The 144,179-nt window shown below is 42.6% G+C and overlaps 1 protein-coding gene across 3 annotated transcripts; it reads right to left on the bottom strand.

The window, feature by feature from the left end:
• Nucleotides 1-70,859: 70,859 nt before the first annotated feature.
• Nucleotides 70,860-139,203, bottom strand: SAMD5 (sterile alpha motif domain containing 5). 3 transcript variants are annotated; one of them, XR_006202299.1, is made up of 3 exons: nucleotides 139,061-139,203; nucleotides 125,817-126,009; nucleotides 71,180-71,242 (listed from the first exon to the last, which is right to left on the bottom strand). XR_006202299.1 is itself a non-coding variant. In XM_042937428.1 (2 exons), exons 1-2 carry the CDS (start codon nucleotides 122,316-122,318, stop codon nucleotides 71,180-71,182), a joined length of 519 nt encoding a protein of 172 aa, XP_042793362.1. In that variant the 3' UTR covers nucleotides 70,860-71,179. The 3 variants fall into 3 exon arrangements, 1 of the variants encoding a protein (XP_042793362.1); XM_042937428.1 differs by lacking the exons at nucleotides 125,817-126,009; nucleotides 139,061-139,203 and adding an exon at nucleotides 121,863-122,318 and having other exon boundaries at nucleotides 70,860-71,242; XR_006202298.1 differs by lacking the exons at nucleotides 125,817-126,009; nucleotides 139,061-139,203 and adding an exon at nucleotides 117,192-117,327 and having other exon boundaries at nucleotides 71,170-71,242.
• Between the last annotated feature and the right edge of the window lie 4,976 nt (nucleotides 139,204-144,179).

Raw genomic sequence — 144,179 nt, 5'->3', positions numbered from 1 at the left:
CTCCTTGTCTCCTCAGTTTTCTAATAGGAGTAGCATTTCAGGAGCAAGGACTTCTGGGCTTGGTGTCTACATTTTACAGTCAATAAGAAATATTGTTTATAATTTCACGGAAGGTAAAACATTTCACCAAGGGCAAACATTCATCACGCAATGAATCAACATCCAGTCACCTTTATCCCCATTCACATGCAAATAACGTCCCAATTTTCCTACTTGTCATTATATGTGACATTTAAACTGAGCTACTTTGGACCTACAACACTGGTTAACCCCAGGCAAGTTAAGTTCCCAAACAAACCCTTGCTAATATGTCAGGCACTCATAATTTTTTTCTTTCTTTCTTTTCAGCAAAGCCTTCTGAAAAAGTATACCAAATCCTGTGTCACAAAATGCTTCGGAGTATACACTTTACCCAAGCAGAAAAACTCAACTTAAAATTGCTTCTCATTCGTAGAGAAGTGGTAAGTCTAAGCAATTTGGGATGATTTTCCAGTTGGAGATTTTATTCTCTTCCCTCTAAATGTTTCCCCAGGATAAAAGGAGTAAAATTCAAATCAGACAAGTGGTCTTTTTTAAACTATATCAAAGTGAAATGAAGGATTGGAAAACTACTACACGCTTGGATAAAATTAGCGTCTTTACTGTGCTTTTTAGTTTATCTTGTCCCCCTTACCTTAGATAATTAAGAAAAAAAGCTATCTACAAAATTAAAAGGACTGTAAAAGACTCATCTAATTACTAAGCAAATATTTAAATTCCTTTTAAAAAAACTGATGGGATGCTGAAGCCCATAAAGATATATCTGGAAAATATATCAAATATAGAGGAAAAATACAGTATACAGGGAGAGTATAGAACATAAATTATCAAATATATTTAACCATATTTAACTATGTACTTTAACTATAAATATATGTTTAACTATATTTAACTATAAACAAAAATACATTCTTAATTTTTAAAAGAAGCATTAACAAATAGAATGAAATAGTCTTTTTGACTTAATTTTCAGGAGGTCTCAGTGTAATACAATTGAAACTATTACTCAAGCTTCATGGTTTATACTCAAGTATAATTATATCATATGATTCAGTCATTTTGCAGACTACCTTTCACATAAAGGTACTCTATTTCATACTTTTAATAAAGGTGTTTTCTGGAGAAGCTGGGTGGCTTAGTTGATTAAGCATCCAACTCTTGATTTTGGCTCAGGTCATGATCTCGTGGTTCATGGGCCTGAGCCCAGCGTTGGGCTCTGTGTTGACAGCATAGAGCCTGCTTGGGATATATTTTCTTCCTTTTCTTTCTTTCTTTCTTTCTTTCTTTCTTTCTTTCTTTCTTTCTTTCTATATATTTTCTTCCTTTCTTTTCTTTTCCTTCTTTCTCTCTCTCTTTCTCTCTCTCTCTCCCCCTCCCCTGCCCATGCTCTCTCTCTCAAAATGAATAAACACTTTTTTTTTTTTTACAAAAGATGCTTTCTGATAATTTGATTATGCATCCTCCCTCCAGCCCCTGCTGTCCAATTTAAATCATGTGGGATTATCTTCTCATGTGCTGCTCCGTCAAAACAGAAACTGTGATGTTCTGCTACAGAAGCATACGGATATTTTTATTGCATGCGTACAATTTACTCAAGAACATTGCATGAGTCATTACGTTCTTCTCTTTCCCCATTCTTAGGCTTTAGCTCACGGGTAGACTTCTCCATTGGTCCTGCGTCTGTATGAGAAACCACACACGTTGCTTGTGGCTCACGCAGCACCAGCAGTGGCAAAGTTTGTGGTCCCACACCCTCAGGCTCCTGGCCCGTTGACCACCCATCTGCTAGAGCTAATTCTGTGATGGCAACAACATACTTTCATTTGTCCCCTCGTGAAACCTGAGGTCTTTTCTTTAGTCCAGCTACCCTGTGTTTCCCTTCTAACAGCTTTCAAAAAAACAGCAGATACTTGAGAATCTATGAAAACCCTTTGCTCAAGAGGAGGAGTCTGGACACACAACAAAATGTAGCGTTCCATTTGGGGCAAGCCTTGTTATCATAGGCGTTGTGCTGTCCGAGGTCATCCTGAAATCCCACACAGATCCCATCGTGAAAGACCATGTAAGCAACTTCAGGTTGCTGTTTGTTTAGCAGCAATGTTGCACTTGGCCGCAAAGGCTCTGGGTGAGCCCCATCAAATAAAATGGAAGGATATATAGGACACTGGAGAACAATGGAATGTGAGGATGGTGGGAAGATTTTACAATTTTTTTCCCCATCCCAGCTGGAGGGATCTAGAAGACGGGGAACATCCCTGGAATCTGAATAAAACTTCTGTCAGGATGGAGTTCTGGGTTTAGGAGGAAAGGTCTGCCACTTGCTCAACCCACTTCCTGGTCCTCCCTGCTGATCTAGGTCCTAAAAGTCTGCTCCACAGGCAAAAATAGTGCTAACGATTAAAAAAGAAAACATGCTTCCACAATCAGTTTCAGGAGCTGGCAGAGTTACACCCACTGGTGTAAAAGCAAAGGTCTCGGAAAGTAAGATGAGTGACAGAGATCTGACCCCTCACCTGCGCTCCGATCTCTGGCCAGACCTCTCCCCGCTCACCGCTTTATTTCTCTACACCAAGCAATTCTTTCCTTCCGGTGTATTCGTGAGCTTCTCCGAGGACAAGCACAGACCACGTGCAAAAGGTCAGCTCAAAATATAAATCTCTTGCATGTGCAAAATGTCAGCCCTAAAACAGCTCCATCTCTTAAAAAAGGTGAATAAATAATTATTCACGTGTCCATCGGCACAAGGATCTGCAATATCAAATAGAATGTCAAAGCAGAGAGCATTAAATAGATAGGAAACAGCTAAGTGTTCCTCACAGAATAAATGAATAGATTGGTTATTACGTCATGATGAGTTCATGTGCTAAATTTCTCGTATGTGGGGAAGTAATACTTATCCTCACAGAGTTAGGCACACCTAAGTGGCTCGGGCTTTCTGTTCCTTTTCTGGGACTTCATTCTGGGGTGACAAAGGTGTAGATGGCGACCAGCTACCCCCTGCCCCCCGGGATGCCGTTCGCATTGGCACTGAGTCCCCACACACCCAACGTGGGAGAGGGGTGGCCTTGGAGGAAGCAGGCAGGTTTTGACCTTCCATAGGCATGTTTTATGGAATTAGCTTTGCGATGTTGCAGCCTCGGTTTGGAATTATTTATAGTAAGACCGGGGTTGCATAGCTATTAGAAAGAAAACAAGAAGTCAGTTTATTTGCTCTCACGTTGATGTTTCACTAAAACACAGCTTTGTTTTCCTTATCTGTACAATGAAAGGGTTGGGCTACATGACCGTGGCACTAAATGCCGCTAGGAGCCTCTCAGAAAGAACGTCTTTCAGGGAACATGCAAAACGGGACGTTGCAGCTCAAATGGAAAGGTCACATGTTAAAAATGCATTACATGAGTAGGGTAATTCAGCCACTGAAATAAAGGACTTATTAACCTTGAACATCGCCATGATCACTGGGTCTTCCAAACTGGACTTTAAAAGCCTTTTGGAATCCTGCAGGGTAAGTCTCCCATTTTACAGCTGAGGAGTCTGAGGCCCAGAGAGATGACATTTCTACCCAAGGGACCTTTACTCAGGGCCTTTTTCACAGCTCATATATAGAATTAAATGCACTGACCATGACAATGAGAGGCAATGGAAAAGCTGGAAACTAAACACTTTTATCAGCCCTTTCAAGTGGGAAGGTTTAAAAACAAATGGATTTTCTTTTTAACTAAGAAACAATTACGAATGTCACAAACAGTGGGCCGCAATCTAGCTCATTATTTTCCCCATGCAGAGAGAGGGAAAAAACATCGTGCGATGTGTGTACAATAACCCCATTGTTCACTTTACAGAAAACAAAAAGGAAAGTTTGAACAAAAGGGATAATTCATTATTTCCGGATCTGTACGAATTAAAACAGAACAATAAAATAGGAAAATAAACCAAACGTCTTCATGGCAGTCTGTCATTATTGCAACAAAAAAGCAAGTATCCTAAGAATGTGATTTTTCTTTGAGGCGTTTTATAATTAAGTGAAAAATAGCTTTAGTAAACACATCACGAATTCAAAATTCCAGCGAAACAAACAAGGATTTTACCGCCAAACTCTAAAACTTACTCAAAGTTAATAGGTAAGATGAAGAGATTCTGTGTTGCATGCTTTTGATCAAATACCACACATGTAACCACAGAAGTCTCTCAAAGGCATGCGGGGCCGAATACCAAAGAAAGCTCCCAGCAGGGCTTTGAGACAGCTGGATGTTAATCATGTACAAAACTCTTAAAAATTTAGGATCTGAATCATCATTTTAAAACACACACACACTCTTTATAGACATTTTGAAATTTTATGATGAGAGTCTAATCATCTACCCATTAGATTTTTGAGCAAAAGAAATTTTTTTCAAGGCCGGGAGAGGGAGAGTGTCGGAGAGTTTGCAGAAGGCGATAACCAAGTTGGGGGCAGCCTGACGCGCAGCAGTCCTGAAATACGTTCTGACTGGTGCCTCTCTCCTGAACACTGCACTTTACCACATCCGGAAGGTCCACCTTCCAAATGGGTGTGACTTTCTTGATCGCACCCACTGATCACATCCATGGCGGCCCATGAGTCCAGCAGCTCCTACACAGAACTTTCCAGCAACTGGGCAGGAGATGGCATTGTGTGCTACCGATGCCCGTTTCAAAGGACAAACGTGGGAAGGGAAATTCTTGGGGGAAATCTCCCAGTGTTGGACTTCCAACTTCGAACCCAATATCTTAGCTGAAAGAGCTGAGCATTGAGCTAGGCTGTTCCAGGCAGAAAACTCCAGGGTTCCGGTGAAAAGTCCAGACTTCTCAGATCCCGTGTCCAGCCATGCCCATCTATCAGTGTGCGGCTATTATTAATGTCTACTGGATGTTAAAGGAGATTTACAGAGGATTAAGGAACCCAAACTTACTATTAGGCAATCTTTAAGTTTCTACAAGAGTTCAATGAATCTTCAAAGGGATATTTGAGGAGTTGAGGAGGCAGAACAAGGGAAGCTAACACTAAATTAAAAAATACTTAACTGCTAGGCAACAAGATAAGCATCTGAGTGATCTTCTTAAAGACAAAGTCCCCAGGTCTAACTTTACAGGTCATGGCTTGGACACAAAATCTTGCAAAGCCGGTGGCCATTTGGGTTGGCAACTTTTCTAGGTGTTCTTCCATTTTGGTATCAAGGAAATAGCCTCCCTAAAAGTTTATTTCTGTTAATAAGGATACTTCCCATTGGACCCGTTTTTAATGGGAAGAACACAGTAATACCGGTTTATTTGGGTAAATGTTTAGGTTAAAATATGTTTTCCTTTAATTTGTGAGACAAGTTTTAGCGTTTTGAACATACTTTAGGGTTCCTCCTTGAAACGTGGTTAGATTTTGCAGAGCTCTGTTTCTTTTGTTTATCATCTCTTACCACCCGTAAGCCTTTTTAGCTGTAACCTGTGTGGTCTCCGCTGAACAATTCAGCTCTCATGCTCTTTTCTGCATCTCCACCCTTACAAAAGAAGCCGCAATATTCTTGCCCTTTACCACCAGCAGCAACCTTTCCTAATTAAAGCAAATCAATAAATAACTGTCTCAATTAGAAGTTGTTCATGTTTCTAAGTGGCTATTAAAGATTACCTGTCATCATAATAAAACAGAAAAAAAGCAACGAATGAAACAATGAGAGTGCATCAAGAAGGAACCCTGGGCACCCGAGATTGGAAAATAAATGTATAAATAAATAAGTGCCTTCAGTTCTGGAGATGTAAAATACATGGAAGGAGAGAGAGGAGTCTGAGATTTAAGTCTGGTCCTACCACTTTTCAGCTTTATGACTGCGGGCCGGTCATTTCACTTTCTTCCATTTATAAAAAGGGAACGAGGATATACTCATTTGCCTTTTTAAGCATTTCTTACTATGAAATATTCAAATATACACAAAAGAGAATAGGATAATGAACACTATATACTTATCATCCAGAATCAAAAACTTTCTAGATTTTAACATACATGCTTCACCTTTTTTTTTTTTTTCCTTTTTTTAGAGCATAAGCGGGAGAAGGGCAGAGAGAGACAGGGACAGGGGATCCTAAGTGAGCTCTGTGCTGACAGGCTGACAGCAGTGGGGCTGGAACCCACGAACCGTGAGATCATGACCTAAGCCCAAGTCAGACGCTCCACTGACTGAGCCACCCAGGTGCCCCGCTTCACCTATTTCTTCTCTCTTTAAGTATCTTTTTTTCTTCCTTCCAAGATTTTATTTAAATTCACGTTAGTTAACATACAGCATAGAGTGTAGAATTGGTTTCAGACATAGATTTAGTGACTCATCACTTACATATGACACCCCGTGCTCATCCCAAATGCCCTCCTTAATGCCCATCACCCATCTAATCCCGCCCCTCCCCATCACCTCCCCTCCAGCAACCCTCAGTTTGTTCTCTATCGTTCAGAGTTGCTTATGGTTTGTTCCCCGTGAAGTATCTTAAAGCAAACTCCTGACATTGTTATTTTTTTTAGCCCTATATACTTTGAGCATGCCTTGATTAGAAATATGGACATTCTCTTATAGACTCACATAACATTTTATTCGATAACATTTTTATCACAAGAATTTTTATGATAAGATGTTTATGTGATAATAATTCCTTCGCAATTATGTAAAAACTGGTCGTTCAAATTTCTTTGCCACAAAATCTGCTTTTTATAGTTTGAAAAAAAAAGATTACCTCTCCTTAAGTTTTTTAGGGTACTGGCTGCCATGCAAAATAGAATGGATGTTCAAATTGATAAACCTGAATAACCGTTACCCTGTGATATTCTAAGAGTGAACACGTAAAAATCCTTCCAAAGAAAGATGCAAAGAAAACATCTGCAAGCACATTTTTCAACCCTTTTTAGTGGGAAAGGAGGCAGCTGTGAGGGAGCGTAAGCCTTACGCTGTCCCCTCCCCTGCTACCCCTGCAGGCCTCTGGCTGCCGGAACTTTGGAAGAGGATGGAGCACCCCCACTTTGCTCAAGGAGCCCACTAAGATGAAAAGGGATCACGAATAACTCCTCCGGGGTCTCCAGAACAGAAGCTCCATTCTTCCTGACCAGTGTGGACACAGCTTTAAGGTCTGCAGGAAGCTTAGGGAGAAACGGGTCTTACTGGAGACACCATTCACACTCATAAAAATATACATTGGCCGGGCCATATAAAATTTAATAATCCTTATCTCGAAAATATGTATATAGTCACAGGCCAAGTACTCAATAATGCTCAGCACTTTTTAAATTAGAAACTTCATTAATTGTGCTTTTGTATTCCGTGGATAATTCCTATAACTACAGTATGATGCTTAGAATTGTAACTACCTCCTAGTTAGAAATTCTGGCTTCCTGGCATGAATTCCGAGACTACAAAAATGCAAAAAAGGTTTGACGCTGAATAACTCTCATTTGCCAAGTACTTGCAATTTACAGCTTAAGTAATTAACTTTGTCTCGTCTATCTTTAGAACCAGCACACAGAGCACCCTGCCTGTACAGAACTTGTCCAGGTCAACGGATGTTTATATATTTGCACTAACTACTCTTCCCTACTGGGAAATACCAGCTAGCCTTTGCTCTGACACAAACAAATTAATAAACACATTTCAAAACATTAGCCTAGCAAATCATCGGATAAAAACTCACTCATATATTTGTCGCCCATCAAGATGCATATACAAGTAACACGAAATAAATTTAACAGCACGATCCCTGAATTCCAGAAGGTCACCATCTAACACAGAACAGACTGAAGTCGACAGACTCATGAAGAATAAACGTGCACATAATTTATTCCATAATAGGCTATAAAAGCGTCTCACATCAAGGACTGAGACACCCCATATTTATTAGCCCAAACGTGATTTGGGCAACCTGCTGGTCGCAGCACACATAGTCACTTGGGCCCGCAGTCACAAAATAATGCCACACAGCTCAAGGTAAGCCCTGCTGGGCAGAGCTGAATTTTAAACCAAGCTTGGGAGGCAGGTGGACATCAACACCATCATGTACCAGATACGCATGTCTCACGTTCCTAATCAAGTTTTCAAAGGAATTCCCTTTGGCTGTGATTCATAGAGTGGAGGAAGAAAATGCAATCATGCTACTTTAAAACAAAATCAAATTGCCAAAGTATGTATCTAGGCAGAAAAATATCTTTATGTAATTCCTTTGAAGCCTTTGGTGAACAAATGGAAAAATTTCAGGAGTGGAGATAAATGGACTAATGTTCCTAACTGACACAAAAAAGTAAGTTACATGTGCCATAACCATCCTATTTCTTATCAAGAAGCAAAGCATTTTCAGAAAGTCATTTTTTAAAGTAGCATCAAAAGTGATTTTTCCTTTGCTTTACACTCTCTCTATATTTTTTTGAATATTTGGTGCAGAGAGAGACAGAGACAGCACATGAGCAAGCAGGTATAAATGGTAATGCTTTTCTCTATAGTCCCCATTACCATTACTAAATGTAATTGAATGTATTAGCAGGTCTCTGTAGGAATGTGATATGCTAACACACTCTAATTTTCATTAGTTTCTCAAAACTGTCATGCGAGGAATTTAAAATATGTGCTTGAGAGAAATTAATAATGGCTGGTACCGAACAAAAGTATTAAACTGGCTTAAAACTAAAAAAAAAAAACCTGCCTATGAAAAGGAAGACACTTCAATCGTCCACAGGAAAGGCTTCTGATGACTGGCCACCATGCATTTTCCTGAAACAACTGCTTTGCCAAGAGCAATAACAAACCAAAAAAGTCCTCATGTCCCCATCATGGTAAACATCTTTTTTTTTTTTCTGCCCAGGGTAGAGTTAGGGGAGCTAAAAATGTTGACGAGATTAAGGGCTTCTCTTTGTTTTTACAAAATGAGAGGTATACAAATCTCACAGTCTTCAGTTAGACTGCATTTCTGTTTGAGAAGACAGTCAATGAAGAAACCAGTTCTGCTAAGACATTAATGCCTGGGCCGTTTGGGGAGTTTCAAGATGGCGGCCACTTTCTAGTCCTTCATCCCTTGCATCTAACAAGCACACCAGGGATTGAAGAACACTTGCAGGCAGTGTTTTCATTCTACCCCTGAAATGACCCCCAGGACAACAGGTAGGTATTAACCCTTCCACCGTACAGATAGGAAAGCTGTGGTTCTGAGACATAAAGTGCACCTGCCTTTAATGACACAGGTTCACCGGAAATCTGGAGCTGAAATGAGTTTACTCCATGCCATGTAAAGTTTATGGAGAGCCTTGGATGTCCCAGACTCTTTCATGCTGACCTGAATATATGGGGGCACTCCTCACCCTACCTGGACTCCCCCTGTTGTGGCTGTGGGATTTCCCCTCCGTAGAATGAGAAGGGCTCGGCAGATAGAGCCCTGTTTCCTGGAGCGTCTTGGCTGGCCCCAGAAAATGGTGGCTGTGCAGTGCTTGGGCAGCTCTGTGCCAGGTGAACAGTTTTCCACGGGCTTCCAGCACCCAGATTTCAACCCACTACTCAACCACTTCTCTATTCAGTGTCTTCACATGGCTGGAGCATTACTACCTAGAATGAGTAATTCTAAGATATATTCCTCTATTTACCCAAGACATTGCTGTTGTTGTTTTCTTCACTAAGTCCACTGTTTAGTCTGAAGTAAAAGTATATTTGAAATTAGGCTGCTGCCCATGTTATCACATTCGGTTGCAGAGGGGGACCATGGGTCCCAGGGGCTGCTCATCAAGAATTTAGATCATACTGTGAATAATATTTAACATTTGGTAGTGGCCTGCCACATGACAGACCGTTTATGAGGATTATTAGGTGGAGAAAAGTTAAATAACTTGAGAGGCTGGACCTTCACCCAGGTCTCTCTGACCCCAGAGCTCAAACACTTAACTGGACAGCACTACTCTCAGCCATCATGCCAGGTCTTGGCCACAAAAATAAATAACATTGATTTAAAAAAAAAAATGACAGATACAGAAATAAAATGACAAGTTACCTTATTTTTTATAATCCAGACCAACTGATATAAGAAGAAGATGAGGAGACTTTATAATTTCATTCCTATAGTTTCATGCAAGTATCTTGACCACATGCTCATAGCAATGAATTACTTGGAAGATATTCTAATTTCTCAATTTTTTTTAACGTTTATTTATTTTTGAGACAGAAAGAGACAGCGCGCGAGCAAGGGAGGGGCAGAGAGAGGGAGACACAGAATCTGAAACAGGCTCTAGGCTCTGAGCTGTCAGCACAGAACCCGATGCGGGGCTCGAACACACGAACCGTGAGATCACAACCTGAGCCGAAGTTGGACGCTCAGCCAACTGAGCCACCCAGGCGCCCCAAATTTGTCAAGTTTTTGATGATGGATGTCTAATTTCTCAACTCTTGATAAAGGTGTCATCTCTGAGTGCCTAAAACATGGTGGAAAACCTCACGAAAATGTACATTTCTTGGTGTCCAGAGCACTTAAGTCCTCCTATTACATACATTTCCTTGCATTCTCAGAGCTCCTCAGCCTTTGTAGGTCTCTCCAGTCATTTGTGCTATCATCTCCTCAGAGCTCCCAGAGCACAGATATAGCCACCTGCTGGGCACCTTGCCAGATTTCATCTGTCTTCCAATAATGTATGGACACATCATTTCTCCTGCCTAAACGCCAAACGTAAGACAACAAAGACGTTCCTCTGTGCATGTTTGTATGCCCAGCACCTACTACAGCGGCAGGTATGGGTTAGACGATCGAACTCATCTTGGTTGAACCAATTACTAAACAAACAAAAGCACTCATGGATTCTATCGTAATAATATTGCCAGATAGAAATCTGTGTAACAAAGGACCCCGACTCAGTGGCTTGCAAGATCAAAGATTTATTCTCGTGCATAGATTTGCCTAGCCGAGCAGATCTGAGTGGGCTTCAGGTTGTGTAGGTCAGCTGGGCTTGGCCCCAGGCAGGTTGGCTCTGGTCTGCTCCATATGTATTCATTCTTGGGCCCAGACTGAAGGGGCGGTAGCTACGCGGGCATCCTCTTTTTGTGGTTAACCACTGGCGCATAAAAGGCAAGTCAAAGAACGTAAGCACGTTTAAGGCCTCTACTTAAGTTAGGTCTTTTAATATTCCACGGGCTAAAGCCAGTCACATAAGCCCAAACTAATGGAGTGGGAAGCACATGCCACCCACAGGGAGAGCAGCTGGGGTGGGGGGAGGGGAGTGGGTATATTTGCCAACCATCATCCAAATCACGACAACTATACCAATTAACTCAAAGTCAGAATGGACGGAAGCAGAGTTGAGACTAAACGTTTGGGAGCCCCAATTAGAAACTACTTCAGAAGAATATAAGGACATCTTCCAATTCCAACCTCACACCTCAGTTTTCTCACGGGTAAAAACGAGGATATGAGTCGATCCTACGTCATAAAATCGTTACGGAGACTAGTAAAATGTTTCAGCCTAGTGTCCTGAACACCAAGAAATGCCCATTTGGGGTACCTTTTAATATGCATTTGATAAGTGTTGACATGATGACGGTGGTGGTGGTGACAACGGGGTTGATGAGAAGGAGCATGGTGACAAGTCACAACCAACTGCAGCTATTCATCAACGAACTCATTTTACGTTTAAAACTTCAACGATTTCAGGATTCCTGCACAAACCAAACATAACTACATCCGTGGTTGTCAACGTAACGCGTGGCAAGTATGTGAAATTTCTGTCTTCGGTTGGCTACTCCCACTCTATCACCGAGCCGCCTTCTTTCCAAGGTCCTGGGCGTCCCACTGTGGGGTTTAGCGCCTCTTCTTTATTTTATCCTTTGTTATTTCATACTCATTCAGTTTATTACACCAAACCCTTTCTCTCAGTCTCCCTTTCACACCTTCACTACGTAGACTGCACTCTGGCAAAGCTTGAAAGATGCCAAACTTCCTTTTCCTACGTTTACTTCTATTTAACGTCCATTCACTACTATCAAACTCGTATTATGTTGCAGAAGACAAGTCTAGTAAGGAAAGAAATCCATCTCCTCCAAATGCTCACAACCCAATGGGTGAGATAAAACTTCGATGCCTCCCTTCCCCGCCCGCGCCCTCTCTCTCTTTCAAAAAAATAAACACGGAAAAAATTTACAAAGACTTCAGTGCCTCAAGAAAATGAAAGAACGCAGATGTGGTGTTTTTTCTCTCTCTCAAAAAAAATAAACACTGAAAAAATTTACAAAGACTTCAGTGCCTCAAGAAAATGAAAGAAGGCAAATAGTCCACACAATGGAATATTATTCAGCCATAAAAAGGAGTGAAATACCGATTCAAGCTACAACGCGGGTAGACCCTTGAAAACATTATGCCAAATGAAAGGCCATCATAAAAGACCATCTATTGATCTGAAAGACCATATCCAGGATTCCCTTTGTAGTAAATGTTCAAAGGAGGCAAATCTTATATCGAGAGGAATATTAGTAGTTGCTGAGCACTGGCAGGGATGGGAGTTGGGGATCGATGGGGGGTGACTGCTAATGGATACAGGGTTTATTTATGAGGTGATAAAAATATGCTGAAAGTGATTGTGGTGTTGGTTACACAACCCTGAATATACTAAAAATCGCTGAGGTATATAGTTTAAATGTGCGAGTTGTATGGTATGGATTACAACTCAATAAAACTATTTTCCAAAAGGGGGAAGTAGACACCGTTTTTCACGCGTGCGCACACACACACACACACACGAGAAAAAGCGTGAAAGAAAGAAAAGGAGGAGGAATTAGAAGAAAAAGCAGATCTTGCTGAGATGCTATAAAAAAAATCATTACCTGAAATGTTTAAATTATATATAAATTGCCAGGTGACGTTCAGTGCTCTGCATAGAGGCGGTGTGCGTTAGCCTCCAGAGGAAAGGATTTCCACACCAATACCCATACTTTCCTTGGAAAAACAGCAGTTGTTAGCTTATGGGGGTATACGCTTCCTCCCTAAGGCTATCGTCACCAAATGCCAGATTGTACCCTGTCCCCAGTCACTCCCGCTCCATTCAGCGATCCGCAAAGCTAATCATGTCGCCGGCTATTTTGCCCCTGCTGACGGGAATTAAGAAACTGTAGGCCTTGGGTCAGGAAACCTCGCAGAGAAGCGATAGCGGTAAGTGCCAGCTGGAATTTCTCCTCTTTTCAAACCAAGTGGCTTGTAACCCTGGTGAAAGTTTATCTCTAATAATTCCTACAGTTTTAAAGGGAGCAACAGGGCGATTTGCCTCAAAAAATGCTATATTTGGTATATTTTGGAAGAAACTTCACAAAGCCTTAGGCATTGAAAAAGATGGCCTCTTTTGAAAGAGAACACGAATCCAGAAAAGCCTGTAGTCCTGTCATTTCATCCAACTTCCCTTTTCGTCCAAGGGGTGCATCTGACACTTAACTGCCTTTGATTCTTTCTGTCCCACCACACCTAAGGCATAGAAAGTGATTAATAGGTACTTGAAGAAGGGAGGAGGAGGAAGGTTAAGATGGTGGGAAAGAAAGAACATAGAAAGCAGGGAGGAAGGAAGAACTTGTATTGACTGTAAGACATTTCAGTTAGTATTCCACAGCCTGTTAAATTTTAAGTCAGGAGGCACAAATACGGGAACTGATCTAATACCCACCATAGCATCAATTTGGAAAGAATGTCATGTTGCGGTCTATTATTTTTAAAAGAACATTAGCCATTTACACATATGTTCAAATGTTAGCACTCGGTACTAGGTTGGAAATGAACAAATAGCCCAAGACAGTCTGTTGTCACAGGACACTTAGGAAGCCTGTAGTCTGAATCATCCCAACCCTTTATCCATCTTTTGTAACGAATGGGTGAAAAGCCAGGACGATTTTGTCTTCAGAAAATCCAAGGGTCATAACTCATTAAAAACTCTTCCATGGATGGGAGGGGCACTTAGGTATTTCAGAGCACATCACTGCCAATGGGTAAGTTGGAAGAGAAGTGGCAGAAAGAGATTCTTCATACACCCCAACGAGAAGAAACCATGTGGTCAGAAACCTAGAGATAACAGTCCATGTAAGGTTGAAGAAGAAAACACCACGACACAGAGCAAGAGCTTAACAACTGTTATTACTATAGTGAACACCATAGTTCACATGGCTCTGACCATCAAAAAATAGGAGATCATATGTTGCCCTCTCCTACATATCATCCTTTTACTATGCTTGACTACTATTCACTTTCAGTTCAACTGAAACCCTCAAACCTTTCTCACACTCACTGCTAAATTATATCCTCTGTCTTGTACATATATGACTGGTTTTAATAACCTAAATGCAAGGCTTTTCATCTATTCCCATTAAATTTCATCCTATTGGAACTTCCTTATCATTCTAACCCTTTGAGACCCAATTAGAGTCTGATTTTGCCTTCCATCACATTAATATTTTCCCTAGTTTCATATCCAGGATATGATCATCACCAATATCTTGCTCATTTTCTAAGTTTCTTGGGTGATGAGAAACAGAGGAGAAAGCTCTGTGACCTTCCACTGGAGAACGCACTCTAGAATGTCATCAATAGAATAATGAGCACTGTTGAGTAGGGTCATTCAGTTAACGAACGCAATCAAAGATGCTATCAAATTAGTGGGTAGTTTTCCTTCTATTCTCCAAAGAGAGTTATGAGTTCCATAGGCGGCAGGGGGACAGGGAGCAAAGGGAGGGGGGTCTCCCTTCTCCCTAAGCCAACTCTTTCTCTTTTTCTTTTTCCTTCCTTGCTTTCTCTTCTTTCCTTTTCTTTCATTCTTTCTTTTTTTCTGCATATGGCGTTTTCTCATGATCTTCTGTTTGAGAACAATCCCGTATTCAAATGAATTATTGAAAACCAGTGATATAGACCAAATTTCTCTGTTTGCCTTGAGTACATCTGAGATCCTTTGACAAATGTCTTTTGAAATTCAGATAGATCGTACCAACCTTCCCTCACTAACACTCCTGTAATGCTACCATTAAAGCAAATAATCTTAGCGCAAATCTATGCTGACTCCTCATCATCCACTGTTTCTCCTTCCATTTTTCTTAATTCTCAAAATACAGTTTAAGACACTTATACTGAGCTGGAATGAGCATTAAGTTTATTATTTTTGAAAATTAGGGACACATTTGCCAAATCATAGAACTGTAGAAATGATCATTTCCCCCCACAAATTCTTAGAGATGATCAATAATGATCTATCAATAGGATTTCCAAGTTTGCTCTGTTATGTCAGAGTGTAATTCATTCCTACCACGGGGTTAGAGTCCTTTAAAGGAGCCGAAAGCTCTCAACTCCTATTTGGGACCTCCTTCTCCCTCACCTCAAGCTTGTGAGCAGATTCAAGAAACCTCGGCAATATTCAGGAAACAACAAACAAATCTATCAGCAATATCTACTGGTCCTCAATAATATTTTCTTGCACGAAGAACTATATGTTTTCACCGATGAGAAAATATTTTTTCTAGGCTTTCCATTCAGTATTCAGCAAGTATTTTGAACAAATCCTTGGCATTCAGATATGGTGGCCACTATGATTAACCCTTCCACACTTATCAAAGATGTAGAACAATGACCTAGAGGCAGGGAAACATCTGGACAGAAAAGAAGTGAAACAGTCAAATATAAATAGCGTCTTTAAAACTCTAATAAAATTTCACTTTTGCCAATAGCTTGCTTTCATTTGAGCCAAATTTCATCTAGGTACAAGGCTGGCAATACTTTAGGCTGCCATCCAAACACAAAGAAATTGTCCCGCAGATTTACTAGATAGCACTGCAAAATCTAGACCGGGCATCATAAAGAACACAGGAAAAAGGAAGGATAATTATGTAAAGCCAACATTTGAATGCATTGTGTGTGGCTGGCAGCCTTCTCCTGACTCACATTAATATTCACATCGGGCACTGTTTAATGATGACATTCAGAATGGGGATTTGGAGCAGGAAGAGGTATAGAGGCAATCAAAAAATAATTTATTGCAATAGAAATATTCCTCCTTTTGAAGCATCATTTTAAAAAGAGGCGCTTTTTTTCCCCCGTCCCTAATTTTGCTAAATAGATTCTCTTCCCTGTCAAAAACCCCAAGGATTCTTTACGAGCAATCTCAATTGGTACGATAAAAAATTCCCACATAAAACATAGATTGCTCAGGTGACGTCCTACACCTTTCAGATCATCAAACTGGGTTAAACATAAGCAAGAGCCTTCCGTCGGTCGTGAGGTGTGTTCCTAAATATTGTTATCCCGTTTACCCGGGTAACTTTTGAAAGCAGAGAGAAAAAGGAATGCTGCTTCTGCTATTTGTACTCCAAACCTGTCCAATGTTGATATTCAAATTAAAGTTGCATCCAGGGATGAGAAATCTCAGGTTATTTCCAACACTGAATTTCAAGGTAAAGTCTCCTCTCCTGAGGTAAATATTTCCCGCTAGTTCCAAGGCCACTGCCTTTGTATCATTATTAAAGGGACGGAGTTCCATATAGAACCCAAGATGCTTATTCCTTTATTAGAAACCCAGAAGAAGGACGAGGAAGATGAGCAGAATTACAACAAAACACGACAACAACAACTCACAGTTGTTAGTGCAAATTATGCACACCAAACCCTCTGTTAAGTGCTTTACTATGCGTTACTTTTTTTTTCCCCCAAAGTACTTACCTCATAAGGTAAGGTATTACTATTCCCATCCTAAAACTCCGGAAACTAAAAGGGCAATTTTCCAAGGTTATGTGGCTTATCTAAAATGCATAAAAGCAACACTAATTGCTAAAGCTAAATCTCTATCAGAGGAGGTAATAAGGAAGTGGGATAATTATGAATAAAAATACAGATCAGAAAACAACAAGTAACTCTAGGTTGACTAGAAAACATTTCCTCGAATAAAAACTGGAAGCAATTGAAATTTGCGAGGCTAGATGGCACCTCCATCGCTAGGAAGATATAACAAATAAAACAGCTGCAGTGGCTTCAGGAAACATGAGTTTAATTTTCTTCAACACAGCAAAACCTCTTAAGGTAGATGGTTGCTGGAATTGGTTCAATCATGCTAAGGCCAGTGACACTGCAATCCTCTTGGTTATCTCCTCATGGCAACAAGAGAGCTGCCGCAACTCCAGCCATCATACCACAGTCCAAGAAGTGAAACACGTGCTGTCAAATGCATAGGTCAGAAAAGCAAAAGCTTTCCCCAAACAGCTACCTTTCGCCTCATCAGAAGACTTCCAGGCCTTGTAGGTCAGAACGAAGTCTCATGGCTACTTTTAACTGTAAAACAGGAGATACAAACAGGATTGTTGTGACTAGTTTAATCATTTGTGATCACCTGGCCGAGCCCCCCCTGCCTGGAACTAAAGAGGAGTTCTGTGAGAAAGGCTGTGACTGGATTTGGGGTTACATTAGCTGGCCACCGTGCCTTAGGGATCTGCCACCTTTTTGAGTAAAGACCCAAATAGTAAACATTTCAGATTTTGAAGCCACATGTAATCTTTGCCACATGTTCATCTTTATTCTTGTTTTTAACGACCCTTAAAAAAATTCTTAAGTCCTGAGCTATCTAAGCATCAGCTGTGAGCAAGGCTGTGGTTTGCCAGAGGTTCGGGACAAGGCTCCAGATATGAAGGAACTCTAATCAGCTAAGACTGCCTCTGAGCCTTAACATTTCCCTAGATCTATACTTTGATTTTCTCAAAAGAATTAAGACCGGGAGCTAGGAAAACCAGATTCCTAGCCTAACAAATAATTTGACAAATAAATGTGTGACTTAATAAGTAAGGCAAGTAGTTTCAGAACTCCCCAAATAAATTGAGTTCTTTCAGCCAGACTGGGTCCTGCAAAGCGGAGGCTAGACTTGATGGGCCACAAGCCCCCTCCAGCCCTAAGACTGAGTGATTTGAACATCAGGAAAGCATAAAAAAGGGAAACAACAGCATTTATCGCAATGACTAAAAGCCCAAATGGTGGGAGCACCACATCCGTGTTAACCACAAAACCTTAGCAGATTGAGCCTATGGTCCCAAGAGACCCTGAGCCCTTGGAAGGCAAGGGATAGTCACCCACAGTCACACGGCCCCTCCAGCCCCCACCTGAAACGCTCACCAATGGAACAACGGGTCTGGAAAGAAGTTACCCATTTCTCTTGGTCTTTGTACTTGACCTTCATTCTAACTGCCCTCCGACATCACTCCCTCCACTTCCCTGCAATGACTAGGTGCCCAGCCAGAGAACTGCCCTAAATAGGCAGTTTTTAATTAAAAAAAAAAAAATAATAAAACAATAAAAAAGGAAGTTCTTGAATTTTTTTCATTATCTGCCCTTTTTCATTAACATAAAAATAATGTTTTTAATTACTTCACATCAAGCCAATCGGATGCTCCAGGAGGATGAGGCGTGGTTCCCGTGGCCCGTGTTCCTGGAGTATTTCCACTCGCCCTGGGGGGTGGGGAGGTGTGCATGGCCCAGCCAGGACCACTGCTTAGGCCTGCCGGCCAAGTTCCACTTTTTAGGTTCCTTACGAGCCTAGCTGGAAGGGTTTCAATGTTCTCCCTTTGATTTCAGAATTACAAAAATTTGGAACGTGAAACAAATGTGCCCAGGAAATAAATACAATAAAAAAAGCAAATGTATGCGCCCTCGGTTAAATTTCTAACTGAAACATCTTCACTGGCATCTACCATTTGCCAATTCTTCATTTCTCTAATGTGTTCAATCTTACTTAAATTTAATGGCCCTTTGAGATCTTGAGTTTTCGGATACACTAGGCATAATGAGGTTAGAGTTACAGTGAGCAAAATCTTATTTTCTTCCCCCAACATCCTCTGTTTTCAGGAAGAGTTCTCGCAAGGAGCTGCGGAGGTATATTATTTTCTTCAGTGCAAATGTTCTAACAGGCAAATATACCATGGAAATGGCAAAGGTAACATCAGATTATTCCACCTCCCCTATTCCGTCCCATATATGCTACAGTGGGGGAGAAAGCAGACCACCTCTTATGACGCTAGTTTAATATTCGCTACAGTTTGGTAGCATAGCAGATGTCCTCAAATACAGACGTACAATTTTTGTGTCAAAATCCTTTGGTATTAGAATGATTTTTAACACTGAAATAATTTGTCCTATGTGGCTAACGATTCGTTTATTCCTACTGTGGGTGTGCGTGAGGAATCATTGGAGGAGAATAGCTACATAAGCATTAAGAGTAGTAGGTAGGCAAATTCTGGGGGGGTCTGTGCAGCTCACACAGGCCCCTCTTGATTGCCCCCCCCACCCCATACGTGCACACACACACACAGTGCGGTCATGCTTATAAACCATAATCCCACAATCCAGGGCAGCTAATTAAACCAGGCTAGACCGTCCGCTGGAGAATATGAGATTGTGACCAAGCGACCGTATGCATTTCGGGTTGGTCTCCTGAACAAGGGCTGTTGTGGGGTCACCTTCCTGCTATGCGGACTATGAAGGGAACAAAGGCAGTTGGGCCACAGGGATGACAGACAGAAAACCATGCCTGGTGCCTTTGACAGTTCACCCTTCCTTACTTCTCAGATCTAAAATTTCACAGTCTTTCCCTGGGACTTCTTACCTCCAGCCTCTTTCTCCTTTTTAACCCAACAAGTACAGGTAGATACTCAAGAAGCCTCACTCAGATCGTAGCAATCCGCATCACATAAGCCTTCGCCGACCACCCAGACTCCAGAATACAATTCATACTCAGCAGCCTGGCACACAAGACCCTCCGTGACGACGTTCTGATCCATCTTTTCAGCCTTATGGCCCACTGCTCCCTTCCACGCAAACACCCGCAAACACGCAAATGCACCCGGTTCCTTCTTCGATCCTTGTCTCCCCTCAAACTCCTCCTTACACACGCAACCCCAGCGTCCAAACCTAACCCGTTGGTGAGCGAGCGTACTCACGGTCTCTCCATCTGGACGCGCGTGGGAACTCACGCTACTTTCCCATCCCACGAGGTGAACCGAGCCGCTGGCGATCTCTGGCTGGCCACGTCCTCCGGCAGGCGGCTTAGGTCAGCGACACGCTACGCCCAGCACACCGGTAAGGGGGCCCGGCTTCTAGAACACAGCCTCCTTCACGGAACCCCTCTGGGTCCTTCCGGAAGGACCGTAGGCCTCTTAGGGCATTTACTACTTCTGCCTTGAAGCTCAATTCGTTAGGCCTGTGTCTCATTGCCCCCACACTGTGAATTCCTTGCCGGTAGAACTCCTGCCCAGGCTTTGCCCATAATCGGTGCGCCGTAAGTGCCGTGGTTTTCATTGCGAGAGCGGAACGAAAGCAGGAAAGCGGTCCACTGCGGTGGCTCGGGTGTCCTAACAGCAGTAAGGCACAGAGAAGGGAAAGGGTAAGCGAACTAGGCAGGAGAGAGCTCCACGTTGCTGACGTAGAGGAAGGAAGGAATGAGATTCGTGGGGCTGCACGGGAAAGAGGAAGAGCAGTGCACCTGCTCTTTCCAGTAAGGGTCATACGTGGCTCCAAGGATGAAACCAACATCCCACTGATTTTGATTAAATACGTTCTACTTCATACAGAATCCGTAACAACTCAGATGGTAATAATGTATCTTCACTAAACCATTAAGGGGCAGAGAACACAGCTGAAGCTTCCCTCAGTCGACTGGGACTCCACCGGACCTGCTCTAATAGATCTCTCAGGCGCATCTGCAGGGGCTTGGAGACCCTGAAGGATCTGGGTGCTAGTCATTTAGGGGTACTCACCACTAGATGGCATGCGTCTTTGTCCGGAAGCCTAGCCCCACGGCGGAAGGCCTCCCTAGACCACTGGCTAACAATGACTATGGCCCGAACACTCTTGGGACCACCTCGCAGGTTTCTCCTGACCGCTGGCCATGTTTCTCAAGAACTTCCGAAGGGGCATTTCTTCCCACACAGAAATCACAGCTAAGCAGAAACGGTACAAGCCCACCCCCTCCAATTCATTTATTTGGAGGCAGAAAGCAAGGATCTCTTCTTGTACTAATTGGTGACTTTTGGAGCATCAAGGAGCATCTTGACTTAACTGTTTGCTTAGGAGCAGTACATCCACCACGTATGCAGGTCAGGAAAGCTTCTCTCCAGATCCAGGTGTGTGCTTCTTTTCTGTCAGGATATCAGAACTAAATAACCCAATGCATTTCCCTTTTTAGCGTGGCTGCTAGGAAATTCAGATGTAAACTCAGTGTTCACTTAAGTACTTCATTCCTTTCAAGTACATGGTGCTTTTTTGTTATTGTTTTCCTTTTAGATTTCCTATTTCTTTTGAATAAGGATGGAGAGGGTGTCATTTATGAACGGTGTGGAGGCATCTCTCTCCTTTTACTGTTTTGTTTGTTTGCTAAGAGTTTCCACTTCCTAGGTAGAGACACATTCTCCTCAATAGATAAGGCAACTTAAAAACATTGGTGAACCATCGGAATGTACTAAAGGAACACAATACTATGAACAGATGAATCCCCTAAGTAGACATGTGTTGTTCAAATGACTTAGTGAGAAACGCAATGCTCCTAAGAACCAGCTTGGATGGTTTCTTTCAATATCCTTTCTGGAAGTGCCTGGGTAGCTCAGTCGGTGAAGCATCCGACTCTTGGTTTCGGGTCAGGTCGTGATCTCAGTTTTATGAGTTCGAGCACTGAGTCGGGCTACGTGCTGGTGGTGGAGAGCCTGTTTGGGATTCTCTCTCTCTCCCTCCCCCGATCTCTTTCTCTCTCTCTGCCGCTCCCCAACTTGTGCTGCCTCTGTCTCTCTCAAATAAAAAAAAACAAGACTTAAATAAATATCCTTTCTGCACTCCTAACATGACCAGGTACTCTGAGGGGAGGCCTCCCACTGGCCAAGTGGGTAACTGGTTCCAGGATTCAGCAGAAACTAAAGCTTTCCAGGTTGACTAGATAGCCGGCTCCTGCTAAGGACTGAGTATGAGCAGTGCCCTTTGTCTCCTCACATCTGGCTGATGGGGGTGGACCATCTCCCCGAGTCTCTGACCTCACCTTGCCCTGTGTGTTCAGTCCCTGATCGCTTGTTTTGCTTCTGGTATCTTCACCACTGATGTCGAAACTCTCGTAGGTGCAGCTGGTTCCCAAACCGGCTGCCCAGTCTATGCCCCAGGCTCCATTTAGCCCCACCGCCCCGCCGATCCTCTTGGAATCTGCCCCACGTCCCACCGTTGAGCCTGAAGTGCTATCAGGTGTCCCTCCACGGGGTCCCCCAGCACTCAGCCATTTCTCCATCTTTCGGCTTAAACAGAGGCCAGGTTTCTCTGTTCTCGTTCTCCCTTCAGCTAGATGTTAATGGCATCGCACTTCGGCTGGAACTTATCGATCTGTGGGCTCCTAACATCCAGCAGTGCCCAGCGTATTCAGAACGCTCCAATGTCCAGCACGTCACTTAACCTCTTTGCCTCTGTTATATCAGTTTCTTTAGCTACAAAACAGAGATTATAGGGCTATGGTGAGGATTAAACTGGTTAACACGTAAAAAGAGGGTTCTGGCCTATTCTAAGCATTCAATAAAATGTAGCCATTGTTAGGCACTCCATAAATGTTTGGTTGAATAAAAGACTAAATAAATATGGATATAATGACAAAATCAATATTCAAAGTTGAACGGCTCGCTTGCCCAGTAAGTTTTGTCTTTTAAACATTCTCACATTGGATTTATGTCAATAAACCTGTGTGGTGGTTAAGGGGTAAAGGGATTGCTATTGCACAAGGCACATATCTGTCCCAGACAGAACTGGAATGCCACCAGAAGTATGTACTGTATGGAAGGCAGTGGCCAAATTCCCTTTCTCCCAGCCCTGTGCTCTTTTTTAGAATCCAAGCCAGTGTGACAAGTTTAACATGTGACACAGTGGAGAAAGTGACCCCCATAAGCTAATGTAACCCAGCATTTGTTTCCGGCATCTGCCAGAGCAATTTCAATTAGCTTCCAGAATAGACACTGCCGTGTAGCTGATGCAGCAATTTCCATTTAAAGCAACTATGGAGCAATTTCATTTCATAAAGCCATCCCTGCAGCTCAGATTCGAGAGCATGCCACATTTGCGAAGATGAAAATGACATAATTACGCTCTAAGTTGAGTTTATAAGTCACAAACCAATTCCAAAGGCCAATGAAACAGAAAAGTTGCTTTTCCCGGGCATCTCTGCAGTCGTTTGGGGCCCAGTGGAATGGCAGCCATGGAGGAACACACAAGCAACCCACGAGATCCTGCTTTTCCTGAAGCTCCTGAGTGTCTCTCACTTGCTCTTCAAGGCAGACTATTAATTTTTCTTAATGTCCCTTCAAGTTTCCAGAAGCCAGTGCAAATCTCCCGTCCAGAGCATAGCATCTTTTGGTACCAGGTGTAAGATTCACCTAGAGAAAGACTATCCACAAAACTGTCCTGTAACAGATTCACAAGCAGAGAACCTCAACCAGGCAAATCCCAACAGTTCGAGTTCAGACAAGACACTTTTACCCCCTCATTTCAACCTGCTCTGTCCAACTAGAATGCATTTGTTAACACCAAGGACAAGGAGAATTGTCTGACCAACTATCACTCCCTCTCTCCTTCTTGTGAAATGACCAGCTAGCAAGTGAACAGAACTATTAAAGGTGAGCGTGGCCACTGTTACAGCCTAAGGCAAGGATCGCAGTGACCACAGAATCCCCAGGAAAGGAAGTAGGTGGGAAACATTTATTGAGCAACTATTATACACCAGACCTTACGCTTTCTGCTTGAAATATCATTCACTCTTCACCAGGCTGCACCTCGAGGCAGATACAGGTAGTTAGGCTTTTACAGATGACGACACTGTGCCTAGGAAAGGTTAAGGCAAAGGCATGAGGTCACACAGCCTACCAGGTTGTGGACCCTAAATTTCACTCTGCCTGTGACCAACTTTCTGGATCCCCTGCAGCATTTTCTCTTAACAACATAAGAGTCAAGATGAAAGTCACGACCTCTGGTCCAGAAGAGTTACAGTAAAGAAACTGTTTGTCTTTGGTATATTTCAAACTACAGTTAACATAATTTACTTATTAAAATAATACTCATGCATACATTTTGGCTCACCAAAAAAATATGAATCATTCCAGCCAATATTTTCACATCACTCAGTCAAGGAAGGTAAGTTTATACTAACACACACTTTGTGCATATTTCAAGGAGCTAAACATTTATTTTGCCAGTTTGGCATGCACAGCGAATTCTTCAGCTATTTCTGGAGGGCTCTTAGAAACAAGTTCACAGTCGTGAATAAAATAGTGGGTACTTCCCCCCCCAAACAAATAAAGTCTCAATTTTTCTTAATTTTTTTATATAAATAAAAATCATTTTTTGAATTTTTGAATTTTTCCAAAGTCATAGAAAATAGATGCCAAGAAGGCACGAGACAAACATTACCTGTAACCTATTTTTAAGTTAATAAATATTTAAAGGTACACGTTTATTAAATCTCATCTTAAAATCAGACCTGCCATGTATTCACGTGTTGTTAATAGAGCCTAATTTTGCATTTCAACAAGCTTTTAAATAACAGTAATATAAATTGTAAAATCAGGGCCATGGTCTAATAAGCTTTGTTTGCCTGTATTGGTATTTTTTTTAACGTTTATTTATTTTTGAGACAGAGAGAGACAGAGCCTGAACGGGGGAGGGTCAGAGAGAGAGGGAGACACAGAATCCGAAACAGGCTCCAGGCTCTGAGCTGTCAGCACGGACGCGGGGCTCGAACTCACAGACCACGAGATCATGACCTGAGCTGAAGTCGGACGCTCTACCGACTGAGCCACCCAGGTGCCCCTCCTGTATTGGTATTTTATTTTATTTTATTTTATTTTTTTCATTTTTTTTAAGTTTATTTATTTTTGAGACAGAGAGAGACAGAGCATGAACGGGGGAGGGGCAGAGAGAGAGGGAGACACAGAATCGGAAGCAGGCTCCAGGCTCTGAGCCATCAGCCCAGAGCCTGACGCGGGGCTCGAACTCACGGACCGCGAGATCGTGACCTGAGCCGAAGTCGGACGCTTAACCGACTGAGCCACCCAGGCGCCCCTTGGTATTTTAAATTTACTGTTCTACATGGATACTTTCTGCTGCTTAGCTTTTTTTCTTTTTAATTGCAGTATATTTTTATATGGTAAAATGCAAAAGTCACAAGCATGCACCTTGACAAGCGTTTACATATGTATACTCTCATTTACTCACTCTCCAAATTGGCACAGGACAAACTTACAACCTCCCAGAAAGTTCTCGTGTGCCCCTTCCCACACACTACTCCCCTGTAATCCCAGGCAATCACTTTTCAGCTTCGAAAACCATAGACACTTTTTGCCTGTTCATCTTCACAGAAACAGGGTCGCAAGCATGTCTCCTGCTTCTTGTGTCTGGCTTTTGTGGCTCAGCGTCGCGTTCCTGAGATGCTTCCACGTTGTTGCCTCGGTTTATCAGCTCGTCACGTTGCAGGCCGTCTCCTCGGCCACAGAGGCCACCTATTTGCTTAACGAATCCTCCCATCTTGCTGAGCTCGGTCACTGCCACCTCCGCCATCACCCGTTTCTTGCTCCTCCCGGACGAAAGTAGCATCTCCTCTTCTGTTCGTGGCTTCTTTCCAACGTGTGCCAACCGGCTCCGTGTGCCGGGGTGCCCCCACTCCACAAAGCGATTGGCAGGAGAAGGAAAGGAGTCCAGATGAATAGTCACTTAGTGGATGAGTGTAAACAGCGGCAGCCATGGACGACCGATTGAGAAAAATGTCTCATTTGGCAACAACCCGTTTTCACGATGCTCCCACCCTCCTTCCTCTTCTGCCGCTTTGTCTTCTGCTGTCTCCACCCCCTTCCCCTCCTCCTTTAAAAAAAACTTTTTTTTAATGTTTACTTATTTTAGAGACAGAGAGAGACAGAGAGTGAGCCAGGGAGGGGCAGGAAGAGAGGGAGACACAGAATCTGAACCAGGATCCAGGCTCTGAGGTGTCAGCACAGAGCCTGACGTGGGGCTTGAACTCACAAACCAGGAGATCATGACCTGAGCCAAGGTCGGATGCTTAACTGAATGAGCCACCCAGGCGCCCCTTCCTTATCTCTTTCTTATTCCTTCCAGCTCCCCCTCTGCTTCTCTTAACCTCATTCTCCTTGCTTTCCTTACCTTGTATGTTCATTTTTTCTCTTCTTATGTAATTAATCCATGGGAAAAACATGATGGAAGATCAGGCTACTGAGTTCCCATAAATTTTTTTAGCCTTCTGCCAAGACAACGGATGATGTGTCTGGTGGTCTTGAACTGGAGGATCAGGAGGACAAAACCAGTGACTCAAGGGTGTCAGTCCAATGATAGGAGTCAAGAATGATTCTTGGTGGGAAACGAGCTAAGTGCCAAACAGCTCGGGTACCCGGAAGGGGGCTCACGAGTTTGACCAGGGCTCAGACTGCTCTCCTCATATATGCCTTAGAAGCAGGCATATTAGAGGACCAGGAGCTCAATATGGAAGGAAAGCTGTAGATTCACAGGACAGGACCCACTAACTGGCCACCCTGCCTCTGCACTTCACAGCCACGTTAGGGCATGCAGGAAGGTGGGGAGTGGATTACAGGACATAATGAACTTTCAAGAAAAGCTGAGACTTTAAATGCAAAGGCTTCAGAAAAAAAGAAAAGAAAGAGGACTGAGTCTGTCACTGGCTCAGCTCTACGGCACGGATGAGAGGAAGAAAACCAGATAAAATGCTGTAACTCAGTGTATTCTGTAAATGAGACAGTGGCCCAGAGAGAAACGGTGATTCATCCGATGTCACAGAGCAGGCTCCTCTGCTCTCCAGCAGTTTTATTAAGGCCAAATCTAGCACTGTTCCTATCACACACACACACACACACACACACACACACTCACACAGGTTCAGGAGCAGGATATGACAGGTAAAGAAACTCATAGAGAGTAATTCAAAATAATAGAAGTTGGAGTAAAACATTATTGAAAGAGGAGGTTAGGAAAGTAGTTTGAGGCCGGATTACTAAGGATTTCCATGCCAAGGAATAACGTTGAAGTTTGATCCTTGAGAAGCAGTAATGAAATTAAGGGGGTTTAGAAAGAAAATCCAACAAATTATAAGGTATAAACAGCATTTGAGGCCATAGGTTAACCTGGCAGTGACACATATCGTGGCCTATTGGGCTGTGGTGTTTGGGTCCATCAGGTCTCAGAATGGGTCTCAGGTCCCATCCGTCACCACACAGATGCCATGCGACCTCCCTGCGATAGCCAGAGCTGGGCACTTGATCAAAGATCAGTCCACCTACTTGCTGGACAGCACCAACCAACTAAACCAACCAACTAAACCAACACTACCCTTGCTTGGTGAGACTTTGAACTTGCGACAAACAATGACAGATAAGCAATTGGTGGTGAGAGTAGAAGCCAAAAGGTAGATACAGGAAAACTGAATCGGAGAGAGAAGTGAACTACATTCATGCCCGGAGGCAGCGGGAAGATAGAAGTTCCAGCTGTCTTAGAGCCCCAGTGATAGGCATCTTTTTTCCCCCCCGAGTGACATTTTCAGCTCCATGGGGCTCAAATGTGTGACTGTTCCTGGGGTTCTAGGTGACCTGTGTGAGATTCCTGCCATAGATCCTTATAACCAGACCTGACTGCTTCAGATGACTTCAGAGAGTCTCCGTTCCTCTTAAAGATTTCAACCAGCAGAAAAGCTGAGGACTATCTGGCTCAATTCCAAATCTTCGGAGGAGTCCAAACCACCCTTCCCATTTTGCACTATGGAAAACACCACTGGGGGGGGGGGGGGTGGTCACAGAAGTTGTCCCTCACCCTCCCTGGTTGTTTCTGACCAGCCTCCACTTTAATCGGCTCTCTGTCTCTTCTCTCCCTTCCCACCTAGGAGTGTGTATCTGGTCACTCCCCGCGCCTGGCTGGCCTTTTCGCAAAGAACTCTGGCTCTTACTGACCTCCACCGGTTCCTCCTGACTCAGTCTCTCCCCAGGAGGACACCCATCCCACGCCAAGAATCCTGGTCAAGCCTTGTGCAACTGTGAGGGCAATGAAGGCCAAACCCTCACCAGAATGACTGACTCAATAACGCTGGTTCATCTCCTAAGATGGAGGCTGTTCACGATGCCCTAAGAGGGTGGGGGACGGTCTGATTAAAAGGACTGGTAGGTGATTTGAATTTCAAAAATATTCTGATGTTCTTTGACATGTCCAGCAAGTATCTTACTCGTAGGAAACTACTGGTAATGATACAAATTTCAATTCCACGCTTGAATACGATTTTGTAGGAAATATATTGCACGACAGATGGTGGCGGGGAGAGACGGCTAAGAATCATATCCCTGGAGGTCTGCCTACACACAACATCGCCCGGCACGACAATTGCTCCCGCGAGTGTAGTCACTGCACCAAAGCCAGTCATGTCTTGAATAAAGTGTCTCTTTAAAGGGGACATTTGCCTCCTCTTTCTACTCCAATGGGGTAGCTAGGAATAATAGAGGTTGTGACGGACTAAATGCTTCAGGTAAATTATCCATTTCCTTCCTCTCCCTGTGTGTTTATCAGCCAGCCCAAATATTTTTCACATATAAATGTAAATGGAAACCTGAACACGCACAATGTAAAATGTGTAACAAGAGGTATGTGCCCAGCATGGAAAGTATCTCATAAGTGAGAAAATTATGCTCACCGTTTACAGAGCACAGCATACAACATAATGTGCGATCTTTATGCTTTGTTGAGGGCTAGTCTCCCAACTGTTTAATGAAAGCAACGGAAGCCACAAGTTGTGTTGACTTGAACTGGACTGTTAGGAAAATTAAACCCAGGTGTACCCAAGAAAATAAATGTTTTATATGAGGCAACTTTTTCCTCGGACTTACTAAATATATTCTCCTTTTAGCAGCCCAGTAGATATGTAAAGTCTTTTAAAGAGTGTATCAGTTTGCTGGGGCTTCCATAACAAAGTGGACAAACTGAGTGGCTTCACAGATTTATTGCCTCACAGTTCTCGAGGCTAGAAGGCCAAGATCAAGGTGCTGACAGAGTTGGTTCCTTCTGCAGGCTGTGAGGGAGGGATCTGTTTCTGGCCTCTCTCCTTGGTGTATAGGCGGCCACCTTCACGTTCATGTGATATTCTCCCTGTATGTGTGTCTGTCTCCAAATTTCCCCTTTTTATAGAAATACCAGTCATATTGGATTAGGGCCTACCCAAAGGACCCCATTTAATTTGATTACCTCTGTAAACCCCCGCTTCCAAATAAGGTCACATGCAGAGGTACTGGGAATTAGGACGTCAGCATATGAACCCCACAATGAGGGATTTGAAAAATAATAGCTGTTAAAGGTAGCTCTTACCCATTTGATATAGAAAAATGAGCTTCCTTTAAAAAGTAGCTGCTTTCTGGGGCACCTCGGTGGCTCAGTCGGTTAAGCATCTGACTTCAGTTCAGGTCATGATCTCATGGTTCGTGAGTGCGAGCTCCACATCAGACTCTGTGCTGACAGCTCAGAGCCTGGAGCCTGTTTCAGATTCCGTGTCTCCCTCTCTCTGCGTGCACCCCCCTCCCCACTCCCACTCATGCTCTGTCTCTCAAAAATAAACGTTAAAAAAAAACTTAAAAAAATGTAATTGCTTTCTATTGTCAAAAGGAATTTCAAAATTCCATCAGAGTTAATAAAAACAATTCTAAAAACTAAAATGCGGTGGAAATATATGCTACTTGTGCCACAAATACAGAGTATTGTGATGGGGGACCCACCTTGGGCTATCAGGTGTGCCTTATCTCACTCCGGGCTTTTTTGTCTTGGCTTAATAAGTCCAAGGGCATTATTAAATCCTCAGCATTTGCCAAACAGAGTGAGGAAATTGAATAGGAATCAAAAACAAACAGAAAAGATCCCTTTACAGCATGTCGGAATCAAAGGGAACCAGCAAAGTCAACTGACCCAACCTTCCGTACATTTCTTGAGTCCTCTCCAAAGCACCCACACCAAAGATTCATCCAGTCCACGCCGGGCAGCAAACCCATCCTAGAAGATGTCTATCCTCCTTTAAACAGTTGGGAGGTAGAAAATTCTTCCTGATATTCAGCAAAGTAGATGATAATTCTATCCATAAGACCAAATAGAATCTAATTCCTCTTTCATATGACAATACCCCCAAGTATTTGAATCCTGTGATTCACTCATACATTCAACAAATATTTGCTGTGTGTGTGCTATGTGGCCAACATAGTCTTAGACCAATTAGAGTCTCCTCCATGATAAACATTCTTGGGCCTCAAACATCTCTCATGGGAAACAATTTTATTCTCCTTTACCATTTTGACCTCTCTGTTCGAAAGAGGAATTTTTCTCCTTTTAAAGTATGTTTGCCCGGAAGCAGATACAATCTTAATGGTTAATTTTTTTTTTTTTTTTATCTTTTGGGTTCAACTCATCACTCCATCTTAGATTACTGCATGATAAACTTGCAAAACGTGGCAATCTAATTATTATAAATTCTGTTGAATTTAAGAAAACGTGAAGGGGTAAATCGCTGATATAAATGGAATTGTAACAGTGTTGTTTTTTTTTTTTTTAGAAAGGGAAATTTTGTTATGTATATCTTTTTTTTTTAATTTTTTTTTAACGTTTATTTATTTTTGAGCCAGAGAGAGACACAGCATGAATGGGGGAGGGGCAGAGAGAGAGGGAGACACAGAATTGGAAGCAGGCTCCAGGCTCTGAGCCATCAGCCCGACGTGGGGCTCGAACTCGCGGACCGCAAGATCGTGACCTGAGCTGAAGTCGGACGCTCAACCGACTGAGCCACCCAGGTGCCCCTCTTTTTTTTTAATATATGAAATTTATTGTCAAATTGGTTTCCATACAACACCCAGTGCTCATCCCAAAAGATGCCCTCATCAATACCCATTGTAACAGTTTTTTTAATGAGTTAATATTTTTTAAAACATCCCTTCTGTCCACCCCACTTTCCATCAATTGCTTCCTTAAGGAAAAAAAATCTGATAAATATTTCTATTTCAAGTAGCTTACATGATCCTTTGGTTTCCATAATAGGATTAAAAGCACAAATATTATCGACAGATTCCTCACCATCCATTCCTACCGATATATTTTGCAAAACTGAAAATGCTGCTAAAACCAGCAATAAGAGCAGGGCATTGACTAACACTGAAAATGACAAACTAGTGTCAGAGAAATCTTAAATGCGGAAATGCCACCAGACCATATTTTAGCAGTCAAGGCCCTGATTTTATCCCACACAAGATAGAAATCATTGACCACAGTTTAGAGCTTCAGAAGTTCTGGCAAACAAGTTCCCCATTATGTATTTGCCTGTTTGTTTGTTTCAATAGCTCTCCCAGTCTCCGCGCTCCAGTTTGCCAATAAGGTACAGCCTGGTGTTTTCCTAACATCAGCACACACGGACAAAAGTCGTTCTAGACCTACATGGGAAGCTATCCTTAAGGCAATCATGTACTAGGTGAATTAATTCGGTTAATTTGCCAACCTGGGCTCACAAATTCCATGATGCTGAAGCTTAATTAAGCCAATGTGTCAGAGGATCAAAAGAATTCTTCCAACCAAGCTGAGTAAAGGATCCTTGGCACTTCAAGGAAAGATGAGTCAAAACTAGTTCTCTTCTTAAAAACCAGAACTGAAATCGGATCCCCATCTAATACCGCTGGCACAGTCTCATTTGTTTCAAAACTCCCCAAACCTGCCAACTGTTTCTCCCCTGTCTTGAAAATAATTTTGTAATTACACAGCACTTAACCTTACAGGGAAACTATCTCCTGGCTCAGATTTATGAGGTAGGGGGAAAAGGGCATAATTTCCTCACAATCTCATACCAACTGCAGAACACTTTTGTTTTCTTTTTAAACTACATTCATCAAGAACTGCCAGGCCTTTCTAGTAGGAAAAATTAAGGGTAGTATTAAAAATGATCTGAGCACTAACGCAAGCCATAAGTTTGAGATGTTGATATTTAAGCATCACTTAGTGGAAAAAACAAAACAAAACAGTAAGTACATACTATGTAAAACAGCAATTTTGTCAGTCTGGCCTAACTGACTTTGGAGGTTTCGTTAAACCACCAAAATTTCCCCGTGTTAGAAACAAAACATGATTTTCTAATATTAGGTCTAGACCCTAGATTAAAACCCAGAGTTATTAAATTTAAAACTGTGCGTTTTAATTCAACCACCATGGGGAACTAAAGCCTAACAAGATATATGCAGCCTCATATCACAAGCTAATACAGAATGTCTTTTAGAAAAATTGGGAGAGAATAGTATCACCTAAAGCTACAAAAACATAGAGACTAAATCCACACTGCCCAGCTTTCAATTCTTGCATAAACGTGGGAAAATCTAAGCCTCCACCTCTCGGCCAGGTAGGTTCTTGAATCAAATGGGCTTTTCCATTCATAAATGTGCTAAAGGTCAATTGACCTGAAATTCGGTGCAACAGCTTAGTGGGAAGATCTTGGTCAGGGATTTGGGAAACCTGTATCTTGGACCTGGCTTTCGACATAATTAGTTTTGTGACACAGTGAGTCTGTGTCACACACAGACACCCACTCCTGCTGGGCCCCCAAGGAGCAGACAGCAGCAGAGGCACCCCACCCCCGCCATGGGGGGGGGATGGAGGAGGGAGGAAGGAGAGGTTCATTACTCCCTCAACTCAATCTACATATTACTGTTAATTTCTGAGTAGAGCAAATTTGAAACATTGATTCCTGTAGGGTTTTTTCTTTTTTTTATAGTAAGATATTCAACGTGAGCCCTACCCTTTTAACAAAGTTGTAAGTATACAAGGCAGTATTCTTATAGTTACAATGTTGTGCAATGAATCTCTAGAACTTCCTTTTGCACAACTGAAATTTCATACCCCTTGATTAGCAACTGCCCCCTCCTCCCCCCGCCGCCCCCCCCCCCCCCAGCTCCAGCAATTACCTCTCTAATCTCTGCTTCCGTGAGTTTGACTATTTTAGGTGCCACACATGCGTGGAATCAAACAGTGTTTGTCCCTCTGGGACCGATTTAGTTCCCCGGCATAATGTCCTTCGGCTTCATCCATTGTGTCACAAACCGCACGATGTCCCCTTTTTTAGGGCTGAAGAATATTCCATTGTATGTATAGACCACATTTTGTTTATCCATTCATCCATCCGATGGACAGAAGGACACTTAACGTTGTTTCTGTAACTTGGCTATGGTGAATAACGTGGCAATAAACATGGGAATGCAGTTATCACTTCAAGATCTTGACTTGGATTCCTGGAGTTTTAAAATCAGGATTGCCTTCACGGAACGCTTGACTCTAATAAGAAAGGCTAAACCCAGAAATCTAATGAACCATATCTCTTTGTTTGTCAATATAAACTTATATTAACACCTATCTACAGACCTCCATGCACACACACACAAAGTGGTTGGAGAGAGCGCTAAAAATTTACACTTGCCTGGGTCGCATATCAGTGGGCCAAAAATTATGCTGATAGGAGGCTCTGTTTTATTAATAACCTGCCATCTTTTCCTCCCTAACCCTCAATTTAATTTCTGTTGTAATCACCTAGAAATCACTTCAGTTAACATATCTGATGTAATTCCCTGGGAAGAAACATAAGATCAGTTTCTTTTTCAAAGAATGTGAATCTTGAACTTAAGCACTCTTATCTTTCAATTTCATCTTTACCTTTGTGTGACTTTAAAATTATAGCGCCGTAACTTGTTTCATACTTAGAAAATGTATTTCCATTACATGCATTCTGGTTGATGCTTATCAGCTGCAAATAATGTAGCCTCTTTTCCACTAGTTCTGCTGAATCACATGCTTTCAGAGTCCCCCACAGCCTCAGCCACACCATTTTTATTTCAGCATTCTTGGCCGAATATTTCTCTCTCCCCTTTCTCTATTTTCAGTTATCTCACAACTAATCTTATTCTGTAACTATTCTTTTCTATGGGGTGAGAATTTATTGTGATTATGTTTATTTACCTTATTCTGGAACTATTCTTTTCTGTGGGGTGAGAATTTATCGTGATTATGTTTATTTACCTTATTCTGGAACTATTCTTTTCTATGTGGTGAGAATTTATTGTGATTATGTTTGTTTCCACAGGAACCCCTTCAAACGTAGGAAAGGCACCCTTCCCAAACATGACCTAATCGACTATCTCCCTAAATAATTTTTAAAAAACACGTTAGTATAATTTAAAAAAAGAAAACAAAAAAGCTACAGACTCCATGGTACTGACTCAGCCCTGTCATCCTTTCCAGTCCAGAAGTTAAGGGAAACAGAGAGAGAGAGAGAGGGAGAGAGAGAGAGAGAGCGAGCATGCAGCCCTTAGCCTGTCAAATGAGTATGAAAGAGATTTCATAAATGAGAGATTTTACCAGTTTTCAGGCTGTTATGTAGCTCTCAATCTGTGCTAAGACATTTTGAAAATGCAAGATACATGTGTGTCTTTTACAGAGTAAGACAGCACCAATGAAATGCAACAAGGTGCTGCAATTTGGGGCGAGCAAATTCAGGCAGCTGCTGCTGGGCTAAGGAGATTGGAGGTTATCTTCCAGCTTGGCTGAATCTTCAGCCTCTTCCTTTAGGATAATTGAGTGCTAATTCAAGGGAAGGAGGCGATGGACCAAGATAGTTTTCATAAAATACGAACACTCCCTAGCACATGTTCCTTCTGGCAGCTGCTTCTCCATGAAAATTCTGAAATGTATAATCGTATTCACGGTGGAGTTAGCTGTGTCAAATCTACGGGTCGACCAGCAACAGACTATGATTAATCCTTTAGTACCATCTGAGACAAGGATAACGGTGAGGTCAGGCAAAAAAAATAATGCTTGAGCTTGGTTATTTAATTAAAAAAAAAATTTATACCTCCCTAATGAGTTTTCCGATTCATGACAAGGTTTGAGGATTATAATCGAAGGTATGTTTATGCTGATAAACTGTGGACATGTGTTCAGTTGTGAACGTTTAGAGTGTGTCCTTGGACGTACTGAAGTTCTAACAGTCTGAAACAGTAGTCAACAGACACATGTCCAATGGTATTTTTTAAAAAACGATAAATTACAAGCTATGGTTAAATCCAAATCTTACACTAACCGAAGTTCTTACCTCAGTGAGAGAAGTGGTTCTGGATATAAAAAATAACCCGATCAGGGCACCTGATCGGGGCTCAGTCAGTGAAGCGTCCGACTTCAGCTCAGGTCATGGTGTCACGGTTCACGATTTCGAGCCCCGCTTCGGGCTCTGTGCTGACATCTCAAAGCCTGGACCCTGCTTCGGATTCTGCGTCTCCCTCTCTCTCTGCCCCTCCCCCGCTCGTGCTCTGTCTCCCTCTCTCAAAAATAAATAAATAAAAATAACCTGCTTATCTGAACATCTGACTGAAATAGCTGCATGCATACCAACAGAAGAATTCCAATTTATAGCATTCAGTGTATGTCTGATATTATAAATCTATAATCTGTAAACTCATATGGCAGAAACATGGTGATTTCAACCCGATGTTTATTTTTGGATACTCATTTCCTAATGACCTGCGGCCAACTTGGTGGCTACACCACACTGGTGGAGAATAAGAGCTGAATCTCAAACAAGAAATCCTGTCGGAGGAGCACGTAAATTCAGCCTCATCGGTCCTGGGGCCCCCTTGTGCCTTCCACGTGAAACCTACGGAAAACTAATCGAGCTGTCGGTCTTTCACGTTATGTTTGTCCCACAAATCAAACAACCATCCCAGTCCAGTCCCAGGCACAGCAAGAAAAGCCCAGATCTATCTTTGAAAATTCTGGTCTCGTGGATACGTGTTCTAAGTCTTCCCGTTTCACCGTTCTTGTTGGGCGCCCTATTTGCACAGCCGGGAACAGAACTGCGATGGTAGTATTTGATTTCCTGAAGGAATTCTGACCTGGGGTAGCCTCGCCTCACCTCTGCTCTCATCCACGAGAATTCATCATTTGTTCTCACACTTTCTGCTTTCTCCAAGTCTCCTGAAGGTGTCCTATTACCATCCAACAGAACGTAGAGACCCTGTGATCAAGTCTTGACAAGCTTCCTCTCATTAGTGCCTTTTTTAATCATCAAGGGTGACAACCCCTGATAAATTATGTCAAAACACAGGATTCTAAATGAGGAGAGGGAAAGTGGGGGAAAGTAATGTACTCCAAGAATAGATATGTCTATTCATCTAATTTTGAAATTAAAGAGAAAGACAAACCTGAGGGCAGGGAGCACGTTGAGCTAGATGGGGGTGGTGGTGGGGGGGGGGGGGGGAGGTGGAAGAGACAGGGAGGTGGGATTCAAAATGAACCTCCCCAAAAGGAAGGAAATGGGGGGGGAGGGGGCAGTCTCTTCTCAGTTCTGTTTAGTTACTTCTTTCATCAAGAAGTAGGGTATTTGTGTGAATCCAAGACAAAGAAAAAGCCAAAAGGAAAGAAAGAAAAGTCTGGCATGTCAAACTGTAGACTCTTGCTCCGTTCCCGTGTTAAGAACACGCTGACTTGTAGATGAACTCGGTGAAGCTGGGTTGGAGCAAAAGCACAGAGCTCGAAAAGAGGGATCACGGAGAATCACTGCAAAATGCATGATGGTCCGCTGCTAGATGGGATGTCCGAGAGGGGCCCTTCCCCTGGGCTCTCAGGCCTGGGCACCAGTTCTGACCACACTGTGAAGAGGGAGAGTCAATTTCCACTTGTCACTTTTCTCCCACTCTCTGGTAAAAGCTAATAAGCTCTCCCTCCCCCAAAGAGAAGATTTCAGGGAAACCCAGGCAGGGGGAAGCATGGGAAGGTCCCTGTGCTTCCTCTAAGGGTCTCCTTGAGCCTCAGCCAACGTCTGGATTTGGCATCTGTTGTTGCCTCACAGGTCGGGCTGGTCCAGTAAAATACGTGGAAGTAAAACCTTCAGGCAGATGACTGAAAGGAACAGCCCAGGCCCAGCTTGATGTGTGGGGGGGAGTTTTAATTTCACCCAGCAGTCGGGCAAAGATGTGCTCATTTTTACAAATTTCCTGTGACGAGAAACTGACGGAAATGTGATCTGACAATGGGTCCGGTTCGCATTGCTTCCAACGCTAACTCAGGAAGGAAACGACTGAATTCAATGTTGAGGCCTCAAAGATGCTCACAAGGAAGTGTTTGGATTGGTTCTTTCCCCCCCCAAATGATGTCACTAGTCAAAATATCAACTGCAATCTGGAAAAAGAGAATTGAAAAGTTACAATAATGCATTTCTCATCCAATTCTGAGGAACACTAGAGCTACATTAGAGTAGAATTTGTACCTTACTATAATAATTAAAATTGAAGTGACAGATTAACTTCCATTTTTATAGTTTTTGAAACCTTATTTCATTGCAAATCTTAAATTGCTTTGGCAAGCAAAACTACCTGGAACATATCACAACATGTTCAGTCTCCTTTATCTTAAAAAACAAACCCATCTTGACCTTCTTGCCTCCTCTATTGCCTTCTTCCCTTCAAAGCCACGCTTCTTTTAGGAAATCTGTATTTTTCTCCTCCCTGGCTGCTCTCAACCCATGGCAACTTGGCCTTCTTTGTCATGACTCCCATCAAGCTCACCAGTGTTTTGGCCTTGCCCAAGCCAAGAAATACTTAGACCCGTTTGTCACACTGCCTGCTTGCTCCTTGGAACTCCTCCCCTGTCTTCTATGACACCCACTGTGGCTCTCCTCCCTTTCTTGGTTCTCCTCCTACCCCACAGATCACTTCTCCTCCATGTTCCGTACTGACAGCTGTCCTGCTCTCCCTTTCATAGTCTCTGCTCCCCCAAAGGTCCACTCTCAGCTCTTGTCTTTTTAACTTGTACATAACCATGTTGGGGAGTTCAAATGGGTTCACAGCCTCAACTATTGCCCAGAGCTTTTTCTTCCCTCCCGTCCTCTTCTCCATTCTCTGTGCTTGGGACACACCTCCAAGACATAAGTCAACTCAGTGTTGGACACATAATGAATGCAGAGTAAGTACCAACTGATGAGTGAGTGAATGAATGAATGAATGTATACGGCTGATGTACAGAAGTGTTCTTATCTTTGCTAGGAGATCCAAGGGCTGGGTTCCTGAAGGAGGCTGGATTACATTCAGTCTTTTAATTTGTTTTAATGTTTATTTATTTTTGAGAGAGAGACAAGAGTGTGAGTGGGGAAGGGACAGAGAGAGAGGGAGACACAGAATCTGAAGCAGGCTCCAGGCTTCAAGCTGTCAGCACAGAGCCCGATCCGGGACTCAAACGCATGAACCACAAGATCATGACCTGAGCCAAAGTCGAACACTGAGCCACCCAGGTGCCCCACGTTCAGTCTTTTAAATGCAGTACTCTGAGCTATGCTGTGAAGTCAGTATCATCATCATTATCCTCTTTTTCATTTTGTAGATGCCGTGCTGAAGGGTTTGGCATAATCCAGCCAAAGTAACATGGCTCCAGGAAGAAGGTAGTTACAGAAGAAGGACTAACCAACTAGGGCTGAGGTGCTGGATGGCCCACAGGGGAGACAGAAGGTAGTTCTATCTCAGCAGCAGTTAGATGACCAGATGACCAGAGCAGTTCAGCCATGCCTGGAGGAAGAAGTCACTTCTTAACCTACTAGGCAAGGATTCCCTGGGGATTCCCAAATATTGCCACAGAAGCACTTGTCCAAGGGACCTGGAGTCCCAGGTGAATTTGAAGCAAGACGCAGGAAAAAAAAAGAGTTTGCCACACGAAGTTTTGCCTTGGAAAAGAGTGGCTCTGGAACAGTCATGAAATTTATATGACTAGAAATATTGGTATAATTTTCTTGCTTTATTGAAACAAATAAATCATATTTTAGAATGTGATGACTCTTCTCTTTTGAGCTGAAATGTTTAATTTTGTAAGTACACTTTCCAGAATGGTGGGAGGAAATGCATCTGAAAAGCTATTAAGATTTTATCAAACGTTATCAATTCACGACACAGAAGCGTGTCACATACGTGAGTGAGAAGGATAACCTGAAATAATTACAAATAGATTTTTGCTCACGGCAAACCCACAACAAGCCCTCTTAATAAATAGTCCCCCTTTTACTGTAAAGTTGAATAAGTCAACGGGATTAATTCATGGTCTGAAAACATATCTCAGGAGTGCTCAAGGGACAGTATCTCAACAGACATCTGGAGAAGCCACTGATTAATTAATAGATTAATTAATCAGACAGCTGTACTCTTAGGAGAGAATTTAATTGTTTGGATTAATAACCCTACTAATTAATCCTAAAAATCAACAACCTTATAGTTGAGAGAATGCTGATTTTGTAAAGACCCATCTGTATGATAAATATCCTTCTCAGAAACTTCCCAGCTAACTAGACAATGGCATCCAGGACGCGGAGTCACATCAGGAATCCAGGTGATTTTTCATTTGGGTCACCCCTCGCACCCTCTCACTGCTAGCATCACAACCTAGCCCCACTAGCCCTTAAGGCACAAAGGGGAAAGTCTTCAGGTGGTATTTGTTTCAAACTTGAAGCACGAGGCACTAAAAAGTAAGTACTTTCCTAGAAATAAGGCTCCGAATAAATTTAAAGAGACATCACCACCCGCTGGTAGGACTGATCTGCATGACACTGTTCAAAATGAAATCAAAGCAGACAGACCCTTCTTCTATGGTACCTAACAGATAAAGCAGAGATGTACTAACATTAGGAAATGGCATGTTTTGACATGTAAGTAAAAAATTATAACTGTAGAGAAATGTTAGTTTATGAAATGTAAGTGACCATAGTAAATCTAAATGATGCTTATAAATCATCCTTGTAACTTTAAGGAGTTTTGGGTAGCAGCTCATTAATAATTGGGAAAAGAGAAACACTGGAGTGTTTGAGAACTCATTATTCAAATCGAACTTTTAAATGACGCTCTTAGCAGCAAATAATAATTCCATTTCTCTGGAAAATGTATGTTTAGAAAACGGACATTAGTCTCTCATTATCATTTGCATACACACACCCGAATTTTGCCAGTGTAGCAATTATTGCCGCAATTAAATACCAGTAGTTTTTAATATGCAATCAGAATGTGCAATCAGAAATATGCCTTTGAACCAATTTTATTAAGTTTAAACACTTGAAAATGTTTTATAAGAAAGTTGATAGTACTAAATGTACTTCGATAAGGACACAGTCATGAACCAATAAAACCCAACTACATGGTGACACGCTGATTGAGAAAGTAGAGGAACCTGTTGGGATGAGCACTGGGTGTTGTATGGAAACCAATCTGACGATAAATTTCATATTAAAAAAAAAGAGAAAGCATAGGAGCCACTTTAACCGTATACAGAAAAACAAATTACACAAACACGTCATCCCAGCAAGAAGGAAGAGGTCAATGAAGATCAAAGAAATACTACAATCATCTGGTTCTTTAGGCAGCTTTTAGTTACCTTTACATGGCCTTGAGTATCTTAACTGGAAATCTTGAAAACGTAGGAGGGGTTACACACAGTGTAAACAGGATGTATCCCGAGTATGTTTTCCTTCAATATCCCTAGCCAGCAAAAGCTGTACTTGTCTAAGTCTGTATCACATTCATTCTGTGTCATGATGATGAAATGATAAGAATAATCCTGAGCCATATAGAGGGCAGTTGTTACTTCCTAGGTAAGAAAACAGAGGCATGAAGAGTATGAATGAGTTGCCTACATATTAAGATTTAGTAGTAAAGTCCCCTACCACTACTAAAGATGGGCGGGAAGTGGAAGGCACGTAGGTTAGAGTTCATTTTTTTTTAATTTTTTAATGTTTATTTATTTTTGAGAGAGAGAGAGAGAGAGCGTGAGCAGGGGAGGGGCAGAAAGACAGAGAGACACAGAATCTGAAGCAGGCTCCACGCTCTGAGCGGTCAGCACAGAGCTCAAAGCGGGGCTCAAACCCACAAGCTGTGAGATCATGACCCGAGCCGAAGTTGGACGCATAACCGACTGAGCCACCCGGGCGCCCCTAGAGCGCATTTATTGTAAGGGAGGCCAACAATTAAATGGGGGAAATAATAGTGCCTACCTCATGTAAGCATTAAGTTATTGGCTGCATATAAAGCTTTTTTGCACTGTGCTAATAACAGCAATGCTTATTATTGGCATTATCACAAAAAAGCAGATTTCATGGTGTGTGTAAGCCTTCCAAATATATTTGGGGGAATATTTTAAGGGGCTGCTCGGATGGATGGAGTCTCAGCTAGATGAGCTCTCAAGATGACATTATGCAGTGGTTTTAACAGGTAGAGCAAGTTCTGAGGCAGTCAACGGAAACTATTCTACCGTATACAATTAATAGCTTCACCAAGCTTTTCTTCTGCAGCTTTAGGCAAGCAGAATAAGTTATCTTTCCCTGTCGGGAGTGGAGAAGGGATGTGCGAATTGAATAAATATTCTGGTAAACAGAACTGTCACATTTAAGGTGCACAGTCACCAACTTCTAAGGAAAGCATACCTGGATACTTCTGTTTTCCTGAGGCTTAAGAAGGTGTTCCAAGCTTTTGAATTACCTGAAGACCATTGGACTGAACCCCAGTTTGCCTTGCAGGGCCCAAGTTGGGAGACACATCAGGTGATAACAACTTATGATTCACCAATTAGTAGGGGACAGTGTTTACAGTTATCTGTCCAGAGATAAGGCTGTATGTAGTTTGGATGGGCTCTGAATTCCCCCTGCTCTGTCCTCCCACCTCGTGTCTTTCTCCTTTCACTATTAGAAAGAACTGGCCATCCTAATGATGCTCCAAAATCTGTTTAATTATGTACCATAAAGTGGAAACGCCTATTTATCAATATCCGCCTTTGTACAATACTAGATTAGAGGAAAACTTGTAAAATAAACTCAGCCTCATTATGTCTGCTGCTCAGAACTTGGCATAATTAAAGTCAATGGCATTATCCCTAAACTTCATTATAATCTCATTTCACCTTCAATCTTCTCTGCCACCAAACCTTTTACAGGAGCTGTTAATAAAAAAAGAAAAGGGACTGTTGCATTTTCCTCTTTCTGCTCATACCTAACCGCTGATGGAGTCTTAACAAGCAAAGAAATGAGCAAAAATGAGCAAGAGAGAGAAGAAAGAAAGATCAAAGTGCTCAGACAATGCACAAACAGACTAATTAAGGATAGGAAATGGAAGCGCTCACGGTTGCACTTTACTCTTTTGCTCCTGGTGCTTTTCGCTTCACTTTCCTGGGAACCAGTTTGCATAAAGACCATGTAGACCTCCTACAATGGACGTGTTCTTTCCGACTGCAGGCTTTCCTCCAGGAGAAGGGAAGTAAGTGCAAGAGAAGAGAGCACAATGGAATCCAACACTATGCATGATTTTGCAGTTTTAATTCTTTTGAAATCCATGTCCAAGTCCGTCACTGTCTGTAATAAACCTTCAGGGGCGCCTGGGTGGCTCAGTCAGTTAAGTGTCTGACTTTGGCTCAGGTCATGATCTCACGGTTCGTGGGTTCGAGCCCTACATCGAGCTCTGTGCTGACCGCTCAGAGCCTGGAGCCTGCTTTGGATTCTGTGTCTCCCTCTTTCTCTGCCCCTCCCTCTCTCTCTCTCTAAAATAAATAAACATTAAAAAAAAATTTTTTTAAACCTTCAGCTACAGGCAGCCTGAAAAGTGATCCTTCAACCCACGACAAATGCCTGGTCCCCCACATCTATGCAAACCCAGGACATTAGCTACAATTTCAAACACATTAACTATGAAGAATACACCACATGAATTGACCAAACATTTTATAGTGCTAACATAGGCTCCACTAAATTGGTAATTTTTTAAAAGTAGGCTCTATGCCCAATATGGGGCTTGAACCCATGACCCCAAGATCAAGAGTCACATGCTCTACCAACTGAGCCAGCCAGGTGCCCCTAAATTGATCTTTTTTTTGTATACAAGGCTTTCCTCGGTCCTTCAATCTAAAGGAGGCTCCCCACCCCTTCTCCTTAGTCTTCTTGTCCTTTTGCTTCAGTATATGGATCATGCATTTATTTGAATATTTATTTGTATGTCATCTGCCTCTCTACAAGACTTGTTTGCCACTGTAAATCTGGGTATTTTCCAGGATCATACCAAGTAGGCTCTCAACATTCAATAATATGAATGAATGAATGAATGAATGAATGAATTGGAAAATGCATGAGTGCTAAATTCAGTCCTGGCCACTTACGTCTGACGTGACCTAGCAAAGCCACTCTCCTCTACCACAGGTTCTTTTCCCTGGTACATGGACACAAACATAAAACACCACAAACCCTTCCTCAACACTATAGATAGAATCCCAGGACTCTACTACACAAATTAAAAAAAAAAAAAAAATCAACCCTCCAGACCACATGATATTGAAGGTCTTATCTGACTTCAGGAGGCTTTGATTCTACCTCTGCTTGAAGGAGGTTCAAGACCTCAACACCAGCTAGGCGTTACAGATCCTGAATACAGCATCAAAAACTAAATAGTAGTGGGGCACGAGGGTGGCTCAGTTGGTTGGGTGTCCGACTTTTGATTTTGGCTCGGGTCATGACCTCACAGTTCGTGAGTTTGAGCCCCACGTCAGGCTCTGTGCTGACAGCGTGGAGACCGCTTGGGATTCTGTCTCTCCCTCTCCCTCTGCCCCTTCCCCACTTGTTCGCTCTCTCTCTCTCTCTCTCTCTCTCTCAAAATAAATAAACAAACATAAAAAAAGAAAAGAAATAGTGGTAACCGCGGTTACATCCATCCATGAATGCCCACTCTGTGCCCGACACCAGGCCAGGTACTTTCCACACATTCTCTCACTTGCTTTGCGAGGAACCTTTCAATATAGACATTATTATCTCTGCTTTACAAATGAACCCTGACTGACGTGCAGCAAAGTGGAGCATCTTGCCCAGTGCTTCACAGCTAACTCAAGTTCATGATCATCAGCATCACTCTGTACCCACAGTGCTGGGTGTTATTAACACATGGATCTAGTCTTCTGGGAGCTTAGAGTCCATTTGAGAAAAGAGAACCAAAGACAAAACTTGTGACTGCTCTGCTCTTTGTAGATCAGCAATCTTGGACCTGAATGACGGAAAGGACTTTAGGAGTCAGAGAAGAGGAAGGCGGACATCGGTGGGACCCAGAGTGTTTGGAGAACAAGGGGAATGATGATGGGCATGAAAGGTTGGGTAGGAGCAGAGTCAGAAAAAGGCCTAGAAGTATGGGTGGGCAATGGATTGAGTAGAGCTTTCAGTATCTGGACTTAATTTTTTAAATCATCAGGAACCGATCTCCGGGTTCTGGATGTGCTGGCAATTTAACCTGCATGCTGCCTCCTCCAGGAGCCTTCCCTGAACACCTGAGACCACGTCAGGTGCCTCTCCTGCATCCCTGTGCAGCATGGGCCCACTCCTTCCTATCACTGACCCTACCCCATTATAGATGCCTCTACATTTGGATGGGAAGGAGGAAAGCATTTTCCCTTTAAGAACTAAATACAGCACCGGGAGGAGAGGACACATTTATACCGGCCAAGGTTGGGCTTTGTTTCGGAAACACCTAGACGTGTTGGACATCTTGAATGCAACAGGTGAGGCTCTCCAAGGATCTAAAGAGAAAGAAAGACTCTATTACTTCCCAGTCCTAATTCTGACCCGCTTTTCCCAGTGGCCCTACGGCTGACCTCCATAAGGCAGGGAGAAAGAAGCCTTTTAGGCAGAGGACCACTCCCCAGAGGTGGCTCAGAGATTCTGAGCTTCCTGTGCCTGGAGCATTCGCTGTCCCAGGAGGAAGAGGGACCTAGAAATGTGGGCACTACATGCTTGGCACAGCTTGTCATTTTCCAAAAATGTCACAGTGATCTTTATAGCCTGATTCTAAGTACAGTAAGCCAAGTTAGTAACAATCTTCTAAGTTAATAAAAAAAAAAAAAAAAAATCCCCCTTTCCAAGGAAAACTGACCAGCCTGTTCTCCAGGTACATGAAGGGAACACTTGCTAACATGCGGATCCTCATGTCGCGAGCCATAAAGCATAAGCCGTTCACAAGGAAAAGTTGAAAACTTTGCTGAACGTGTCACTTACTCAGCGAGGTCAAGAAAACTTAGTACTACCCTTCGTCCCTCGTAAACAAGAAGTGGAAAGAAAGAAAGGAAACTGAAATCCGGCAGTGACTGACCCCTCCCGCGGGGTGCGACCCCCTTCAATGCAACGGACACTCACTGAGCGCTGACAGTCGCAGGGCCCACGCCAGGATCGTGAGGGTCACGGGACAGTCGGGCACTTCATTCACCGAAGGAGGTCATATTCCCCTGGAGTCAACACCGCCTTCGAGGAATGTTAAAGAAATAACATTTCTCCCAGTTCATATGTGGAAATGGCTGTGGGCCGTTTAAGAGATAAATACAGTCTCGCTCTCCTGGAAAAAACCCAGGAAATATTTAGGGCCATTAAACCATCGCGATTCTGGCTCTGACTTCAAATAAACAGGATAAATAAACCCTCCCTTCTCTGCATTTCTAATTTAGCAAAGCCTTTATACACCATCTAAGAGCAAGTGAATTTCATATTTGCATCTTATTCAAAATGTGCTGGCATTTTGCTGGATGTTTTAACTGCAGTTTGGCAGCTCTGAACCGTCTATTTAGAGATAGAAAGCAGTATCTGCTCAGAGTGTCTAATTCTGGGCCCGTATACACATACATATGTATGCACATATTTAGAATATCTACGACACATATATTAGTGCCGGGATTAGGCAGGAATAGAAACCAGAGACATGCCAGGTCAGTAGCAAATAACATTACTGGATCTCATTTACCGAGTGCCGACTGTGCGTTAGATTAGACGCTTGCATTTATACCGTGTTTAATTCTCAGAGCACTAACAGTTACTAACACTGACTGAGCACTTCCCCCGTGCCAGGCTTTTATTTATTTACTATATGCAATTGCTGAATCACTATGTCGAGCACCTGAAACGTCAACATACGATAATAAGCGTTTTGTAAAAGATATACATGATCGTCACCTCAGAACGTCCCCATCACATCCTTTCCGATTCTCCAGATGTCAGGCTTTTATTTTAGGAACTTCTTTACATGTCAGCTCCTTTAAAGCTCCGAGAGCCCTACATCGTGGCGGAGCTCGGGTTGCACGCCCAGGCGGCTGGGCCCCAAAATCCAGACTGGGAACGGCTACACTTTACTGCCTTTCTAAGAAGATGTACGTGATACCCCATGTACAGATGGGGACACTGAGGTAGTCAGTGGAGAGGCTGACGAGCTGGCTCAAGGTCACATGGCCAGCAAATGGCCAAAGTGGATTTGGATCCAGGACGTGTGGCTCCGGCATCCGATCCCTTACGGGTCACGGTGTAATGGCCACGCTCAATCGTGGCCTATATGAGAAACACCCAAGTTTGGTGTTTGAGAAGCAGAGGTGGAGAAAAGTGGGACATGTTCAAAGTATGTGGTGGGTATTCTTAAAGTCCTTCTAGATCAACTGACCGTGTAACTTACCGTACACACTTTCATAAGTGAAATGGGTGCTGTTTATAATGCCAGGACAACAGGCACAAAGCAGGAGGTATGGCCACGCGATAGAGAAAATCATGCCCATATTTCCATGAAATGGCTTAATGGACGAAATGAATAAAAAGGTGCCTGGGCGGAAAAATACACCATTTTCTCTAAGTTAAATGAACCTTACAAGTGACAAAAGTATAATTTATCTTGATAAGCAAATGATGGTCTAGTAGTCCTCCAAAATCTATTCAAATTCTTATCACAGAGCAAGAAACACATTTTTTTTTTAAGTTTATTTATTTATTTTGAGAGAAAGAGGGAGAGAGAGCGCTAGAGAGCACAAGCAGGAGAGGGGCAGAGAGAGAAAATCCTAAGCAGGCTCTGCACTGCCATCACAGAGCCAGACGCAGGACTCAATCCCGCAATCTGTGAGATGATGACCGAGCCGAAATCAAGAGTCGGACGCTCAACTGACTGAGCTGGGTGCCCCCAAAAACACATTTTATTCAGGGAACTGAAATGATTATGCGAAACCACGCAATATGATTCATATTGTATATTTATCTAAAATACTCGAAGACAGGGGTGGCTCAGTTGGTTAAGCATCGCTTCTTGATTTCAGCTCAGGTCATGATCTCACGGTTCGTGGGATCGAGCCCTGCATCAGGCTCTGCGCTGACAGAGTGCAGCCTGCTTAGGATTCTCTCTCTCCCTCTCTCTCTGCTTTCTGCCCCTCTCCTGCTCTCATACAATCTCTATCTCAAAATGAACAAAATAAACCTTTAAAAATAAAGTAAATACTTGAAAACAAATTAGAGACGTATTTATGTTTCAGGCTCCTACCAAGACTTGTTAGTTAGCATATAGTGATTCCTCCTAAGAATAAAAATGAGGGAAATTTAAAGCAACTCTATCCTGGTGTTTATTCCTCCCCCTTCTGCCCCCAGTGCCCCACGTGATTGCGTGTTTCATCTTAATTTCTTTGCTTAGTTTTATAAACCTGTATAAGGGTAAGTATCTCTCATTGTAAGAAGTCTCTACAGGCGCTTTAAATTTAAAGAGTGGAAACCGCAGATCCATGTTCATTTTGAAAAATGCAAACCTTCACACGTAAGAAGTTTCCAGTTTGTAGAACATCCTGTAAGGAAGTGGATCCTTACAGTTCGGCTCCATTTGTCATTAAAAAGTTAGAGATGAAACGGAGGAGACAGGGTAAGTTCTAGGATCTTAACGAACCCAACAAGTCATTGCTCCGGCAGATGGGGAAGGGCAGACTCGCCCAGATGATGGAAGACCTGGAGAAATCCTACCAACTCCTGAAATGCCGCACAAGGAAAAGTAAGTTTACGACAAATTCAGTGACTGGCAGGTGTATCCCTGTTGGTATGTGAGTACACTTATTATGACATCAGTATAGCTCTCTTAACCATAAATAATTATTTATTTTGCAAGATGTCAGATTTCTTACACTGGATACTTTTTCAGAACAGCATGTCTTAAAGAGTCATTGAAAAAATGTTTTTAGGATATTTTAAGAATTTTACTGCTGTGGCAAGTGCTGGGAATACAACAGTGAAGAAGTCCCCAGCGTTACCCTTTTGAAACTTACAATCTAGCAGGGAAGACAAGGATTAACAGGGAAACATACAAATAAACAAACACCCTAGAACTCCATAACCAAATCTAATGGGAAAATCACACTTGTTTCCTTGGCATCCACTTTACATTCAAGTTTACGGGAAAGCAGCTATCTCCTTCAAAGCTTAACATAACATATAAAACCACAGATGGAATAGGTGTTCACAACAATTAGAATTAGTGTTAACATAATTTACGTACCAATAATTGTTTCCTGGTTCCCACAATTCTAGAATTTTTCTTACAGTATGTCAGGGAAGGAGAAAGGCAAGGAGCAAGAAAAGTGGAAGAAGTTTCATGTATTTCTTCACTCCGGCTTTTATTTCATTAATTGGCCTTTATTCTATTTTTGCTGCTGTAGGCTCTTGTCCACACTCCCTGTATGGTTGTATTTATCTTTATGTCATTCATATCTTTCTATTATTGTAATAGAAATTAGAATAACTAATACTTTAATACCCATTATTACCACAAAGTAGGGAGGAAATGATGATCAAACAAACAAACACACAAACAAGCAAAAACCCTAGGCAAAGAGGATGTCTTAAAGAAAGCCCACGGTCATGCTAATCATCTTAAATGTGGACTTCGGGCAGAAATATTTTAGTCTCTCTATTCCGCAATCCCTCCATAAACACCCACAGAGCTATTTAATATCAACATTAACACAGATATTTCTTCTCTCGTTTTGTTTCCCTTGTAAAAGGCATATGCATTTTTATTAAATACCTGAGTGAAATATCATAAAATTTGGTATTTTTGAATGTACGTACGCAGGGTTTTTCCCCCACCCTTTTAAAAGAAGTAAAATATTTCTGTTTCCAAAGCTTTCCAAATACACACATACTGACAAATCGGTTTGTGATGATATGAGACTAGGCAGTTTGCCCATAACTGAAGACATTTTGCCAAGTCAGAGGCTGCCAAGAGAAGCAGTGACAGCGCTCTGAATATGAGCGGATGATCCCTATGTAAATATAGAGGCTTTCTGCCCTTTCTGAAGCAACGATTCAAGCCCATATGACTGGCAGATACCTTAATTAATCATGGCGCCATGTGATGGCCATCCTTAAGGACCGCCGCTATCTCAGCTCTGACCTAATATTCACTCCCCCCCCATTCTTTGATGTGACCCATTTCTTTTTATCATGACGATGTCATTCTGAACTGAGACACCAAGAAAATTTGGTTTAAATTACAACCCTTGTATGTCTGCAGCCCTTCCAAGAGAATTTATGTCAACACTGGATTTTTACTTTTTCACTAGCTGTTTTTAGCCTTCATGGTGTGAACATATGTATGTATATTCTCTCTCTCAACCTGAGATGGCACTAGGATTTAAGAAAATCAAAGTTCTTTGGAGATTCACAAAGACCAAAAATAAGAATCCTTTAAATGACAAAGAAATGGAAAGTTCTTAATTCTGTATATGGGGCTGGTTCTCCCTGCAAAGACGGGAGTAATTTGCTCCTCCTCTGGAACAATTTTTTCGGGCCATTAGAGAGCGATTTCTTATGCTAGAGTAGTAATTTATTAAATGAATTCCCAGCGGCCTGAGAGACTTAATACACCCACTAAACAGAAGTACCTTGTTGCCTCCTCATTAGTAGTTCTTGCCTGTTACCTAAAGTTTCTAAGAGGCAGCAGTGAGCCCATCATAGCCCTTAAAAGCAAAATCTTATTCTCTTTGGTGAGATTAACTATTGACTCTGGGGGCATGTTTCCTGACCTAACAACCACTGGAAGAAAGTTCATGCTATAACTCCATCAGTCTTATGTCTCCTCACCTGATAATATTTACTGCGGCTTTTGGAGTTATCACTATAGCTTTTCATTTGAAACCGTCAATGTTTAAAAATCCTCTACTGGCCTTCATTCCTCCCCATTAATAGATCTTCCGTCTAGTTGCCATGACATTCTCCAGATTCTTATATCACTATCAATGGCTCTCAACCTTTGTCTGTACCAATACACCTCCCATAAATAAGAGTGGCTCATTCAAGTGGCTGAGGCACCAGAGGTTGGGGGCAAAGAATACAGAGTGAGCACGGACGGGTGCAATCTTTAGAAGCCCCTAAATCCCCCAAAGACTTTTCATATAACCATACATTCATGTATCCTTGATATATTAAACACCATTGATTGGTTATATCTCATTTTACCAAAGCCACTTTTGCGAAATCAACAATGATTTTCTCTCAGGCTCCCTCTTTCTGTCACGTTTTCTAATAAGGGTTTTATAGCTGATATCAAACCTGCCGAGGAAAACACACAAGTTACATTTTACTAGGCACTCAGAGCTAATCTAATTAGCTGCGTGAAACACTAAAGCAAATTATGTGTCCTCATTCACTTGTCCTAAGAGATATATATCACACTAACAAAATGTGTATATAATTATAATGTATATATTAACTCATCGGTGGTAAGATGCTCTGTAGAATCAGGGGGGCAAAGCCACCAAAGCCGTGTTCCCACGCTGCCTGGCATGGTCCTTGTGCCTCATTATCCAATAATAAGGAGAAAGGATGTAGGCCAGGAACGGGCCAGAGCAACAGCTGTGAGGCCAGACCAGCCCTGGGGGCTGGAAAAGTAGGTGGAGGCCATGGGCTCAGGACATTTTAAGACTAAGTGAGCACTGTCCAGAAATAGCACCACAGTCTTGGGCACCCTAGGACAAGGAACACGAGTGGCAAAAAATGAAAGAAACAGTAGATCAAATTACAGAGACTAAAGAATTCCTTTATCAATATAATATAATGTAAAGACACATGACAGCTCTTTGAGAAACAAAAGGAAATCCTTAGTTAAGAATGTCTGAAAAAAAAAAGAATGTCTGAATGATGGTTACGAACCCTCCATAAATGGTGCGAAACACTTAGGGAGTTTTTTGGTGGCTTGTGCTTGAGTAATCATGGAAACTGTACATGTTCAGTGCTAGGATTCATCAGTAAAAGAAAAATAATAAAAATGCCTACAATCATACCAATCAGGGAGAAGAAATGGTAACATACCGCCATATGACTTTCAGTATTTTTCCTACATGTATAGACTACATATATAGTTTTACTAAAGTGATATACTCTTTGAAGTACTTCAGAGTATTTATTTTATTTTCTTTTAAATGTTTTATTTATTTTTGAGGGAGAGAGAGAGAGACAGCATGAGCGGGGGAGGGGCAGAGAGAGAGAAGGAAAGGGAGAATCCCAAGCAGGGTCCACACTGTCAGCTCAGAGCCCGACTCGGGGCTCAAACTCCCAAACCATTTGATCGTGATCCGAGCCGAAATCGAGAGTCAGATGCTTAACTGACTGAGCCACGTACTTTAGAGTATTTTAAAGACTATTTTTTTAATTTGGCAACATAATGGAACATTTTTTATTTGCAGATATTTTAGAAATGGAAGAAGAGTCAAGAGACTTGCCTTTCATTTATCAAAAGAATCAACTAATTTTTTCCCCCAATTTTTCACCTTTTCCAGGTAAATGGTGATTTTTTTTTCATGCTTTTTTGGTTCCACTTTTTTTACATAATTATCAGGTAACTCATTCTAGAGCAAGAGAACCTTCCATAAATTTCTCCTGCTCTTCATCGTACAGCTCAATGATACAGAATGGCAGTAGGTTACGAACCAGTTTACAAGCAGTTTTTCATTTCAGTATAGAGCTGATGGTTCCTGCATAAAAATTACCTGTAACCTTCTGGATCTGTCTTTCAAGTAGTTATGCATATGATTTAATATGCTGGCCCAGGCATATTAGAGTCAGCTAAATCTATGGATTGTGCGTGTCAGCTCTTTCTCATAAATAATAATGTTGTACTTTCTCTCTCAAAACAATTGGCTGTCACAATGACAACTGATTGTATGAAAAACAAAGAGAGTTTCTTGTCAGGGATCCTTAAGAAGTTTTAAATAATAAAAACTAGAACATGGTAAGCTCAAAAACACAGCAATTACATTTGCGTTGTTTAGATTATAATCCGAATTCTCACAATAATTCCAGGCTGTGGGTTTAAATTTTCGTTCACTGAGGATTGCTGATTAGACCAGAGACATCTTGTAGTGTTCCCTTCAATATCTAGCTAACTATCATATTGGATTTAGCAACTATTCCCTTCAGAGCCCTGATACGGCATCTGGAAAAACAGCTGTTCAGTTTCATATCGGGGAAATAGTCATGTAATGAAATGTTTATGTTTAAAACTAGATATGGATTTTATACATCCTGTTCCTACTTAACGAATATGTTACTTTAAGAAATCATTAAGTGTTTCAGCGTTTAGTCATATTTTCACTCTGCGTAACAAGATTTGCTCAGAGGCCGATGCCACCCAGATCCCAGCACACCCTGAAGGCTTGAGGTCAGTGTGTTTCCCAGGACCTGCGAAGATACCGTTTCCGCTGCGCATCGGGACAGGCAGGCACACACCTGGCACACAAACAGGTGCCTCTGGACATAGCACTGATCCAACCTGAAGCCTCACTCTCAGCATAGGGCATCCGCACCTTCGAAATTCAAGGAGGTGTTCTCACAGATTTTTTAAAAATTAAAAACCGCGCTTTTGCAACGCAGACCACAGAGAGCAAAAGCCAAAACAATTACTGTGCTTGCTTCCTGCTTTTAATTTAGTCAAGAGGCATACCTAAAGCTCCTCTCCATTCCAGAGTTTCAAAACGACTTGTCATGCGAGGTGACAGCAGACCAGGCAGCTGTCCCAAAGCCCTACACCAACTTCTCAAGCACAGCTGATCTGGATTGGGACTCTTCTTATGAGCATATTTGTATTGGCTGTATTAGCTCTATAAAGGTCACTGTAGGAAAATATAGAACTTGAGACGTAAAACCAGTTTTGGCAAAACCAGCCCCAAGGACCTGTCTCAAACCATCTGCTGAGCCCATGAACTTACCTGCGGGCACACTAGTCCTTTCCACCTTAAACTGAAAGTTGTCCCTCCCTCTGACTCGGGTTGATGTCTCCCCTCCACTAGTTCTTGGACCCCAATCGCCCCTTCTCAGGAGCCCCATCTCTGGAGGATCTGCTCACTCTCTTTCTTGCATCAGATCTTCAACCACTCTCCGTGGACTCCTCAGCTGGATCCAAATCTAACCTGGGGTGCCTGGTGGCTCAGTCGATTAAGCATCCGACTCTCGATTTTGGCCCAGGTCATGATCTCACAGTTCATGGGTTCGAGCCCCATATCAGACTCCACGCCCCTCCTCTGCTTGCACTCTCTCTCTCAAAAATAAATAAATAAGTTTTTTTTTTAATTTTTTTTAACGTTTTTTTTAATTTATTTTTGAGACAGAGAGAGAGCATGAACGGGGGAGGGGCAGAGAGAGAGGGAGACACAGAATCGGAAGCAGGCTCCAGGCTCTGAGCCATCAGCCCAGAGCCCGACACGGGGCTCGAACTCACGGACCGCGAGATCGTGACCTGAGTTGAAGTCAGCCGCTTAACCGACTGAGCCACCCAGGCGCCCCAATAAATAAGTTTTTAAGACAAAGTCTGACCTACTTTCAAAATAAAATCCACAAACCTCTCTACTCATCTCTCACCTTCTCTAGCTCTAGCCACCCCCGCTTCCCCCCCTCCACAGCCATCATTTTCCAAGAGGTTGGCTACACTTGCTGTCGCTTATCCTCACCTCCCACCCAGCCCTCAAAGCCATGTCACTTCTTCTTCCCAGAGTCTGTGCTTTCCACGTCATGAGGCTTAATCTAATGGACACTCTTCATTCTTACCTCGACCCTTCTGCAGTGTGTGACACTGTCGAATATTCTTTTTCATAGAATTTTCTCTTCTTTTGGTTTTCGTGAATGTTTTCTCTTGGATTTTTCCTCTTACCTGGTTCCAAGCTCCCGTTCCTCACGCATCGCACAAATGTTGATGCGACGGCTATGTTCTGTCACTCAACCTTTCCTCTTTTCCCTCTGCACACTATCCCTGGACCATCTTATCCATCCCTGTGGCTTTAGTTAGTACATGACAATTACCCCCAACTATTTATCTCCAGAACACATCATTCGCCAAAGGTGCAGACTTATGGCCTACTTCCAACCACCCATCTCACCATAATGACCTCAGACTCAATGCGTCCAAAATGGAGTTCATCCCCTTTCTGGCCCTGCAAACAGATTCCATCTCTGGTGTCCCGTTCATGAATGAATGCACCATTCGTAGAGGTGTCTGCAAAGTCATACATGGTCCCTCCCTCTCCTTCACCCCCACATCCGTTAATGAGGAGTCCGTGACAGACACCCATATTATGTTTCAGGGTACGCTTTTGTCTAAACAGAGCTACTTCTTGTCTCTTGCAATTCTTATCCTCAGGCAGCCTGTTTGGAGAGAGAGGGAAAAGAAACTGGTCTTTTCCTTGACTAGAGAATGGCACGAGGTAGATGAAAATAAAAAGCCACATGGAGCTTTACCCCTGAGGTGGCATCTCTTTCTTGCCTGTCCTATGACTACAAAGCCATATGCAGACCAGGCATGATCAGTATGCCATTTTCCTGCTCCTAGATCTAGGTGAGCATTAAGAAAAGAAAAAAATAATCATAGGTTTGCTGCAAAAAAATAACTCCAGGTACTTTAAAAGGTAGAGAAAATGCAAGAATTTGCCCAATATATGATTGTCAAAGAAAAAGAATACAAAATTAGATAATTTTATGAACATCCAGACCTATACTAATATATTACCACTAGCTACAACAATCTATTTAAATCAAAATTAATTTAATTAAATGTGATTTATTCATTTCTTGGGGTGCCTGGGGGACTCGGTTGGTTAAGCATACAACTTCGGCTCAGGTCATGACCTCATGCTTCGTGGGTTTGAGCCCCATGTCGGGTTCTATTCTGACCGAGCCTGGAGTCTGCTTTGAATTCTGTCTCCCTCGCTCTCTGCCCTTCCCTCACTCACACTCTGTCTGTCTTTCTCTCTAAAAAATAAACATTAAAAAAATTTTTAATAAAATAAAATTGCGTCCCTCAGTTGCACGAGCCACATCCCAAATGCTCAGTTGTCATATATGTAATGGCTACTATATTGGGCAGTGCTGAATAAAACATTTCCACCACTGCAGACAGTGCTACATGATGGTACTAGTCTAGACTAATATAATTAGAGAAATAAGAATGCTACATAGGGGCGCCTGGGTGGCTCAGTCGGTTAAGCGTCCGACTTCAGCTCAGGTCACGATCTCACAGTCCGTGAGTTCGAGCCCCGCGTCGGGCTCTGTGCTGCTATCAGTCCAGAGACTGGAGCCTGCTTCCGATTCTGGGTCTCCCCCTCTCTCTTCCCCTCCCCCATTCACGCTCTGTCTCTGTCTCTCAAAAAATGAATCAACATTAAAAAAAATTTGAAAAAATAAAGAATGTTACCTAAAGTAAAGGGGGGTAGGATATAATGAGAAGAGAAGGCCAGTGGTGGATTCGCAAACAGCCGCACCCTTGGCCTTTATGGTCTCAGGAGAGGCGCTCACCACAAGGAGGAGGTCTTGGGGGATGCCCAGGGAAGGAATGCCCATGGATGCACAGAATGACAGCGTTCAGAAAAGCTTGAATGAGACTAGTCCGGATATTACCACCCACTGGTTCGTCCTCAACTTCACTGCCCTCCCCCAAGGCCCGAGCGATGGGTGTCACTGCTGGGGTCAGGCACTCAGAAGAATGGCTGCTGGTTCTGAGGTACCAAGACTCTGCTAACAAGTACACCTGAAGGGGCGGTTTGTGCGTGATCGGCGATTGCGTGCATTCGGCTCTTCCGTCATAACCAGAATGTCGTCTATTTGCATTTTGACGTGCCTCATTGAGTGAACAAGAAAGCAGTAGCCAGCACCAAATAGCCACACCTATATTTCATTACAAATGCAGTCTCCACGACGGCAGGATTTAGGCCTAGTTCCTCCTAGCATTTAGAACAGTGCCTGGCACACGGAAGGAGTCAGTACACATTTGCCACATGGAAAATACTTTGGGCATGCAAATACCATCAGTCATATACCTCAAGAAAAAAAAAAAAAAAACTAACAATACCCAGCCTATAAAATAAAGTACATCCTCTTAGTAAATTTGAGAATCGGAGACCTGCTCCCAAGCTCTGAGAGATGTATCTTCCCTCACCTACTCATCCTAGACTCCAGAGCCACTGGCCAACGTCCATTCTTCCACAAAACAACCATGCAATTCTATCCCTTTAGGTGTTTGCTCATGTGGCTCCCCCATCTGGAAATCCCTCCCTCCTTCAATAGTCACAATCCGGTCCACCTTTGAAGGAAGGTGACTACTCACCTACATGATACACATCTTCTCTTTACTTCTGCCGTTGAGTACTAGGAATTTATCTGGCACCGTCATCGCATTTTCATGGAGCTTGAGTTGAGTTCTCCGCACATCGTCTCCTCCTCCACAAGGTAAATCCTTTGTTCATTCCTCCTTGAGTGCGCTCGGAGCCCAGCACGGTACCTGCCGGGCACACCGCCCAACAATTTCTTCTCTAACGGGAGCATTTAGGAATTGGTTGGGCCTCCGTCCATCACACAGTCTTAATAGCGTATTGGTCAAACATGAAAATGAATTATGACGACAAACGCAACCAATTATTGGTCACTTACTGTATGCAAAGCACGGCACAAATAGTTCATATAGTCCCCACAGAGGCCAGGTAACTTGCCCAAGGCCACGTGATTTAGGTGGCAGAAAGCAACTCAAATCCCTGTCCCACCCCTTCTTTTCCACACCTGCTTGATCATCTGTACTAAGTATGGCCTCATTTATTTGTTTTCACTTTGTTAACATTATTCTGGATGCTATTATACATAGCATGTATAGATATGAGTGATTATTACCCACAAATAACTTTCAATCTCTGCCATATGCTTTCCTATGATTAACTCCCAAATTTTTAGAAGCATTTTTACTACAAAATGTGAGCTACAACCTGTTAATATTTTCTCATTTGCCAACCAACATTACCATCAAGGGAAACATCGGATTAATTTTTTTTCTACAACTAGGTAATTCCTCAGAATCATTTTTGAATCATGCAAAGAATAAACTCACCCGTTATTGTACAGATACATTTATTCTCATATAAATTTTTAGAACTGATATGATTTCAAAGCTTCCTCAGGATCTCCAATTGCCCAGAGCAAGTTACCCTCCTAACTTAAAGAGCATTCTTTGGGAAACAAGGTGGAAATGGACACACTACATTTATTGCTCAGTATTATTTCCTATTTATGAAGCCACATAAATTATAAATAGACACGGAATAGTCTACTAAAAACACGACTAAGTAGCATAGTATCAAAATAATTAAACCTAATAATTGAACCTAACTATTAATTCGAGTCAAAAGATCCAAAGGAAAGATTAAAAAAACTTGGGGCTCCTGGCTGACTCAGACAGTAGAGCATGAGACCCTCGATCTTGGGGTTTTAAGTTTGAGCTTCATGTTGGGTGTAAAGATTACTTAAAAATTAAACAATTGGGGGGGGGGAGCGCCTGGGTGGCTCGGTCGGCTAAGTGTCCGACTTCAGCTCAGGTCATGATCTCACCGTTTGTGGGTTTCAGCCTGCATCAGACTCTGAGCCTGGAGCCTGGTTCGGATTCTGTGTCTCAGTCTCTCTCCTCCCCTCCCCTGCTTGCGCTCGCTCCCTCAAAAATAGATATAAAATAAAATTAAATAAAATAAAATTAAATTAAATTAATAAATTTTTAACGTTTATTTATTTTTGAGAGAGAAAGAGAGAGAGAGGGAGAGAAAGAAGCATGAGGGGGCGTGGGGTAGAGAGAGGGAGACAGAGGATCTGAAGCAGGCTCTGCACCGATAGCACAGAGCTCGACGCGGGGCTCGAACTCACACACCGTGATCTCATGACCTGAGCTGAAGACAGATGCTTAGCCAACTGGGCCACTCAGGAGCCACAAAAAATCTTCTTGAAAAATTATAAAACAGCGGGGTTATAAACATCTGACAGGCAATAAACTAAATGTGTGGTTCTTTCTTGGCCTTTCTTACTCTCTCAGTTGTGTATGAATTCACTCCACGAAGCAGGCTTTGTACAAGTGTGTCAACTTCTCCCGGTGGTAAGACACAGTCAGAGGCTCTGCCTCCTTCCTGACACTGCATTCAACAGACCTATTATCTTTGTAGATTGGACCTTTGTAATAGGGCACTCGATGCCAGAATACATCCCTCATTGGCTTATTTTTTTCTAATTATCAGTTGAAATTACACTAGAGTTTATGATACAAAAACACTACACACGAGATTTACATATACACATATATATTCAGTCGTTACATGCCTGTTTTGTTAACTCATTCATCAAAATTACATACAGCCTGGCTATTTTCTTTACTGAAAATGGCTACTTTGGTTTATATCAATGTTGTCTCTGGGGATTTTAAGCGTAAGTACAGATTTAATTTTTCATTCAAAAATCACTTTTGTGCCAATTCTTTCCTCACACCTCCCAAATGTAGGAAACTGCCAAGATTTTCAGAAAATATATTTACTCATTCTTGGAATGTACTTGGAAGGAGACTAAAGTATGGAAAAATAAAAGCAGATAAATAGGATTTGTGGGCTAAAAGAGATATATTTAGTTCATTTTGTTGTCAAGTTCAAGAAAGAGAGGAAAAATAGGAAGGAGGGAGGGAGGGAGGGACAGTAGTAGGGAAGTAGGGATGGAAGGAAGAAAGGAGGGAAGGAAGAGAGGGAGGGAGGGAGGAAGAAAGGAAGAAAGAAAAGAAGGAGGGAGGGAAGGAAAGAGGGGGGAAGGAAGGAAGAAAGAAAGGAAGGAAGAAAGAGTTCCATAATTTGAGGCGGCAATTCTAATGTTTCTCAAAACTATACCTTAATCAATTACATCCATCAAATTATTACAGAAACTTGTCTTAACATGTATATAAATATTACCCTATTTTGTATTCGGTGGAGGCAATTGAAATAATTTTCCAATGGGAGTATTTCTCATGCAGACACTGGAATTTTATTCAGCTAAGACTATTGGAAGTTATGGTTTGTTATGTATCCAACTGGATAGTTATGATTCTTTAAAATACAGAAGATATTATGTAGTCTCACCCAGAGGCCCACTAAAAAAAATATCTGGCCACTAAATTCCTTCAGTTTAGTCATCATGGAGAATATTTCCAGGGAGTAGAAAGTACCGAGCATTGGTATAAAGCTGCTTACTCATTTTTCTAATTAAAAACAAGCCAAAAAAAAAAAAAAAAAACAAAAACCAACAACAACAAACAACCCAACAACTTTTAAACATTGTCACTTAAGACAAAACAGGGAGAATCAATCTGTGTAACCGAAATGGATTGGAGGTGGGGGGGTGGGGACTTTAAAAATTCCAAAATGCTCATTTTCCTCTCAGAATCCATAAGGCGATTTCAAACAGCAATTTCACACTCTTTAGGGAATGGGAGAAGAAAAGGCCATTTAAATGAGTGTGATAAAAATTAGTTTCCATTTCAAGCACCTGATAATATGCAATATGCTGTATCCAGAATATGACTGGTGCCCACTGGAAGTCTTCCTCTCACAAATTCTAAGGACATCTAGGATAGTAGAGGTGAAGTGAGCTTCCTAAGGTATTTAGCTCTGAGCCTTAGTTCCTGACCTGTAGAATGGAACAGGAACAGTAACTACTTTGTTGGGTTATTATGAGGCTTCAACGGAATTTGTAGAGAACTTGATCTGCCTTGTGAGTGTACTTGTGGGGTTTTTTTTGTGTGTCGGTGTTTGGTTTTTGTTGTTTTCATAAGGTCACCTAGTAGAGAGTTTAGAGTTTCTTTCCTCTTCCTGGTCTCAAGGCCCCGCCCTCTTTCCACTATACCGCACATACGCTGAGCACAAAGAACGGGAGCCCAAACTCCCGGAGACATTTAGAAACTCCAAACACTTTCACAGGATTCCAATATTTAAAGGCCAAATAATAAAGTTTTAGCTGTCACGTGGAATTCTAATTACAATAGAGAGTTTCTCTTACCCTAAAGCATGAGTGAGAACAAAGCCCTACTTCCAACAGTAGGCACGTATACTGGTGCTCTATCATCAGCCATCATTATTAAAAATTGAAATACCCAACACACACACACACACACACACACACACACACACACACACACACGGAATATCACACAGCCAGAAAAAAGGAGATCTTGCCATTTGCCACAATAGGGATAGACCTAGAGGGTGTTATCCTAAAGGAAATAAGTCATCCCGAGAAAGACAAATACCATATGATTTCACTCATAGGTAGCATCTAAAAAAACAAAACAAATGAATAGCAGATAAAAGGCAGACTCGGGCCTATGAATACAGAGAACAAACCAATGATTGCCAGAGGGAAGGGGGTACAGGGATGGGCAAAATGGCTGGAGGAGAGTGGGAGATACAGGCTCCCAATGATGGAACAAATAAGTCACAGGAATAAAGGCACAGAGTGAAGAATATAGTCAATGATACCATAATACCATTGTATGGTAACAGATAGTAGCTACACTCGGTGGCCAGTGCGGCACACATAAGAGAAATTGAATCACTACGTTGAACCCCCTGAAACTATAGTAACATCATGTGTCAACTATACTCAAAGATAACACTTTTTTTTTAAATTAAAACACCCAAATAAATTATTATCATTCCCTGGGGCAAGGTGCTAAATTCTATGAACTAATTGTTAAATCATTATTTAAAGACTTCCCACAAGCCAGCCATGTCCGTGTAACACAGACTTCAGTAAGCCAAGTATTACCAATATGTAATATGTGTCTGTGGGATAAATCACGTCAGAGACGCACTGGAGAACGACGCTAGCACGGGCTCGACTACAAAAAGAAACAAAAGACGTTCTTATTCTGGGTCCAAGTCATTCGAATTTTGTTTGAGACAAAATTACTGCTACATAATTATCAACAAAGTAAGAGGGCAGAAGGTAAAATGAGATGGGCGGGCAAAATCCCTTTGTAACTTGAGAGACAAGCGTATTTCATGGACTTCAATGCACACATTTTCCCAAACACGTATGAAACCAGGGTGGAGAACAATCCGTGGAGAACTACAGTCGATTTTGACCAGCAGCGAGTGAGGTCGTGGCCACGTATGCATGTGTGCAAATGTGGCTGCCATTCCTGGGGACGTGACTGCCAAGCCACAAGCCCACGACATTTCGGCTGATGAACCATTTCATAACCATTTGAGGAAAGAACCAGTTCCTGTCTGAAAACCTGCAGACAACTTCTGGTAAGATCAACAAAAGTGCCCGCATCCAAACTCATAGACTGATTTGGATGAGATCCAAGAGTGACAAGGCGCTCGGGGCGGCTACATCGACAGGGCTCCTGCTGGCCAGATGGTGACACCATGGGGACAACAGGAGCAGGGACTGGAGGGACCTGAGTCGAAAGTGATTCAGAAGATTGTCTTAAAAAAACCTCATAGGATTACCTCACATTTACTTAGTGATCTTTTATGTTTATGTCTGAGTGATAAATCATAAACATCTGTGTGTAAATATATCTAAGCTAGTTCTTTCGAGAAGTTGAAAACAAAAATCCTAATTGAGGGGCGTCTGGGTGGCTCAGTCGGTTGACCGTCCGACTCTTGACTTCAGCTCAGGTCATGACCTCACGATTCTTGGGATGGAGCCTGAGTCAGGCTGTGCGCTGACAGCCTGCATCCTGCTTGGGATGCTCTCCCTTTCTCTCTACCCCTCCCCTGCTCGCGATCTCTCTCTCTCTCTCTCTCTGTCTGCCTCTCAAAATAAATAAATAAACATTTTTTAAAACAAAGAAGAACAAAATCCTAATTGAAAACCATGCTGTGTAAGAGCTGGGCTGGAGGACTTCCTCTTCCTCAAGGGCACACACTGGTGGCTGGTGGTCTTGCCCTCTTGGGTCTCTCAGACTTGACGAAATGCAACGTATTTCCTACCTTCTTCACCTAGTCTGCTGACCTCCCAAACACCCTCTTGTAGGACAAACCCTGCTCTTGTCAATCTGCCCTCTCCTACTTCTTAATTCGTCATCCTCACGTTTCATCTCATGTTAAATTTGGCCCCATAAAACATAAATACAGGTTAAGAGGACAGGCTTAAACTTACACTGTTGAGATTCAAATTCCAGTGTTCCCAACTAATGGCTGTGTGGCCATTAATTAACAAAACCCGTCTTTACCTCAGCTCCCCCATCTGTAGAATGGGAATAATGATGGCATCTACCTCACAGGGTGACTGTAAAGGTTAAAGGAGAAAATACATGTAAAGTGCCTTGAACTGTCCTGGGCACACGTTAAATGTCCTTTTAAGTGTTGGCAGTTCTACTTTTTTTGAGAGAGAGAAAGAGAGCACGCACGCATATTCAAGTGGGAAAGGGGCACAGAATTCGCAGGGGGCTCCGTGCTCACAGCAGAGACCCCCCAGGCAGGGCTCAAACTCGAGAACCATGAGCCTGTGACCTGAGCCGAAGCTGGACGCTTAACCCACTGAGCCACCCGGGTGTCCCCGCCATTGTATTGTTTAATGTGGTTGTTTTGTCATCAATTCTGGAATGCGAGCTCTTTTTCTGACTTATCTTGAAAACAATTCAAGCTCATGGGTCGGAAACCTCTCCCCTCTGGCCCAGGCCTCCCCTTCCCACCTGCCAAAGACACTGCCTCGCTGACTGTGGGGAGGACTCCTGCTTCTCCAACACCAGACCCTCTGTGGGTTCTCTTCCTCGTTAGTGTGTTCACCTTCCACAGGACCTCTTTGAGGGGGTGTTATCAACCTCACTTTTCTGGTGGTGCAACGGACTGGCAAGGACTCAGTAACCTAAGGTCACTGAGCCACGTGCCAGGGGTTGCGATTTGCATCCCGGGTCTCGTGAGTCCAGAACATTCATGCTCTTCCCAGCCTGGGTGCTCTTCCCAGCCACCTGATGCATGCACATCCACGGGACCAAAGAAAGACAAGGCATGTGACCGCTGTATACCTGCCGGTTTCTGCTTACATGGTAAGCAGTCATGACAATACTCAGCAGTTCTGTGGGATTCAAACCCAGATCCGAACATCCTGGACCGACACTTCTTAATTTCTTCACCTTTTTTTTTTTTTTTTTTTTTTGGCCTTCGTATGGGTTAGAAAGGAAAAGTAACCTTTAAGAAGAAATAACTATCTCCAGGGACAGTATCATGCGTTCACATATTTACGTTAAATATATCTAGAAGGGGAGCGTGTCCAAAATGCAATCTAAGAGAGAAGTTAATGTTTATGTAGGGAAGGTATCAGGATATGTTCGCATTTTGTCTAGCAGCATACCATACGCTCGCATGGATGCCATGAATACATTAAACATAGTTTGATTATTTTTTATTGCAGGAATTGATTGCCATTTTATTAGCTTTAATTGCAGGAATAGATGATACCCCTCTCACAATTCAGATTAAAACAAAAATAGGGCCAAAAGAAAATTGTAATTCAAATAAGCATGTCATTTTAGTATTTTCATGTGCCTTCACAAATTGCCATATTTAATACCTGCTGGCACAAGAAAACCTAAATGAGTATGTAAAATTTTATTTTTAATGTTTTATTTTATATTAGAGAGAGAGAGACAGAACACGAGCAGGGGAGGGGCAGAGAGCGATGGAGACAGAATCTGAAGCAGGCTCCTGGCTCCGAGCCAGGAACACACAAAGCCCGATGCGGGGCTCGAACCCACAAGCAGTGAGATCATGACCTGAGCCGAAGTCGGACACTCAACTGACTGAGCCACCCAGGTGCCCTTGTACAATTTTATTTTATAAATTATTTGCATTTATAGTTTTATCCAAAAGACAACAGGAAAGTCAGAGGCCCTGAAGAACAACAAAATCCCACCCCAAGGTGAACTTCTGATAAAGAGAAGCTTGGTTTCCAGGGTTTTCAGGTGAAAGGCAAGCTCTCCTCTAAACACAAAGGCCACAGGTTTCCTCCCTGTTCTCAGAAACCAGGAAACGCCCTGCTAGAGCCAACCTGCACAACTTCAGGGTTCCGTCTCCTTAGGCTTTAGTCCTCCACTCATATGTCAATGTCACTGAGCACCTGCAGTGTCCCCCAAAATACACAGGAACTACGGAAGTATGGGGAACACTAGTGGGGACAAATCAAATGAGCGCAGAGCCTCGTGCAAGCCACGGTAAAAACCAGACCGTGTCACTCCGTGACTTTTCTGCTGAAGAACGTAAAGTTGTACAGATACTGTCGCCTAAGCCCTCCGTGGCTGTGTCTACGTGATGTCGGGCCCTGGACACATTTACAGACCAGAGAGCAGCGAAGGTATAAAAAGTATGGGACTAGACAGCTACTCACCAGGAAAACCAAAGCTGCATTGAGGGCTTCCGATGTATAGGTCAGGATTTAGAAAAAATGAAACGTATGTTCTTCACCTGAAATGGCTATTTTTGTAAATGTGGTTACGTAGACTAATTTCCAAAATGAAGTGGACGTTAAATTGATCGAGCTCAACGGATGTAAAAGAATGCATGCTGAAGATCTACAGTTCACCATCGGTGCTCATTATTCAACCAAGAAACAGATGAGATTCCACAGACATCCTGTTACTGGTACATGGAGAGATTTGAAAGTGGAGGAAGTTGGCCAAAAAAGTGTCCGTAATTACACGAATACACTCTGTCCTCGGGGTAACTCTAGGAGGGGAAAAAAGGTAAATTTTTCATTTAAAATTGTTCAAGAGTACTCTTTTAAATTAAAAAATCCTCAGTGGAGCAGCATATGGCCGGGAATGAGACTAGAAGGTATTCATTTTCCAGTTTCAGATGAAAGACGTTTAAAAGCTGCCTTATGTGAAGTGATTTTATTAATGATATAAACCATCCCATGTTTTTTTACCAAACACTCCTTACTTGGGATTTCTATTTCATGCATGCAACTCCCCATTAAAAAAAAAAATACATTCTAGTGCTGGCTGCCAATATCATTGACTTTTCTAAATATGCTTGATAGACCAAGGAAGACTTGAAGCCTAAGATTTTAGAGCTGAAAGATGAGGCTTTCATAATGTGATGCTGGCCCCTGCAGAGCCCTGGGGCTGCTTGGACTTTTAGGATATGAGTAAAAGTGTTCTGAGGCTAGGTCTCAAAAACTATGGAGCTAAGTTGAAATTAAGGCCAGTCTAGAGAGATGGGTCTCTTTTGAAGATGCCACGGATCCCTTGAGGTAGACTTTCCAGACTCTGAGACAAAAAGCCAGGATTTAGAGGGTCTGGGAGAACAAACGTCAGGCCACAAACCCCGGGCTCGCCAGTGTCTGAACCAGATTATGTTATCCTAGGATGCTTTTCACTTCTCACATTCTAATTGTTACATAGTTCTTCCTAATAGTTACCCTACATCTTGCTGTAAATTTATATTCTGCTCACCTTGAATTCAGTGGGAATAAAAACAGTCCTTCATCATCACCAAACATATCACACGTGGTGCCATTTATACAGAACCCACAATGCTACTACTGATTTATATATATATATATATATATATATATATATATATATATATATATATATATATACACGTGTGTGTGTGTGTGTGTGTGTGTGTGTGTAATTGATGTTTTGGGCCTGCTTATCATGTGCTAATTATCGTGCTAAGGTCTATATTTATTTACTCCATTTGCTCAAGATCCTGAAGCCAGAAAGCAGTGAGGCCAGGATCTGAGTCTGGTAGACTCTAGATCTAATGATCCCTGAGATGCCGCTTGTCTGTGGATGCATCACAACCTGTGGGTGATGGATATTCAAGGCTGTGGGAGCCTGCCACCTAATAGATCCCGCCACCCCACCTCCTACTCTGGTGAAGCACAATTACTGGCACAAAATCGCATGCTATCACCCTCGGGGGTACTTTTTTAGTTGGAAGTGGGGAGGAGGGGGAGGAGAAAGGCACGACATACGCGTCTATAACAATCACACAAATGCATCCAAGCACACATCGTAACGATTTATTTGCATTTTGCATGGTGTGTGGGGAGCCTGGCTTTCTCCTGTCTTTCAAGTTGGAACTCTGATTTCCCATGCTACCCATAATGCGACATTACTGTAAACATTTATATATCGTCAATTTAAACAACACACATACTCTACGCCATTCACCGAAATGTAAACGATTACAAAAGAGGCCAAGGCGGAACCGCTGTGAAAGCCATAACATTTATTGAAGAGCGGACATATGTTTGCAAATCACAGCGCTGCACGGGCACACAATCCACAGTTCACGATGCTGTTCCAGTTAAGCTTTTAATAGAGCCTTCTCATATAATCCGTTTTAAAGACAATTAATGAAAGGGGGAAAAAGGTGTCAGTTGCAGTTACATTTGCAAAAACCAAACTGCAGCTTTTATTTAGAATGAATCTGTGCTCAGCTATGTAGACGTACACATGTTGATTATTTGGACCTATGCACGCATTTCTGGATGGGCAGAACTTCTCAATGAATAATGGCTGTAGTAACCCAAAAAGTATCTCAGAATATTGTCAGTCTTAGAGACCAGGGCAACAACTGCAATAGAATTTCTACCATTTGCCCCAATTAATACACCACTTTGCCCTGAAGATGTTCAAGTCAGCATTTTATTGTTGGAATAATAAAGAGAAATTCATCTGACAAAGGGCATGATACAGAATACATCTATAGAAGACACTTCTCATCTTAATGTTGACAAGTTGATGTCCTTCCTTTTGTATCAGTGAAAGAAATTTTGGTCAAATTGTCAAAAAAAAAACAAAAAACAAAAAAAAAAACCCACCAGCTCCTAATGTGGAATTTAACCTCCCATTTTCGTCTAAAAGTTATCTTTTAACAACAACAATAAAAAAACTTCATTTCCAGGAATTTAAAAAATTGAAAGAAAAACATCAAAGTTGATAATTAAAAATAAAAATTTATATTATTCATTTTTCTGACTACTACCATTTTGTTTTGTTTTGTTTTTTTATGTGTACCTTTCATGGAAATATCTGTCACAGTGATCATGGAATAGAAATTTGATTTTATATCCTTAGAGGTTAATAATATGATGTTAACAACAATTTTCTAATCAAAGAATCTGATAGTGTAAAACATCTGATGTAGGAATATCTAACCGATGACCACTGAGATTGCGAAGAATCTAGAAACTTCAGAAAGAGAAAACCTAGCTGATTTGATTGGCTCTGTGTTGTACTACTTACTTTGTTTAATACAGCATCTGTTATTAAAGATGCTTTGGTCAAAGCACAAGTTGTCAACTGACTTCTAAGCATTGCCTATTACTTGGCCCCTGGTCTGAACAGAGAACTGGCAATTTAAGGTCAGGCTCTTGCTCATTTCCTGTATATGTCTCTGGATATAATATTCTATTGTTTATTCCCTATTTTACTTTGAAATTCAGAAACCTTCTACCTGCCTGAACCTGATGTTTTGATACCTAATTTAATATTTCATGTAAGAACTTATATAAACCAAATATTTTGTCTAAAAATGTAATTTTCTTTAACCTCTCTTTTTGTTATTCTTCAATGCCCAGGCAAGGAACCTGTTTACAGCAGTCAGACTCTTTCCAGAGAATAATCCAGATAGGCTCAGCTCAGTTTTCTGGCGGGTGCTTCCTAGTCACTGGTACATCTGGTTTCTCTTCACATAGAAAAGTTTGTTGATCTGCCATCATCTGCCTGGTACCTTGCTGGATTTATCCCAGAAGAATCTACGGGGAAATGCCCATTTGCACTCCTAATTTGTAAATCACAGTCACAAAATCAGATACACTACTCACTAACCTATACACCAAATTTATAAATCTAAAGCTGTAAAAAAAGAAGAAAGTTGGAGAAATACCTTCCTATGTGTCTATGGGACTATTTCCTCAGCCTTGAAAAGTGCTGGCCTTACACATTTGCTCACTGTTTTTAAAAAATCACATTCTTTTCATTCAATCAATAAACATTTACTGAATTCCTACTGTGAGTGGCCACTGTAACCTTTCTATCCTTTCTAAAAGAAAGCAAAGGGGCCTTGTTCAGTGGGTCTAAGGCAGTAATAAGGACATGTCAATTTATGCTGGAGTTTTCTAGTCAGTTTTAAGGTAATTTCTTTCATATAAGAGGAAATAACAGAGTAAAAAATGGAAGAGAGGAAGGCACTCAGTACCTATTTGTCAAGCACTGGGCCAGGAACTCTGTGGATGTTTGGTGCAGAATGCTAATAAGCCTCTTAGGAATTATGGAAGGTATTTATTTTTCCTATTTTATGGACAAGGATAAAAAACTGTTGATTAGTTCAATAATCGTTCAAGACCATTCCCCATGCTACACTATAGTTTATGTTCTAAATTGATTCACCACCTGAAAAGGCAATCGGCATGATTCCAAAATTTGAACTAAGAGCCAAGGAGCTCCAAAGTAAAAACTCAAGGCTTACTGTTTTTGTTGTTGATTTCACAACACAAGATGCTGTAAACTTCTCTGGACTAAGAAACTGCTTGAATACAGCTGTTCTAATTTGCTTAAATTCCTGTAGTGGGAGGAAGCCCTTCACATTATGCATTACCTAAGTCAAGGAAAGGCTGATTCCTCACCACACAAAATTGTGTTGTAAGATGAACTGAACAGGAATTTTGCTATAATCCTCCAAATTCATAATATCCTCAATATTATGAAAGAAAAGTCTCTAACTAATATCTTTTGATGTTCTAGGAAATACAAATCAAGGTACTCCTCTAGTTCTGTTAACATATCTGTCCCTTACTTACCTTATCTTAAAATATTAAAGATATCATAAATGTTAGATAAAAGAGAAAATGCTACGAAATGATTACTCATCCTTAAGAGTAATTATCTCCAGGTATAATTCATGGTAAGACTCCTTCCTTTCTCTTATATTTTTCTCTTATATTTCTTACCTGATCTTCATTTAATGCAAAAGAATTAATGAGCTGCCTTTAATACTTCCCTACTTAAAGTTTTCTTCCTCTGGCTTTAGGTAAGAAGTCTTACAAGTCCATTGGCTAGTTAACCATTCTAGATTGTGACTCTTAATTTAGGTAGAGAATCATTATTTTCAGATTCCAACAGCAGACACAAAGAGATTTAAATGTAGCAAGATAACTGAAGTTAGACATAACACAAATAGAAAATAAAACTTTAAATGACCAGAGTCCCCCCCACCTTTTTTTTTTTTTTCCGCTTGCCATAGATTGTATCATAATGCCCATGGTGAGCAGAGTTTTCAGAAATTGGGTCCCTTCTAGCAACAGTTCAAAAAATGCATGTAAATGTACATCTGTGAAATAAATCTACCACCGATGCTGCACCTGGAGATGAGGTGGTGAAGAGGAAGCCATTTGTTATCACAATAAATTATATCTGTAATCTATACAGACCTCCCACTCCTTAAAAAAACAAAACAAAACAAAATCTAGCTTGGAAATTTTAAAGACTCTGGTTCCCTTAGAAAAAATTACGAAAAGGTTGACTGGAGTATGATCCTTACTAATCTGCAAGCAACATAGAGTTTAAAGGACAATTTATACATGCTTTTGAGCTTAGTCTCCTTGCGTTGCATTTGAGACTGATTTTACAGTGTCTAAATTAATCTCTAGAAGTAGATAAACTATGTAAACCTTAGATTTTTAAAGCAGTACTGTGATAAAAATGCCCTTGGAGACCTTAACTGCTCACCTAGGGACCAGTATGCACCAGGAAGAAAATGAATGTTAATTGCTTTTCCTTTGAGAGCCTCCTACTCTTAAGAATCACAATGCTGATGTAAACTTACATATCGTGTCTATTTCCAAGTAGTGTGGGAAAGATTCTGTAATGCAGGACTGCTCAGGGGCTCTCAGAAGCTGCCTGCCCTGGGAGCCTGCTGTGTATCTGTGTCTTCTTTGATAACTTCCTTTCAATTATTTTTGATCCCATCAACATGGCTGTGTTTTCTAAGCAGAAAATAAAACTACTGACATCCAAAGGCAAGAAAAGTAAGAATCAGGAATATTCCAGATTTGTCTTCATTTCCTTCCCCTACTTCCTTCTACTCTCCTTTCTGGCTGTGGTTATGCGACCAGTGGTTAGGTCTACCACCCTGCCCCCCACACGCCTGACATCAGAAACTTGGGGAGTGAGGTGGGATTGGACACAACACTGGCCTTGGCAGCCCCCAGGGAGTGAGGGAAACTAGCTATCAAGTTACAGAGCTGGCTCTAGCCGGGCTTCTGGGAGAGCAAGACACTGTTACTGGTCCTAACACTAAACTTCAGCCAGGTTAAATTTAAAACGAGAAGTTAGAAAAATTGGTCTTCCCTGGGTGATGTTCCTTAATTCATCAGCTTTATGATTCTACCTATATATGAAATGACTATAAAAAGTACCTTAAAATAAGAATTCCATCACCAAACTATTCTATATTGAATTCTATAAAAAAAAATCTCAACCCACGAAAACATGGTCCTATATGAAGCGAGAAGAAGATGTATGTTAAAATATAAAATGAAAGCTCCTAACTCTCAAGTTAAAGGCTAATGTGGAAACGATGTAATGGCGAGCTAATGCCAGAAACCTGCTCTGTGTCTTATATTACACTTACAATCAGTTATCACCCAAATGCCTCAGCCAACCTCATTTATTTCCCCCCAAGAATTCGGAGAATGGACAGGAGAGTTCCCAAAGTATGCACAAGACCTTATCTCAAAACTGAACTCAGTTCTTCTTTATGTGATGTTTCACTGCCTCACTTCTAGCTGTTGTAAGTTAGTTACCCAGGATACTAAGTTGATTATTCCAGAATTTTTCCAAGCAAAAAGTTAAGCTGATGAGTATTTCCAGGGTCATCATCCATGTCCCTTTTTTGAAAGAAGGTTCTAAATATGCCCTTTTCCAGTCTTCAGGCACCTCATCAGTCCTCCACGAGTTCTCAAAAATGATATCTAGCGGTTCTGTGATGACTTCGGCCAATTCATTAAGTACTCTAGGATGCCGGCCATGGGGACCTGTGGATTTGAACATATCGGGGTTATTTAGGTTCTCCTTTACCCATTCTTCCCCTAGTCCATCATGGATTTCTGCTCCTAGTTTTCTTTTAAGTAAACTCCACACCCAGTGTGGGACTTGAACTCACGACCCTGAGCTCAAGAGTCACATGCTGTACCAACTGCTGCTCCTATGTTTAAGTCACAATTGTCCTTTCTGGTTATCAAATGGACTTTTAAACAATAGTTTTTTTTTTTAATGTTTATTTTTTGAGAGAGAGAGAGAGAGAGAGAGAGAGAGAGAAAGTAAGTGGGGGAGGGGCAGACAGAGGGAGACACAGAATCTGAAGCTGACTCCAGGCTCTGAGCTGTCAGCACAAAGCCCGACGCAGGGCTCGAACTCATGAACCATGAGATCATGACCTGAGCTGAAGTTGGACGCTTAACTTACTGAGCCACCCAGGTGCCCCTGAAAAAACAGTTTTAAGTCTCTGGTTTTTTTTTTTTTTTACCTATCAATTTTCTCCTTGAAGCTACTGAATGAAAAATGTAATTTTTTTCAGGCCCAAGTCTTATTTGTCTTGTTTAAAAACGTTGTTCTCTTTTCCCCCCCCTTTTATGTTTCTTGTAAGAACAGGCAAGTAAAGCAAAAAAAAAAAAAAATAAATGAAAGTATATCTTGCAACAGTTTGTCTCCTGACGTCACCTCGCTCCCTACTATGCGGGAGCGTCCTCAGTAGCAGAAGTAACAGCACACTTGGAGACATTCTAAAGGCCACCTATCTCGGGCTCAGAGGGTACATATCTATTCAACTTGTACCTGCAACTGCTAACTCAAAATGCACCTTCTGAAATAGAAAAAAGATTCACAGTCATCCTTAGAATCGTTTGTAGGCACACACAGTCACTTTTTCACGTAGGCATTTCAAAAGCGTAGTCAGTCGTACACGAGCTGGAAAGAGATCGAGAAGGATTTCTTAGGAAGCAGCCCCCTCTGGTAGAAATTGCCTGCTGTCCTGCGGTCATCTGTGCCGACGTTCTGGGATTGCTATTACACTAATTATCACCGAGCTGTGATAGGCGTTGACAGTTTTAACCCCTTCTTTGTCACAGAGAGTCCTCAGAAACCGAAAGCCAGCAACAGAGTATGGCTTCCTGCCCATATGTCGCCGCATGCCCCAAATCCCCTGATGGATCTAGAATACAGGCAGGGGAGGAAGAAAGAGAGTGCAGAGGGGAAGAATGAGGACACGTGAGTCTTCCAACGCGATGTCTGATGTGACAGGCAGACCGTGCCGCTTGGATTCAACTGTTAACTTGTTTCATTTTGTTTTCTAATTGGAACAGCTTTTGAAAAAGGTTGAATCAGTTGTGCGGTCTTTTGTTTTGCCTTTCTAGTCTCCACCTCTCCAGCCTCACCCCTCGTTTTAGCTCTTAAAAGAGCCGTGTTAAGTGCCAAAAAAAAAAAAAAAAAAAAAAAAAGTATTCTAGACATCACTAAAAGACTCTTTTAAAGAATAATTCTGCACATTTCTCTAGGGTACAACAATTTGTTTTAGCATGTGCCATTTTCACCCCTGCTCAAATAGCCACCTGCTGATGGCAATATGTTAACTAATATGTCATTATTAATTAGTGTGGGTAATATCATCCACCAACTGCATCTAAATGGAGAGAAAGTATTACTATCCGTGCTCAGAAAGTTTCTTTCTCCAGGGAATCAAGCTCTTTCCAGGCCCTTTTTTTTTCTATATTACTAAGTAATAATATCATACTACTAATTTACATATTCAAATAGTCACTCCAATAAATTCACATCTAAGCCAATGCCTCTATCAAGATCACTTCCTGCTATGAACTATGGAAAAATCATGTTCAATCTATCTTGACAAACTATTTTTGCAGGGCGGTGGGGTGGGGTGGGGGGAACAAGGGGAAGTTCCGTAGAGGAGGGAAGTCACCCTAATATAAAGACGGCAAGACTGTTTGGTGTAACGTTGTCATAGGTGAATGAATGGAAAGGCATTCCACCAAAAACTATCTTGCCTATACAGTGCAAGAGACTGCATTTCAAACAGAAAAGGCAGAAGAAAGAGCTTCAGGTTACAGCTTTAGGCGTCAGCGTTTCTCGGATGGCAGGAAGACCCCAGCTAGGATCAGGGCAGAGTCACAAAGGGAGGGATAAGGCAACACCCATGGTGAGGACATTCTTCCTACAACGAAAGAGTCTCTGATGTCTGCCCAAGCTAGATATAGTTCCGTCTGAAGTCAGAAAGATGGCCTCACCTACCTTGAAAGGTCATTTTTATTCTAGGAACCTACGAAAGTAAGGAAAATGCCTTTGGACAGGTTATCACCAGCAAATGCAGACACCTTCCATATTATTAAACCCCTTAAAGACGTGGGGCGTGAAATCATTCACAAACCCAGCACCGAGCTGACAGCCTCTGAAACCTCATGTGTGCCTTTGCTTCAACAAAAACAAATCACATTCATTAAACAAGCCCAGCCTTCCATTTTGCTTTGTTTTATTTATTTATTTACTTACTTACTTACTTGCTTGTTTATTTATTGTTCTTTGGGGGAGAAAGCAGGAGGCAGACAAACAGGATTTCCGCAGTTGGGTCAATGGAGAGTTTCAAGATGTGAGCAGTCCCAGAGAGCTGTAATGAGCCCAGCACATGTTGGTTCATGATTGCAAGGAAATGTCACTAATTTCTCTGTTACAAACGCGGCTTCACGCTCTGGCAGCTGACATGCACTGTGACGTCCCTGATCCGGCTCCTGATAGAGCCCACTCTTCGTGTGGAATAGGAGCGAACAGATTTTGAAAATTCTGCCCGGCTTGCAGGGGATACCTGCTGGAAAGGAGTCTTCTGGGCACCGCCAGTCCAGCCTTATTTTGCACGGCTGCTCTCCCCGCCACACGTTTTTCATATTTCCTTTCCCCCCTAAATTATCTGGCAGATGCCTACCAAGAAAGAAGCTCTTTCTTCACTCCAGAGAAATAATAATCTGTTTATATGTATTTATAGGCTTCTTTGGATATTAGGTTGACAAAAAAAAATCATGCATGGCATTGCTTCAAATCTGGTCCTTTCTCAAAAACCATGAAAAGCCAAGCCTTGGAACAATAAATAGCAGGCTATATTTTTGGTGCTATCAATGCTCCTGAAGTGTTACTATTTTTAAAGGTGGAGTTTATGAAAAATGAATGCAGTAGTTTGTAATGTGCCAAATTATATCTATTTCTAGGGAAACACTGCTAGAAAAGAAGAGAAAAGAAGAGAAGAGAAGAGAAGAGAGAAAAGGAAAAGAAAAGAAAAGAAAAGAAAAGAAAAGAAAAGAAAAGAAAAGAAATAAAAGAAAAGAAAAAAGGGTTCTTCCCCAGCTGGCCTAATTCTCCCCTAACCTGCCTTTGAAACCACTCTCAATAATAGTTATAGCCACACAAACCTAATTCTTGGGCTGAACGGTGACTTTTCAGTTTTATATGTTCTAGGCTATTATGGGGAGTGGGAGGGGCGGAGGGAAAGTCTTTCACTTCACAGATATTTGGCAATTCTCCTAATCGACGTTAGAGTTCCAATCCGAGAAACAGGGAGGGGCGGCGAAAGTTATTTAATGAATAAAGAAACTATTGTGCTGTAGTTAAAAATTAGATTTATGAGACTACATTTTTTCTCGGTTGATTATTCTGATTTTTAAGTGATTTCAAGTCTGTTACTCTTTTTAGCTTGTGATTTACCCCTCTAATTAAAGGTAATCAGAGTTACACGGAGGGTGCCCGATTTAGAAGTTATTTCTCTGTTGTGTTATTATTCTAGAGGCTATAACTCCACTGCAGATATAGAGCCAACAGGCAGAAAATATCCACATTTGGGTGCTGGGATAAAGACATAAAACTGGCGAGTGAATATTAATAGCCCATGCAGTTTCCTTACAATGGGGGTGGGGAAAACACTCTCAGGAAAAAGTTAAGATTGATGGTACAAATGCCATGTTCTCTCCTTCTGGATGACACAAGGGGCACAGAGCTGAATGTGGTCTGGTGGTCTGGTGACAAGATAAAAGCTTTTTTTACCTCATGACTTTCTCAAGCTAAGTTTCCCAACATTCAGTCACATCACAATGCCTATCGTTATGGAACGAAGGATGGTTGGAATTTGCTTAGAGAGACGGGGCTTAAATACAGCTTGTTTTTCTTTTTTTATTATTTTTTTTAATGTTTATTTAGTTTTGAGAGAGAGAAAGCGGGAATATGAGCGGGGAGGGGCAGAGAGAGAGGGAGACACGGAATCCAAAGCAGACTCCGGGCTCCGAGCTGTCAGCAGAGATCCCGATGTGGGGCTCGAACTCATGAACCATGAGATCAAGACCTGAACCGAAGTCAGACGCTTAACCGACGGAGCCACCCAGGAGCCCCTTCAGCTTCGTTTCAACTGTGAACTTCTCCAAGGGCAGAAACCACATTTCATTCTCTTTATGTCTCCAGTGGAAACATACATATAACGTCACACACACGACTATCGCTGACCAATGGGATCCCCCACAGTGTAACGTTTACGTATCATTCCTCAGTAAGCTAAGTTCCTACTGGAAAATATCAGTCCGGCAGTCAGCTGAGAGTATCTATTTCCAACAGAGAAAACATTTTCAGTATATGTCCACTCCACCAGTATATATCGTGATGGTCACCTTTCTGTTCCTCAAAAGGCCTGGGTCCCCTCGGCTGCTGCACTAGGAAAGGCCAAGGCTGCCTCCCAGACCCTAGGAAGCTGGAGGATGCCTACTTGAGGTCACATAATTAGCTGGCATACATGTCCTTTCGCTGCTAGATTTCCCAGGGAATTCTACAGACTAAAAAAAAAATAACTGACTTCGGAGTGACCTACGTATATTTTCTTTTTTTGACTTTAAACACAAACACCCAATGGGGCTCCTGGGTGGCTCAGTCAGTTGGGCGTCCGACTTCGGCTCAGGTCATCATCTCACAATCCATGGGTTCGAGCCCCACATTGGGCTCTGTGCTGACAGCTCAGAGCCTAGAGCCTCCTTCGGATTCTGTGTCTCCCTCTCTCTCTCTGCCCCTCCCCTGCTCAGACTCTGTCTCTCTCTGTCTCAAAAACAAATATTCTGATACAACAGAATACCAGAGACTGGGTGGTTTATAAACAACAAAGGCTGGGAAGGCCAACCTCAAGGTGCCTACAGATTCAGTGGTGAAGGCTCTCTTCTTGGTTCACCGACACCATCTTCTCGCTGAAGGAGTGAGGGAGCTTTCTGGGGGACCTTTTATAAAGGCGCTGACCCCGTCATCCGTGCCTCATCCTCACGACCCAATCACCTCCCAAAGGCCCCACCTCCAAATACCATTCTAGGCATTAGGTTTCAACCTACGAATCTTGGAGAACACAGACTCAGTCTGCAGGAATGTTTGTCTCTAACCAGACTCAAGGCTGCCCACTGAAGGGTTCTCTCCTCTCTCTCTCTCTCTCTCTCTCTCTCTCTCTCATCTACCTAGTCGCTGTAAAATCATCCATTATTATGTACTAATGGTCTCTGAAGACACCATTAGCAGTAATCTGCTAACTCTTACTATGATTATCATCGATATGATTGCCCTTAACGGTATGTTTACAGAGAATACTGTAATTATTATTACCTGCCTATCCTAGCAACAGTAAACAACTGCTAATCTTTATTAAGTGACCTTCCTCTGTGCCAGGCACTGTGCTGAGAACATCGTGTATTTACGCGAAATCTCCATCACTTGTCACCAGAAGCCAATGTGATGCCTATCACAGACCCGGTTTTATAGATGAGGAATCTGAGGCTTTGAAGTGTAGGTAACCTGGCTGGGTTAAAGTATTAATCAGTGGCAGAGGGGGTCTGTCCAACAGCAGAGCCTCCTCTTATAAAAGGACGTCTGCACCCTATCATTTTTTTGAATTTTTTAACATTTTTATTCATTTTTTGTGAGACGGAGAGAGACAGGGTATGAGCAGGGGAGAGGCAGAGACAGAGGGTGACATAGAATCCAAAGCAGGCTCCAGGCTCTGAGCTGTCAGCACAGAGCCCGATGGAGGGCTCGAAGCCATGAACCATAGAATCATGACCTGAGCCAAAGTCAGATGCTCAACTGACTGAGCCACCCAGGTGCCCTAAGTAGGTCTGCACCCCACCGTTTGTGATTGGGAATGTATAATAAATGGTGTTCCCCAAAGTGCCTATCACTTAGAATGTGAACTCAGAAATACGGCCTTTGCAGAAGGTTCAGGATCTCAAGATAAAATCATCCTGGATTTAGGGCCCACCCTAATCCTAAATCCAGTCACTGGTGTGCTTGTAAGAGGAGAACAGTCCACAGAGAGACATACACAGAGGAGAAGCCCATGTGAAGACAGAGGCAGAGAACAGAGAGAGAGGCAGCCATAAGCCAAGTGATGCCAGGAGTCGCCTGACGCCGGAAGGAGTGCGGAAGGATTCTCTCCTGGAGGCTTTGGGGGGAGCACGCCCTCTCCCCCAAGACCTGATGTTGGACTTCTGGATTCCAGAACCATGAGAGAATAAATTTCCGTTGGTTTAAGCCACTCAGCTTTTGGCACGTTGTCATAGAAGGCCTCGGAAACTAATACAGACCCCTCTTACAGAAAGATATAATTTCTCAAATGCTCTTAGGAATATTTTTAATCACCTCATTGTTTTAGGCAGTACATGCAAATGTGATTTGAGGCAAAAGGTATTTTTATTCAGAATATTAAATGCTGAGCATAATGCTTACTTAGATATTATATGCAATGTCATTCATAATATATAAGGGAAATTTTGCTTCTTCACATTAAATAAATGATGCAAACTATTTAAATTAATTATATAAGAAAAATACGACTTATGAAAAATACATTAAAGACGATACACTGTGTTTATACATGAACTCCGTGTATATTAAAAAGCCGGCTGAGATTTAACCACTTGCTACAGCATCAAAAATAGAAAATAATCAGAATTTGAAATTACTGCTTTTCTTTTGCTTAATGTCCACTGATTTATTATTTGTTTGAATATTTATGATTTGCTTTAAATTGCAGGACAAGAGAAGGGTTCAGTGGCTATTTGCAAGCATTTCTCTACAGATAACAAACGATGTATGTGGATACTTTCATTTCCAATGAGTTCAAATTGCACATAATTGCCCATAGTTTTCTGTTTTAGTATCAGTTATTGATGAATGAGAATTTAATGTGCAAGGTAAGCATATTTGAGCTCTATGAGGTTTTCATTTTAAAGAGGACAATATTTAAATAATTTTCGGTATTTTCATTACAAAATACATTTAAAGGTCTATAATGAAACAGTCACTATTCCCAACCTGGAAAACTTTTTTTGATTTCTCTGACAGCTCAGAAGGCTCCAGCTGGAAAACACTGCAATTCTCTATTAGCAGTCGCCAAACATTTGGTTCCAGGATCCATTTGTATTTAAAAAAAAAAAAAAAAAAAAAAAACAAACAAAACATTGAGGATTCCAAAGAGCTTTTGTTTATGTGGGTTATAACTATTGATATATTTACACTATTTGAAATCACAACTGAGCAATGTTTGAAATATTTAATTCATTTAAAAATAAAAATAGTAAATGCATTACATGTTAACCTAAGTAAGATTTTTATGAAAAAAATACATTTTCCCCCCAAATTAAGAAGCATGGCGTTAATTTTCATTTTTGGATATTTATTTAATGGCTGGTTCGACAGACTACTGGATTCTCACCTCATCCACATTTGATCTGTGACAATATGTTATTTTAGGTGAAGTATCTAAACAAAATCTAGCCTCACACAGATATGTCATTAGAAAAAGACTAAAAAAAAACAAATAAAAAGGAAAATTATTTTCATAGTTTTATTTTTTATTTTCAAAAAATTTAATGTTTATTTACTTTTGAGAGAGAGAGACAGAGTGCCAGCAGGGGAGAGGCAGAGAGAGAGAAAGACACAATCTGAAGCAGGCTCCAGGCTCTGAGCCGTCAGCACAGAGCCTGAAGCGGGGCTCGAACCCACAGGCTGTGAGATCATGACCTGAGCTGACGTAGGACGCTTAACCGACTGAGCCACCCAGACACCCCTGGTCTGTTTTCTACTAATGGACCTCTTTCCATATAGGACTTGGTAACATCATGCATTGGTCATTTGGAAACTGGTGGATTCATGGGTTATGCACTCTGCCAAACAATACACATCATTATTCGATATCAAAAAAGTAATGTATTTGTTAACGTCACTGCCCATTTCATCAAAAAAGCCTTTGACATGGGAAAATTGTCAATCTCACTGTGACAGATGTAAGTTTTCCAAAATGTACTTTTATTTGGATATTCAGATTTTAGCATTAACCATAAATATCCGTCACTCACGTTCAAAAAGTTATCTGCTAAAAAAAAAAACAAAAAACAAAAAACAAAAAAAACCCCAAAAAGTTATCTGCTAAACACCCAAGTCTAAATAACCACAGTTTGTTTCTCAGTCACTCTTTCAACTGAAAGTGATGTTCCATGAATAAAGCAGCCAATTCAGCGGGGAACTCAAACAAGAAGAGACTTGGTTTGCAGAGTCAAGGTTCACACACACTTCCATTTGCAAAGGAAGTCTTTATGGGTACCTAGGAGAAAGAAAATAAATTTCTCCCTACCCTCTAGGTTCTTGGCTGAACTCACCCCCCCACCCCATAATAAAAGAGAGACTAAAAAGAGAAAAACAAATTTAATATCGTACAGAAGCCAATTTGACAATAAGTTACATTAAAAAATAAATAAAAATAATATTGTGTGCATGAAGGCCCCAAAGATATGAGACCCAAAGAAGTGACAAAAACAGGCAGCTATTATACCTTTTCGGCAAAGAAACAATAAATGTGTAAAGAATTGACAAGGCAAAGAAGTTGAGGCTTAGGGTAGTAACTTAGTAAAGAAATATCAAGGTTTGTTTACAAAGGCTCTTGGCCTTGAACTCGCTAGCTCTGATGGTAAGGATGACTCCTTTCCCCCTGGAGCAGGGGCCACCATTCACATGGAGATTTATTTTCTGCTCTCAGAGAGACAAAGGACAGTCAGAGCATCCTTCCTGCATCAGCTGTTTCTCATGGAACTTTAATTCAAAGTAATCAATATGCCAAAGTGGTATTATTTGGGGGAACCCGGCCCCTAACCCCCATGAAACAGTTTTCTCTTGGTCAGATAGAGTGTTTTTTTTTTTTTTTTTGAAATGTACGCAGAGATTGTGATTTAATAAACATACGTATCTCCACTACTCACCAAAGACATTTTAAGGCAGATGACTTTCTGGGGCATGTAAAGGTGAGGAATACAATAAACCCTAATACAGCTGGCGTCACTGCCTTGATCGGCACCAACATGCCTGCGTTTTTGCTCCCTGTTGCTTTTGTGCCACTGGTGCAAATGTTCACAGGGCGAAAAGGTGAACAATGTCACAGGGTTGCTATAAAGTAACTCTTACCTTGCAGAACCTAGAAGGGTCTCAGAGACCCCCTGAGGTCTGTGGCTCACACTTTGAGAACCACCGCTCTATACCACTTCTAGACGCAAGGGTCAAGTTGATATCGCAAAATCAGCACCAATCTCTGACCAACTCCTCAGTCTGGAATAGAATTCTGCCCTTTGAAATAGAAGCTCCTTGCTAATAATTGCTCTGCGTTTACCCTCCTGGCTCCCTATTTGCCTCAGCCCCAAGAAACTAGAAAGTCTGGAGCCTTCCTGCCATGAAAGCCAGTTGACTTTCTTCTCCTGTCTGGTGAGAGAGACTGCAGCGATAGCTGGTCTGAGGGGGTCGGGGGCGTCTCTAAGGCACTGTGCCTGCCAGCTTTCACAACAGGAGCTTTTGAAGTCACTTGGGCAATTCTGAACACAGCCAGCCTGCCGCATCAAAATAACCGTGGTCTCTTGGCATCCCATCCCGGCTTCCCGAACACTGAAGCGTGGCCTCCACGGGGCCTTGACCTCACCTGCCAAATTGGAATGGGCAGGGAAGCAAGGCAACTGTCATAATCCTCTTTAGCAATTCCTTGCAAAGCATATTTGCATGTTTAGTGGCAGCCAGAATGAAGGACTGTCCAGGGCATCTGTGCGGTTTGCTATCTCTCTACCTCTTCTCTGGTGTTGGCAGGGGAAAAGAGGGACAATTTCAAGTGGCTCACAAAGGCCACACTCTCTGATGCCGTCACTCAGAGTCTCAGAGGCCACTGGCTCATTGTCTTAAAAGAAGAGTGTTTATAAAGGCATCCGAAGAATCCTCAAGATTCTGGCCTTGGCCAAATGAACTCCGAAGACACGTGAATGGGTCACCGGAAGCCGCAAAATATGTGACTAGGACTGAGTTGCATCACACACCGGACGCCTTTGCCACACATACTTGCTGCTAGGAAGTGATAGTTCCAGAAGGTCTGGGAACAGAGCCCAGATCAAAGGACTCCACAGTTATAGTACAAGGTAGCTTAATGTCATTGTGCCCAGAGTAAGCCCAGGTGACTGTGTGTGTGTGTGTGTGTGTGTGTGTGTGTGTGTGTGTGGTGTTGAGGGTTAGGGTTAGGGATAGGGAATGGAGAACACACAGGGGTACACTACCTGAAATCAAACCAGCCTACCCTCCAGGTAGTCCTCAAGAGCCATCTATCCCTTTCTGCCAGGAAAGAAGTGAAATCCTCTGTGGGATGGGGGTGGGGGGGGGGGGGGGCGGGGAGCATCAGAAAGCAGTGCAGGACCAGAGATCCAGGCTCACAATCTGAAATGAAACCCTAGGTTTACTGCTTCCTGATGGGTGGCCATGGGCAATCACTTAATCTAACCATTCTGTGCCTCAGTTTCTCATCTATAGAATGGGAACAACAGTAGTACCTACATCTCAGAGTGTTATTAGGAGCATTAAATGAGCTGGCTAATATTTCTAGACTCTTTAGAACAGTATCGGGCACAATGTAAGCCCATATAAGTGTCTGGGTGTTTTTTTTCTAACACTTACCCCATAAAAGGCACGGAACTCTATTTCTTTGTTCAGTCACTGAGTGATATAAACCCTCCCCCCCCCCCCCCCGCCTTAGGAGGCACAGAGACTTAGGCACATCTTCAGGAAAAAAACATAATAGATGTGCGGCAGCATTAAGTTAGTCATCCACAAATGTTATTAGAATAAATCATGAGTAATGTGTATGCTTTAAGCACTGTCTAGCCATTAACTTTTAAATATTTCATTTAGCTTTGTGAAGCATGCCCTATAGAACATAAGTACCATAGGAGTATAGTTCTCAGCTTCTTCAAGCACAAAGACCTCTTTAATTATTTTAAAAACATAGTACGAGATAGAACCACGGCCCCCCCACACACAGGGCATGTGAATAAAAAAGTAATTTTACTGTTATATATACTTTTTTTACTTTCCTCCTGCCCTTTGATTGAGAAAAAAAAAAAATACTGCTTTAAAAGTGACCAAGAACACCTTCGAATAAATGTATGCAAAGCAGGTTATTTATGTGGATATCCAACTGAGAATGTTTGGTACCCAAACAGGTTCTAGGACTCTTATTCCCCAAGGGTCCGTCTTCTTTGGATTAGGAGCAACTTTGCCAGAGGGACAGAATCCTCAGAAGCTAAAATCACATTCTTGGGAACATTCAAATGTATTAAAATGAAGATGGGTTAACCAAATGAAAGTCAAACCCCAGAATCCCAACCTCAGGGTCACCCTTGTGGCCCCTACATTCTTGCATTGGTTAGCATTTGCCAGGCAAGACTTTTTAGAGCAGTATTTCAAGAAGCCAAAGGCCAACATTTTTTATGTCTTAACTCAGAATAGCCTGCTTTGCTCTTCACACAATCTTCCACAGTTGGGCCTTACAATTTTTCATTGTTCACTCCTTCAGGAATCCAAACCACCGTAGCAAAGACGTTAAACAGAGAAACGGATAATCCCACGTAGTTTCTGCAGGAACCAAGCCTGTTTCCAGAGATAATAGAATGGATCCAAATTTCATGGAACTAATACAGATCCATGGAAACCTCCCCAAGCAAAAAACACAGAAGCTCAATGCATTGGATATTTTCCAGAAACTTCAAAACCAGGATAACAAGGGATTTTAGAACTCCCCCACCCCTTCCGTTGATAGGAATTTCTCTCCTATGTGACCCGGAACACGATTCCAAGAACTGACTTTTGTCCACCCGGTAAAATAGTATTTAAAATAGATATATCCATCGGCTGAAATCATGTTTAAGAATGACTTGTCTGTTTCTCATTCCCTTTGAAACCAAATGTAAAATAACCTTTCACATTGCTGTATTTTACTACCACTTTAAAGGAGTTGTTTTTATTTTAGGATATAATGTGCAAAATCATGCCACTTAACACTACATTATATTCACAGATCAGGAAAGTTAAATACAGACACCTTGCTGATTTCCTAATATAGATTCAGCTAAGATTAGTTATGCATCCACCACCTTAACATTCAGATTGGGGGGAGGAAAAGCCTTAGTTAAAAATCACACTTGCATTGTAAGTGCTTAGATTTTCATGGTTCATTTAAGAGCTTCACAATCAAGAATTTAATTATGTCAAAAAAAAAAAAAAAAAAAGAATGGTATCTTCTTAACAGGCAGGATTGCATCCCCCTCAACTTCTCCCCAACCCCCCCAAATGGATCATTATCTTTAACCTCTGTGGACTTGTTTTCTGACCTATGAAATAAGGCATTTGGTTAGGTGATTTTAAGATACCCTCTGGTTCTATCATGCTGCGATTTTAAGATTTCTAAGGAACAGACTAATGAGGAGGCGAAGAGGAAACAGAGCCAAGATGCTATGGGAACCTGGCCAATTCAATTCCTAAACAAGGTGATGTTTCCCATGATGCCAGACAAATGTCCCACACCTCACTGTCGGGGGACTGGCAACCGGGCTGATGGGTAACAAGGCATCATAGAACAACGGAGACCCCAAAACCTCAATTTTGCTTTAATATTTGAACATTTGCCTCACAATATGCTATTCAACAAATCACTGACTCTCAAAAATCATGGCCCTGGGTGTTAAGGCACCAGGACGGAAGGAGAACTAATAATAGTAAGAGACTAATCAGGGTGGGGGGTGGGGGGGGGGTGATGGTCTTGTTTGTGGATCAGCAAATCTAACAATAACTTCCAGGCTGAGTAACAGAGTGTTAATGCTTTGCAAGTTTCTATCAATGCACAGTATAATCCTTTACACTGCTGAATTACTTAAATAATTCACCGTGGTGGTAGCCAGTGTTCTGACTGGTTCGACTAAATGAAGGTCTGACTGGTGAGGAGTCTTGCTCCCCCACCAAACAAAGCCTAAGACACAGGCTTGCGTGTGTGTAGTTTGTTTGGGAACGCGATCCCAGAGAGTAGAAGTAAGGGCCAGGGAAAGTGAAATAAAGGAAGGAAAGCCAAAAGGAGGATGCATGATGGAGTTGGCCACTTGATGTGTTCCTTCAATTCTGCAGGACCTTCTGAGGAGCCTTGGGAAATGCATCTCAGAACCGTGCATGTAAGAGAAGAAAGAGGGAAACATTTATCCCTCCAAGTTTCTTGCCCATTTGTCAAGGTTTTGCCTCGTGGGTGTTCATTTCCCTGCACTTCCTGTTTATACATGTGAGTTCTTAGCTCCCACAGGAATGCATGACAAAGCCAGAGAAGCCCCTGGACGTGAAGCAAGAAGCACGGGCTTATGCCAACGAGCTGTCAGCCTGCACCTATGTGCTGCTAGCTAAGGCCTGTGTACAAGCGCTTGTTTAGCAGTGCCTGGAATATGAACCAAGGCCAAGATGATTTGAACTGGCATACACAAGCATCAAGGCATGTGCAGCAGTCAGGATGGGCCAGTTACGCTGCAGGAACAAATGCCCCCACAGTGTCAATGGCTTACAACAACAAAGGTTTGTTTTTCAGTCACGCTGTAAGTCCATTGTGGGGCTGCTATGGTTCTGTGCCATTTTCTCCACTCCAGGACCAAAGGGGACAAAATGGTCTCCATCAGGAACATTGCCAGTCAATATGACTTGAGAGAAAAGGTTAAATTTATGAACCATGCATAGTTTTGTCAAGCTTTTGCCTACAAGAAATTCGCCTTCTACTCACCTTTCATTGACCAAAACAGGCCATACACCTATTCTCGGTTCAGGGCTGGAATGTATGATACTCTGGCGGGGGAGGGGGGCGGTGGGGGGGAGGGGGGCGGGCAATGCAGGAAGGATGATGTGGAGTAGAGTAATTAATACAATCTAGCACACTATGCCTTCACTTTCATGGAAGAAAAGCCAAGGGTACGAGGAACAAATCACTTCAGGGAATCCTGTGGAAATTCTTTTATAGCACCAACTTTTCCGTGGGCACATGGCCAGCCAATATTTAGAAATGTGAAGTCCCAGGGCACTTGGGTGGCTCAGTCGGTTAAGCATCTGACTCTTGATTTCAGCTCGGGTCACGATCTCATGGTTCACGAGATTGAGCCCCACGTCCGGCTCTGTGCTGATACAGCGTGGAGCTTGCTTGGGAGTCTCTCTCTCTCTCCCCTTCCCCTGCCCTCCCGTTCTCTCTCTCTCTCTTAAAAATAAGTGAAAGAACATTTAAAAAAAGAATAGAAGCTTTAAAAATAAAAACAAAAAAAAAAAACAAGAAGTATTGAGTCCCATTCAAAGAAAGCAGATCTTTTCCCAATGAGAGAGGAAAAAAAAAAAAAAAAGGTGGTGGGTGATTCCTCAGGGGGAAGCATTAGAAATCATCTACTTCTTATGCCATAAATTTCTTCATTTTATAGATGTTGAGATGGGTCAGTTCTCAGAAATCACAAATGAAGTGACTTGTGCACAAGTTTGTGACAGAGCTGGGACCAGGCGTCAGCCAATTCTCTGTATTCCCATTCCAGGGCAAAGTTGAAGGAAACATTGCGGTTATAACTTTATATTCAAGTTACCTGAAAGGTATCTATATTTTCCAGAAAATATATTCTTTTCAGATTTAACAACCTCGCCTAACAATAAAACAATTTTAAATAGCTAGGTTAGCCCTACACTGACAAGATAAAGTCCAACCTAATTTATTAGTAAGTATTCCTGTGAGTGAGCATTTTAAGGTCAAGGCACTTATCTACCAGCCTCGTGACCAGAGACATCAAGTGCTTTGTATAAACAGTTAAAAAGCATCAGAATTCTGTCGGACGAAAGGACCAAGAGGGAAAAGGCCAGAGGGGCCTCCCTCTAGAGGAAAGCAAAGTAACCTCCAGGCCCTTCCTTCACTTCATCTGCTTCACAGACCAATGGGGAAAGGGTGGCAAATCATTTCATTCGGTTATTGATTCAATCAATATTCACTGAGCCCCTACCACGTGCACAGGGCAGTTCGAGCCACAGGGCTTACAGTGAAAATGTGAGGCAGCCGAGGTCCCCGCCATCGTGGGGTGCACACTTTAGGGAAGGGGTACAGAATGAAGAAGAGAAACAATTAGACGTGCAGATAACCAAGATCATTTCAAATTACAACCTGTCTGTAAATCTAGCAAAAACAGTGACAGGGAAGTGAGAGGTGGGGGGCCAAGCCGTACGTGATGTTCTCCCTGAACAGGCAATAGGTAAGAAAATTACAAAACCGCTTCGGTAAAATCACAACATGGTTTTCAGCAGCAGTTAGCAGCATTATCCCATAAGGGCTATTGTTCCTCTATTAAAGATCTTGGGATGAGTTTTACCTTCTGTGCTCTCTACCTCCCGTTCCCCACTAAATCTCTCCCTTAATTGGCCATTACTATAGTTCTTCTGGCTGTATGTATTAAATGCAGTTTTGTGATTATGGTTCTTAATTTAAAAATCAAGCAAGGAAGCTTTTTATATGCCCCTTACCTAAATTCAGTTGCTTTTTAAGTATTTTCTGTATATCACAAAGCCTTTGAAAGAAAATTCATCCTTTCTCCTCACAAACGCTAGCCACCCTACCGGCATCTAATTCTTGTTGTAGAAAGATCTCTTACCTTTCAAAACCGTAGTCTGGGGCAAAAATGAAAACTTCCTTTCTAAACTATCTTGGGCAACACCCATGCCTTTGTCCAACGCCCTCCCTTCCAAGTATGGGTGGACCTGTGAATGCGTGAGAGGTTCCTATGATTAGGTTACATTATCAGACAAAAGGCAGATTCTTGCAGTGTCTTCCAGTGCCTAATCTAACCCTCGTGTTTTAAAAGTATGGCGTTTTTCTGACTAGAAGACAGGAAGTCAGAGAGATTGACCCAACCCGCCACCACTGGCTTGAAGATGGAGAGGATACTTGAGAAGAAATGCAGTTAGCATCTCAATGCAGAGTGGCCGGGTCTAACAGCAAAAACCTGGGGACCCTGGACGTACAGCTGCAAGGAACTGGATTCTCTCAATAATTTAATTAAGCTTAGATACAGATTCTCCCCCAAATCCTCCAGATAAGAGCTCAGGCTGGCTGCTCCCTTGACTGGCCTTGTAAGACCCTGACCCGGTCCAGCTTGCCCAGAATGTTGACCTACGGAACTCTGAGATACTAAACGAGGGTTATCTTTAGCCATTAAGCTTGTGATAATTTGTCATGCAGCAATAGAAAACTAATAGATGTAGCCAGATTTATCAACGGAAGTGTTCTGTTAAACGGCTGAATGACTCTTCCCCGCCTCCAAAACGTGCACCATTAATTCTAATGAAAGGAAGGGAATTCTCTGGGGGGAAAGGGGAGGATGGTCAGTGATGGAAAACCAGGACCCAAGGTGGGACAGACCAGTGGGAAACACGGTATCATTTACCTGCCCAGTTGCAATGTTACACTTGGGCTGGACCACCAACTACTCTCAAGGAAGGAAAGAGATAGATGGACTGAGATAAACTGAAATGCTCCAAGCCACAAGTGATGGGGATTTGGAGACAACCAACTGATTTTCTTTCCTATTCTTACTACATGGGGTGGGAGTGAGAAGGATGTTGTCGTGTCATGTTGATCATGCTATCCTTGTCATGCCTTTATGGCATTTCTCCAATTATAAATTCACATGCTTGCATGCAAAGAGTTCAAAAGCATTTACAGAATGCAGCAGAGACACTGCTTATTCACCTGGTTCCCCCCTTTTCCTTGGCACAAAGGAAGGCTACAGTTCTCAGGCTCCTCTACAAATAGGTGGGAGACATCTGATGGCATTCTGGCCAACGGGATGGAAGCAGAAATAACCGAAGTCATTCCCAGGCCACACTTTTTAAAAAATATCATGAGTCAATATCCAGTTCTCTTGTCCCTGAAGAGGCCATGTGTTGAGATGATAGGTCGCTGGATGGAGGGAGCCTGGGTCTCTGAGTCACTAGATGGAAGAAAGTCTCCACCAACACACTGGACTTTGCAGGAGCCAGAAACAAGTATTTGTTACATTAAGGTTTTGAGAGTTGGCGGGGGAGGGGTATTTTCTTATTACAGCATAGCTTCCTAAATGCAGGAGTCCCTCCATCTGTGATACGAATGTGGGCTCCCTCTCTCTTACCACCTTATTCCACCGAGCTCCCCCTTCTTCTTGTGATGATGTGAGATGATAAATTGCCTATGTGACGAGGTGAAGCGAGGTGAGCGACGTAGGCACCGTGACCTAGCACGAGGTTGCTACTGACCTTGTGAAGCTACGTCAGAAAGAGGATCGCCTGCTTCCAGACCCTGATTAACCGTGGGTGACGCAAACCGCAGACGGCAAAACCACAGCTAAGGGGAAGACTACTGTCTTAACCCACCCTGAATAAATCACACACGTTTTCTCATTGGATTCGATTTAACAGGTTTAGACAGAGTCTCTTCGTCTTCGACTTTTTCTTGATTTGGTACAACAACCAAGCATTTACACAAGAACATTAGCACAGGCATTTGAATATCAAATTTAATTACTGTAACAAGAAATTCATATTCTGACACATCTGATATTTACGCTGGGTGAGTTCTGTCTTACATAAAACCACAATGAGGAGCATATAAATCCTGATCTTTTGTGTCCATGTGTAAATATACTATATGTATACACACACGTAAATTTACACATATACAATAGCTATTAATAACAGGAATGATGGAATAACAATAGAAACCATGACAAACTCCTTGCGATGCCAAATGAAAGTGTGCTCAGCCAGGGGCACCTGGGTGGCTCAGTCGGTTAAGCGACAACTTTGGCTCAGGTCATGATCTCACAGTTTGTGAGTTGGAGCCCTGCGTCAGGATCTGTGCTGACAGCTCACAGCCTGGAGCCTGCTTCCGATTCTGTGTCTCCCTCTCTCTCTCTGCCCCTCCCCAACACACACACTCTCTCTCTCTCAAAAGCAAATAAACATTAAAAAAAATTTAAGGGGCGCCTGGGTGGCGCAGTCGGTTGGGCGTCCGACTTCGGTTCAGGTCATGATCTCGCGGTCGGTGAGTTCGAGCCCCGCGTCGGGCTCTGGGCTGATGGCTCGGAGCCTGGAGCCTGTTTCCGATTCTGTGTCTCCCTCTCTCTCTGCCCCTCCCCCGTTCATGCTCTGTCTCTCTCTGTCCCAAAAATAAATAAAAAACGTTGAAAAAAAAATTAAAAAAAAAAAAAATTTAAAAAGAAAGTGTGCTCATCCTTAACTACCGCTCAGTCTCCCACAACCCCACCCCCAAATCAAGAGAAGGGCCTACCTCTCTGACCCTTTCCAGACCAATCTCAGCAATGTCAACCTAGAACAAGAATAAGTTTAAAACAAAACAACTAGCATTTGTTTAACAGGGAGAAGGACTGGCAATGAGGAGTCAAAATCACTTTCCCAAACACTCAGAAAGGTGTTAACCATTTATAAACCGGGAAGCAGAAGTGAAGGCACCCATCTCTTCCAACCCCATCACCCATTACCCCACTGACTTGAAATGAATTTCAAAGGGCCTAGGAAGTGACAAAGGGCTAATACATATTCTTTAATGTACAGGATTATAATTAACCTAACGTCTGTTTCAAATTTACTATTATCTATTAAAGAATAAATAATTTTACAGCCCTCTAATATAGGTCTTAAGCTTTAAATCACTGACCATAACTAATAAGCAACTTAATAGCAAGAATGCCCTAAATAGAACCACAGACTGCAATTTCACTGAGCATAAATCATCGTCATTTTTAATGCAAAGGCAACAGCAAATCTCGGTAATTACTGGGTGCATTTTGAATCACTTTTATTATTACTGCACTGGCCCCATTAAAAATCCAAAACACTGAACTGCATGGAATATAAAACTGGAATTATGATACCCTACAAACTCTAATTGAAATCCATAAATTTCCTACTAGTATTCAGAATTATTTTGTTGCCAAAGAATTTCAGCTATTCAGAATTAATTTTGAAAGCGTTTGCTTCAAACCATAAGCCATAAGTAAGAAGATTTTATACCGCCAAATTTGGAGAGTCAGATCTAAAGCAAAACTATGTGGATGGTTTCTTATTCATTCAGGACTTCACCTTTCTCCAGCAAACCAGAATATGCAAAAAAAAGAACAGAAAAATAAAATAGAATATACCATCCACAAAAAGAATATTAATTGGTGCATCCCTTCCAGAATCACTGGCATGCCTAAGGAAGCTCTCACCCACTGTACAACAGGGGTGAGCCTCCACAGCATCAGCGTTAATCTCCTTACTAAAAATGAGAGGCGCCTGGGTGGCTCAGTCAGTTACGCATGTGACTCTCGGTTTCAGCTCAGGTCACGATCGTACAGTTCGTGAGTTCGAGCCCCGTGCCAGGCTCCACGCTGCCCTTGCAGAGCCTGCTTGGGACTCTGTCTCCCTCTCTCTGTGTCCCTCCCCTGGTCACTCTCTATCTCTCTCTCTCAAAAATAAATAAACATTAAAAAAACAAACAGCACAAAACCTCCTTACTAAAAATGATAAAGAGATGCCACTAAATTCATAAAAGGGTAACAATGGCAACATTATTTGTCTGCGTAATAAGAAATGATCACAGGATGGACCACGAGCTGTTGGGGGGGGGGGGCAGCGGTGAAAATACTATGCACATAACTTCCTGTGTAAATTTAATGGCTAATGATTTAATAACGGCCTCATACGTATTCCATAAATACTGGCCTTCATATGAATGTATGTATGTAAACAGAATGTTTACTATTTTACATCATGTGGCTGAGCACGTAGTGCGATCATCCTATTAAAATCAAATTCTCTATCCGTTGACTCTTACTAATTTGCCTGATGTCCACAAAGGAGGGTACCGCCCTGGAAAACCAACAATTTTCTTATAATCAGGTTGTGCCACCATAGGGAGCCTTTTCATAAATTATATGTCTTCTAATTTTCTATTCACAGTACGCTGGCATCTTAAGGGCTGTAATCTCCCTGAAGGATCTGTATTTTAAACATCCCTTTTCTACCTTTAAAAAGAGAGGACATCAGGGCGCCTGGGTGGCTCGGTCGGTTGAGCGTCCGACTTCGGCTCAGGTCACGATCTCGCGGTCCGTGGGTTCAAGCCCCGCGTCTGGGCTCTGTGCTGACTGCTCAGAGCCTGGAGCCTGTTTCAGATTCTGTGTCTCCCTCTCTCTTTGCCCCTCCCCTGTTCATGCTCTGTCTCTCTCTGTCTCAAAAATAAATAAACGTTAAAAAAAAAAAAAAAAAAAAAAAGAGAGGACTTCATTCCTTTGAACACTCCAATCCCACTCTGCATCACCCTGCTATCTTACGCTCTCCAGGACTGCCTTGGCTGCTCCTTCCTCCCCATATCTGCATCCGACTCAAGTCCCATCCTTTCTGTTGGAAACACCCAGAGCACCCCATCCGAAAGAATTCATCCTCCTCATTCTAAAGATCATTTTTAAGGGGGCTCAAACTCACGACCCCTAGATCAAGAGTCACATGCTCTACGAACTGAGCCAGCCAGGTGCCCCCACTCTCCTTATTCTAAATTCTGTCTTCGTTTAACAACCATCCTGATTTCCTATCTTTGCTGCCTTAAGCTCTCTTTGAACTTACACATTTAATACTCCACAAATTTGTTTTTCTCATCAACTCGAAGTTCATCAACAGAGACCCTATCTTAGTGCTGAAGCATCCAAAAAAACTGTTCATGATTCTATTTTTTTTTTAATGTTTATTTTTGAGAGAGAGAGAGAGAGAGAGAGAGAGAGAGACAGAGTGTGAACAGGCAAGGAGCAGAGAGAAAGAGAGACACAGAATCCAAAGCAGGCTGCAGGCTCCGAGCTGTCAGCACAGAGAGGCCAATGCCGGGGCCCAAACTCACAAACAAGAGTAAGCTACACCTTTCGGTGGAGAGAAAGGATTTTGCAGACAGAGGGGATGTAACCTCAAATCTGCTCTTGTCCTTCTGTGATCTTGGGACGCTGGTTCATTGGTTTAAAAAACCAGGATTAGAGAATACGGTGAGAATGGCAGCGATTAGTGATTCTGGCCCCCGCTGCGGCGGGGAGGCTGGGTCCCGTTCCTCGTCCTGCCCCGTCATTCAAACTCCTTCTAGCTCTGTTTTCAAGTTTGAGACTCCTTGAGAGATTCTGCCTCAAAAAAAGTTTCTACAGGAAACAAAAGACAGAAACCTCTAGTCTTTTCGCCTCTGACATGCACGTCTCTGCAGGCACTCCCATTTTATAGAGCAGAAAACTCAGGCTGGAAAGGTAAAAGGGCTCCTCTCCCTCAGGACCGAAAATGAAAGCAGCCAGTGGCCGAGCGGGGGTCTCCCTGCCATGTTCCACCTGTGGTTCTGCTCCTCCATTCTGGGTGCAGAAGGCCGTCTCCACAGTGTGGGAGGAGGCGAGCTGCCCTCCTCGCCCTCTGTCGCGGTCTAAGCCACAACAGAAGCTGCACTGGGGCTTGTGATGAGTAATTCTATGTGTCAACCTGTCTCGACTATGGTGCCCAAGTCTTTGGTCAAACACAATCTAGAGGTGGTGTACCTGGGTGGCTCAGTCGGTTAAGCATCCGACTTCGGCTCAGGTTCGTGAGTTCAAGCCCCACGTCAGGCTCTGTGCTGACAGCTCAGGTTCTGGAGCCTGTTTTGGATTCCGGGTCTCCCTCTTTCTCTCTGCCCTTACCCCACTCACTCTTTCTCTCTCTCTCTCTCTCTCTCTCTCTCTCTCTCTCTCTCTCTCTCAAACATAAACAAACAAACACACAAAAACACAATCTCGAGGATGCCGTGAAGATATTTTTTAGACATTTAAATTAGTACATTGTGAATAAAGCAGATTATCCTGCACAATATGGGTGGGCCTTATCTAATCAGTTGAAGAGCTAAAGAGCAAAGAAGGAAGAAGGAAGGAATTGTCCCTCTGGGCACCAGTCCCAGTCAAACCGACAATATCACCTCCTCCCTGGGCCTCCAGCCTGCTGGCCTGCTCTGCAGATTTCAGACTTGCCAGCCCCACAGCTGTGGGAGCCAATTTCTTAAAATCAATCAATCCCTCTCTTTCTTTCTTTCTTTCTTTCTTTCTCTCTCTCTCTCTCTTTCTTTCTTTCTTTCTTCTGCTGGATTCACAGTGACTCCCTCACGGGCTGTTGCCACCACTGATGTTCTTGAGAATCCTGCTATCTTCCCATCTCAATCTGAGAGCTTGCCTGATCTCTTAAATGCTTTGTTTGCTTGAGCAAAGGCAGGAAGCCTCAGGGCTTCTTACTGGGGCTTTTCCCAGGACTTTTACCTAGCTGCATATGCCCTCAATTTTCTAAGCTTCACCTCCATACAACCCAGCTCCAGTGGACTGATCTGGGCTCCTACATTGGAGTCTGAGCTATGAATGTCACAACCTTCTGGAAGCACTGCTAGACTCCTCCTCTGCCCAAGGCCTGACCATTCCGGGGGGGGGGGGGTGCAGACTCTTACTGTAGGTGCATTGAGCATGGAGAATAAAATAAGACCGTGCCTTCAAATCTCAGTTCAGGAGTTAATAATTAACTGAAGTTAACCTTTACTATCCCAAGTGCTAGATGTAACTATAATAAGCCCTCCTCAGTGGGGCACTGCTAAATATTTGGAAACTGGCTTTCTGGGAGACCGAGGGCAGGGGGCGGGGGGGATATATGCACATATACATGTTCATACATTTATTATTTTACTGATATAAAGGATGTATATTGCACAATAAAGTTTATAATACCCCTTATTGTGAATTCTATATCTCCACCTGTTTCCCACAGAATACTTTTGATGGTTTGGGCTGAACTCATAATTTTTTCTTAATGTTTTTTTTTTGTTTTGTTTTTTCTTTTTTGAGAGAGAGAGAGAGAGAGAGAGAGAGAGACCACACGTATGAGCGTGAATAGGGCAGGAGCAGAGAGAGAGAGAGGGAGACACAGAATCCAAAGCAGGCTCCAGGCTCTGAGCTGTCGACACAGAGCCCGACGTGGGACTTGAACGCTTGAGCTGAGCCATGAGATCAGACCTGAGCCAAAGTCAGAGGCTTAACCGACTGAGCCACCCAGGCGCCCCTGGGCTGAACTCTTACATTAGGAGCCAACATATATGATAATAATGAGTACATCTGTGACGTGAACGTTGGTTGATATGTTTGCTCACGCTAACGAGCAAGATGAAAATGAAGGCAAGTGCCCTGTTAGTACACATTCCATTCAGCGTGACACTCACTGGGAGCCTGCCAGGCACCAGGCATGGTATCCTCTGGCCTTGGGGCTAAATGGATGAGTGAGACATGGGCCTGCCTTCGTGTCTTAAGGAACTAACGAGACTTAAAACAGCAATTATCTTGCCAATAATCTAAAATTACAATCACCTACTGCAATTTCAGGCAAAATATTTTATTTAAATTTTTTAACGTTTATTTATTTATTTTTTTATGTTTTTATTTTTTTAACATTTATTTATTTTTGAGACAGAGAGAGACAGAGCATGAACGGGGGAGGGGCAGAGAGAAGGAGACACAGAATCTGAAACAGGCTCCAGGCTCTGAGCGGTCAGCAAAGAGCCCGACGCGGGCCTCGAACTCATGGACCGCGAGATCGTGACCTGAGCCGAAGTCGGCCGCTGAACCGACTGAGCCACCCAGGCGCCCCCAGACAAAATATTTTAAATGCTTGGCCAAATTCACATCTACAATTTACATAAGCGTAACCGACTATTATGACTTTGGTGTAGCTTTTGCATGTGGACTCAACTTTATCCACATAAACAAGATTAAAGTATTTTTCTAAGACAATGGAACAAAATGAATTGAGCATTTTAGACTCTGAAGAATCTCTTTGATCTCTAAAATTGAAAAGAGAGACAGAGAGAGAGAGAGAGAGACAGAGAGAGAGAGAGAGAAAGAGAAAAGGAGGGAAAGAAACAAAGAAAGTAAACTATTATTTTTAAATCCCTGAAAGTTTAAATGTCTGGGATAATTGAACTATATATTCTGGTTTTCTTGTATAGACTTCTCAAGCCAAAAAGGATCTACAGTAGGAAAAGAAAAAGGCCTATGTTTTATAAACAGAGCACTATTTAACGTGCTGTAGTCAAGACAGTTTACAATTTTAAATAAATTGTAATTCCAAATGAAAGTAGGCCAAGTTCGGAGGTTAACTTGGATTAACTTGGATCTGTGCACCATGACTTTGTAGTTCTCAGAATAACAGATTAAGACATCAAACAGCAGAAATTGCAAAGAAGGCTGATTAGGCAAAACGCCCAGGGCTCAGAACCCAGAACGCGACGCTGCTCCCAGAGTTTGGGAACCACTGACCGGGCCTGAGTCTCCCTAAGACCTCACCTCCACCCAAACGCTTTGCACGCCTACTCTCTCCCTCCCACTTGGTCATCCTCTGCACTTACAGCAAGTCCTTTGTCTGCAAGGTTTGCATCTCACTGGTTGTTCTGCTTTATTAAGTTAATTACACAATCCTCAATAACCACCAGAAAGATTTAAAAACAAAACCACAAGCCAGTGGTGGCTGAGGAGGCAGGGGCCGGAGCTATATGGCAGGTAGGATGTCAGCTAAGGAAGGAGTCGGTTGGCCCCAGAGGGCACCGTGGGTGGCTTCGCTTTGTACTTCTCTGCAAAGGAACTGAGCCTTGACATGCCCTATGACTTACAGAAAGCTGTCTGCACCTGCCTCCCGCACACTGCGTGTAGGCTCTGCTCCCAGGGAAAGGCCAACAAGTCAATTGTGTGTGTGTGTGTGTGTGTGTGTGTGTGTGTGCGTGTGCATGCGAGCGTGCGTGTGCATGTGCACACAGCAGGGGAGGAAGTCACCGTGTTGCCAAAAAACATGCCTCCGCTAATATCAATGTGGTTCCTATCCATATCACCGCTACGTAGAATTAAAACTCTATGGTTCTTACTAAAGAGAACTCTCAACCACAAACAACAAATATTTCCCTTCCTGCAGCAAAACTTACATTTGACAGTTCTGTTTGCAGTTTTTTTTTAACAGAACCTCAATATCAGAAAAATATCTTCCCCGTATATGTAAAGACCAATCCACTTTAAAGAAAAAAAGAAAAAACACAAGAAGAAAAAATACTGAAATATCCCAACTGTATATATTTTTTAATGTCCTCTCAACCCATCTCTAATAAAATTTTCTTACTAACTTGATTCTTTTATATTTTTTAAGTTTATTTTTTTTATTTTGAGAGAGAGAGAGTGCATACATGCACAAGCATGCGAGGGGGAGGGGCAGAGACAGAGAGAGGGAGAGAAAATCCTGCTCGGGTTCTGTGCTGACAGCATAGAGCCTGACGGGGGGGAGCTCGATCTCATGAACTGCAAGATCATGACCTGAACGGAAATCAATAGTCAGACACCTAACCTTGACTGAGCCACACAGGTGCCCCTAACTTGATTACTTTAAACACCCAGTTTAAAGCTGTATTGGAGATACCGTCTCTAAATAGATACTTAGGGTAAAACGAGCTCATAGGAGTGGGTCTTAATACACTACGTCCAGAATCCTTATAAGAAGAAATGAGGAGATTAGAACACAGACTGCACAGATTAAGGGGCCACCATGTGAGCACGCGGCGAGAAAATGCTCGTCCATAACTGAGGAGGGAAATGTCAAGAAACCAAGTCTGCTGACACGTTGATCTCAGATTTCCTGCCTCCAGAACTGTGAGAAAATAAATTTCCATTGCTTAAGCCACCTAGGCTATGGTATTTTGTTATGGCAGCCCTAGCAAATTAATACGGTCAGCAATCAAATCCACATCCAACCCTTGCAGGGAGTCCCTGTTCCTGAGTTACATGCTTTTGACCAATATGAGCAGGAAATTCAACTGCCATTGGAGCCACTTGTACCAAAGATTTTTTTTTTAATGTTTTTTTTATTTTATTTTTGAGACAGAGTGAGACAGAGCATGAACGGGGGAGGGGCAGAGAGAGAGGGAGACACAGAATCGGAAGCAGGCTCCAGGCTCTGAGCCATCAGCCCAGAGCCCGACGCGGGGCTCGAACTCACGGACCGCAAGATCGTGACCTGAGCTGAAGTCGGACGCTCAACCGACTGAGCCACCCAGGCGCCCCTTTGTACCAAAGATTTTTAAGCCAAAGCCAGAAGATGGAGGGCAGAGTGGGACACAATAAATGGGGTGTCTGTGAAAAAGAGATTGAGAACTCCTGAGGAGAGAGTGGGGAAGAAATCAAGGAATGTTTGAGTCAAAAGGAGATTTGTAAAATAAATAGGTTTAAGTATTTAAATAGGTCAATATTATCCGACGTCAAATATATCCGTCAAATATATCCAGGTCAAATATATCCGACGGGTTCCAGTCAGTGGAATAAATCCTAATCCCCTGGCATGACAGAAGAGTGTCTCAACAACTCAGCCCAACCCTATGCTTCACCTGGCACCATATAACCGGCCCCCAACCTGCCAGCACCGACGACGGACCACTCACCAATCCATATCATATACTTTCTCTACTCTGAGACTTTGCTTACGCCATCTCCTGTGTTCATTCAACAAATACTTGCAACAGGTGCTGAATATACCAAAATTTATAAAGATAGGTAAGATCCTTGTAGAACAATCATCTTCCCTCCACTTCCGGTTCCTAGTCTACCTCTTGGCTCTGCCTTGTGAAATCCTACCTATCCTTCCCACCCCGGCTGTTCTCCAAAGTTCCTCCAAACCCCCAACCACTAGGAACAGTTCTCACTTTGGTGCTCCTAGAGAATTCTATTTATATTTCACGCTGGCATTCACATTATATTGAAATGTTATATATACGTGCTTAATTATATATTTATTATGTATGGATTTGTGAATATATATGTGTGTGCGTGTGTGTGCGCGTGTGTGTGCACGTGACTAGAACAGATACTGACACTGACACAGATCTCCCTCCAGATTATAAATTCCACGAGGACATAATTATACTTGAGTTATCTCTGAATTCCCCACATGACACCTACCCTCTGTGCTCAATAAATATTTGCTGAAGGTAATTAATAATATTAATGAAGAATAATCAGTAATACGCTAAGGCACAAAACTAAACAAAAATATGAAACTCACCAAATCCAAGCCGAAACATTTCTAGGTTTCCAATGCTTTCTCTGCGAAACACTGGTCCTCATTCCCTCTACAACTGTTGGTGCTTTTCAGATGAATTGCAACAAGTCTGCATCATCACGCTTGAACTCTGCCCCAGGAATTCATTTCTAGCAGGTCATTTGAAGAGTGTGGTGTCGAGGTGACATGAATGAAAATGTCAAAAAGCGGCCAGGTGCAGTCTCTGTGGTATATCCAAGGATAACAGCCAGAAGGTTGGACCTGTATCTGCTTGTTGGGAACTTATATTGGTTTAGAGACTGATGTCTTATCGTTATCATGAAACCATCTAGCTTTCCAGAAGGCACCCTGGCTTTCTGGGTTGTGTTTTTCTACCTGTAGACAAGCATATCAACAGACAGATTCTGCCAAGCAGCAGAATTTGTGTAGCACATTCAGGGACATTGACGGTTCCCAGTGCTTCCCTCGAACCTAGGCTGGCAGACGTTTCTCTCTTCCTCAGACTGTGACACAGACAGGCATTGGCTGATTCTGCCTCGTAAGAACCAACCACCATGGTTCACACCTCAATTAAAATCTTAAGGGCTGTCTTTAGGAGGTTGATGGCCGTGTTTTAAGTTTGACCTTTCCACTGTGACTAACGACAATGCCAAGTCACAAATGGGAAAAAGTTGGAATCCTATTCCTTGGAACCTCTAGCTACCTGTACTTTGTGTATCAGTTGATTGAAAGATCAAATACTATTTACACAGATTTAGAGGGCCTTTTTTGTTTTGTTTTAGTGTTCCAGGGACTTTAAAAAATGTACTCCCGCTCCCAAATAGGCCAAACTGATGGCCAATTTGCCTCCAACGCATACTCCTTAGGGTTCAGCCATATCATCACCTCCCCCATAAAATCTTTCTCCCCTCCAGATTAGATACCTATTCCACAGACTCCCACAACAGGCTCCCACGCCTACTCATGCTGCTTACCACAGTCAATGCACTGTAATCCCCTACTGATTGGTCTGTTTTCACAGTAAGTTCCTGGAGGGCACAGACCAAGCCTGACTCTTCGAGATAATTCTACCACTCAACCCAATGTCTGACATACAGAAAGTACTCAACAAAACAAAACAAAACTCTGAAGGAACACAAAAATGATCCCATACAATGGCAAAACAGCAACATTCATCTAAGTTCTTAGATCGGGCCGTCAACAACAAGTGGAGCTCCGACCACTTTCACACATAGAAGCTAAAGGAGCCTTTGGGAACGCACGCTGGTGCAGCTACTCTGGAAAACAGTATGCAGGTTCCTCAAAAAAACTCAAAACAGAACTACCCTACGGCCCAGCAATTGGACTACTAGGCATTTACCCACGGGATACAGGTGTGCTGTTTCGAAGGGACTCATGCACCCCCATGTTTATAGCAGCACCATCCACAATAGCCAAAGTATGGAAAGAGCCCAAATGTCCATCGATGGATGAATGGAAAAAGAAGATGTGGTGTGTACACACACACACACACACACACACACACACACACACACACACGGGAGTATTACTTGGAAATCAAAAAGAATGAAATCTTGCCATTTGCAACCACATGGATGGAACCAGAGGGTATTATGCTAAGTGAAATTAGTCAGAGAAAGACAAAAATCATATGGCTTCACTCATATGAAGACTTTAAGAGACAAAACAGAGGAACATAAGGGAAGGCAGACAAAAATAATATAAAAACAGGGAGGGGGACAAAACAGAAGAGACTCATAAATATGGAGAACAAACGGAGGGGGTGGGCTAAATGGGTAAGGGGCATTAAGGAATATACTCCTGAAATCATTGTTGCACTATATGCTAACTAATTTGGATGTAAATTTTAAAAAATAAAAAATAAAATAAAAATAAAATAAAATAAAATTTAAAAATTGAAATAAATAAATAAAAAGAAGCTAAAGCAGCCTCAACATCCTCACAGAGAGCATTATTTGAGGACTTACTATGTTCTGGGAATTTTTCTAAGCCCTTTATGTGTACTATCTAATGAATGCTCACACACACACACACACACACACACACAAAAATCAACCAAGATCTGTAGGACTGGTATCTCATTTCATAGACAAGGAAAATTAGGTATTAAGAAGGTACTTAACTCAAGGCCACTCAGAGAGCACATCGTTATCAGACATTGCCCACATTTTTAAAATCCCATTTTAAATCATTTTCTGAGAACCTACTACATGGCCTTCTGGAATTTCACAGCATTTTTTTGGATGGGTTTGTTGATATAATTTGAACACAATAATTTGCCATTTTTATCTATTCAGCTCAAAGAGTTGGCAAATGTATAGTCACATAACCATAACCATAATCAAGATTGTATAGGCAGTCTGTAGTCAGTCCCCTCTCTAGCCTAATCCATAGCAATCACTGATTGTCTGCGATGGTCACCATAGTTTTGTCTTTTCTAGAATATCATATAAGTGGAGACAAACTCAATGTATTCTTTTGTGTCTGGCTTCTTTCCTTTTGCATAATGCTTTTGAGGTTTATCCACATTAGGTAAGTATCAGTGATTGGTTCCTTTTTTGTTCAATAGGATTTCATAGTATGGATATTTGACTATCTTTTTCCATTCACAAGTAAAGAGGTTTGAGTAGTTTCCAGTTTGGGGCTGTTTTAAGTAAAGCTGCTACGTATCTACACAGCAAGTCTTTGTTATATATTTGGTTTTAACAGGCTTTTTAATTCTAATATCCATTCTAATGATGTCTTATTGTGGTTTTAATTTACTTTTCTCTAATGACTAAGGATGTTGAGTGTCATATGCACAACTAAAATCCATAGATCTTCTTTGACGAAGGTCCAAATGTCCATTTTCCTGGTGAATTGGCTTTCTTCTTATTAGTAAATTGTAAGAGTTCTTTATAGATTTTAGTTTGCAGTTCTTTACCAGTTTTGTGCTTTGCAAATTCTTTCTCCCAGTCATTGTCTTGACCTTTTCTTCCCTTAACAATACATTTTAAATGTATCCCTTGACAGTGTAATTTTTAATAAACTTTATTTTTCAAAAACAGTTTTGGAGTTAGCTGAAAAGACAGTACAGAGGATTCCCTGATAATCCTTCCCTCAATTTCCCTAATTATTGACATCTTACATTAGTATGATAGATTTTTAATAATTCAGAGCCATTGTTTAAGTTTCTACCTGGCAGTTTCAACATCCGAGCCATTTCTGGGTCTAGTTCTATTGACTGCTTTTTCTCTCGGTAGGTCAATTTTTTTTTTTTCCTTTTTCATTTGCAGGTCTTGTAATTTTTTTTTTTTTTATTATTAAATGCATAACATTGTATGTAAATGAACAGCCAAGACTGAAGGAAACTGAGTTTACTTCTAGAATGGGCATATCTCTTCTGCTGTGAAGCTATTTCCGGAAGCGGGTAAGTCAAAATAAGAGTAGTTGAGGTAGCTTTGTATTTGGTGGTTGCTATAGTACTCTTCAGTTCAGCAAAGGCCATGAATTCCTCTAGTAGTGCGTTCCAGCCACCTTGCATTTCGGGTGAAGCCTGGAGTGACAGAGGATTTTTCTCAGCGTTCCTCCTCCACGCTTACATCACAGAGGGGGCCTCTCTGTGCCCATGTCCTTCCCCAGCTTTAGACTTGCTATTCCATGGAAGTCTCATAGTGGAGTCAAAGGAGTTTTCTTTAATCTCCTGCTGCAGCCTCTGTCTTTGATAGACCTTGTGTACCTAAGCTTTAGCTGTATGGCTTTCTCAGCATTCCTACTTCTTTCAAGCATGGATAACAGTCAAACTCAACCTGGTACCGTTGGTGGCTGTTGGGTCTACCCAGTTATGGTGGACCATTGTGTAGTATCAGTTCTGGCACAAGGGATTTCCCACCCCTCCCCTGGCACAGATAACATTTATCTAGTGTCAGTGCAGTGTCTAGCTCTCGCAGAGGGCAAGAGCATATTTTCTATTCCTATCCCAACAACTGTCCATCTTTGCCCAGATCCAGGTGTTTGGGCAGGTTTCCAGCCCTCCCTCTATGACAGCCTCTATGTCCTCTGATAGAAGTCCTGGGACACTAGTGGATTCTGTGCCTACCTCCCAAAGGTGGCTGATCATTGTCCGCCAGCCTGTGCCACCGAGGGGCTCTCTCTGGCTTCCTGCTCCAGTTCTAATGTTTCTAATGTTTCTCGTGAGCATCTAATGGAGGCCTGTGGGCAAAGAGCCGACAAGTGGATACAGATCTTCTGTGCGTCTGGGGTCCCTGAATATTTGAAATTATCATGCCAGCCCACACTTGGCCTTTAAAAATTCACAAAAATTTTAGTTGTTTTCCTCATATTTTCTTTAATGGTTGCCAACCCTCCCTCACTTGGGCTCTGCCAAAGACAGAAGGCTCTGTCCCTTCTCTCCTTTAGATCATGTGGTTGCCTTTAGGCCTCAGGTCTCCGATGGAGTGAAAAAGGGCATAATGTTGTAGGTTATTCATCCTTTTCTCAAAGTTAAAGAGCAATGTCTTCTTATGGCTTTCTACACCCTATGTGAAAGGAGATTTATAGAGTTCCATATCATGTAAAACGATAATCCTACAGGAAGTGTTGGTTCCATAGAAAATTATAGTATAACCAAACACTTTCTTGTTATTTTGAAACTCCCCTTTCCTCTCTTCCTACGCAATGAAGTCACTAATCAGGATGTGACTCTTTTGTTCACACTCAGATGATCTGAAAATATCCTAGACATATTTCCATTAAACACACATGATGTTCATAGATGTAGCATGGGTCTCAGTCTTATTGGAACTGTACAGTATGGCAACTAATTCTTCAGAGCAGGTTCACTCCCCCTTTCCCAACTAAGGTCTAGGGAGAGAGCCTGTTTCCTCAGATTTATATTTGCTAGTCACTGAATTTCTAATATTTATTCTTAATTTTGATAGCAAAATAAGACCATTCAAAGGGGATACTTATTACAAAGGGGTAAGTAGATCTTTCAAGCAAACAAATCAAAACTTGAATGCTAAAAAAGTATCTTTAAAAGCGCTTTTCGTTGGGGGGCGCCTGGGTGGCTCAGTAGGTTAAGCGTCCAACTTTGGCTCAGGTCATGATCTCACAGTTCGTGGGTTCGAGCCCCATGTCAGGCTCTGCGCTAACAGCCCAGAGCCTGGAGCCTGTTTCGGATTCTGTGTCTCCATCTCTCTATCCCTCCCCACTCACACTCTCTCAAAAATAAATAAACACTAAAAAAATTTTTTTTAAAGAATAATTTTTGTTCGGAGACTATTATTATTATTATTACAACAGAACTACATACATGATCAAGATATTAATGAACCATTTCCCCTTGGAAGTGTCCATTTCTAAGAAAACTAGCCTTATCACTTTGTAATCACATTTTTTTTTTCGTTTTTTATTTGAATGGGATGTGGTACTAAAAATAGGACTACATACTACCTAACTCATTTACCAAAATGACTTTCAACTGTTACCAAATCTTACCTCAAACACCGAAAATGCCATTACGGATATTTAAAAGCTGCTGGAGGCTACAAAAGCAACTCCAATTAACTTCTAGAAGGATTCTATGAAAGAATCATTTGCTTAAATGTCTGGTTCCCAGGGGTGTCTGGGCGGCTCCGTCGGTTAAGCATCTAACTCTTGATTTCAGCTCAGGTCATGATGTCAACGGTTCGTGAGTTTGAGCCCCACGTCGGGCTCTGAACTGACAGTGTGGAGCCTTCTTGAAGTTCTCTCTCTCTCCCTCTCTCTGCCCCTCTTCCACTCACGCTCCTTCTCCCTCTCTCCCTCTAAAAATAAATTAAGAACATTTTTTTAAAAACCTTTAAATATTTAAAAATAAAATAAAGTACGATAAAATAAACGCCCAGTTCCCATATTATTCTCCCCTCTATCTAAAAGAAGGAATGCCTCTGATCTTAAGAAGATACCATAAACTAAATTGCAAGGTATGGATCTAGCAAAGACATTATCATGGTGAAAGTTCCTAAAGGGCTAAACCAAAGAGAACCAATATTTGTTTGCACTTTGGGACACAGTTGGGATTCAAACACAGTTAATGTTTGCTAATCACTTTGTCAGACGATAGAATATGGGACAAGACATTAGATCCTCAAGTTGAACAGGAGCTATTTTTTTTTTTTTCACCAAATTCGTGCGATTTAATTTACATATGACTTACTTTCTTGTCTCCTTCTGTTGATGAGTATTTGTAATACGTGTTCAAAGAATGAAGGAATTCTCTTTGACTTAAATCAAATACAAATTATGGACTCATTCTACCATTAACGTCCTTGAAATCTACACTAATTAGCATGCTATTATATTTTTAAAAACATTTTTTTAATTTTTTTTTTCTTTTAAGTTCATTTATTTTTGAGACAGAGACAGAGCATGAACGGGGGAGGGTCAGAGAGAGAGGGAGACACAGAATCGGAAGCAGGCTCCAGGCTCCGAGCCATCAGCCCAGAGCCCGACGCGGGGCTTGAACTCACGGACCGCGAGATCGTGACCTGAGCTGAAGTCGGATGCTTAACCCGACTGAGCCACCCAGGCGCCCTATATTTTTTTAAGTAAACGTGAAAATCTCAAGACATTCCCAGTCCCTACCTCACACCTGCTTTTCACCAACTGAAAGGCAGCTGACAAATCCCAAAAGCAGGGTTTGAGGCAGAACTTCACAGCAAAGATGATCATGGGCTCTGGGGTGAGTACACCTGGTTTCCAAAGAAGATCTGCTAACTGGGTGACTTTGGACAAGTTATGTAAACCCTTTGAGCCTCATTTCCTTCATCTATAAAACAGAGATGACAAAAACATTACCACAGAGGCTTGTTATGAGGATTGAATGAAACAATATGGGAAAGCACTCAACAAACAATATATATTGACCATTATCAGATATTATTATTATTCTGCATACGTCAAAACTGGTTCCTTATGTTCTATCTGAAAAAGTTACCAAGAGCAAGAAGCTTATCCTAATTTGTGCGAGTCTGACTGAAACAGTAACTCTAGGTAGGACGGAAAATGATATTTTAGCTTTCTAAACTCCACGGGGAGAAAAAGGGAGGAGGTTCAAGTAAGAAGAGAAGTCCCCTCCAGATGTGAAGAGTAAAGTCAAAATATCCGTAACTAATGGCCATATGGTTGGATTAAGAATAAATCGAATTTTCACAATTAATGAAATCAAAGCACAGGGGAAAGGTTTTTAGAATATGGGTTGAGTTCACTACCCTAGGGGCTCTTGCTTTTTCAATTTGCCTGCTTTCAGAAGAACAACATCACTCTCCCTCTTTCCCCACAAATCGCATTTAATATAATTGAGCACGTTCATCCCCAAATAGCAATATTGGGGGTGACACAGAATGTCATACTTCCTGTCAGAGAGCGAGATTGATATGGCTCAACAGTTGAAGCATATTACTGTCCCACTGCTTTAATAAGCGATCAGAAAACGATCAGAGGATTCAGTTCACCACCATTTTCAAGGTAAGTATATCCATATAAGGGGTCATGTTAACAGAGATAAATACACTGGCCCAAATTGCTGTGCCAAGACGTGGCAGGAAAAACTCTGATTTAAAAAATGACACTGCAATAAAACTCAAAGTTAACGCCACCAACCTAACTCCAACTCCCCACCACCTCTCGGTCATGAAGTACATCTCAAAGGAGTAAAATTACTTTGCATACCCTCTGGCACAACTTTAATCTCTAATGGATGCAATGTGCCTATCTTGAATTTTCTCCTACTGTATAAACCTAATGAAGCCAGAGACACGGTGGATCTGGGTGATCCCAGATAGCAACTAATATACCACCTTTTCTTCAGATGACTTATGAATGACAGTGACTAGAGCACCAACGTTGGATGCAATTAACAACTTACCAAATTACCAGGTTTTTTTCTTTCACATTTAGGTAGAGCTCCTTTTCACCTTAACGGGATCTACCATAGGAAGCAAGTCTTCTGGCTGGGTGGCGGTTCCTTATGTAAAATATTTTCTCTTCATAAAGATTATCTAGAGCTTTATTACTTTCTGGCCATGAAAAAATTGCCCCTGCTTAATGCAGCACTACTTTTGCCAATCAAGAATTTCCCAGAGGAGCATTTCATAACACAGCAGTGTTCCATTCTGTGTTGATACATGGTTACTTGAAAGTGGTTATATCTTTATTGCCTGATTGATGGCTAGCTTGGGAAGAGCTGGGTGCGTCCTTCTCTGCAAACCCAGCTGATTTCTGCAAACCCCGCCGAATTCAGCACCTGATAGAGGTATTTTCTCCAGAAACATAACATCCGTGTACTCCATTGTTAATTCTTGCCTCAACGACCTTTTAAGGAAGTCATTCTATTTGACCAGTCAAGAAATGTTGAGATGTAAATCAAGGACTCGGTACAATATTTCTTATTCTTACTGCGTCTTCCAATTGTATCTTTGTTACACATTGGGCTGTTGTTTCTATGCAAAATCAAAGACCCAAATTAAAACGAATGCCACATCAATTTCCTTTATAAGGGTTTTCAATTTAACACGGCATCTGGCAAGCAGCCCCTTGTATTTTCCACCAAAAGGCCTGGGGGAGGGGCAGGAAGAGAGCAGGTGCCCTGTGAGGTTTGGGGGTGCAGTGGGTGGACAAGAGGGAGAATTCTCGGAAAACAGTAAAATCAACAAGGATTCAAGTTCAACCCGACTCCCTACCCTCCTCAGAGTTTCTGCTCTGTGGTTCAAACACAAAATGTCTGCACAAACCAGAAAAATAAGTAGTTACCCACAACTATGCAGCCGTTGCCTTCTGAGCCACAGGCTGCAGGCCTAGCCCCATGTCTCACCACTGTGACTTCCACAAAGCCATTGGCACAAAGTCAACTGTAATAATGTCATGACGGTAACTGTCGAAGGGGTTAGCAAACTGAAGGTAAATGTCAAGCATTATTCATGAGAGAAAAGATATGCAATGTAAAAAAATGTCATCACAAACTGGGAGTAAGAACATAATTCCTCCTCCCAAGCTCAGGTTGCAGAAGACATTGCTTCATTATTGACTTCACCTCAATGATGTAAGCATGGTTTAATATTGAAAAAATCTATTAACGTAATACTACATCACAACATTAAGCCCAGTAAGAAAAGCACTGTCGATTATTTTTAAATTGTTGAAAATATATTTAATCGAATCCAATATCCATTGCCAATAAAAATTCCCACAAATTAGAAAAATGAAAATAATTTTTAACATTATGAGGAGAATCTTACAATGAGAACCAGTGGCAGAATAATTGCAAAATGTCTGCAGCATTTCCATTAAAATTTGGAACAAGACAAGAACACAGAAATGAAAGCTAGAATTCCTATAAGGTGCACGATAAAATTGTCATGTATGTATGATTACATATAACATCAGAGCTTTACCTTATCATATTTATACTTTATATCATGCACCAAAATAAACTTCAGATGGATGAGAGAGTGAAATGTAGAAATTAAATGAACAAACAAAAGGAATAATGGGAGATGTAAGTAAATATGAACTTATTTTGGACTTGAGAAGAGGTTTATAAGGGTAAAAGTGATCACAAAGATAGAGATTAACTATATATATTCTCTACCTAAAAAAAAAAAAAAAAAAAAAAAGGAAAACCTAAAAAGCAAATGATCAATTCAGCAAAATATTCTCAATGGTTATAGCAGGCAAAAATATTATACATGTTGCTATGATTTAAAGAGCTTTTTGAAATTACGAAAAGAATACTTAGTTTCAATAGAATGGTAAGGATGTGAACTAACTATTTAAGGTCTTCATACAGAGAATAGCTTCATAATCATAAGGTTAAGAAGTAGATAATATTATACCTATTTTATAGATGAGACAACTCAGATTTAGAAAGATTAAATGACTTGTCGAAGTAAATGGTAAAAAAAAAATAATTCAAATTCAATTATATCTGAGTTTGTACCTTCTATATTCCACCAGTCTGAAAAAAAAAATACTAAAATTATTGGCAAATTAGAATACATAAGAGTTTTAATTTTGGTGGCATATGGAAAAAAAACCCATAAAATTCTAAGGTAAACCACCATTCTGGGAAATAGCTCTATAAACCACTATGCAATAATGATTGTTTTCCTTTATATATAAAAAGTTCTTGCGAAGCAACTGGAGTAGTCTGAGACCACAGGGGAAGAAAAAAACAGGCAAGCACCATGAACCGGCAGTACATAATTATAAATATTAAAAGCCATAAATACAAAATTATGTAAACCGGTAATCTAAGAAATCTAATTCAAAAAACAACGAAATACTCTTTCTCAAACATGCCATCCTCAAATGACAAAAAGTTGTAACAATCAATAATAATATGGGTAAGGTTTCAACCCAATAAGAAATGATTATAAATTATGGTATTAAACTCAGAGAGACTACTTAGTGTAAAAATCATTTTTCAAATGATATCTGAGATACAGGAACAGCCTGACCCTTATCCATTAACAGTGTAACACGAAATTTGTGCACATGTACAAAACAAATATTCTTATATATAAATGACTTTTAAAGAGATACACTGTATCATTAGAAATTGCAATGTAGACTGTTTTAAATTTCTTCCTGATCTGCTTCAGTGTTCTCCAAGTTTTCTCGGTTCAGGATGATTAATTTTCAATCAGAAATGCTTTCAAAATGTTATGATAAACATAATGACTTATCCACTATCCATAAACACACCTTAAGTCTGTAAAGTCCTCCTAGAACTTAAAAAACAACTTCATAAATATTATCCCATTTCATTCACACTATAACCCGGTGAGAGGTGCCAGCACCACTTTACAGAAGAAACAGCTTCTCTTAAACTAAAATGATCACATTGCTTAATGTCTCCCAGGCAGGGCAGAGGAAAGGGTTCGCCTCAGTTGTAGGCAATAGAAAGGTACCTAAAAACAAAATAAACCTTTTAATTATAAACATGCCCTACAGACAATTCTAAACAATGTTAGTGGTCTAACACTTCTCCCTGAAAAAGTCTTTGGTCTAAATTACTTACTGTAGCTGCTGCAATTACTTACTGTTCAGTTTTAATGGTATGTATATTCACTTCCAATTAGCATCTTTTTATGACCTGTCCTTTAAATGAGCACCGTGTTCTACATGACAGTTAACTCCGAGAACTCCCGGTGATACAGCTGGCACCAACCCACAGACTTGGTTCACAAGAGTCCTTTTCTAGAATAAGTACAAGTCTGTGGGTTGGTGACACGTGTCTCTTATGCTATTATATATTCCTAAATTAAACAGGATATTTGAAATAAACAGTGATAGGAACCATGATTTATAAAAACAAAATAAAAAATAAAAAAAAAAAACAACTTGAATTGTTCCAATTCTATTTGTCTTATGTGACCACTTAGAGTTCTTGTGTTGAAAATTCAAAACAGGGGCGCCTGGGTGGCTCAGTCGGTTGGGCGATTGACTTTGGCGTAAGTCATGATCTCACGGCTTGTGAGTTCGAGCCCCACATCGGACTCCGTGCTGACAGCTCAGAGCCCGGAGCCTGCTTCAGCTTGTGTCTCCCTCTCTCTCTCTGCCCCTCCCCCACTCATGCTCTGTCTCCGTCTCAGAAATAAACCAACATTTAAAAAAATTGTTTTTTAAAAAGAAAATTCAAAACAGTGAGGCAGCACAAATTGCAAAGCATAATACTTCAGTCTGGTTAAGTGCAAGTTTTATTTCATAGATAAAATGTTTGTTAAGTTTGAATACTTTGTGGTTTTTTTTTTTCAGTTTATTTAAACTCACGAAACGTGAGATCAATACCTGAGTCAAAATCAAGAGTTGGATGCTATACCGACTGAGCCACCTGGGCACCCCAAGTTTGAATATTTTAAAATTAAAATGTGTTCCTTATTTTAATTGTTAATTGCTTTAAAACTAAAGAAGAAATCCAGAAAATCATTACTATATACTATCCAATGACTATTACTTAAGATAATTTTGTCAAACAGAAGTGGGGTGTTAAAAAATTATACACCCTGGGGGTTAAATACAGTAGACATACCTCTAGTCTTATTATAAAAGTTATGACAGATTCTAGGGAAAACGCCTTAAAATTTGGAACAGCTGTTCCTTCTGATTTGGGTAAACAAAAAATACATACCAATTCTTTTCCTTATGTTTTGAACGTGTTCCAAATAAAGTAGGTCTTATTCTGTTTGTATTTATAACCTTATGGAAACCTAAGAGTAAGGTTTTTAGAGCTCATCAGACCATTTATTTCGATTAGAAGCAGTAATGAAATCTCTTTAAACTATTAGATGTCACTTAATCTCTATGTAAGACAGATTGTATCCTTAATGTCTCTTGGCACGATCCACAGTTATTTACCCTTAATAGTTTTTATATTGACTGAAAACGAGAATTCCCTTCCGATCCCTCCCAGGCCTCTCAAGTCCGAATCAGCAGCTGATCTGAAATAACATTTTTTCATAAAACTTAGAATACAGCTGTTAAAAACCTACCAACTCAAGCTTGGGTGGCAGCGAGAATAAGCCAAGGACTCCACGCCATTTCCAGCTCTGCACAGGCTGTGACGTTGAGAGGCCATGACCATCTTGGTTCCTGGCGAACTTTCCCTCGCTCTGGGCACTGTTTCTCCAAATATCTCAGGGCACCCTTGTATGTTTCGAGGACCAGCCCTGGTCAAGCCCGTGGCATCTGACCCACCTTCCTTTTTAAGAACATTCATTTCAGAACATACTTCCAGTGAGCTGAGATCAGAGCAATGACATAATCTAAAAATAACTGCATTTATATCAAAACCTGTTGTCTCTTTCTTATCTGTCACCGTAAACCTCAGACAACTACCTAAGAGCACACCAGGTTCACAAAGGCATTCTTAACACTGGCGTGCCTGCCCTTAGCATCTTTTCTGCACTCAACAGTGAGAGGGAAAAATGAGAACTCTGACTTCCGTAACCCTGGTGAAAGCAGCCAGAGAGCAGAGCTTTCTAAGAACAGCAGGATGGGCAAAGGAAAAGCCACACACACCCCCAGGAGACTACCCACACCCCGATTAGCCCATAGAGTGCTGCGGCTTACTAATATCTACGTAGTTACCAAACTCCTCCCCTTTAGGGCCACAGGCACCTGGGCAATAATTATCTCCTCGCAGAGCCCATGACTAGTGCCTTACTCTTCGCAGATACGCAGGGAATGGACATTGGTATTTTACACAGCTTTGTTGAAGAGTTTCCATCCTTAGGACGTGGGTACACCATAAAAGCGTATTTTTAAGGATGCAAAAGTAGGAAAAGGATTATATCGTAAAATGTAAAACTACTTTACAAGTCATACCAAGAAAAAAAAAATACTCCATCTGTTGTCAGATGCCGTCTTCCATTTCCTATTTGTATCGAATGTCATTACTCATAATTGTCAGATTTGATTCCAAATCACTCTAGGTATTTACCCCAAACCGGATCCACCTTAGAAGAACAAAGGCTTGTCACCACTGAAGATGTTCTAGAGTGTTCTGCAGATGCCAGACCTTCAGAAATGTTTTGAGTAATGGAAACGCTGTGATGGATCAAGCGACTGTTTTAAAGATTACGATCTAATTTTGAATGTCTAAATGCTGAAATGTTTACATTTTTATTTTTTTAATGTGTATTTACTGCGGGGGGCGGGGGGCGCTCCAAGAGAGGCAGAGAGAATCCCAGGCAGGCTCCGCACTGTCAGCACAGAGCTCGACGTGGGGCTCAACCTTACGAACTATGCGATCATGACCCAAGCCGAAATCAAGAGTGGGACGCTTAACCAACTGAGCCACCCAAGCACCCCTGAAATGTTGATATTTTTAAAAATCATTTTCATTATTGTATCTTCAGGCAAGAAATGAACGGACATCGGTTGTAGTAATAATCTGCCACTCATTAATTACCAAACACCCCGATAATCAGGAAGGGGACCTGAGCCAAGGGGATTTTCTGTACAAAGCTGACAGAAGGCCACTATGACGGAGGCTGCAGCATCTGAGCAAGATGAGGTATGTGTGGCGGAACAGGGACTGCAATAGGGGGGCACTTAACCTGAACAAAGGTTCCTCATCTGGCAAACGCAATTTTCTCAATGCCCAGAAAATCCACCAGGCAAGGCCAGCAGTAGACCTTCAGTGACCTACCCCCCAGGGGCCATAGCAAGTCTCCAGCACCTCTGTCATCATTTAGTTCACAGGGTTCTCGATCACACGTCCCTCCCGCCGGTGATGCCGTGCCGCCTGGACCTAGCGGACAAGGAGTCACAACTCCCCTAGACTTCGTGGTACGAAATTTGCACGTCAGAAGGTGAGAAATCTGACACACACTGAGGGGCCTTCCCGTGAAGTGTTCAGGGGCCCTGGAGTGCGGGGCATCTTGAGACATCCTTTCATAAGGGAGGAGAAGTTGTGCCATCGGGCCCCTCCTAAAACCAGAAGGGAGGCATGGCGCCTAAATGGGCCCCTTGGGGCTTCAGAGGCAACCTCTCCCTCACTGGGAAATGCTGCCCCAGCCCTTTCACCAAGCTGCTCGTTCTGAGTTCGGCCCAGAGCAAGAGAAGGTTCTGCACGGGCGGCACTGCCACCCGGGCCACGCGCTCCAGCAGACCCAACGGCGCCCGACGTGACAGGTGACACATACAGGGATGCCCTCCGGAGGCTTGGGCGGCCCCTGTAGGTAAACCACAGTGCAGACCCTTAGGATTTTGGAGCAAGACCCCACGGACACGTTAAACTGGGACCTGCAGCCCCCAGAACCATGAGAGAATAAACGTCTGTTGTTTTATGGACCCCGTCTGTGGTACTTTACGACGGCAGCCCCAGGAAACGGATACAAATTATAGCCTCCTAAGTTCTTAGCGCATCTCACCTCCATAAGAACCTTGTGACCTAGTCACTGGTGTTGTCCACTTTTCGCAGGGGGGCCGAGGTGACCCCGCACAGAGCACAGCTGGGGTCTGGACTGGACGGTCTGGTTCTGAGCCGGTGGTCTCACCCACCGCAGCCCGGTGTGAGCGGCGAGGACCGACGAGGATGCGCAGAGCTCTCCCCCATCTGGATGAGCTCCACCAGCTGCCATCGCGCACAGAACGCAGGCCAGTCCAGGGTGGTCGCTCGGGACAGGTTTGAAGCATGGGAAGAGCAAGTGACGGCTTTGCAGGTGACTGGAGGGCGGCCGACATGCCCATGGATACCTGATCTTCCATGACGACTGACCTCCCCCGTTAATGGCGGCCAGCCCGCTGTCAGGGCCTAGAGTGCACATCCCCAAGGATGAGCACCTTCTTAAATTTTGTACCCTGGTCCTGACCCTGCTTTGCAGGTCTGCTTTTTATAAATTCTTCTTACTTTTTTTTGGAATGTTTATTTATTTTTGAGAGAGAGAAAGAGAGAGAGACAAAGCACAAGCAGGAAGGGCAGAGAGAGAGAGAGACACAGAATCTGAAGCAGGCTCCAGGCTCCGAGCCGTCAGCGCAGAGCCCGACGCGGGGCTTGAACCCATGAGCCGTGAGATCATGACCTGAGCTCAACTGACTGAGCCACCCAGGCACCCCAGAGGTCTGTTTTTTAAATGACCTGTCCAACCAGCCATTTTAATTCCCAGCTCTTCTTTGATGATACTTAACGAATAAGCATACTTGGATTTTAAATTTCTTCACTGACAATCTGCATTCAAGTTTTGACCAAAGTTGATCTTTTTTTTTTTTTTTTTAACATTTGAAACCAACCTAAGTGCAGAATTCACCAACTCTTGGCATTTGTGGAGACAACGTTGAACTGTTTTGTTTGTTTGTTTGGAAAGGCAGACTGCCCCATGCACAGAGACTCACTGGGATGTGTCTGGAGTCTTGGAAGCCTGACTGCCCGACGTTCCACAAATGGACCTTGAGAGCTTGTTTGGAGGTTCTAGGAGGGCGGTGCAGCTATTCATAGACCCTTGACCCAGGAGCAGCCCTCCCCCATCTGGGAAGGTCATCCTCTTAGACTCAGTGTCGCCTCGAGGAGGAAAGCACATGGAGCGGTGAGGGAGGAAGGGGACACCTGCCTAGCCAGCCAGATCAGCCCCATCAACCCTGGCGATCAACAGGGTGACAGATGTCACAGCCAGATAGCCTTCGCATCCCACATTCAACTTTTACAAGGTGTCATTTTTGCATGTCAGACCCTGGGCGAGGCCCTCCAACATACACATCCATCGATCGTAAGCAGGAGCCATATCTTTCCGGTTCACTGCGAGAATCCTAGGGCCTGGCCGCTGGATGGCGGTCATCGAGAGAAGGTGACCGCCAGTGGACCCGAGAGCTGGACCCCAGCAAGCGGAAGCTCCTCAGACTCACCCGTCTTTGGAATGAATACCCACTGGTACGTTCCCATACCAGGAACCACTTCAAGAACACAGCCTTTAGACAGTAATGTGCTGTTGAGAGCATCTGGATGATGTGTATGACCATGCCCCATTACGACCTCTGTACAAACTTTTAAGATCCTGGCAGGCGGGTGCAGAGAGCTACTCACCACACAGCACCCAAGACAAGCCTCACTTGTCAGTTCCCTTGCTTATTTCAGACCTGCCACCTACCAACCTGGACTGGTCTGCCTCTCTCTCCGGTCTCTCTCCGCGCTCCGTGGACAGGGGCCAGTTTCAAATTTCACCTGAGGAACTCTGGAGGGGATGTTTAAGTAGATGGACGGACAGATGGACGGCTAGATGGCTGGCTGGCCGGCTAGGAGTCCATGTTCGTGGAAACTCTCCGGAAAGTAAACTATAAAGAGCATGAGGAAAGTCGTCTCACTCCCAGCCCCTTCTTTCTAGATGGAGCTTCATTCGCCGAGGCTGCAGATACTTGAGGACATCGACTTGAGCTGGGAAAACTGAACTTTGCCAGCTTCCGATCTGTCCCTGATACCTTCACGAAGGTGGAAGAATTCTTCGGGAGGAATATTTATGGTCAGTTCAGCTCTGCCAGGACCCAGGGCAGAACTCTAAAGTTATCTTCACCAACTTCTGTCTTTCCTTTCTGACTATTTCTTCCGTATCCTCACCCTGGCACAGACACAGAAGCCCTCGTGCCGCCTGTCCTTCATCCCAGGCCATCTCTCCCAAACATCCATTAACAGGCCTATTACCACAGGCATCTTGTTACATAATTAAATTCACGCTGAGGTATTAAAGAAACCTAACACTCTGACAGCATTATTAAATAAGGTTATACTAACTCACAGGTTTTTCTTAAAGTTTATTTATTTATTTTGAGAGAGAGAGAGAGAGCACACACAACCGGGGGAGGGGCAGAGAGAGAATCCCAAGCAGGCTCCACACTGTCAGTGCACAGCCCAGTGTGGGGCTTGAACCCACAAACTGTGAGATCATGACCTGAGCCGAAACTAAGAGTCAGACGCTTAACCATATGAGCCACCCAGGGGCCCCTAACTCACAGCTTTAACTGGAAAGGAGATGTTTTTCAAATGAAAAAGTCAAGAAGCCTACCCCGTCTGCTATCTATCCTGTGGCCTGCTTTCTGCTTTTCCAAGTCTGCTAGGAAACAGGATACCTTTATAGCCCCATAGCATTCCCCTCTACCACACCACAGTCCAGAGCACTGCCAAACTCCACAGGACTCAATAAAACTTACGCACAGCCTGCAATTTGCACCCCACACATATGCACGATGAGGGTGCCTTCTATACACGTGTGGTTACGCACATCCTATAAATACTGTGTCATGTTCAGGTATAGCCATAGCACCAGATCATAATACCCAATACTTGTATATGACCACAACCTTCTCCCCTAAACCTCTAATCCCTCCACTTCCCCCTCACTGGCATCAGGCGGTCAGAGAAATGAGGACTTCTCAATGTCACCCCCTCAACGTTCCCAGTCTCCTTGCCCATCCTTCCTGTGCTCCCTCCCACTATGGAGGAGGAACCCCTCTCCTACTAGAAGCAAATCCACCTTTTCCTTCCAATGCTTTGGGCACGATTCCCTCCCACCTCCTCCAAGACTTTGACCTCCTGGGTGTCTCCCTTTCTCTGGCTCCCTACCATCAACACTTCGACACGTTTGAGTTCTTCTCATCCTTAAAAATAATTAAACAGGGGCACCTGGGTGGCTCAGTCGGTTAAGCGGCTGACTTCAACTCAGGTCACGATCTCACGGTCCGTGAGTTCGAGCCCCGCGTCGGGCTCTGGGCTGATGGCTCAGAGCCTGGAGCCTGCTTCCGATTCTGTGTCTCCCTCTCTCTCTGCCCCTCCCCCGTTCATGCTCTGTCTCTCTCTGTCTCAAAAATAAAATAAACGTTAAAAAAAATTAAAAAAAAAATAATTAAACAAACAAAAACACAACCCCGCAAAACCCTTCCCATGACGGAGTCTACCTTCTTCCCTAGCAGTAGCCTTGGTTCTGTCTTCTCTGCCAAACTTCATCATGTCGGTGTTACATCTGTTCAATGGAATATGGTTCAGCGCTAAAGAGAAATGAGCTGTCAGGCCATGAGGAGACATGGAGGGGCCTTAAACACACATTACTAAGTGAAAGAAGCTAATCTGAAAGAACTACATACTGTGTGCTTTCAACACACAGTTCTAGAATGTTCTGGAATGCTCTAGAAAAGACAAAACTATGGAAAGAGTAAAAAGATCAGGGGTTGCCAGGGTTTTAGGGAGGAGGAAGAGTTGGAACTCAAGAGGATTTTTAGGGTAGTGAAGACACTGGAGACACTCTGTATGTTTACACCTGAAGGCAGCCTCTTCCTTCCCAAACTTGCTCTTCTGTCAGGTCCTCTACCTCGTCAGGGAACAGCATCAGAATCCGAATCCTGAAATCCGCAGGTCCTCCCAACCCCTCATAGCCCTCTCATCCCTGTCAGCCAAACGGTCACCGTGTTCCGTCCATTCCACCTCACAATTCCCTCCACTGCTCCTCCCCCACTGTCACTACCCAGTCCAGGCCACCAGCAAATCTCTCCTGACCCTACAACAACCTAAACTGTTTACCCTCCCTCTGGGCAGGATCCATCGAGAGCTCCCCTCTTAAGATACTCTGAACTCCTAAGGATGAGTTCAAGACCACCCAGGACCAGCCACTGTCTGTCTCTCGTATCTTGCCGTTTCCTCCAAGCATTGTGGGTTCTGTCCAGACTGAATTCCCTTAAGTTCCTGTTGCCAGGTTGCATACCCCAACCTCCTCCCTTTCTGGCCTTTGCACATACTGTTCTCCCTCTCTAGAACACTGTTCCCTTAGGATCCTTGCTCATAGCAAACCTTCAGGCCAAACCCTTCCCAACCTTCAGCTCTCTGACCCAATGTCTGTTCTGGAAAGCCTGCCCAGACCCACCTCCCTGCAAATGAAGTCGGACGCACCTGTCCATGGCATCATGTGCTACCCACCAAAGCAACCGTGCCTTTAGCATTACTGTTCATTCCATTTGATGTCTTCCCTGCTAGACCAAGCTCCTCGAGGCCAGGCTTCTGCATCCTGCCAAGCACAGGGACCGGGAGCCTAGAGGCTTGGCACAGGGCTCGGAGCTTGGTGAGTATGGAGATAATATGTGTAAAGCTTGACCTAATATTTACCCTGTGAAAACATAACCCCATTCCACTGAGGCAGGAATCACAGCAGTCACAGAAGCCAAGTACAGGACAGAAAAGGGACCCTTCCAGTGCTTTTTTATTTCAAGCAGCATTCGTTCTTTGCAAGCTCCTGGTTTTCCAAAGCTGCAGACTTGCTTTGGGAACCAAAGGGGAACTTACTTTGAACTTACATTTTAATTACTTTCTTTGGAAAACCAAAGGGAAACTTACTTTGAACTTGTATTTTAATTACAGCCTTTGGAAAACAAAGAGGAACTTAACTTTTTACTTACATTTTAACTCACCGAAGAGGGGAAAGTGGCGACAGTTGGTAAGATGCATGGCACCCCCAACATTAACCCCAACATTAACTGTTTCCTGAGGCAAATCCTACAATCCTAACGTCCTCTCAAGTGATTCTTGGGAAAACTCCTCAATTTACTTTCCTCTCTAAAGATCTGCTATCCCTGCCTTGATCATTCATGGTATGACCCACTTTCAAGCCACCTAATATTCTTACCAAAATGCAAAAAAATAATCACAGGGATCAACGATGCAAATGACTATAAAGGAAATGTAAGGCCTGCTTGAATAAGCAGAATCCCAAATGCACATAATGAACCACCTACACGTTCTGACCATGACCGAGCCAAGGAACTTGGAGCTATTATAATGTGGCTCACATTCTGAAGGAAAAGTCCTAGCACTATCTGCCCACACACAAGCTGTGCCAGAAAACAATTCTTTTTTTTTTTTTTAATTTTTTTTTTTAACATTTTATTTATTTTTGAGACAGAGAGAGACAGAGCATGAACGGGGGAGGGGCAGAGAGAGAGGGAGACACAGAATCGGAAGCAGGCTCCAGGCTCTGAGCCATCAGCCCAGAGCCCGACGCGGGGCTCGAACTCACGGACCGTGAGATCGTGACCTGAGCCAAAGTCGGACACTTAACCGACTGAGCCACCCAGGCGCCCCAGAAAACAATTCTTAAATCATTTAAAACCCAAAACTTTAGAGGCAATGCACACATAAGTGACACATTCAGACCAAGCAACATGATTTGGCACTGTGGCTCACTTGTATGTTCAATGCAACGTTAATTACACCTTAGTTCCTATTATGTGTTTTTCTTATAACAGGTGTATAAAACTACAGCAACAGAACTTTTTTTTATAATTCAATTTGTCATCTCTATGTTTCTGGTCCCCAGTCGGAGCATCCGTGGAGGTCCAAAAACACTTCTGCCCCCATTTGATTCCTTCATCAGTTTAAGAACCAGAATTAAGTGTGTATGGAAAGTGAATAGGGTGTTATCTTTTTTATCAAGGATTGTTACCGGATTTATATGGAAGTTGACTAAAATCATCATTTCCACGGAAAGTAAATAGTATTACAACACGAGGTGAAATCTTCTTCTCTAAATCGCACTTGCTCAAATGAACTACCATATGGACACCATGATCTAGGCAGGATTCAGTCCAAAGTCTGCACCCAGACATTTCACATCCATAGAATTCTCGACCGCTTCTAAATGGAACAAGAATCCTTCTCAGCTTCTAAGTTTGATATCTATGCCTGTATGTTTAAGTCTCAGGACCAAATGGGACACTTCCTGCACATCACTCTCTCCAGCGCACGCTCTCCTCTGCCCTCTTGCCCGTACTCAGCTCTGTTCCCGAAGAATAAGCTAGTGGCACAGTGATACACCTTATTCTCTGTATCCCATTCTGGCCAGGCCTTGACCTATGTCCTCACCATGTGCCCACCTGCTCACATATTCTCAGCCCACACCCACTTCACTTCCTGGGATGTAAATCACAAGAGTCTGACACCTTGAACTCCTTTGATCTGCTGTCTCCGGGAACGAGCCTTTAGACTAATGGTCCCGTCCCTCTATCCACACCAGACGGGACTAACTCTACCTGCCTGGGAAAAGCGTGCTTTCCTCTCTATTCCCCGGTTTGGGGCCTACATCGGTTATATCGGTAACACAGGGTGGGTGACTGGAATACAGGTTTAATTTGAGGCAAACTGTCCTCCGGACCTGCCCTCTCTATATTTTTATAAGTCAAATGTCTACTCTCAAGCAAGTTATCCAAACTGCCTTTCTTGCAAGATAACATGTGGACAATATCAAACGCTTTATTCCCGTCTACCCTATCCACTTTTTACCAAGTTTTCGCTTGCCCTTCCTGAAAGCTGGACGTTATGACCTTCACTTAAGAACATAATGCAACGCAAGTGACCAAGATGAGCACAGAACATGTAGATAATCCGTGTTCCCCTGTTAGGGTGTTGTGTTTACAGCCGTTCCCCCCACCCCCCCTCACCCCCCAGCTGCAGCTCCTTTACCACCATTCCCCCCCTGAGCTTCTCTATAGGATTTCCAGCTGAAGTCCTCCCTTTCCTGGGTAAATCCAAGCAAGTTTGAGGATCACCTGTGCTGTCTACTTCTCCCTTTCAAGGCAAAGACCCTCAACTTGGAAGGCTTCAGGAACCTAAACGGAACAGACTCGGCTGGAGGGAGAGCTCCTGTGTGAAAATAAGACTCCCTGTTCATTATTCAAGGCCCAAACCTGTATTTGAGCCTTCCTCACAGGGCAGTTTCCATAACCTCCCAGTTCCTTCCCCACCCCTCTCCCCCCTGCCCAGAATTCCTCACTGGCCACTGAAAAATCTCACTTCCTTGGACTGTGCTCTCCCCTCCCAACCGCGAGCCCACTCAACACTTTCTAGAACTCACAGTGGTTCCTACTTTGTGGCATCTGGATTAACAGTAAACCAAATCGGTGACCCAGCACAGACCCCGGCAGCACACCCTCCGCGGCCCCATTATCTTCAGTGTCTTTAGCACAGATGACCTCCCTGTACTCCAGGTGAGGGAACTCATCCCAAGTGGCCACACATTTGTTTTACCCGCACCCCACCCCCCACCCCCGGTCCGTGTCAGTGGTTCACTTTACAAACGTGCAGCACTGCTTAGATTTGACTTTATGGAATTGGGAATCACAGGGCTCGACTTCCCACCCTTTAAAGAGTTCGTCAATTTCCCTCTGGAAATTTCTCAAAAAGATAAGGAAAAGGATGAGAAAAAAAAAAGATCGACACCAAGGTAGGTATTAGCCACCGTTCCGGTACCTGCCAGACTTAAACACTACCACAGAGGGTATCTGGAATTGCCCTTCGCTCCTGGAGAAGCGCCGCTCATTCCGGTTCCTGGCAGGTGAGCCCCAGACACTAAGCGGAGACTTGGTCCTCGTTTAGAACTGACACCTGGGTGCGAGATCTTGCCTTACCAACCGCTGGTGACACCGGGAAGGAAGGACCCAAGAGCGAATACGGAAAGAACAGACGAGAGCATCCCAACTACCCAAAGCATCCTTGGCCTCCCCGTCGTCACCTGGCATGCGCTGCCGCCGCTGGGCCGTGTCCCCTCCCGCCGCGCGCCCCGCGCGGTCCGGGCGGCGCCTCCTTACCTTGCGGGAGTACGGGGGCTTGCTCAGGTGGATGCCGTCGCGGACGAGCTTATCCCTGATCATGATCTTCAGCTTCAGCTTGGGGTAGCTCACCAGCTCCCTGCTGCGGGGGGCGGTCGTCTGGCTGCGGGGGTCCCCGCGAGTGCCCGAGGCCGGGCCGCCACACGGCTCCCCCCGGCGGCCGGTGGGGACGGTCACCGCGGGCGGCACGGGCGGCGGCTGCGGCTCCAGCGTGAAGTAGAGGCCGGCGGCGGCGGCATCCTGCTCCCGCAGCCGGCGCACGGCCTCCAGGATGCGGCGGCGGTGCGCGGGCGCCAGCACCCCGATGGCGTCCAGGTCCGGGTCCCCGATCTGTTTGCACACCTCCAGGTCATCGTAGCCGTTATCCACGAAGGACTCCGCGTACTGCGGGAGCTGCAGCGCTTTCAGCCACTCGTAAACTATGTTGGTGCACATGGTGGGACTGGAACCCCGCCGGCAAGCACCGTCCCAGCGCCCGAGCGGCACGGGCGGCACCAGTTCTTGGAACTTTTAATCCTCTCCTCCAAGGGGAAAGAGAAACCGCCGCGAAGTTCTCCGTGTAAAGGAAAGGAGAGGGCCGGAGCCAGAAAGCCAGCAGAAGAATCCCGAAGAGGGAGAAGCGTAAAAGCGGCAAAGTGAATTCCCCAAGCAGCCTGGAGCTCGCAGGCACTGGCGGCTGTGCGAGCCGCTCCGCTCGGCTCCGCGCCGCCCCTGGATGCGCCGCCGCCGCGGGGAGGGGCGCGCGGCGGGCGCGGGAGGGGGCGGAGGCGGGCGGGGCCGGCACAGCCCTCGGACTCGCGCCGGGTCAGCGGCGCGCGGTGCCGCCCCGGAGTTTGCTCCGCCGGGACCGGCCGGGAGCCGCGCGCCGCATCTCGCCTTCCGGCGGCCGGTGGCGGCGTCTGAACGCGCGCCCCACGCTGGGGAGGCGGCTCCTCCGCGCAGCCCCGCGGCCGCCCTGGAGCGCCTCGTCTTCGCGAGTGCGGGTCACCGCCGTCCTCCCGGCGCGCAGGGGGCGGCTTCTAGGCTGCCCGGCTCCCGCGGCTGCCTGGGATCGCTCTGTGCATTTCTTTTTAATTCGATTTCTCTAGCTCGTGGAAATCTCACTTGGTCGCGAGCCGCCCCGACTTCGGCCGGCGCGCCCGCGGGCAGCCCAAGGGCACGTCCCGCTGCCTGACCCGGCCGGGCGAGGCCGTGAGGCCAAGTTGCCCTCCTCCTTGCCCAATCCGAGTTAGCTCCCCTTCCTCGGAGCCGGCGCGCAGGCCGGAGCCAGGCGGTCTGGCTTCTTCCGTGGACGCCCGCCCAGAGCCCCGAGCCGCGGCGCTTTAGCCCGGCGGGTGGGCGCGACGAGGGGACCGCCCGAGTCCAGCCGGCGCTGCGTGCCGCCCCTCCTCGCTGCGGCGGGGCGCGCGGGGCGGCGGAAAAAGCTGGCGCTCCTGCCTGGCTCTCCCCTCCGAAGCCCCCGAGTCTGCGAAAGTTTGGGATGGGTCGGACCTTTCCCCTGGGCCGGCGCGTTCCACCCGGCCCCCCCACCCTACTTTCTGCCAGGTTCTTTCATCCTCGTCTCCAGTGTGCTTTCAGTCCGGTCCGCCCACCTTGCATTCCGCCCGAATCTCCCGGGTGGCTCTGTCCCCAGGGACGCTTCCGGCGACCTGTCCTGGAGCCCAAGGAGCAGAGCTCACACCTCCCGCCCGGGATCGCGAGGACACGGATACACCGCCACCCAGCCGGCTTTAGAGGAGACGCTGGGACACCTTGGCGCGCCGCACTTTCTCTCCAGGGAAGAGAATCAGCCGAGTTTCCCCCTTTTTCCCAAATGCCTGGGCAAACGCCTGGGGGTGGGCACCCGAGCGGCAGGTGGAACAGAGCGAGTGCCTCGACTACATTTCCTGAATTATCTGACCTCTTCTTGGGGCTAAGAGAATTTTGGTCGAGGTACTCGATGGGGCAGGTCTCCTCTCTTTTCGCAGAAGGGCGATTCAACTTCGCGCCTGAGATATTTGAGGACCGAAACTGGGCGCTGTTCCCGGAGGAGTCCCGGTGGGGAGTGCCATCCGCTAACCTGGACCTTGGAGACAGACTACTGATGATTTCAGAGTCGTTTCCAGAATTGCGCATTTGGCTTTGGGGGGTGGGGGAGGGGAGAGTCCTCTTTCCCTAAATCAGAAAAGCTTAACCCCTTAAGGGACACAGACCCCTTAAAGAAGCAAACGGCAGCTTTGACCCTTTTGCCCGGAAAAGCACCCCACCTAGGCGCACCCAAAATGTTCCCTACAGTTCGGGGGCGGGGGGGGGGGGGGGTCCGGGGCTAGGGTGTCCGGGTTTCTGAGCTCAGGCACTAGCGAGCGGATCCCACGTTATGAAGAGCCGCCAGGAAGAACCTGCCAGGAAGGGACCTGTTGCAGGGTGGGAGGAGAACGAGCTCGAAGAGCTGTCGGGCTACCTGTAGCCCCTCGCTCCTGCTGTCATCAAGGCCACTCCTTCCGGAGCCCGAGCTGGGGCGGGGCGTTTCTCCCGGACGCTGGGATCCAGTCCTCGCGGCCCCGCGCTGCTGTCGCCTCTCCCGCGCCAAAGCAGACTCACAGTGCCCCCTTGCGGTCGCGCAGGCGAATTTTAAGGCGTTGTCCAAACACGCTTTATTCAGCGTAAGAGAGTGAGCTGAATCGATCTTTGTATTAGTTCCCTGCCCCACATTTTAAATGAAGAATTTTTACATCACGTTTACCATTGTACCCCAAACGCTCTTTCCTAAGGACCTTTGATCTTTAGGAGGAAAACATTCCAGCAGTTTGAATTTTGCTGCTAAAGACATAAGTTATAGAAGATACTTACTTGGAACTCACTATATGTCAGGAATCTATACATGTATCTCCACGTATCTGACTAAGTAGTATTACATTCAGCATCTTACAGAAGAAGAAATTGAGGAAGCAGAACACTAATTTGACCCCTCCCAAGATGTCGCCGTTCAGGACGGAGCAAGAGCTAGAACCCTGGAGGAATAAATTCAGGCTTGCCTGCCAGCTGCTATGCATTCCAGTCTCCAATGTATGCTGGAGGAAAACTTGGGCTGGTTGTAAGATAGGAGTCCACACCACCCCCCTTTCTTTTGGGCTAGAAAACTTAAACCTCTGGGGTTCTATCATTAGGGCTTTCTTTCCCAAGTCGTGCGAAAAGTCCAGCAGCTTCTGACTAGTTCTTTGCTTACTTGTATACAGCCTTTTCCCCTCCGGGAGCTTAAAGACATTCACCTTATCTCATTAATCCTCTGTGAAGGCAGCAAGTATTTTTATTTCCATTTTATAATTAGCGAAACTGGTTTGGGGGAAGATAAATGACTGGCCCAAGGTCATATAGTAAATCAGGAGGGAGACAAGAATAAACCTGCCTTGTCAAACTGTCACCCCAACAGGCAGCAGTGATTCTCCTTTATTTATGTGCAAAGTCACCATCCAATTAGGAAATAAAGTATCCTGGTGCTCCCTTTGGAAGGGAAGCCTTTTATAAATTAATCAGTTGTTAATCAGTCATAAATAAAACTTACTGTTAACCTCTAGAGAAAACCTGCTGTCTGGAGACTTCTGAACTACAGGGGCGCTTTTTCTAGATATCCTTCTCCTTCTCTGGTCTCCTCCACTGGCTCACCTCTTTTATGTGTGAACCCTCAAGGCTTCTATCTTTCTACTGCTTGCCTTAGCATACAAGCCTAAAGAGATTTAGTTCTAGAGGCCACTACATGTAATTTCAAAGGCAGAGGGTTTATAGCCTAAATGGGTCTCTACCCATGGCTACCGTCCAAAGCAAAACTGGAAAGAATGACTGGTTAATATTAAGATTTAGAACTAGGGTTTGGGAGGTAGGAGGCCACTCGAGATTGTCTGAAACATCCGCGTTTGCATGGAGGAAGTCAAGGCTCAGGAAGGACAATGGACTTACCTGAGATCACACAGCTAGCTCAGGATAGAACCTGAGCAGCAGGTTCTCAGAGCAGCAACCATCTTGATTTCCTCGAATGCTCATCACAATTGCCACATGACCTCATTTTTCTGTAAGTGCCTGGCTCCTGTCGCAATCATTCATTTACTCATCAAATGTGTATTAAGTAGACATCCCAGTGCCAGTCACTGAACTAAAAAGAGAAGAGTTTTCTTCATTAAATGGAACTGGAGAGCTCTCAGAATTTTTAACACGTATAGAATAAATGGCAAGTTTCTTTTAATATATATTAGTTCATTAATTAGGAAGATTACAAAAGTTCTATTTTCTAAAAGCTTGAATTGATAATCCAAATTCTATGAATCCTAACATTAGCCGAAATCTGAAATTAAACTGTAGTTTACATCCACACAAAAATGTACTTAAAAAAAAAAAACAAAAACAAAAACAAGTGGCTATTATGTTCCTAGGCATAGCCTTAGAACAGCAAATTAATTTACTCAACATACATTGTCAAGTGCCTATAATTTTACAAGTACTTCTGAGTGGTATTGCTTTATTAGAGCTTTTTTTTTTTTTTACATGAAAATTTTCAGAACACTTATCATGCTGTTTATTATTTAATATGTTTGGGGCCAGATTTTTTTTTTTTTTCCAGGAAGAACTTCTTACCTAATGAAAATCAATGGAAAAATAGGTTGTGAAAAAAGTTTCTTTATAGGCACCATTTTAGAATTGTTTTGCACTAGTGATAACTCTGGCAAAATGCCTATTGATACTCTCAGTGTAATAAATTAATGATAATCATATTCAGGTTTTAAATTCTAAATATCAGGAAACAGCTTTTCCACTTTGCTCAGACTCTGTAACTTGATTTAAGGATATAGAGTGAAAAATCATTTATTATGAAATTTTCTTGGTGCCACATAGGTTTCACAGCATTTTATCCCAAAGATAAATGTTCTCGCACAGGGTGCGTAAAAATTAAATTCCATTAACATCTGTTAAACGTCAGTCCCCAGGGTGTCTAGCCTTGTGAAAGTCAAGTATATATAATATTAATCTTAAAATGCAGAATATGTTTTGCCTCTCCTTAACCATGAGCTAAAAAGCATCTAGAAGGAACATATGCCATAGGGAGAAATGAGAACAATACACTTGAGTGATGTAACGGGCAATCTGTTCTCTGGTGGCTGGGGGTGAGGCAACTACATTAGGGGAAGCCTGGGTGGAGGCGTCTGGTAAGATGTCTGATCTGTATACATTATACTCGTGTGACAACACATATATGCAAGAAGGAGAGACAAGAAACAGTAGGGAGTCACAGCAGGATACCATTAGATTATTCATTTCTATTATAACATGCCTTTCTTTCTTTAGGGAGGGAACAAAAGGTGAAAAGAAAAATGTGCAAGAAGTCAAAGACCTGGAGGTCACTAACAGAAAGATAGCCCAGCGAGAAGAGGATAGTGATAGACAATAAAATGAGATCCAATTTTTTTTACATTCGTATCCTCTCATCTCTGGTAATCCCCAAACATTCTATTATTTTTAAATGTACCCACAAAGAGGGCGAAAGTATTAGTCCAGTGTTTTCTAAGGTAAAATGATAGGTGGAGTATTTCGTTAAATAACCATAAGCAGCTCTTAGAACTTCCTTTTTTTTTTTTTTTTTTCCAGTCTAAGTCAGCAAAAATGAACCTAAAAGTTAGGTTGTATAATCTCCTACGAATGAAACGATATTGAGAAAAGCTATTTCAGGACTCCTGGATGGCTCGGTCAGTTAAGCGACGGACTCTTGATTTCAGCTCAGGTCACGAACTCACGGTTCGAGAGTTTGAACCCTAAGTCGGGCTCTGCACTGACAGTTCGGAGCCTAGAGCCTGCTTTCGAGTCTCTGTCTCCCTTCCTCTCTGCCCACTCCCCTCCTCCACAAACACAGGCGTGCACGTGCGCATGCTCTCTCTCTTCCTTTCTCTCAAAAAACAAATAAACTTTTTTTTTTCAAAGCTATTTCAGAAAAGTGAAAGTTATTTATGTAACCACAACATTGCAATCACTCAATTGATAACCAGGTGTCCAAATCAAATAAATACTAGCTGTTCCCATCTAACAGTGACTTCCATTCCGGAGTTAGGACAAAGAATTTGATGGAGGCTACTTCTTGAGATCTACCTGGCTCCAGATGACTGGGAGGTTGTAGGTTATCTTTTTTGAAGCAAAGTCATTTCATAGGTTTGTTTTAAAATCTATTCCTTCTAATTTGACTTAAATTTGCTATTGGGGGGTGCCTAGCTGGCTCACTTGGTAGACCATGCAACTCTTGATCGTGGGGTTGTGAGTTCAAGCCCCACATTGGGTGTAGAGATTACTTAAAAATAAAGTTTTTTAGCGACACCTGGATGGCTCAGTGGGTTGCACACCTGACTCGATTTTGGCTCAGGTCCTGATCCCAGGGTCGTGGGATCGAGCCCCATGTTAGGCTTTATACTGAGTGGAGCCTGCTTAATATTCTCTCTCTCTCTCTCTCTCTCTCTCTTTCTCTCTCTCAAATTAAAAAATTAAAATAAAATCTTCTAAGAAAATTTTTGCTATTGGAATATGTAGGCTAAAACTCTTGAATCCTTGACTTGCAAGAAACTGGCACATAATTAGAACTTCTGTGGAAGCCTGAGGTCTTTCCAGCTTTGGAGACAGGTAGTGTGCATTGCAGTTTCGAAACGCTAACCTTTGGGGTCACTTTTGATATATATATGACATCTTAGACCTTATTTATGGATGTGGCAACATAAAACCTGAGTGCAACATCAGATCCTTAGGCCAGCAGAGCCCTGTTCCTAAAAGGATGGTTGACAAATATGGGAATAGCAGATGTTTTGGCTACACCTTTAAAACTTTTCAGTTTAACAGTTTCATCAAAACCAAATTTCAGACTCTCTTTTAGGGTTGTTCAGCTGTCTTGTCTGAGTGAGCCCAGACCCCCTTGGACCACAGTCATGGTCTTGAAAACATGCTCTCAGCCAGGGTGTTCTGACCTCAGAGAACTTGCTAGTGGCCAAAAAAGGGGGTCCTCAGGAAACCTGCCCAGAAAAACATAAACGATTCATTGTTTATATTGTACACCAGGATAAATTCCAAATGGATCAGAAGCTTAAAGATAAAGATAAAATGATATACTTATTAAAAGAAAATATAAGTATATGGGGAAGACTTTCTTAATTTTGCTTCAATTTCCAGAAAGAATGGGAAAAAAATTGCTAACATTTGATTACATAAATATAAAAAAATGCATGCATGGCAAACAAATAAAATAAAAACTAAAAAAAAAAAAAATCAACTGTCACTAGCAAAGTAAAAAGATAAATGACACCCTGTGGGAAAATATTCAGATTTGTATGACAATCAAGGACTGATATAGTTAATACCAAAAAAAAAAAAAAAAAAAAGCAAAGAAAGAAAAATAAAGCATCTAAAAAATAGAGAAGGAAACAGGCAGAAGACCTATGGGGAAATGGGCCAGTTACAAGCAATAATACAAATGGATATTCATTTGAGCGATTCTCCACCTTCCCCAAATAAAAGAAAAACACATTCAAACTCTACTGAGAAGCCATGGCTTACCTAACAGATTAGCAAAAATCCAAAAGTTTAGCAACAAACTCTGTTGCCGAGGCTGTAGAGAAATGAACATTCTCACAGATTGAGGGTAAATAAATGCAAGATGACAAAACCCAGACATTGGTCAGACTCAGAGAAATAAAATTCACATTATCTAATTTAATTAAAAGAGAACTGTTAACCAGGTATTGAATCTAAAAGACCAAAAGTAAACCCTGCAGTCTCACAATATAGTAATTCCAGGAAGAAGCTTTTTTACCTAGAAATTGAGGAAACCAAGGAAACAGGTTGGGATTCGAATACGGACACTTGGAGAAGGATCCCTTTTGAGCTGGAACCCAGAATCCTGAGAAAGTCGCACTGCCTGACTGGTTAAGAGAAAGGCGACCTGACTGGTTAGGAGAAAAGACCCGGTGAGCTAGGATCGGACCTTTGAAGAAAGGGTACCATCTCACTGGGCACGAACCCCAAGAGTTCAAAGGAGGCCCCACAGAGCAGAGGTTTCTAGGGTAGGTTACTGACTGCCTGGGGCAGAAACCTAACAGTGGGTTCTAGGAGTGTAGAAAATCAGAAACCATATCCTCCCCTTACTGGAGGCAACAAAGCAGAAGGCAGTAAATCCCTTGTCCGTTTTCCTGATTTGCATTCTGCCTCCAGCACACTTTTACCAGAACTCAACAGGGAGCCCGCCGGTACAGCAGAAATGTGGTGTGCTGAGTTCAGGTGTCAGCGGCTTTAAGTGGAGGATAAAATGGTGGATCTGAGAAATGAGAAAAAATAACCCGCACCGCACCGATGGAGGAGGATTTGGCAACATTCCCCCAAACATCATGTTCATTTACCCTTCAATTTAGCAATCCCACTTCTACAAATCTTTCCCACAAATACTAGCAAAGTTTCTAAAAATTAAGTATGCGTAAGACTATTTATCCCAGTCCTGTTTGTATTAGCTAACTATTAGAACCAAATGCCCATCAATAAGAGACTGATGGAATAGGCTACGGAATAAGTCAGCACAATGAAGTAGGCGGCAACTGTTAAAGGGATCAGGACTATCTCCATACACTAGACATATCACTATTTGAAATACCAGGACATATTACCATTTGAAACAAAAACAAAAGAAAACAAAACAAAAACTCAAGATGGGGGAAAGTACTTATAACATGCTACTCTCTATTCAATGAAGAGGAAGTATGGATATATGCCCTATAATTTCAGAAATGGTTACCCGAAAAGAGATATATGGAAAGGATGGAAGGGACGGGGATGGGACTTTAAATAACTTTACTTTGTAGATTTGACTGTGAAGCCATGAAAGGTAATTATAAAATTAAATTTTAAGAGGTAACCTCCCCAAACTAGAAATAAAACAAAAGAAATATAATTGTTTGGTAGTGGCATAACTACATAGAGAGGAGCTTCCCAAGAATCTTTGAAAAGTACTAGGCTGACCATATGACCCAGCAATTGATACAAAATGATACAAAAACGCTCACTCTCTGACTTTCTCTAAAAAATAAACATTAAAAATTAAAATATATATATTTATAAAAATGTAAAACAATGCTTCCTTTCTTGTGAACTTTCTATTTTAGAAAATATAGTTACTTCCCATGAAATTATGGTATTTGTGTTAACATGTAGGGGTTTATTATTGTTACTTTAAACAAATAAATGTTTTAAAGTTTCCTTAGTTTTGGGGTGCCTGGATGGCTCAGTCGGTTAAGTGTCCGACTTCAGCTCAGGTCACGATCTCACGGTTCATGGGTTCAAGCCCCGCGTAGGGCTCTGTGCTGACAGCTCAGAGCTGGAGCCTGTTTCAGATTCTGTGTCTCCCTCTCTCTCTCTCTGCCCCTTCCCCACTCACACTCTGTCTCTCTCAAAAATAAACATTAAAAAAAAAAGAAAGAAGAAGAAAATCACTTAAAGTTTTCTTAGTTTTAATTTCTAATGTGATAAATATCAGTAGATAAAGTCCACATAAACAGAAGTTCTGTGGATCCTCAAAAATTTTTAAGAGTATAATGTACTCATAAAACAAAAGGTTTGATAAACGCTGATCTAAATAATGTCAATGGCTGACAACATCACCAAAAGAGTGACATTCAGACATTGTTATTACTCGTTATTACTTCCTATTGGAAATAGACACTACCTATAAAGTAGTCTTGCCAAAAGTGATACCGAGCCTGATTCTGTTCCGAGCTCTACATCTACCAATTTCTTGAAATTGTGAAAGATGCAGTCAGCAAGATTCAGACCGAGGGAGACTCTGGAGAAAAAAACCAACTGGTTTCCTTAAACAAAAATGGCGGGGTAGGGTTGGGTGGGGAGAGGAAGAGAGAGAGAGAGAGAGAGAGAGAGAGAGGAGGCTTTGACAAGAGAAATAACAAGCAGATCAACCAGTTTTAAAATACGGACTTTTTTTTTTTTCTGGAACCTGATTCAAACAGCACTGTTGAATATTGCTATAAGAATATGAGAAAAATGTGAATGCTGACTAAAAATTTGTTGATATTAGGAAACTACTGATAATTTTTAGGTGTGATAATAGTACCATAGCTATGTGTGCTTTCCTTTTTTTTTTTAATGGAGACGTTCTATAGAGATGAAAATTTTGGAGGCAAAATGATATAAAGCCCGGGATTTGGTTCACAATAACCTGGAGAGGCAAGAGGTGATGATACATGAAACGAGAGTAGCCATGAATTCATTGTTGATGCTGGGAGATACTAAATCTGGCTCATTATATTATTTTCTTTACTATTTTACGTGTTTTCAAATGTCCAGGGTAACAAGTTAAACAAATTCATAGGGTATGCAAATTCCACATTGTCCTGTGGGCCGACCTACAACCCTGCGGACAGACACAAGATGGTCTATGGTAATTAAAACACACTGCTTACCGCCTCTCAGAGGGGGTGATTGATGATGACAGAGATCAGAGATACTATGTGGAGGTCAGAGTTGCAGGGGGTCAGAACCAGAAGGGCTGAAAGGAGCTTTACATACAATCTATGTTTGGTGCACCAGTAGGGTGGAACTAGAATTTAAAAATTGGAAAAATACTTTATGACATTATTTCTTTTGTCATTTAATATTTCTTAAGTGCCTGTCACGCATCAAGCACTGTTCTTTTTTTTTTTTTTAATTTTTTAATGTTTATTTATGTTTGAGAGAGAGAAAGAGAGCATGCGAGCAGTGGAGTGGCACAGAGAGAGGGGGGCACAGGATCTGAAGCAGGCTCTAGGCTCCGAGCTGTCAGCACAGAGCTCCATGTGGGACTCGAACTCACGGACCGCGAGATCATGACCTGAGCCTCAAGTCAGAGGCTTAACCGACAGAGCCGCCCAGGTGCTCCTTTTTGTTTTTGTTTTTGTTTTTGTTTTGGGGTTTCTTTGTTTTAATTTGTAATATCAAGTGCTGTTCTAAGCATGGAGACACAGCAGTGCCAGAGAGAGACAGTCTCCGTTCTCATGAGGCTTGCATCAATAACTATATTTCGGGTGAAGATAAAAAATATGAAGAAAAATATAGAAAGGAAGAAAGAATATCCTGAAACACCTGGAGGAAGAAATGTGCGGGGTAGAGGGAACCGCAAATGCAAAGGCACTGAGGCAGCATCAAGCATCTGCGTTTGGGGAGAAGGTCTGTGTACTGGAGCAAAGTGAAAGTGGGGGAGAGTGGTAGCAGTCGGAGTAGAGAGGGAGGCAGGACCAAATCACCACAAGGGCATTGGAGCTTCTTTCTTCTTCTTTTTTTATTTTTAATATTTATTTATTTTTGAGAGAGAGGGTGCACATGCACGGGGGAGGGTCAGACAGAGGGGGACAGAGGATCCAAAGCGGGCTCCGTGCTGACAGCAGCGAGCCCAACGTGGGGCTCGAACTCAAGAACTGCGAGATAATGACCTGAGCCGAAGCCAGAGGCCGGGCGCCCCCGGAGCTTGTTTCAAATGTGATGGAGAGCCGCGGGAGGGTTCTGAGCAGGGGACCTTGAGCTGATTTATACTTGAACAGGGCTACTCTGGCTGCTCCGTGGAGTAGAAACCACAGGGACCAAGCGCAGAGGAGGTGAGACCTCACAAGAAGCTACTTCAGTGGGCCCAGCAAGGCCTTGGACTAGACCACTACCATGGCAAACATGATGAGACGTGTTCAGAATGTGTGATATACTAGTGGTACTTGTTGGGTGTGGACTGTTGAAAAGGGAGGAACCTGTGGGGACCCCTAAATTGTTGGCACGAGCGAATGGGGGTAGGAGTTGCCACATCCCGAAATAGAGCAGACAGAAGAGGAGTGAGTTGGGGAGTGGGGGCGGAGAGGAAGCAAAGGTCTTCATTGGACACAGGGAGTTTCAGGCGCCTGATGCATCTGTCTAAGTGGAGCCATCGAGGGGAGCTTGTAGTGAGGGGAGAGCCGTTGGGAAGAAATGCAAAGGGCCGTTTCAGAGGCGGTTGCTATTTAAAGTCGTAAGATGAAATAAGACTGGATGAAGGAAAGCAAAGGATGAAACTTCAGGGCACCATAACGTGGAGAATCTGGATGGGACTCTGACGAGCCACAGGAGAGAAGCAGAAGAAGAAGCCAGTGAGGTGGGGATCTGGGAGATGTGAACCAGGCCACTGCAAGAGGGGAATGAACAATGACTGTGGTCACTGCTGCAGAGGGATTCAGAGATGCGGGAACCAAAACTGACTTCCAATGGGGCAATAGGGAGACCAGTGTCTGGCCTCGTGGGGAACAGTCTCGGTCAGAGTGGGCTCAGGAGAGACGGAGGGAAGAAAATGGGCGTGGCAAAAAAAAACCCACTTGGTTCAGGGGCGTAGCTAGAAGGGATCTGACAAATGGGGCTGCGCCTAGGGAAGGAGAGTGGTGAAGGAAGGTCTTGTTGAGGGATGGGAGAAATTGCCGTATGTGGGGCTCTAGAGAAAATGATCCGGGAAGCGGGGAAGCAGGTGATGCAGGAACAGAGGCCTTGGGTGGCCAGGAGGGGAAGGACTCCAGGGCGTGAGCGGAGGGTCTGGCCTTGGGCAGGAGCCCAGCTGGTTCACTTTATTTGTTATAGGTGGGAAAACAGTGTCTGCGGGGACAGATGCAGGGAGGTGAGTAGATTTGGTAATGAGAGAATGTGGAAGTTCTATTCTGATTGGTGACCGAAGGCAAGGTCACCTGATGAGAGAGAGGAGGAAGGGAAGGGAGATAAGAGATGGGATAGACTCAGTCCTGCTAGAGCATGGGAGCGTGAGTTGACTGGAAAAATAGAGCAGGGACGCCAGCCATCCTGGGGTCATATTGGAGGCTGACGGTCATAAATTTAATGAGACCAGTCAGCGGGACCGTGTGTCCTCCTTCAGCTGTGACAGGATGCTCAGGTGTAGGTGCAGAGCTGACGGAGGGTTTGCTTTGACCACGTTTGGACTTAAAGAAATAACACGGGGTAAAATACAAGACTGGCTTGACATACAAGGAATGAGAAGTGGAATAATCAAACAAACTTAGAGGTTTAACAGTCAGTCTTTCTGTTACCTGGGAGAAAGCAGAAGAATTGATCTACTTAATCAAACGATACAATCAAAAACTTTCTTATATGGGATTATACATTTTTAATGGATTCGTATAAATAAAATGCCTACTCAAAACCATACTGGCAACCTTCCTGATTCAGAAGGCAGCGTGGCTGCTTGGGGTTATAATTATGAGCATCAATTACCGTACTTTAAAAGAAATACTAGTCCTGATGTTAGAGAGACAAGGAAATGATGATTATACTTGATAGAATTCCAGACAACCCACCTTAACATTCTGATTGAAATTCCTTGGTATAACCTACCACCCTGAAAATGCTACAGGAAAGGAAATCACAGGACTCAGAAATGTTTTTCCAGGGCCTGAGATTACTGGTGTAGACGGGTAAAGACGATTTACAAGTCACTGTGAGCACACAGAGACATAAATTTCAGGCACAAAGGAAATAAAAGAAATGAGCACAACAGCTATAGGAAAGGAAGAGTTTCTTCTTTAACTTTTATTGCATTAATTTAATTCTATACCTAGAAGCAGTGAAAATGACTTAAGGCAATTTTTTTTTTCTTTCCAGAAAATTCTGAAAGATCACGCTTTTGATCGGGAGAAGGAGAATAACTGACAAAAAATACCATGAAAGATTTGTAAAATATAAAAGCTATCAAGCAGACTTTTTCCAAAGACATCAAAATTTAGGATCTTGGAAAAATCTATTCTCCAGCAAGTTCTATGAGATTAATGGAGAAAGTGTTTAAAAATTTTTTCGACAAAAATCCTAGTGTCTCCATTAAAAAATGGAAAGTCTATGAGGAAAATACTAGATGATAAATAAGAATGCAACAATAAATTATGTAAACTTACAGGAAGTTAGGTCCATGTATCTTCTTGTTCCTATGGAATTTCAGGTAAAAGCAGATTTCTTTGAAGCCAGTGGTGTCAATGTTACTGTGTGTTAGAAAGACCGGGTTGTGCCTTTCTTTAAAACATGAAGAGGGGCGCCTGGGTGGCTCAGTTGGTTAAACTTCTGACTTTAGCTCAGATCATTATCTCACGGTCCTCTGTGGGTTCGAGCCCCATGTCGGGCTCTGTGCTGACAGCTTGGAGCCTGGAGTCTGCTTCGGATTCTGTGTCTCCCTTTCTCTCTCTCTCTCTCTCTCTCTCTGCCCTTCCTCTGCTCGTGCTCTCTCAAAAAATAAGTAAACATTAAAAATAAATTAAAAAAAAACCATGCAGGGTTCCTACACTTTCAAAGGAGCTCTTAATTGCTATCATGAAACAAGGGAAATGGTTAATGGTTTTTTTTAAAAGGTGCCTCACAGAGTGCAAGGAATCTATAAGCCAAGTATTTTAACATGACTTCTTTTAGCAAAATTCCATTTTTCCTGTAATAATATTACATTCTAAATTTCCCTTTTATACAGATGTTTCAAGCGTCATACAATAGTTAAGACAAAAGGAAGTTCAAAATGTTCTCTGTAGATAAGTAGAAAAAAATGTCATACACGTCTTCATATTAGTACAAATTAATGAGCTTTATCAAAGATGCCAGTGAAATACGAATTTTCAGACCCAGCAGCCCCTGCATACTCTCATTTTGAGTCTACCGCCCTGCTGTATGAGACAGTGGTCCCTTTGGTCATCCACACCTCCCGTGGCTTTGATAGCACTGCACTGATTCCCTTCCCCTTGCTGATCCTGTCTCACTGAGCCTCCCCGTGGCCCCGATTTGGCCAACACCACCCTTCCTGTATTGCTGAAGACACTTGTGGTCTCTCGCCCGCTCAATATACTTCCATCCATGCAATTCGCTGATCCTCGGCTCTGTCCCCAAACTATCTCTTTTGCTCCAAATCCAAAGTCCTAGATCTTCCCTGAAGGACACGTGCGCGCGAATGCCTCCCTACCAATGACATTGATCTTTTCATCCCACCTGCTGCAAATCGAATCATCTTTCTTGGCAAGTTATAGGTCTTCTGTTCTCCGTTTGCTTGAATGCACAACCGTGTGCTGAGTGCCCTCGTGCCGGGTGTGGTGAAAAGCCCTCTGGACAGAAAAGACACTCGCTCGCTACCCTGGGGGCCCTGCTGCACTGGTAAGCACAGAGGCCTAAACACAGATGTTAACACAATAAGTAAGTGCTCGGCTGATTGTAAGTATGAAGGGCTACAGGTGCCTTGCCGGTTCCAAGCGGAGCAATGAGCCACAGGTAATGATGAGCTATCTGATTGGCGGTTTTAGGCTGGATACGTGGACGACGCTGTGAAGGATCAGCTGGAAAATGCCGAGTATTATTCTGCCAATAAAATGTCAAGTATGATACCTACACTATATATTGCTATTAATTGGTATATAGAAGCCTTCATGCCTTGCAGGGGAGGGGGGGGCACACAGATTGGTTCAAAGATTCAACGGTTCCATTCCGCTATATATATATCCCCCCCAGACTCTCACAATGGTCTCTAAGGATGTTCATTGCAATGTTATTTGTGATGATAGGGACAGGGGGGCAACCTGTTGTTCATCACTGGGAGGGGGGAAAGGTAAAAATATGGTGGGTGTACTGCATATAATGGAGATACGAAACAAGAAAGTGGGGGTGCAGCCCTGTCTTGCAGAATGGAAGGCACAGGTGAGAATTGGGGGGGGGGGGAGGAAGAGGAAATTTCAGTTTGGCATCTCTAACAAGGGCTGAGGACGGAAGGAGTGGGAGAGGGAGGCTGCTCTGCTCCTAATTTACCCTCCAGTTTGAACAGGATTTGTTCAGAGGCTAGGTAAATGTAAGTCTGTGGCCCAAAGTTCATTGGTGTCTGAAGCTAAGAATTACTCGGGAAGGTTGACATGTGTTTTCTGACTACCACCAAATCCCTGTCTTTCCAAACTCCACACTCCCCACAGTGTTTTATTATGGATCCCTGATCTGAGCACCTGCCACCCAGGACTGGAATCTTTGGGTAAAGTGGTATACAGAATGGTTAAGTCCCTGAGGTTTTAGTTACACTGCCTGGTTTCATGTCCTGACCCTGAATCAATCTCTCTCTCTCTCTCTCTCTCTCTCTCTCTCTCTCTCTCTCAAAATAAATAAATAAATAAATAAATAAATAAATAAATAAATAAATAAAATCTTTAAAAAAAAAAAAAAAGTTAAACACAGTTCCCCTTGTTCCAAAGTCACTTGCTTTGGTTTTTTTGTACCATGGGTAATTTCAATGTCCTGCCTTGGAATATTTCCCATTCCTATACATTTTTGCGATGGGTGTAATCTTATTATCTTCTAAGTCAGTAACCAATAAAAATTTACTTTTGAAATAATCCATGTTACTTATGTTACTAGTAACCACTGATTTCATGCATTTTGGCATAAACAGTTCTCTCTCTATGTGATCATGGATGACTGGGGCAGGAATTGACAAGCTTCTTCTGTAAAGGGCCCAGAGTAAATGTTTTAGGCTTTATGTTCTACACAAATATCCAGAAACACTCTGCTCAATGATTCCACAAAGTCCACAAATCCTCCCCTTAAAAAAGAACTGTCAGTTTTCATACATTTTTTTTTCTGTATACTTTAGACAAAAGTCTCTGATGTATATGAAGGGGCAACATGTCACATGTTTCCATGATCCACAGTCAACCTTCTTTGGACAAGCCACAAGAGGATTTTACCTTAACAACCAAGGTCCTTTCACATTTGATGGGGTTTTTTTTTTGTTTGTTTTTTGTTTCTTGTTTCTTTTTTTTTTTTTTTTTTGCAAAATCCCACGCCATGCCTGCTTTTGCCCTATGATAGAGCTACCTTCATTCATTTTACAGTTGAACTATGTGGCCTGATATTCACTAAATAAAATACAGCAAAATAGATATGGCCAAGAAAGGATAAGTGACAGGCAAGATGTGACAGAGAATTCTTTTTCTTATTTGTCCCTGAGTGGTGGCAATGAAAGTAATTTGAGGAATACCAGGAAGGGATTTGAAAAGGCAAGAATTACAGGAATGAACAGAGCCACTCTGTCAATCATTAGAAACATCACCAAACCTCCTCAAAATCTTTGAAACATGAACGTTTGCAGTTCTCCCTTTGGACTCGACAAGTTCTTTACACACCTGAAAGATGAAGGTGGTTATAGAAGGTGGATATCCAAACGTCAGGTGTATTCTTCGTGGTGCCGTGCAGAACTGTTGGTTCTTTGGGATTCTGAGCGCCAGTAGAGGTGCTGAATGGGAAAGTTCAAGTTGGAATCCTAGCGGTCTCCTGGCAGCAAAATGAAATAGATGTGGTAAAATTAACACTTTTCTAACAAAGAAACATAGATTTGTAAACTCTTAAAAAATGCAGCAGGTTCCGTTCTGCCACATTGATAGAAAACAGGAAAATAGGATAAAAGCATCACCAGAGACAGTAAAATTGAACATAAATGTTAACATTTATATTACAAAGCTTGAAAACAACAATTTTACCAAGACTTTGATGAGAAAAGGGTGAAAGTACTTAAAAGCACATCAGAAAAAAAAAATTCATGTTTCACCTTTTCTAATTATCAAAATAATCCATATGGAAAACGACTGCAAAAGTGTTAACCTGTTAACCAGGATTATTGTAGGATGGTGAGGTTATGAGTGAATTTATACTTTTCTGTATTTTTTCAACTTTTTGCAATTACAATATATTTATGAGCCGATAAAAAAAAAATAATAAATGAATAAAGAAAAACTTTTTTTTAATGTTTATTTATTTTGAGAGAGACATAGAAACCAGGGGCAGAGAGAGAGGGAGAGAGAGAATCCCAAGCAAGCTCCACACTATTAGTACAAAGCCTGATGCGGGGCTCGATCCCAAGAACCACGAGACAATGACCTGAACTGAAACCAAGAATTGGATGCTTAACTGACAGAGCCACCCAGGCACTCCAAAATATTCCTTTCTTAATAATCATGTTGTCTCTGACATTACCTTTTCCAGGAAAGCTTCCAAACCTTTAGAGGACCCTACTCCTCTAAAACTGAATTTGTGACTATGATAAAGAATCAAGCTTCAGTTTTGATGTCTGCCCACAGCTTTAAGCCTCACCTCTCCTTCCTTTGTGTACCACACCTTGGTAAGCTGGTCAGAAAGAGGAGGTGCTCCCTCCTTTGGATCTAGCTCAAGATTTAGACCACAAACACCTGCCCATCTGCAAGAATTCTCACAACAACCTCACCCATCAACCACAATAAAAACAGGGAACCAATATTTTTCCCTTGCTCTCTCAAGCCATTTATATGGAAACCTACAAAAGGCATAATCTATACCATGATTATAGAGCACTTCATTGGTGGGCTGAGACAGATCCAGGGCTGGACAGCAAAGTGAGAAGGAGGAACATTTTGGAGTGAGAGAAATGTTCTACATCTTAATCGTCATGCAGGTTTCAGGATGGTACATGTATAATGAAATTCACAGAACGGCACAATTCTGATGAGTGAATGTCACTAGATATAAACTACACCTGAGAAAAGGTAAGTTTTGAAAATTGCAACAGTGGGGCGCCTGGGTGGCACAGTCGGTTAAGCGTCCGACTTCAGCCAGGTCACGATCTCGCGGTCTGTGAGTTCGAGCCCCGCGTCAGGCTCTGGGCTGATGGCTCAGAGCCTGGAGCCTGTTTCCGATTCTGTGTCTCCCTCTCTCTCTGTCCCTCCCCCGTTCATGCTCTGTCTCTCTCTGTCCCAAAAATAAATAAACGTTGAAAAAAAAAAAAAAAAAAAAAGAAAATTGCAACAGATACCTGATCAATGACAGAGCCTTCTGAGGACATTCCAAGATAGTATATGGTCCTGTGGTCTACTTGGAAGTTCATATAGATAACATTTCAAGGGAGATACCCTGTTGGTTTTGACTGGGTATTCATATAAACTTTTTAAAGAGGTGAGTGATAGTGTTAATCCTTATCTGTAAGTTTTGAATTTGTATTGTTTCTTTCCATGTACAAAGCAAGTTTTTTTCCTACAAAAAAAATTTAAACAGAAAGAAAACACTACCAATCTATAAAGCAAAATGGCAGACATTGAACTAAAAGCTATTACTTATCACAATAAATTATCCTATCTTTTCTCTCTACAATGGCAGTACTGAAAGCAGAAACTTAGATTGGGTTAAGAAATTTAAGTAATTAACAAAATACGTAGAATAGTGAATAATAAACATAAAGGAACTAATCAATAATACTACAATAGTAGGGGCCTTTAACACCCCACTTACATCAATGGACAGATCATCTAAACAGAAAATCGACAAGGAAACAGTGGCTTTGACTGACACTCTGTACCAGATGGATTTAACAGATATATTCAGAACACTGCATTCTAAACCAGCAGAATACACGTTCTTTTCAAGTGCACATGGAACATTCTCCAGAATAGTGTCGTAGACTTGGTCTGGAGTTCTCTCTTGTCCAGTAAGAGAGAGGGATGCAGGATCAAAAATGTGAGAGAGGCTAATGTCTGGGAGGAGACAAGAGCCCCGAGTAAGGGTCCTTGCTCCATTTTTATTAGGATCAGAAGGCTTACAATTGTGGTGATATACGTGCACAAAGAGACAATGAAATCGTGATCATTAACTCATGGGCATGAGGGAAAGGGGGTTTTGAAGAAATGCGGTGTTAGGGGTTTGGGTTAATACAAGACAAAATGCTGGCACTGGGCAAAGGTTGTTTACAGCAGATGTGAGGCGCCACCTCTGTTTACCTAAACTGGTCTAGGGGACAAGAAAGACTGAGCATGCTACCTCAGGGTCAGCAAGGCATCTTTCTTTTGCTAATTAGCTCTGCTCTGGGCAAATTTGCCAGCTGCAGTCCATAGCCCTATTTACCTGTTTACCTAATTTTGTCCTTCCTTCCTATGAAAGCAACTTTCTGCTATTATACTAAGTTGGGGGGCATTTCCACCCTGAATATCTAATCTTGTTTACCTCATCTTGGATGTTTTCATCCTGAGATTCCCTATTCCTATACCTTTGTCCTATACAGCGGGCTTTTGCCCCACTTGTTCTATATTGGGGGCCTTTGCCCCATTTGTCCTATATTGGGAGCCCTTGCCCCGTTTACCTAATCTTATTTACCTAATCTTGTTTACCCAAACTTGCGTGTGTTCATCCTATGGCTTTCTAATTCGTTATGCCTTGTTGATCCATAAGTACAGGCTCAGGGAAGCCTGAGCCTAATTAAGGGCCTAATTAGCTAGAATTAAGCTAATTCTAAGCTTAATCCCCACAGAATAGATCACGTTTTAGGTCATAAAGCAAGCATCAACAGTTCAAAAAAGGTCTAAGTCATATTGTGCCTCTTTTCAGACCACAATCCTATGAAACTAGAAGTCAACCACAAGAAAAAATCTGGAAAGACCATAGATACCTGGGGGTTAAATAACATGCTACTAAACAATGAATGGGTCAACCAGGAATAAAAGAAGAAATTAAAAGTACATGGAAATGATGAAAACACAACAGTCCAAAACCTTTGGGATGCATCAAATGTGGTTCCAAGAGGGAAGTTTATAGCAGTACAGGCCTACCTCAAGAAACAAGGAAAAAAACTCAAATAAAGAACATAACTTTATACCTAAAGGATCTAGAAAAAGAGCAATGAACAAAACTTAAAAACTACCAGAAGGAAGGAAATCATAAAGATTAGAGTAGAAATAAATTATATAGAAACTAAAAAAACAATAGAACAGATTAATGAAACCAGGAGCTGGTTCTTCAAAAAAAAAATCAATACAGTTGATAAACTTCTAGCCAGACTTATCAAGAAAAAAAAAGACAAGATTCAAATAAAATCACAAACAAGAGGAGAAATAACAACCAATACCACAGAAACATAAACAATTATACAAGAATATTATGAAAAACCATATGCCAACAAATTGGACCACCTAGAAGAAATGAATAAATTCCTAGAAACATATAAACTACCAAAACTGAAACAGGAAGAAATAGAACGTTTGAACAGACCAATAACCAATAAAGGAATTGAATCAGTAATCAAAAAACTCCCAAAAAACAAAAGTCCAGGACTGGATGTCCTGTGAATTCTACGAAACATTTAAAGAGCTAATACCTATTCTCAAACTATTCCAAAAAATAGAAAAGGCAGGAAAACTTACAAATTCATTCTATGAGGCCAGCATTACCCTGATACCAAAATCAATAAAGATACCACAAGAAAAGAGAACTATAGTCCAATATCTCTATGGATATAGATGCAAAAATCCTCAACAAAATACTAGAAAATTAAATCCAATATTCATCACAGTCCAGTGGGATTTATTCCTGGGTTGCAAGAGTGGTTCAATGTCACAAATTAATCAACACAATACATCACATCAGTAAGGGAAAGGATAAGAACCACATGGTCATTGGGGCGCCTGGGTGGCTCAGTCGGTTGAGCGCCGACTTCGGCTCAGGTCACGATCTCGCGGTCCGTGAGTTCGAGCCCCGCATCGGGCCCCTGTGCTGACAGCTCAGAGCCCGGAGCCTGTTTCAATTCTGTGTCTCCCTCTCTCTGACCCTCCCCCATTCATGCTCTGTCTCTCTCTGTCTCAAAAATAAATAAACGTTAAAAAAAAATTAAAAAAAAAAAAAAAAAAAAAGAACCACATGGTCATTTCAATAGAATCAGACAAAGCATTTGACAAAGTACAACACCCATTCATAATAAAAAAAAAAACAACCCATCAACAAAGTAGATTTAGAGGGAACATAACTCAACATAATAAAGGCCATATATGAAAAACCCACAGCAACCATCACAGTCAAAGGCAGAAAACGGAGAGCTTTTCCCCTAAGGTCAGGAACAAGTGGTCCATTCTCATCACTTTTATTCAACATGGTACTGGAAGTCCTAGCCACGGATTCAGAAAACAAAAAGAAATGAAAGCCATCCAAATTGGAAGGGAGGAAGTAGAACTTTTACTATTTGCAGATGACATGATACTACATAGAGAAAACTCGAAAGACTCCCCAAAACTGCTGGAACTGATAAATGAATTCAGTCCAGTTGTAGGATACAAAATCAATGTACAGAAATCCGTTGCATTTCTATACATGAATAACGAAGCAGCAGAAAGATAAATTAAGAAAATAATCCCATTTACAACTGCACCAAAATTAATAAGATACCTAGGAATAAACCTAACCAAAGAGGTGAAACACCTGTACTCTGAAAACTGTAAAACACTGATGAAAGAAATT

The sequence above is a fragment of the Panthera leo genome, chromosome B2 (genome assembly GCF_018350215.1).
Source record: "Panthera leo isolate Ple1 chromosome B2, P.leo_Ple1_pat1.1, whole genome shotgun sequence".
In the NCBI taxonomy this organism is placed as follows: domain Eukaryota; kingdom Metazoa; phylum Chordata; class Mammalia; order Carnivora; family Felidae; genus Panthera; species Panthera leo.
The sequence above is the reverse complement of the archived record's forward strand: the minus strand, read 5'-3'. Positions and strand labels throughout refer to the sequence as shown.

Bases quoted from the DNA above. Each gene is read 5' to 3' on its own strand.
- SAMD5 (XM_042937428.1), bottom strand. From the start codon at position 122,318: ATGTGCACCAACATAGTTTACGAGTGGCTGAAAGCGCTGCAGCTCCCG. The intron at 71,243-121,862 runs GTAAGGAGGCGC...TCAAATCCACAG, and splicing joins AGCCCCCGTACTCCCGCAAG to GTCCCCATGGCCGGCATCCT.